The sequence below is a fragment of the Silurus aristotelis genome (genome assembly GCF_946808225.1).
Source record: "Silurus aristotelis genome assembly, chromosome: 13".
NCBI lineage: Eukaryota > Metazoa > Chordata > Actinopteri > Siluriformes > Siluridae > Silurus > Silurus aristotelis.
Genome location: NC_139586.1, coordinates 8,081,121 through 8,225,299, shown reverse-complemented (window position 1 = coordinate 8,225,299; position 144,179 = coordinate 8,081,121). Strand labels below are relative to the sequence as shown.

The 144,179-nt window shown below is 45.2% G+C and overlaps 3 protein-coding genes and 11 pseudogenes across 14 annotated transcripts; all 14 read right to left on the bottom strand.

The window, feature by feature from the left end:
* Positions 1–67,641: 67,641 nt before the first annotated feature.
* LOC310735487 (histone H2B pseudogene) lies at positions 67,642–68,154 on the bottom strand (annotated as a pseudogene). Its single transcript has one exon. The product of its transcript is annotated as a histone H2B pseudogene (transcript).
* A 567-nt stretch (positions 68,155–68,721) lies between these two features.
* LOC310735547 (histone H4) lies at positions 68,722–69,893 on the bottom strand (the record flags this gene model as incomplete). The annotated part of the gene is made up of 1 exon (XM_083558325.1): positions 68,722–69,893. The coding sequence occupies exon 1, from the start codon at positions 69,031–69,033 to the stop codon at positions 68,722–68,724; it is 312 nt and encodes a 103-aa protein (XP_083414451.1). The 5' UTR covers positions 69,034–69,893.
* Positions 69,894–74,768: 4,875 nt separating this feature from the next.
* Positions 74,769–75,350, bottom strand: LOC310736208 (histone H3.2 pseudogene; annotated as a pseudogene). Its single transcript has one exon. The product of its transcript is annotated as a histone H3.2 pseudogene (transcript).
* A 423-nt stretch (positions 75,351–75,773) lies between these two features.
* Positions 75,774–76,184, bottom strand: LOC310736258 (histone H2A pseudogene; annotated as a pseudogene). Its single transcript has one exon. The product of its transcript is annotated as a histone H2A pseudogene (transcript).
* A 385-nt stretch (positions 76,185–76,569) lies between these two features.
* On the bottom strand, positions 76,570–77,339 carry LOC310735240 (histone H1 pseudogene; annotated as a pseudogene). Its single transcript has one exon. The product of its transcript is annotated as a histone H1 pseudogene (transcript).
* A 7,119-nt stretch (positions 77,340–84,458) lies between these two features.
* On the bottom strand, positions 84,459–84,808 carry LOC310735217 (histone H4). Its single transcript, XM_083557822.1, has one exon. It carries the CDS (start codon positions 84,788–84,790, stop codon positions 84,479–84,481), a length of 312 nt encoding a protein of 103 aa, XP_083413948.1. The 5' UTR covers positions 84,791–84,808; the 3' UTR covers positions 84,459–84,478.
* Positions 84,809–89,561: 4,753 nt separating this feature from the next.
* LOC310736166 (histone H3.2 pseudogene) lies at positions 89,562–92,063 on the bottom strand (annotated as a pseudogene). Its single transcript has 2 exons — positions 91,606–92,063; positions 89,562–89,655 (listed from the first exon to the last, which is right to left on the bottom strand). The product of its transcript is annotated as a histone H3.2 pseudogene (transcript).
* Positions 92,064–92,581: 518 nt separating this feature from the next.
* Positions 92,582–92,992, bottom strand: LOC310736207 (histone H2A pseudogene; annotated as a pseudogene). Its single transcript has one exon. The product of its transcript is annotated as a histone H2A pseudogene (transcript).
* A 486-nt stretch (positions 92,993–93,478) lies between these two features.
* LOC310735241 (histone H1 pseudogene) lies at positions 93,479–94,198 on the bottom strand (annotated as a pseudogene). The gene has a single exon. The product of its transcript is annotated as a histone H1 pseudogene (transcript).
* A 3,571-nt stretch (positions 94,199–97,769) lies between these two features.
* LOC310735398 (histone H2B pseudogene) lies at positions 97,770–98,184 on the bottom strand (annotated as a pseudogene). Its single transcript has one exon. The product of its transcript is annotated as a histone H2B pseudogene (transcript).
* Positions 98,185–98,767: 583 nt separating this feature from the next.
* LOC310736165 (histone H4 pseudogene) lies at positions 98,768–99,118 on the bottom strand (annotated as a pseudogene). Its single transcript has one exon. The product of its transcript is annotated as a histone H4 pseudogene (transcript).
* A 9,564-nt stretch (positions 99,119–108,682) lies between these two features.
* LOC310735271 (histone H2B pseudogene) lies at positions 108,683–109,097 on the bottom strand (annotated as a pseudogene). Its single transcript has one exon. The product of its transcript is annotated as a histone H2B pseudogene (transcript).
* Positions 109,098–109,682: 585 nt separating this feature from the next.
* Positions 109,683–110,033, bottom strand: LOC310736164 (histone H4 pseudogene; annotated as a pseudogene). The gene has a single exon. The product of its transcript is annotated as a histone H4 pseudogene (transcript).
* Positions 110,034–125,146: 15,113 nt separating this feature from the next.
* Positions 125,147–143,667, bottom strand: LOC310735529 (cytoskeleton-associated protein 5-like). The gene is made up of 43 exons (XM_083558288.1): positions 143,514–143,667; positions 142,468–142,538; positions 142,183–142,376; positions 141,063–141,269; positions 140,731–140,902; positions 140,509–140,644; positions 140,323–140,420; positions 140,093–140,206; positions 139,777–139,881; positions 139,612–139,701; positions 139,366–139,530; positions 138,476–138,604; positions 138,206–138,361; positions 137,243–137,350; positions 137,054–137,164; positions 136,738–136,830; positions 136,405–136,593; positions 136,227–136,321; positions 136,050–136,107; positions 135,800–135,925; positions 135,498–135,628; positions 134,187–134,361; positions 133,974–134,087; positions 133,767–133,895; positions 133,383–133,577; positions 133,115–133,259; positions 132,592–132,674; positions 132,349–132,459; positions 132,100–132,249; positions 131,740–131,943; positions 131,197–131,332; positions 130,668–130,861; positions 130,408–130,583; positions 129,282–129,449; positions 128,482–128,590; positions 128,202–128,375; positions 127,842–128,032; positions 127,450–127,522; positions 126,942–127,130; positions 126,763–126,861; positions 126,184–126,226; positions 125,958–126,082; positions 125,147–125,556 (listed from the first exon to the last, which is right to left on the bottom strand). Exons 2-43 carry the CDS (start codon positions 142,522–142,524, stop codon positions 125,353–125,355), a joined length of 5,721 nt encoding a protein of 1,906 aa, XP_083414414.1. The 5' UTR covers positions 142,525–142,538; positions 143,514–143,667; the 3' UTR covers positions 125,147–125,352.
* Between the last annotated feature and the right edge of the window lie 512 nt (positions 143,668–144,179).

Genomic DNA, 144,179 nt, shown 5'->3' with positions numbered 1-144,179 from the left:
TGCCAACCCTAACCCTAACTCCATGTCAGGGAGGCTGCGCTAACCCTAATTCGAACAGTGCTAACCCTAACTCCATGTCACTCAGGCTGCGCTAACCCTAATTCGAACAGTGCCAACCCTAACCCTAACTCCATGTCATTCAGGCTGCCCTAACCCTAAATCGAACAGTGCCAACCCTAACCCTAACTCTATGCCATTCAGGCTGCGCTAACCCTAATTCGAACAGTGCCAACCCTAACCCTAACTCCATGTCAATCAGGCTGCGCTAACCCTAATTCGAACAGTGCCAACCCTAACCCTAACTCCATGTCATTCAGGCTGCGCTAACCCTAATTTCGAACAGTGCCAACCCTAACCCTAACCCTAACTCCATGTCACTCAGGCTGCGCTAACCCTAATTCGAACAGTGCTAACCCTAGCTCCATGTCACTCAGGCTGCGCTAACCCTAATTCGAACAGTGCCAACCCTAATTACATATCATTCAGGCTGCGCTAACTCTAATTCGAACAGTGCCAACCCTAATCCTAAGCCTAACTCCATGTCACTCAGGCTGTGCAAACCCTAATTCGAACAGTGCCAACCCTAACCCTAACTCCATGTCATTCAGGCTGCACTAACCCTTATTCAAACAGTGCTAACCCTAACCCCAACCCTTATTCCATGTCATTCAGGCTGCGCTAACCCTAATTCGAACAGTGCCAACCCTAACCCTAACTCCATGTCACTCAGGCTTCGCTAACCCTACTTCGAACAGTGCCAACCCTAACCTTAAGCCTAACTCCATGTCATTCAGGCTGCGCTAACCCTAATTCGAACAGTGCCAACCCTAACCCTAACCCTAACTCCATGTCACTCAGGCTGCGCTAACCCTAATTCGAACAGTGCCAACCCTAACTCTAACTCCATGCCATTCAGGCTGCGCTAACCCTAATTCAAACAGTCCCAACCCTAACCCTAACCCTAACTCCATGTCACTCAGGCTGCGCTAACCCTAATTCGAACAGTGCCAACCCTAACCATAACTCCATGTCATTCAGGCTGCGCTTACCCTAATTCGAACAGTGCCAACCCTAACCCTAACTCCATGTCACTCAGGCTGCGCTAACCCTAATTCGAACAGTGCCAACCCTAACCCTAACTCCATGTCACTCAGGCTGCACTAACCCTAATTCGAACAGTGCCAACCCTGACCCTAACTCCATGTCATTCAGGCTGCGCTTACCCTAATTCGAACAGTGCTAACCCTAACTCCATGTCACTCAGGCTGCGCTAACCCTGATTTCGAACAGTGCCATTCCTAACCCTAACTCCATGTCACTAAGGCTGTGCTAACCCTAATTCGAACAGTGCCAACCCTAATTCCATGTCACTCAGGCTGTGCTAACCCTAATTCGAACAGTGCCAACCCTAACCCTAACCCTAACTCCATGTCACTCAGGCTGCGCTAACCCTAATTCGAACAGTGCCAACCCTAACCCTAACCCTAACTCCATGTCATTCAGGCTGCGCTAACCCAAATTCGAACAGTGCCAACCCTAACTCTAACTCCATGCCATTCAGGCTGCGCTAACCCTAATTCAAACAATCCCAACCCTAACCCTAACCCTAACTCCATGTCACTCAGGCGGCGCTAACCCTAATTCGAACAGTGCCAACCCTAACTCCATGTCATTCAGGCTGCGCTAACCCTAATTCAAACAGTGCCAACCCTAATTCCATGTCATTCAGGCTGCGCTAACACTAATTCGAACAGTGCCAACCCTCACCTTAACCCTAACCCCATGTCACTCAGGCTGCGCTTACCCTAATTCGAACAGTGCTAACCCTAACCCTACCTCCATGTCACTCAGGCTGGGCTAACCCTAATTCGAACAGTGCTAACCCTAGCTCCATGTAACTCAGGCTGTGCTAACCCTAATTCGAACAGTGCCAACCCTAAAAATAACTCCATGTCACTCAGGCTGCACTAACCCTAATTCGAACAGTGCCAACCCTGACCCTAACTCCATGTCATTCAGGCTGCGCTTACCCTAATTCGAACAGTGCTAACCCTAACTCCATGTCACTCAGGCTGCGCTAACCCTGATTTCGAACAGTGCCATTCCTAACCCTAACTCCATGTCACTAAGGCTGTGCTAACCCTAATTCGAACAGTGCCAACCCTAATTCCATGTCACTCAGGCTGTGCTAACCCTAATTCGAACAGTGCCAACCCTAACCCTAACCCTAACTCCATGTCACTCAGGCTGCGCTTACCCTAATTCGAACAGTGCTAACCCTAACCCTAACTCCATGTCACTCAGGCTGCGCTAACCCTAATTCGAACAGTGCCAACCCTAACCCTAACCCTAACTCCATGTCATTCAGGCTGCGCTAACCCAAATTCGAACAGTGCCAACCCTAACTCTAACTCCATGCCATTCAGGCTGCGCTAACCCTAATTCAAACAATCCCAACACTAACCCTAACCCTAACTCCATGTCACTCAGGCGGCGCTAACCCTAATTCGAACAGTGCCAAACCTAACTCCATGTCATTCAGGCTGCGCTAACCCTAATTCAAACAGTGCCAACCCTAATTCCATGTCATTCAGGCTGCGCTAACCCTAATTCGAACAGTGCCAACCCTCACCCTAACCCTAACCCCATGTCACTCAGGCTGCGCTTACCCTAATTCGAACAGTGCTAACCCTAACCCTAACTCCATGTCACTCAGGCTGGGCTAACCCTAATTCGAACAGTGCTAAACCTAGCTCCATGTAACTCAGGCTGTGCTAACCCTAATTCGAACAGTGCCAACCCTAAAAATAACTCCATGTCACTCAGGCTGCACTAACCCTAATTCGAACAGTGCCAACCCTGACCCTAACTCCATGTCATTCAGGCTGCGCTTACCCTAATTCGAACAGTGCTAACCCTAACTCCATGTCACTCAGGCTGCGCTAACCCTGATTTCGAACAGTGCCATTCCTAACCCTAACTCCATGTCACTAAGGCTGTGCTAACCCTAATTCGAACAGTGCCAACCCTAATTCCATGTCACTCAGGCTGTGCTAACCCTAATTCGAACAGTGCCAACCCTAACCCTAACCCTAACTCCATGTCACTCAGGCTGCGCTTACCCTAATTCGAACAGTGCTAACCCTAACCCTAACTCCATGTCACTCAGGCTGCGCTAACCCTAATTCGAACAGTGCCAACCCTAACCCTAACCCTAACTCCATGTCATTCAGGCTGCGCTAACCAAAATTCGAACAGTGCCAACCCTAACTCTAACTCCATGCCATTCAGGCTGCGCTAACCCTAATTCAAACAGTCCCAACCCTAACCCTAACCCTAACTCCATGTCACTCAGGCGGCGCTAACCCTAATTCGAACAGTGCCAACCCTAACTCCATGTCATTCAGGCTGCGCTAACCCTAATTCAAACAGTGCTAACCCTAACTCCATGTCACTCAGGCTGCGCTAACCCTGATTTCGAACAGTGCCATTCCTAACCCTAACTCCATGTCAATAAGGCTGTGCTAACCCTAATTCGAACAGTGCCAACCCTAATTCCATGTCACTCAGGCTGTGCTAACCCTAATTCGAACAGTGCCAACCCTAACCCTAACCCTAACTCCATGTCACTCAGGCTGCGCTTACCCTAATTCGAACAGTGCTAACCCTAACCCTAACTCCATGTCACTCAGGCTGCACTAACCCTAATTCGAACAGTGCCAACCCTAACCCTAACCCTAACTCCATGTCATTCAGGCTGCGCTAACCCAAATTCGAACAGTGCCAACCCTAACTCTAACTCCATGCCATTCAGGCTGCGCTAACCCTAATTCAAACAATCCCAACCCTAACCCTAACCCTAACTCCATGTCACTCAGGCGGCGCTAACCCTAATTCGAACAGTGCCAACCCTAACTCCATGTCATTCAGGCTGCGCTAACCCTAATTCAAACAGTGCCAACCCTAATTCCATGTCATTCAGGCTGCGCTAACCCTAATTCGAACAGTGCCAACCCTCACCCTAACCCTAACCCCATGTCACTCAGGCTGCGCTTACCCTAATTCGAACAGTGCTAACCCTAACCCTAACTCCATGTCACTCAGGCTGGGCTAACCCTAATTCGAACAGTGCTAACCCTAGCTCCATGTAACTCAGGCTGTGCTAACCCTAATTCGAACAGTGCCAACCCTAAAAATAACTCCATGTCACTCAGGCTGCACTAACCCTAATTCAAACAGTGCCAACCCTGACCCTAACTCCATGTCATTCAGGCTGCGCTTACCCTAATTCGAACAGTGCTAACCCTAACTCCATGTCACTCAGGCTGCGCTAACCCTGATTTCGAACAGTGCCATTCCTAACCCTAACTCCATGTCACTAAGGCTGTGCTAACCCTAATTCGAACAGTGCCAACCCTAATTCCATGTCACTCAGGCTGTGCTAACCCTAATTCGAACAGTGCCAACCCTAACCCTAACCCTAACTCCATGTCACTCAGGCTGCGCTTACCCTAATTCGAACAGTGCTAACCCTAACCCTAACTCCATGTCACTCAGGCTGCGCTACCCCTAATTCGAACAGTGCCAACCCTAACCCTAACCCTAACTCCATGTCATTCAGGCTGCGCTAACCCAAATTCGAACAGTGCCAACCCTAACTCTAACTCCATGCCATTCAGGCTGCGCTAACCCTAATTCAAACAATCCCAACCCTAACCCTAACCCTAACTCCATGTCACTCAGGCGGCGCTAACCCTAATTCGAACAGTGCCAACCCTAACTCCATGTCATTCAGGCTGCGCTAACCCTAATTCAAACAGTGCCAACCCTAATTCCATGTCATTCAGGCTGCGCTAACCCTAATTCGAACAGTGCCAACCCTCACCCTAACCCTAACCCCATGTCACTCAGGCTGCGCTTACCCTAATTCGAACAGTGCTAACCCTAACCCTAACTCCATGTCACTCAGGCTGGGCTAACCCTAATTCGAACAGTGCTAACCCTAGCTCCATGTAACTCAGGCTGTGCTAACCCTAATTCGAACAGTGCCAACCCTAAAAATAACTCCATGTCACTCAGGCTGCGCTAACCCTAATTCGAACAGTGCCAACCCTAACCCTAACTCCATGTCATTCAGGCTGCGCTAACCTTAATTCGAGCAGTGCCAACCCTAACTCTAACTCCATGCCATTCAGGCTGCGCTAACCCTAATTCGACCAGTGCCAACCCTAACCCTAACCCTATGTCACTCAGGCTGCGCTAACCCTAATTGGAACAGTGCCAACCCTAACCCTAACTCGATGTCATTCAGGCTGCGCTAACCCTAATTCGACCAGTGCCAACCCTACCTCTAACTCCATGCCATCCAGGCTGCTCTAACCCTAATTCGAAAAGTCCCAACCCTAACCCTAACCCTAACTCCATGTCACTCAGGCTGCGCTAACCCTAATTCGAACAGTGCCAACCCTAACCCTAACCCTAACTCCATGTCACGCAGGCTGTGCTAACCCTAATTCGAACAGTGCCAACCCTAATTCCATGTCATTCAGGCTGCGCTAACCCTAATTCGAACAGTGCCAACCCTAACCCTAACCCTAACTCCATGTCATTCAGGCTGCGCTAACCATAATTCGAACAGTGCCAACCCTAACCCTAACTCCATGCCATTCAGGCTGCGCTAACCATAATTTGAACAGTCCCAACCCTAACCCTAACCCTAACTTCATGTCATTCAGGCTGCGCTAACCTTAATTCGAACAGTGCCAACCCTAACCCTAACTCCATGTCACTCAGGCTGCGCTAACCCTAATTCGAACAGTGCCAACCCTGACCCTAACTCCATGTCACTCAGGCTGCGCTAACCCTAATTCGAACAGTGCCAACCCTGACCCTAACTCCATGTCATTCAGGCTGCGCTTACCCTAATTCGAACAGTGCTAACCCTAACTCCATGTCACTCAGGCGGCGCTAACCCTGATTCGAACAGTGCCAACCCTAACCCTAACTCCATGTCACTCAGGCTGTGCTAACCCTAATTCGAACAGTGCCAACCCTAATTCCATGTCATTCAGGCTGCGCTAACCCTGATTCGAACAGTGCCAACCCTAACCCTAACCCTAACTCCATGTCACTCAGGCTGCGCTTACCCTAATTCGAACAGTGCTAACCCTAACCCTAACTCCATGTCACTCAGGCTGCGCTAACCATAATTCGAACAGTGCCAACCCTAACCCTAACCCTAACTCCATGTCACTCAGGCTGCGCTTACCCTAATTCGAACAGTGCTAACCCTAACCCTAACTCCATGTCACTCAGGCTGCGCTAACCATAATTCGAACAGTGCCAACCCTAACCCTAACCCTAACTCCATGTCATTCAGGCTGCGCTAACCCAAATTCGAACAGTGCCAACCCTAACTCTAACTCCATGACATTCAGGCTGCGCTAACCCTAATTCAAACAGTCCCAACCCTAACCCTAACCCTAACTCCATGTCACTCAGGCGGCGCTAACCCTAATTGGAACAGTGCCAACCCTAACCCTAACTCCATGTCATTCAGGCTGCGCTAACCCTAATTCGACCAGTGCCAACCCTACCTCTAACTCCATGCCATCCAGGCTGCGCTAACCCTAATTCGAACAGTCCCAACCCTAACCCTAACCCTAACTCCATGTCACTCAGGCTGCGCTTACCCTAATTCGAACAGTGCCAACCCTGACCCTAACTCCATGTCATTCAGGCTGCGCTTACCCTAATTCGAACAGTGCTAACCCTAACTCCATGTCACTCAGGCCGCGCTAACCCTGATTCGAACAGTGCGAACCCTAACCCTAACTCCATGTCACTCAGGCTGTGCTAACCCTAATTCGAACAGTGCCAACCCTAATTCCATGTCATTCAGGCTGCGCTAACCCTGATTCGAACAGTGCCAACCCTAACCCTAACCCTAACTCCATGTCACTCAGGCTGCGCTTACCCTAATTCGAACAGTGCTAACCCTAACCCTAACTCCATGTCACTCAGGCTGCGCTAACCATAATTCGAACAGTGCCAACCCTAACCCTAACCCTAACTCCATGTCATTCAGGCTGCGCTAACCCAAATTCGAACAGTGCCAACCCTAACTCTAACTCCATGACATTCAGGCTGCGCTAACCCTAATTCAAACAGTCCCAACCCTAACCCTAACCCTAACTCCATGTCACTCAGGCGGCGCTAACCCTAATTCGAACAGTGCCAACCCTAAGTCCATGTCATTCAGGCTGCGCTAACCCTAATTCGAACAGTGCCAACCCTAACCCTAACCCTAACTCCATGTCACTCAGGCTGCGCTAACCCTAATTCAAACAGTGCCAACCCTAACGCTAACTCCATGTCACTCAGGCTGCGCTAACCCTGATTCGAACAGTGCCAACCCTAACCCTAACTCCATGTCACTCAGGCTGCGCTAACCCTGATTCGAACAGTGCCAGCCCTAACCCTAACTCCATGTCACTCAGGCTGCCCTAACCCTAATTCGAACAGTGCCAACCCTGACCTTAACTCCATGTCACTCAGGCTGCGCTAACCCTAATTCGAACAGTGCCAACCCTAACCCTAACCCTAACTCCATGTCATTCAGGCTGCGCTAACCCAAATTCGAACAGTGCCAACCCTAACTCTAACTCCATGCCATTCAGGCTGCGCTAACCCTAATTCAAACAGTCCCAACCCTAACCCTAACCCTAACTCCATGTCACTCAGGCGGCGCTAACCCTAATTCGAACAGTGCCAACCCTAACTCCATGTCATTCAGGCTGCGCTAACCCTAATTCAAACAGTGCCAACCCTAACGCTAACTCCATGTCACTCAGGCTGCGCTAACCCTCATTCGAACAGTGCCAACCCTAACCCTAACTCCATGTCACTCAGGCTGTGCTAACCCTAATTCGAACAGTGCCAACCCTAATTCCATGTCATTCAGGCTGCGCTAACCCTAATTCGAACAGTGCCAACCCTAACCCTAACTCCATGTCACTCAGGCTGCGCTAACCCTAATTCGAACAGTGCCAACCCTGACCCTAACTCCATGTCATTCAGGCTGCGCTTACCCTAATTCGAACAGTGCTAACCGTAACTCCATGTCACTCAGGCGGCGCTAACCCTGATTCGAACAGTGCCAACCCTAACCCTAACTCCATGTCACTCAGGCTGCGCTAACCCTAATTGGAACAGTGCCAACCCTAACCCTAACTCCATGTCATTCAGGCTGCGCTAACCCTAATTCGAACAGTGCCAACCGTAACCCTAACTCCATGTCACTCAGGCTGCGCTAACCCTAATTGGAACAGTGCCAACCCTAACCCTAACTCCATGTCATTCAGGCTGCGCTAACCCTTATTCGAACAGTGCCAACCCTAACCCTAACCCTATGTAACTCAGGCTGCGCTAACCCTAATTGGAACAGTGCCAACCCTAACCCTAACTCCATGTCATTCAGGCTGGGCTAACCCTAATTCGAACAGTGCCAACCCTAACTCTAACTCCATGCCATTCAGGCTGCGCTAACCCTAATTCGAACCGTCCTAACCCTAACTCCATGTCACTCAGGCTGCGCTTACCCTGATTCGAACAGTGCCATCCCTAACCCTAACTCCATGTCACTGAGGCTGCGCTAACCCTAATTGGAACAGTGCCAACCCTAACCCTAACTCCATGTCATTCAGGCTGCGCTAACCCTAATTCGAAAAGTGCCAACCCTAATTCTAACTCCATGCCATTCAGGCTGCGCTAACCCTAATTCGAACAGTGCCAACCCTAACCCTAACCCTATGTCACTCAGGCTGCGCTAACCCTAATTGGAACAGTGCCAACCCTAACCCTAACTCCATGTCATTCAGGCTGCGCTAACCCTAATTCGAACAGTGCCAACCCTAACTCTAACTCCATGCCATTCAGGCTGCGCTTACCCTAATTCGAACAGTCCTAACCCTAACTCCATGTCACTCAGGCTGCGCTAACCCTGATTCGAACAGTGCCATCCCTAACCCTAACTCCATGTCACTCAGGCTGCGCTAACCCTAATTGGAACAGTGCCAACCCTAACCCTAACTCCATGTCATTCAGGCTGCGCTAACCCTAATTCGAACAGTGCCAACCCTAATTCTAACTCCATGCCATTCAGGCTGCGCTAACCCTAATTCGAACAGTGCCAACCCTAACCCTAACCCTATGTCACTCAGGCTGCGCTAACCCTAATTGGAACATTGCCAACCCTAACCCTAACTCCATGTCATTCAGGCTGCGCTAACCCTAATTCGAACAGTGCCAACCCTAACTCTAACTCCATGACATTCAGGCTGCGCCAACCCTAATTCGAACAGTCCTAACCCTAACTCCATGTCACTCAGGCTGCGCTAACCCTGATTCGAACAGTGCCATCCCTAACCCTAACTCCATGTCACTCAGGCTGCGCTAACCCTAATTGGAACAGTGCCAACCCTAACCCTAACTCCATGTCATTCAGGCTGCGCTAGCCCTAATTCGAACAGTGCCAACCGTAATTCTAACTCCATGCCATTCAGGCTGCGCTAACCCTAATTCGAACAGTGCCAACCCTAACCCTAACCCTATGTCACTCAGGCTGCGCTAACCCTAATTGGAACAGTGCCAACCCTAACCCTAACTCCATGTCATTCAGGCTGCGCTAACCCTAATTTGAACAGTGCCAACCCTAACTCTAACTCGATGCCATTCAGGCTGCGCTAACCCTAATTCGAACAGTCCCAACCTTAACCCTAACCCTAACTCCATGTCACTCAGGCTGCGCTAACCCGAATTCAAACAGTGCCAACCCTAACCCTAACTCCATGTCATTTCAGGCTGCGCTTACCCTAATTCGAACAGTGCCAACCCTGACCCTAACTCCATGTCATTCAGGCTGCGCTTACCCTAATTCGAACAGTGCTAACCCTAACTCCATGTCACTCAGGCTGCGCTAACCCTGATTTCGAACAGTGCCAACCCTAACCCTAACCCTAACTCCATGTCACTAAGGCTGTGCTAACCCTAATTCGAACAGTGCCAACCCTAATTCCATGTCACTCAGGCTGCGCTAACCCTAATTCGAACAGTGCCAACCCTTATTCCATGTCATTCAGGCTGCGTTAACCCTAATTCAAACAGTGCCAACCCTAACCCTAACCCTAACTCCATGTCACTCAGGCTGCGCTAACCCTAATTCGAACAGTGCCAACCCTAACCCTAACTCCATGTCACTCAGGCTGCGCTAACCCTAATTCGAACAGTGCCAACCCTAATTCCATGTCATTCAGGCTGCGCTAACCCTAATTCGAACAGTGCCAACCCTTACCCTAACTCCATGTCACTCAGGCTGCGCTAACCCTAATTCGAACAGTGCTAACACTAACTCCATGTCACTCAGGCTGCGATAACCCCAATTCGAACAGTGTCAACCCTAACCCTTACTCCATGTCACTCAGGCTGCGCTAACCCTAATTCGAACAGTGCCAACCCTAATTCCATGTCATTCAGGCTGCCCTAACCCTAATTCGAACAGTGCCAACCCTAACCCTAACCCTAACTCCATGTCACTCAGGCTGCGCTAACCCTAATTCGAACAGTGCTAACCCTAACTCCATTTCACTCAGGCTGCGCTAACCCTAATTCGAACAGTGCCAGCCCTAACCCTAACTCCATGTCACTCAGGCTGCCCTAACCCTAATTCGAACAGTGCCAGCCCTAATCCTAACTCCATGTCACTCAGGCTGCGCTAACCCTCATTCGAACAGGGCTAACCCTAATTCCATATCATTCAAGCTGCGCTAACCCTAATTCGAACAGTGCCAACCCTGACCCTAACTCCATGTCACTCAGGCTGCGCTAACCCTAATTCGAACAGTGCCAACCCTGACCCTAACTCCATGTCATTCAGGCTGCGCTTACCCTAATTCGAACAGTGCTAACCCTAACTCCATGTCACTCAGGCGGCGCTAACCCTGATTCGAACAGTGCCAACCCTAACCCTAACTCCATGTCACTCAGGCAGCGCTAACCCTAATTGGAACAGTGCCAACCCTAACCCTAACTCCATGTCATTCAGGCTGCGCTAACCCTAATTCGAACAGTGCCAACCCTAACCCTAACTCCATGTCATTCAGGCTGCGCTAACCCTAATTCGAACAGTGCCAACCCTAATTCTAACTCCATGCCATTCAGGCTGCGCTAACCCTAATTCGAACAGTGCCAACCCTAACCCTAACCCTATGTCACTCAGGCTGCGCTAACCCTAATTGGAACATTGCCAACCCTAACCCTAACTCCATGTCATTCAGGCTGCGCTAACCCTAATTCGAACAGTGCCAACCCTAACTCTAACTCCATGACATTCAGGCTGCGCCAACCCTAATTCGAACAGTCCTAACCCTAACTCCATGTCACTCAGGCTGCGCTAACCCTGATTCGAACAGTGCCATCCCTAACCCTAACTCCATGTCACTCAGGCTGCGCTAACCCTAATTGGAACAGTGCCAACCCTAACCCTAACTCCATGTCATTCAGGCTGCGCTAGCCCTAATTCGAACAGTGCCAACCCTAACCCTAACCCTATGTCACTCAGGCTGCGCTAACCCTAATTGGAACAGTGCCAACCCTAACCCTAACTCCATGTCATTCAGGCTGCGCTAACCCTAATTTGAACAGTGCCAACCCTAACTCTAACTCAATGCCATTCAGGCTGCGCTAACCCTAATTCGAACAGTCCCAACCTTAACCCTAACCCTAACTCCATGTCACTCAGGCTGCGCTAACCCGAATTCAAACAGTGCCAACCCTAACCCTAACTCCATGTCATTTCAGGCTGCGCTTACCCTAATTCGAACAGTGCCAACCCTGACCCTAACTCCATGTCATTCAGGCTGCGCTTACCCTAATTCGAACAGTGCTAACCCTAACTCCATGTCACTCAGGCTGCGCTAACCCTGATTTCGAACAGTGCCAACCCTAACCCTAACCCTAACTCCATGTCACTAAGGCTGTGCTAACCCTAATTCGAACAGTGCCAACCCTAATTCCATGTCACTCAGGCTGCGCTAACCCTAATTCGAACAGTGCCAACCCTTATTCCATGTCATTCAGGCTGCGTTAACCCTAATTCAAACAGTGCCAACCCTAACCCTAACCCTAACTCCATGTCACTCAGGCTGCGCTAACCCTAATTCGAACAGTGCCAACCCTAACCCTAACTCCATGTCACTCAGGCTGCGCTAACCCTAATTCGAACAGTGCCAACCCTAATTCCATGTCATTCAGGCTGCGCTAACCCTAATTCGAACAGTGCCAACCCTTACCCTAACTCCCTGTCACTCAGGCTGCGCTAACCCTAATTCGAACAGTGCTAACACTAACTCCATGTCACTCAGGCTGCGATAACCCCAATTCGAACAGTGTCAACCCTAACCCTTACTCCATGTCACTCAGGCTGCGCTAACCCTAATTCGAACAGTGCCAACCCTAATTCCATGTCATTCAGGCTGCCCTAACCCTAATTCGAACAGTGCCAACCCTAACCCTAACTCCATGTCACTTAGGCTGCGCTAACCCTAATTCGAACAGTGCCAACCCTTACCCTAACTCCATGTCACTCAGGCTGCGCTAACCCTAATTCGAACAGTGCTAACACTAACTCCATGTCACTCAGGCTGCGATAACCCCAATTCGAACAGTGTCAACCCTAACCCTTACTCCATGTCACTCAGGCTGCGCTAACCCTAATTCGAACAGTGCCAACCCTAATTCCATGTCATTCAGGCTGCCCTAACCCTAATTCGAACAGTGCCAACCCTAACCCTAACCCTAACTCCATGTCAATCAGGCTGCGCTAACCCTAATTCGAACAGTGCTAACCCTAACTCCATGTCACTCAGGCTGCGCTAACCCTAATTCGAACAGTGCCAGCCCTAACCCTAACTCCATGTCACTCAGGCTGCCCTAACCCTAATTCGAACAGTGCCAGCCCTAATCCTAACTCCATGTCACTCAGGCTGCGCTAACCCTCATTCGAACAGGGCTAACCCTAATTCCATATCATTCAGGCTGCGCTAACCCTAATTTGAACAGTGCCAACCCTGACCCTAACTCCATGTCACTCAGGCTGCGCTAACCCTAATTCGAACAGTGCCAACCCTGACCCTAACTCCATGTCATTCAGGCTGCGCTTACCCTAATTCGAACAGTGCTAACCCTAACTCCATGTCACTCAGGCGGCGCTAACCCTGATTCGAACAGTGCCAACCCTAACCCTAACTCCATGTCACTCAGGCAGCGCTAACCCTAATTGGAACAGTGCCAACCCTAACCCTAACTCCATGTCATTCAGGCTGCGCTAACCCTAATTCGAACAGTGCCAACCCTAACCCTAACTCCATGTCATTCAGGCTGCGCTAACCCTAATTCGAACAGTGCCAACCCTAACCCTAACTCCATGTCATTCAGGCTGCGCTAACCCTAATTCGAACAGTGCCAACCCTAAATCTAACTCCATGCCATTCAGGCTGCGCTAACCCTAATTCGAACAGTGCCAACCCTAACCCTAACCCTATGTCACTCAGGCTGCGCTAACCCTAATTGGAACATTGCCAACCCTAACCCTAACTCCATGTCATTCAGGCTGCGCTAACCCTAATTCGAACAGTGCCAACCCTAACTCTAACTCCATGACATTCAGGCTGCGCCAACCCTAATTCGAACAGTCCTAACCCTAACTCCATGTCACTCAGGCTGCGCTAACCCTGATTCGAACAGTGCCATCCCTAACCCTAACTCCATGTCACTCAGGCTGCGCTAACCCTAATTGGAACAGTGCCAACCCTAACCCTAACTCCATGTCATTCAGGCTGCGCTAGCCCTAATTCGAACAGTGCCAACCGTAATTCTAACTCCATGCCATTCAGGCAGCGCTAACCCTAATTCGAACAGTGCCAACCCTAACCCTAACCCTATGTCACTCAGGCTGCGCTAACCCTAATTGGAACAGTGCCAACCCTAACCCTAACTCCATGTCATTCAGGCTGCGCTAACCCTAATTTGAACAGTGCCAACCCTAACTCTAACTCGATGCCATTCAGGCTGCGCTAACCCTAATTCGAACAGTCCCAACCTTAACCCTAACCCTAACTCCATGTCACTCAGGCTGCGCTAACCCTAATTCAAACAGTGCCAACCCTAACCCTAACTCCATGTCATTTCAGGCTGCGCTTACCCTAATTCGAACAGTGCCAACCCTGACCCTAACTCCATGTCATTCAGGCTGCGCTTACCCTAATTCGAACAGTGCTAACCCTAACTCCATGTCACTCAGGCTGCGCTAACCCTGATTTCGAACAGTGCCAACCCTAACCCTAACCCTAACTCCATGTCACTAAGGCTGTGCTAACCCTAATTCGAACAGTGCCAACCCTAATTCCATGTCACTCAGGCTGTGCTAACCCTAATTCGAACAGTGCCAACCCTAACCCTAACCCTAACTCCATGTCACTCAAGCTGCGCTTACCCTAATTCAAACAGTGCTAACCCTAAGCCTAACTCCATGTCACTCAGGCTGCGCTAACCCTAATTCGAACAGTGCCAACCCTAACCCTAACCATAACTCCATGTCATTCAGGCTGCGCTAACCCAAATTCGAACAGTGCCAACCCTAACTCCAACTCCATGCCATTCAGGCTGCGCTAACCCTAATTCAAACAGTCCCAACCCTTACGCTAACCCTAACTCCATGTCACTCAGGCTGCGCTAACCCTAATTCGAACAGTGCCAACCCTAACTCCATGTCATTCAGGCTGCGCTAACCCTAATTCAAACAGTGCCAACCCTAACCCTAACCCTAACCCTAACCCTAATTCGAACAGTGCCAACCCTAATTCTAACTCTATGCCATTCAGGCTGCGCTAACCCTAATTCGAACAGTGCTAACCCTAACTCCATGTCACTCAGGCGGCGCTAACCCTGATTCGAACAGTGCCAACCCTAACCCTAACTCCATGTCACTCAGGCTGCGCTAACCCTAATTCGAACAGTGCCAACCCTAACCCTAACTCCATGTCACTCAGGCTGCGCTAACCCTAATTGGAACAGTGCCAACCCTAACCCGAACTCCATGTCATTCAGGCTGCGCTAACCCTGATTCGAACAGTGCCATCCCTAACCCTAACTCCATGTCATTCAGGCTGCGCTAGCCCTAATTCGAACAGTGCCAACCGTAATTCTAACTCCATGCCATTCAGGCTGCGCTAACCCTAATTCGAACAGTGCCAACCCTAACCCTAACCCTATGTCACTCAGGCTGCGCTAACCCTAATTGGAACAGTGCCAACCCTAACCCTAACTCCATGTCATTCAGGCTGCGCTAACCCTAATTTGAACAGTGCCAACCCTAACTCTAACTCGATGCCATTCAGGCTGCGCTAACCCTAATTCGAACAGTCCCAACCTTAACCCTAACCCTAACTCCATGTCACTCAGGCTGCGCTAACCCGAATTCAAACAGTGCCAACCCTAACCCTAACTCCATGTCATTTCAGGCTGCGCTTACCCTAATTCGAACAGTGCCAACCCTGACCCTAACTCCATGTCATTCAGGCTGCGCTTACCCTAATTCGAACAGTGCTAACCCTAACTCCATGTCACTCAGGCTGCGCTAACCCTGATTTCGAACAGTGCCAACCCTAACCCTAACCCTAACTCCATTTCACTAAGGCTGTGCTAACCCTAATTCGAACAGTGCCAACCCTAATTCCATGTCACTCAGGCTGCGCTAACCCTAATTCGAACAGTGCCAACCCTTATTCCATGTCATTCAGGCTGCGTTAACCCTAATTCAAACAGTGCCAACCCTAACCCTAACCCTAACTCCATGTCACTCAGGCTGCGCTAACCCTAATTCGAACAGTGCCAACCCTAACCCTAACTCCATGTCACTCAGGCTGCGCTAACCCTAATTCGAACAGTGCCAACCCTAATTCCATGTCATTCAGGCTGCGCTAACCCTAATTCGAACAGTGCCAACCCTTACCCTAACTCCATGTCACTCAGGCTGCGCTAACCCTAATTCGAACAGTGCTAACACTAACTCCATGTCACTCAGGCTGCGATAACCCCAATTCGAACAGTGTCAACCCTAACCCTTACTCCATGTCACTCAGGCTGCGCTAACCCTAATTCGAACAGTGCCAACCCTAATTCCATGTCATTCAGGCTGCCCTAACCCTAATTCGAACAGTGCCAACCCTAACCCTAACTCCATGTCACTCAGGCTGCGCTAACCCTAATTCGAACAGTGCCAACCCTTACCCTAACTCCATGTCACTCAGGCTGCGCTAACCCTAATTCGAACAGTGCTAACACTAACTCCATGTCACTCAGGCTGCGATAACCCCAATTCGAACAGTGTCAACCCTAACCCTTACTCCATGTCACTCAGGCTGCGCTAACCCTAATTCGAACAGTGCCAACCCTAATTCCATGTCATTCAGGCTGCCCTAACCCTAATTCGAACAGTGCCAACCCTAACCCTAACCCTAACTCCATGTCACTCAGGCTGCGCTAACCCTAATTCGAACAGTGCTAACCCTAACTCCATGTCACTCAGGCTACGCTAACCCTAATTCGAACAGTGCCAGCCCTAACCCTAACTCCATGTCACTCAGGCTGCCCTAACCCTAATTCGAACAGTGCCAGCCCTAATCCTAAATCCATGTCACTCAGGCTGCGCTAACCCTCATTCGAACAGGGCTAACCCTAATTCCATATCATTCAGGCTGCGCTAACCCTAATTTGAACAGTGCCAACCCTGACCCTAACTCCATGTCACTCAGGCTGCGCTAACCCTAATTCGAACAGTGCCAACCCTGACCCTAACTCCATGTCATTCAGGCTGCGCTTACCCTAATTCGAACAGTGCTAACCCTAACTCCATGTCACTCAGGCGGCGCTAACCCTGATTCGAACAGTGCCAACCCTAACCCTAACTCCATGTCACTCAGGCAGCGCTAACCCTAATTGGAACAGTGCCAACCCTAACCCTAACTCCATGTCATTCAGGCTGCGCTAACCCTAATTCGAACAGTGCCAACCCTAACCCTAATTCCATGTCATTCAGGCTGCGCTAACCCTAATTCGAACAGTGCCAACCCTAACCCTAACTCCATGTCATTCAGGCTGCGCTAACCCTAATTCGAACAGTGCCAACCCTAAATCTAACTCCATGCCATTCAGGCTGCGCTAACCCTAATTCGAACAGTGCCAACCCTAACCCTAACCCTATGTCACTCAGGCTGCGCTAACCCTAATTGGAACATTGCCAACCCTAACCCTAACTCCATGTCATTCAGGCTGCGCTAACCCTAATTCGAACAGTGCCAACCCTTATTCCATGTCATTCAGGCTGCGTTAACCCTAATTCAAACAGTGCCAACCCTAACCCTAACCCTAACTCCATGTCACTCAGGCTGCGCTAACCCTAATTCGAACAGTGCCAACCCTAACCCTAACTCCATGTCACTCAGGCTGCGCTAACCCTAATTCGAACAGTGCCAACCCTAATTCCATGTCATTCAGGCTGCGCTAACCCTAATTCGAACAGTGCCAACCCTTACCCTAACTCCATGTCACTCAGGCTGCGCTAACCCTAATTCGAACAGTGCTAACACTAACTCCATGTCACTCAGGCTGCGATAACCCCAATTCGAACAGTGTCAACCCTAACCCTTACTCCATGTCACTCAGGCTGCGCTAACCCTAATTCGAACAGTGCCAACCCTAATTCCATGTCATTCAGGCTGCCCTAACCCTAATTCGAACAGTGCCAACCCTAACCCTAACTCCATGTCACTCAGGCTGCGCTAACCCTAATTCGAACAGTGCCAACCCTTACCCTAACTCCATGTCACTCAGGCTGCGCTAACCCTAATTCGAACAGTGCTAACACTAACTCCATGTCACTCAGGCTGCGATAACCCCAATTCGAACAGTGTCAACCCTAACCCTTACTCCATGTCACTCAGGCTGCGCTAACCCTAATTCGAACAGTGCCAACCCTAATTCCATGTCATTCAGGCTGCCCTAACCCTAATTCGAACAGTGCCAACCCTAACCCTAACCCTAACTCCATGTCACTCAGGCTGCGCTAACCCTAATTCGAACAGTGCTAACCCTAACTCCATGTCACTCAGGCTACGCTAACCCTAATTCGAACAGTGCCAGCCCTAACCCTAACTCCATGTCACTCAGGCTGCCCTAACCCTAATTCGAACAGTGCCAGCCCTAATCCTAACTCCATGTCACTCAGGCTGCGCTAACCCTCATTCGAACAGGGCTAACCCTAATTCCATATCATTCAGGCTGCGCTAACCCTAATTTGAACAGTGCCAACCCTGACCCTAACTCCATGTCACTCAGGCTGCGCTAACCCTAATTCGAACAGTGCCAACCCTGACCCTAACTCCATGTCATTCAGGCTGCGCTTACCCTAATTCGAACAGTGCTAACCCTAACTCCATGTCACTCAGGCGGCGCTAACCCTGATTCGAACAGTGCCAACCCTAACCCTAACTCCATGTCACTCAGGCAGCGCTAACCCTAATTGGAACAGTGCCAACCCTAACCCTAACTCCATGTCATTCAGGCTGCGCTAACCCTAATTCGAACAGTGCCAACCCTAACCCTAACTCCATGTCATTCAGGCTGCGCTAACCCTAATTCGAACAGTGCCAACCCTAACCCTAACTCCATGTCATTCAGGCTGCGCTAACCCTAATTCGAACAGTGCCAACCCTAAATCTAACTCCATGCCATTCAGGCTGCGCTAACCCTAATTCGAACAGTGCCAACCCTAACCCTAACCCTATGTCACTCAGGCTGCGCTAACCCTAATTGGAACATTGCCAACCCTAACCCTAACTCCATGTCATTCAGGCTGCGCTAACCCTAATTCGAACAGTGCCAACCCTAACTCTAAATCCATGACATTCAGGCTGCGCCAACCCTAATTCGAACAGTCCTAACCCTAACTCCATGTCACTCAGGCTGCGCTAACCCTGATTCGAACAGTGCCATCCCTAACCCTAACTCCATGTCACTCAGGCTGCGCTAACCCTAATTGGAACAGTGCCAACCCTAACCCTAACTCCATGTCATTCAGGCTGCGCTAGCCCTAATTCGAACAGTGCCAACCGTAATTCTAACTCCATGCCATTCAGGCTGCGCTAACCCTAATTCGAACAGTGCCAACCCTAACCCTAACCCTATGTCATTCAGGCTGCGCTAACCCTAATTGGAACAGTGCCAACCCTAACCCTAACTCCATGTCATTCAGGCTGCGCTAACCCTAATTTGAACAGTGCCAACCCTAACTCTAACTCGATGCCATTCAGGCTGCGCTAACCCTAATTCGAACAGTCCCAACCTTAACCCTAACCCTAACTCCATGTCACTCAGGCTGCGCTAACCCTAATTCAAACAGTGCCAACCCTAACCCTAACTCCATGTCATTTCAGGCTGCGCTTACCCTAATTCGAACAGTGCCAACCCTGACCCTAACTCCATGTCATTCAGGCTGCGCTTACCCTAATTCGAACAGTGCTAACCCTAACTCCATGTCACTCAGGCTGCGCTAACCCTGATTTCGAACAGTGCCAACCCTAACCCTAACCCTAACTCCATGTCACTAAGGCTGTGCTAACCCTAATTCGAACAGTGCCAACCCTAATTCCATGTCACTCAGGCTGTGCTAACCCTAATTCGAACAGTGCCAACCCTAACCCTAACCCTAACTCCATGTCACTCAGGCTGCGCTTACCCTAATTCAAACAGTGCTAACCCTAAGCCTAACGCCATGTCACTCAGGCTGCGCTAACCCTAATTCGAACAGTGCCAACCCTAACCCTAACCATAACTCCATGTCATTCAGGCTGCGCTAACCCAAATTCGAACAGTGCCAACCCTAACTCCAACTCCATGCCATTCAGGCTGCGCTAACCCTAATTCAAACAGTCCCAACCCTTACGCTAACCCTAACTCCATGTCACTCAGGCTGCGCTAACCCTAATTCGAACAGTGCCAACCCTAACTCCATGTCATTCAGGCTGCGCTAACCCTAATTCAAACAGTGCCAACCCTAACCCTAACCCTAACCCTAACCCTAATTCGAACAGTGCCAACCCTAATTCTAACTCTATGCCATTCAGGCTGCGCTAACCCTAATTCGAACAGTGCTAACCCTAACTCCATGTCACTCAGGCGGCGCTAACCCTGATTCGAACAGTGCCAACCCTAACCCTAACTCCATGTCACTCAGGCTGCGCTAACCCTAATTCGAACAGTGCCAACCCTAACCCTAACTCCATGTCACTCAGGCTGCGCTAACCCTAATTGGAACAGTGCCAACCCTAACCCGAACTCCATGTCATTCAGGCTGCGCTAACCCTTATTCGAACAGTGCCAACCCTAACCCTAACCCTATGTCACTCAGGCTGCGCTAACCCTAATTGGAACAGTGCCAACCCTAACCCTAACTCCATGTCATTCAGGCTGCGCTAGCCCTAATTCGAACAGTGCCAACCGTAATTCTAACTCCATGCCATTCAGGCAGCGCTAACCCTAATTCGAACAGTGCCAACCCTAACCCTAACCCTATGTCACTCAGGCTGCGCTAACCCTAATTGGAACAGTGCCAACCCTAACCCTAACTCCATGTCATTCAGGCTGCGCTAACCCTAATTTGAACAGTGCCAACCCTAACTCTAACTCGATGCCATTCAGGCTGCGCTAACCCTAATTCGAACAGTCCCAACCTTAACCCTAACCCTAACTCCATGTCACTCAGGCTGCGCTAACCCTAATTCAAACAGTGCCAACCCTAACCCTAACTCCATGTCATTTCAGGCTGCGCTTACCCTAATTCGAACAGTGCCAACCCTGACCCTAACTCCATGTCATTCAGGCTGCGCTTACCCTAATTCGAACAGTGCTAACCCTAACTCCATGTCACTCAGGCTGCGCTAACCCTGATTTCGAACAGTGCCAACCCTAACCCTAACCCTAACTCCATGTCACTAAGGCTGTGCTAACCCTAATTCGAACAGTGCCAACCCTAATTCCATGTCACTCAGGCTGTGCTAACCCTAATTCGAACAGTGCCAACCCTAACCCTAACCCTAACTCCATGTCACTCAGGCTGCGCTTACCCTAATTCAAACAGTGCTAACCCTAAGCCTAACTCCATGTCACTCAGGCTGCGCTAACCCTAATTCGAACAGTGCCAACCCTAACCCTAACCATAACTCCATGTCATTCAGGCTGCGCTATCCCAAATTCGAACAGTGCCAACCCTAACTCCAACTCCATGCCATTCAGGCTGCGCTAACCCTAATTCAAACAGTCCCAACCCTTACGCTAACCCTAACTCCATGTCACTCAGGCTGCGCTAACCCTAATTCGAACAGTGCCAACCCTAACTCCATGTCATTCAGGCTGCGCTAACCCTAATTCAAACAGTGCCAACCCTAACCCTAACCCTAACCCTAACCCTAATTCGAACAGTGCCAACCCTAATTCTAACTCTATGCCATTCAGGCTGCGCTAACCCTAATTCGAACAGTGCTAACCCTAACTCCATGTCACTCAGGCGGCGCTAACCCTGATTCGAACAGTGCCAACCCTAACCCTAACTCCATGTCACTCAGGCTGCGCTAACCCTAATTCGAACAGTGCCAACCCTAACCCTAACTCCATGTCACTCAGGCTGCGCTAACCCTAATTGGAACAGTGCCAACCCTAACCCGAACTCCATGTCATTCAGGCTGCGCTAACCCTGATTCGAACAGTGCCATCCCTAACCCTAACTCCATGTCATTCAGGCTGCGCTAGCCCTAATTCGAACAGTGCCAACCGTAATTCTAACTCCATGCCATTCAGGCTGCGCTAACCCTAATTCGAACAGTGCCAACCCTAACCCTAACCCTATGTCACTCAGGCTGCGCTAACCCTAATTGGAACAGTGCCAACCCTAACCCTAACTCCATGTCATTCAGGCTGCGCTAACCCTAATTTGAACAGTGCCAACCCTAACTCTAACTCGATGCCATTCAGGCTGCGCTAACCCTAATTCGAACAGTCCCAACCTTAACCCTAACCCTAACTCCATGTCACTCAGGCTGCGCTAACCCGAATTCAAACAGTGCCAACCCTAACCCTAACTCCATGTCATTTCAGGCTGCGCTTACCCTAATTCGAACAGTGCCAACCCTGACCCTAACTCCATGTCATTCAGGCTGCGCTTACCCTAATTCGAACAGTGCTAACCCTAACTCCATGTCACTCAGGCTGCGCTAACCCTGATTTCGAACAGTGCCAACCCTAACCCTAACCCTAACTCCATTTCACTAAGGCTGTGCTAACCCTAATTCGAACAGTGCCAACCCTAATTCCATGTCACTCAGGCTGCGCTAACCCTAATTCGAACAGTGCCAACCCTTATTCCATGTCATTCAGGCTGCGTTAACCCTAATTCAAACAGTGCCAACCCTAACCCTAACCCTAACTCCATGTCACTCAGGCTGCGCTAACCCTAATTCGAACAGTGCCAACCCTAACCCTAACTCCATGTCACTCAGGCTGCGCTAACCCTAATTCGAACAGTGCCAACCCTAATTCCATGTCATTCAGGCTGCGCTAACCCTAATTCGAACAGTGCCAACCCTTACCCTAACTCCATGTCACTCAGGCTGCGCTAACCCTAATTCGAACAGTGCTAACACTAACTCCATGTCACTCAGGCTGCGATAACCCCAATTCGAACAGTGTCAACCCTAACCCTTACTCCATGTCACTCAGGCTGCGCTAACCCTAATTCGAACAGTGCCAACCCTAATTCCATGTCATTCAGGCTGCCCTAACCCTAATTCGAACAGTGCCAACCCTAACCCTAACTCCATGTCACTCAGGCTGCGCTAACCCTAATTCGAACAGTGCCAACCCTTACCCTAACTCCATGTCACTCAGGCTGCGCTAACCCTAATTAGAACAGTGCTAACACTAACTCCATGTCACTCAGGCTGCGATAACCCCAATTCGAACAGTGTCAACCCTAACCCTTACTCCATGTCACTCAGGCTGCGCTAACCCTAATTCGAACAGTGCCAACCCTAATTCCATGTCATTCAGGCTGCCCTAACCCTAATTCGAACAGTGCCAACCCTAACCCTAACCCTAACTCCATGTCACTCAGGCTGCGCTAACCCTAATTCGAACAGTGCTAACCCTAACTCCATGTCACTCAGGCTACGCTAACCCTAATTCGAACAGTGCCAGCCCTAACCCTAACTCCATGTCACTCAGGCTGCCCTAACCCTAATTCGAACAGTGCCAGCCCTAATCCTAACTCCATGTCACTCAGGCTGCGCTAACCCTCATTCGAACAGGGCTAACCCTAATTCCATATCATTCAGGCTGCGCTAACCCTAATTTGAACAGTGCCAACCCTGACCCTAACTCCATGTCACTCAGGCTGCGCTAACCCTAATTCGAACAGTGCCAACCCTGACCCTAACTCCATGTCATTCAGGCTGCGCTTACCCTAATTCGAACAGTGCTAACCCTAACTCCATGTCACTCAGGCGGCGCTAACCCTGATTCGAACAGTGCCAACCCTAACCCTAACTCCATGTCACTCAGGCAGCGCTAACCCTAATTGGAACAGTGCCAACCCTAACCCTAACTCCATGTCATTCAGGCTGCGCTAACCCTAATTCGAACAGTGCCAACCCTAACCCTAACTCCATGTCATTCAGGCTGCGCTAACCCTAATTCGAACAGTGCCAACCCTAACCCTAACTCCATGTCATTCAGGCTGCGCTAACCCTAATTCGAACAGTGCCAACCCTAAATCTAACTCCATGCCATTCAGGCTGCGCTAACCCTAATTCGAACAGTGCCAACCCTAACCCTAACCCTATGTCACTCAGGCTGCGCTAACCCTAATTGGAACATTGCCAACCCTAACCCTAACTCCATGTCATTCAGGCTGCGCTAACCCTAATTCGAACAGTGCCAACCCTAACTCTAACTCCATGACATTCAGGCTGCGCCAACCCTAATTCGAACAGTCCTAACCCTAACTCCATGTCACTCAGGCTGCGCTAACCCTGATTCGAACAGTGCCATCCCTAACCCTAACTCCATGTCACTCAGGCTGCGCTAACCCTAATTGGAACAGTGCCAACCCTAACCCTAACTCCATGTCATTCAGGCTGCGCTAGCCCTAATTCGAACAGTGCCAACCGTAATTCTAACTCCATGCCATTCAGGCTGCGCTAACCCTAATTCGAACAGTGCCAACCCTAACCCTAACTCCATGTCACTCAGGCTGCGCTAACCCTAATTGGAACAGTGCCAACCCTAACCCTAACTCCATGTCATTCAGGCTGCGCTAACCCTAATTTGAACAGTGCCAACCCTAACTCTAACTCGATGCCATTCAGGCTGCGCTAACCCTAATTCGAACAGTCCCAACCTTAACCCTAACCCTAACTCCATGTCACTCAGGCTGCGCTAACCCTAATTCAAACAGTGCCAACCCTAACCCTAACTCCATGTCATTTCAGGCTGCGCTTACCCTAATTCGAACAGTGCCAACCCTGACCCTAACTCCATGTCATTCAGGCTGCGCTTACCCTAATTCGAACAGTGCTAACCCTAACTCCATGTCACTCAGGCTGCGCTAACCCTGATTTCGAACAGTGCCAACCCTAACCCTAACCCTAACTCCATGTCACTAAGGCTGTGCTAACCCTAATTCGAACAGTGCCAACCCTAATTCCATGTCACTCAGGCTGTGCTAACCCTAATTCGAACAGTGCCAACCCTAACCCTAACCCTAACTCCATGTCACTCAGGCTGCGCTTACCCTAATTCAAACAGTGCTAACCCTAAGCCTAACGCCATGTCACTCAGGCTGCGCTAACCCTAATTCGAACAGTGCCAACCCTAACCCTAACCATAACTCCATGTCATTCAGGCTGCGCTTACCCAAATTCGAACAGTGCCAACCCTAACTCCAACTCCATGCCATTCAGGCTGCGCTAACCCTAATTCAAACAGTCCCAACCCTTACGCTAACCCTAACTCCATGTCACTCAGGCTGCGCTAACCCTAATTCGAACAGTGCCAACCCTAACTCCATGTCATTCAGGCTGCGCTAACCCTAATTCAAACAGTGCCAACCCTAACCCTAACCCTAACCCTAACCCTAATTCGAACAGTGCCAACCCTAATTCTAACTCTATGCCATTCAGGCTGCGCTAACCCTAATTCGAACAGTGCTAACCCTAACTCCATGTCACTCAGGCGGCGCTAACCCTGATTCGAACAGTGCCAACCCTAACCCTAACTCCATGTCACTCAGGCTGCGCTAACCCTAATTCGAACAGTGCCAACCCTAACCCTAACTCCATGTCACTCAGGCTGCGCTAATCCTAATTGGAACAGTGCCAACCCTAACCCGAACTCCATGTCATTCAGGCTGCGCTAACCCTTATTCGAACAGTGCCAACCCTAACCCTAACCCTATGTCACTCAGGCTGCGCTAACCCTAATTGGAACAGTGCCAACCCTAACCCTAACTCCATGTCATTCAGGCTGCGCTAGCCCTAATTCGAACAGTGCCAACCGTAATTCTAACTCCATGCCATTCAGGCAGCGCTAACCCTAATTCGAACAGTGCCAACCCTAACCCTAACCCTATGTCACTCAGGCTGCGCTAACCCTAATTGGAACAGTGCCAACCCTAACCCTAACTCCATGTCATTCAGGCTGCGCTAACCCTAATTTGAACAGTGCCAACCCTAACTCTAACTCGATGCCATTCAGGCTGCGCTAACCCTAATTCGAACAGTCCCAACCTTAACCCTAACCCTAACTCCATGTCACTCAGGCTGCGCTAACCCTAATTCAAACAGTGCCAACCCTAACCCTAACTCCATGTCATTTCAGGCTGCGCTTACCCTAATTCGAACAGTGCCAACCCTGACCCTAACTCCATGTCATTCAGGCTGCGCTTACCCTAATTCGAACAGTGCTAACCCTAACTCCATGTCACTCAGGCTGCGCTAACCCTGATTTCGAACAGTGCCAACCCTAACCCTAACCCTAACTCCATGTCAATAAGGCTGTGCTAACCCTAATTCGAACAGTGCCAACCCTAATTCTATGTCACTCAGGCTGTGCTAACCCTAATTCGAACAGTGCCAACCCTAACCCTAACCCTAACTCCATGTCACTCAGGCTGCGCTTACCCTAATTCAAACAGTGCTAACCCTAAGCCTAACTCCATGTCACTCACGCTGCGCTAACCCTAATTCGAACAGTGCCAACCCTAACCCTAACCATAACTCCATGTCATTCAGGCTGCGCTAACCCAAATTCGAACAGTGCCAACCCTAACTCCAACTCCATGCCATTCAGGCTGCGCTAACCCTAATTCAAACAGTCCCAACCCTTACGCTAACCCTAACTCCATGTCACTCAGGCTGCGCTAACCCTAATTCGAACAGTGCCAACCCTAACTCCATGTCATTCAGGCTGCGCTAACCCTAATTCAAACAGTGCCAACCCTAACCCTAACCCTAACCCTAACCCTAATTCGAACAGTGCCAACCCTAATTCTAACTCTATGCCATTCAGGCTGCGCTAACCCTAATTCGAACAGTGCTAACCCTAACTCCATGTCACTCAGGCGGCGCTAACCCTGATTCGAACAGTGCCAACCCTAACCCTAACTCCATGTCACTCAGGCTGCGCTAACCCTAATTCGAACAGTGCCAACCCTAACCCTAACTCCATGTCACTCAGGCTGCGCTAACCCAAATTGGAACAGTGCCAACCCTAACCCGAACTCCATGTCATTCAGGCTGCGCTAACCCTGATTCGAACAGTGCCATCCCTAACCCTAACTCCATGTCATTCAGGCTGCGCTAGCCCTAATTCGAACAGTGCCAACCGTAATTCTAACTCCATGCCATTCAGGCTGCGCTAACCCTAATTCGAACAGTGCCAACCCTAACCCTAACCCTATGTCACTCAGGCTGCGCTAACCCTAATTGGAACAGTGCCAACCCTAACCCTAACTCCATGTCATTCAGGCTGCGCTAACCCTAATTTGAACAGTGCCAACCCTAACTCTAACTCGATGCCATTCAGGCTGCGCTAACCCTAATTCGAACAGTCCCAACCTTAACCCTAACCCTAACTCCATGTCACTCAGGCTGCGCTAACCCGAATTCAAACAGTGCCAACCCTAACCCTAACTCCATGTCATTTCAGGCTGCGCTTACCCTAATTCGAACAGTGCCAACCCTGACCCTAACTCCATGTCATTCAGGCTGCGCTTACCCTAATTCGAACAGTGCTAACCCTAACTCCATGTCACTCAGGCTGCGCTAACCCTGATTTCGAACAGTGCCAACCCTAACCCTAACCCTAACTCCATGTCACTAAGGCTGTGCTAACCCTAATTCGAACAGTGCCAACCCTAATTCCATGTCACTCAGGCTGCGCTAACCCTAATTCGAACAGTGCCAACCCTTATTCCATGTCATTCAGGCTGCGTTAACCCTAATTCAAACAGTGCCAACCCTAACCCTAACCCTAACTCCATGTCACTCAGGCTGCGCTAACCCTAATTCGAACAGTGCCAACCCTAACCCTAACTCCATGTCACTCAGGCTGCGCTAACCCTAATTCGAACAGTGCCAACCCTAATTCCATGTCATTCAGGCTGCGCTAACCCTAATTCGAACAGTGCCAACCCTTACCCTAACTCCATGTCACTCAGGCTGCGCTAACCCTAATTCGAACAGTGCTAACACTAACTCCATGTCACTCAGGCTGCGATAACCCCAATTCGAACAGTGTCAACCCTAACCCTTACTCCATCTCACTCAGGCTGCGCTAACCCTAATTCGAACAGTGCCAACCCTAATTCCATGTCATTCAGGCTGCCCTAACCCTAATTCGAACAGTGCCAACCCTAACCCTAACTCCATGTCACTCAGGCTGCGCTAACCCTAATTCGAACAGTGCCAACCCTTACCCTAACTCCATGTCACTCAGGCTGCGCTAACCCTAATTCGAACAGTGCTAACACTAACTCCATGTCACTCAGGCTGCGATAACCCCAATTCGAACAGTGTCAACCCTAACCCTTACTCCATGTCACTCAGGCTGCGCTAACCCTAATTCGAACAGTGCCAACCCTAATTCCATGTCATTCAGGCTGCCCTAACCCTAATTCGAACAGTGCCAACCCTAACCCTAACCCTAACTCCATGTCACTCAGGCTGCGCTAACCCTAATTCGAACAGTGCTAACTCTAACTCCATGTCACTCAGGCTACGCTAACCCTAATTCGAACAGTGCCAGCCCTAACCCTAACTCCATGTCACTCAGGCTGCCCTAACCCTAATTCGAACAGTGCCAGCCCTAATCCTAACTCCATGTCACTCAGGCTGCGCTAACCCTCATTCGAACAGGGCTAACCCTAATTCCATATCATTCAGGCTGCGCTAACCCTAATTTGAACAGTGCCAACCCTGACCCTAACTCCATGTCACTCAGGCTGCGCTAACCCTAATTCGAACAGTGCCAACCCTGACCCTAACTCCATGTCATTCAGGCTGCGCTTACCCTAATTCGAACAGTGCTAACCCTAACTCCATGTCACTCAGGCGGCGCTAACCCTGATTCGAACAGTGCCAACCCTAACCCTAACTCCATGTCACTCAGGCAGCGCTAACCCTAATTGGAACAGTGCCAACCCTAACCCTAACTCCATGTCATTCAGGCTGCGCTAACCCTAATTCGAACAGTGCCAACCCTAACCCTAACTCCATGTCATTCAGGCTGCGCTAACCCTAATTCGAACAGTGCCAACCCTAACCCTAACTCCATGTCATTCAGGCTGCGCTAACCCTAATTCGAACAGTGCCAACCCTAAATCTAACTCCATGCCATTCAGGCTGCGCTAACCCTAATTCGAACAGTGCCAACCCTAACCCTAACCCTATGTCACTCAGGCTGCGCTAACCCTAATTGGAACATTGCCAACCCTAACCCTAACTCCATGTCATTCAGGCTGTGCTAACCCTAATTCGAACAGTGCCAACCCTAACTCTAACTCCATGACATTCAGGCTGCGCCAACCCTAATTCGAACAGTCCTAACCCTAACTCCATGTCACTCAGGCTGCGCTAACCCTGATTCGAACAGTGCCATCCCTAACCCTAACTCCATGTCACTCAGGCTGCGCTAACCCTAATTGGAACAGTGCCAACCCTAACCCTAACTCCATGTCATTCAGGCTGCGCTAGCCCTAATTCGAACAGTGTCAACCGTAATTCTAACTCCATGCCATTCAGGCTGCGCTAACCCTAATTCGAACAGTGCCAACCCTAACCCTAACCCTATGTCACTCAGGCTGCGCTAACCCTAATTGGAACAGTGCCAACCCTAACCCTAACTCCATGTCATTCAGGCTGCGCTAACCCTAATTTGAACAGTGCCAACCCTAACTCTAACTCGATGCCATTCAGGCTGCGCTAACCCTAATTCGAACAGTCCCAACCTTAACCCTAACCCTAACTCCATGTCACTCAGGCTGCGCTAACCCTAATTCAAACAGTGCCAACCCTAACCCTAACTCCATGTCATTTTAGGCTGCGCTTACCCTAATTCGAACAGTGCCAACCCTGACCCTAACTCCATGTCATTCAGGCTGCGCTTACCCTAATTCGAACAGTGCTAACCCTAACTCCATGTCACTCAGGCTGCGCTAACCCTGATTTCGAACAGTGCCAACCCTAACCCTAACCCTAACTCCATGTCACTAAGGCTGTGCTAACCCTAATTCGAACAGTGCCAACCCTAATTCCATGTCACTCAGGCTGTGCTAACCCTAATTCGAACAGTGCCAACCCTAACCCTAACCCTAACTCCATGTCACTCAGGCTGCGCTTACCCTAATTCAAACAGTCCCAACCCTTACGCTAACCCTAACTCCATGTCACTCAGGCTGCGCTAACCCTAATTCGAACAGTGCCAACCCTAACTCCATGTCATTCAGGCTGCGCTAACCCTAATTCAAACAGTGCCAACCCTAACCCTAACCCTAACCCTAACCCTAATTCGAACAGTGCCAACCCTAATTCTAACTCTATGCCATTCAGGCTGCGCTAACCCTAATTCGAACAGTGCTAACCCTAACTCCATGTCACTCAGGCGGCGCTAACCCTGATTCGAACAGTGCCAACCCTAACCCTAACTCCATGTCACTCAGGCTGCGCTAACCCTAATTCGAACAGTGCCAACCCTAACCCTAACTCCATGTCACTCAGGCTGCGCTAACCCTAATTGGAACAGTGCCAACCCTAACCCGAACTCCATGTCATTCAGGCTGCGCTAACCCTGATTCGAACAGTGCCATCCCTAACCCTAACTCCATGTCATTCAGGCTGCGCTAGCCCTAATTCGAACAGTGCCAACCGTAATTCTAACTCCATGCCATTCAGGCTGCGCTAACCCTAATTCGAACAGTGCCAACCCTAACCCTAACCCTATGTCACTCAGGCTGCGCTAACCCTAATTGGAACAGTGCCAACCCTAACCCTAACTCCATGTCATTCAGGCTGCGCTAACCCTAATTTGAACAGTGCCAACCCTAACTCTAACTCGATGCCATTCAGGCTGCGCTAACCCTAATTCGAACAGTCCCAACCTTAACCCTAACCCTAACTCCATGTCACTCAGGCTGCGCTAACCCGAATTCAAACAGTGCCAACCCTAACCCTAACTCCATGTCATTTCAGGCTGCGCTTACCCTAATTCGAACAGTGCCAACCCTGACCCTAACTCCATGTCATTCAGGCTGCGCTTACCCTAATTCGAACAGTGCTAACCCTAACTCCATGTCACTCAGGCTGCGCTAACCCTGATTTCGAACAGTGCCAACCCTAACCCTAACCCTAACTCCATTTCACTAAGGCTGTGCTAACCCTAATTCGAACAGTGCCAACCCTAATTCCATGTCACTCAGGCTGCGCTAACCCTAATTCGAACAGTGCCAACCCTTATTCCATGTCATTCAGGCTGCGTTAACCCTAATTCAAACAGTGCCAACCCTAACCCTAACCCTAACTCCATGTCACTCAGGCTGCGCTAACCCTAATTCGAACAGTGCCAACCCTAACCCTAACTCCATGTCACTCAGGCTGCGCTAACCCTAATTCGAACAGTGCCAACCCTAATTCCATGTCATTCAGGCTGCGCTAACCCTAATTCGAACAGTGCCAACCCTTACCCTAACTCCATGTCACTCAGGCTGCGCTAACCCTAATTCGAACAGTGCTAACACTAACTCCATGTCACTCAGGCTGCGATAACCCCAATTCGAACAGTGTCAACCCTAACCCTTACTCCATGTCACTCAGGCTGCGCTAACCCTAATTCGAACAGTGCCAACCCTAATTCCATGTCATTCAGGCTGCCCTAACCCTAATTCGAACAGTGCCAACCCTAACCCTAACTCCATGTCACTCAGGCTGCGCTAACCCTAATTCGAACAGTGCCAACCCTTACCCTAACTCCATGTCACTCAGGCTGCGCTAACCCTAATTCGAACAGTGCTAACACTAACTCCATGTCACTCAGGCTGCGATAACCCCAATTCGAACAGTGTCAACCCTAACCCTTACTCCATGTCACTCAGGCTGCGCTAACCCTAATTCGAACAGTGCCAACCCTAATTCCATGTCATTCAGGCTGCCCTAACCCTAATTCGAACAGTGCCAACCCTAACCCTAACTCCATGTCACTCAGGCTGCGCTAACCCTAATTCGAACAGTGCCAACCCTTACCCTAACTCCATGTCACTCAGGCTGCGCTAACCCTAATTCGAACAGTGCTAACACTAACTCCATGTCACTCAGGCTGCGATAACCCCAATTCGAACAGTGTCAACCCTAACCCTTACTCCATGTCACTCAGGCTGCGCTAACCCTAATTCGAACAGTGCCAACCCTAATTCCATGTCATTCAGGCTGCCCTAACCCTAATTCGAACAGTGCCAACCCTAACCCTAACCCTAACTCCATGTCACTCAGGCTGCGCTAACCCTAATTCGAACAGTGCTAACTCTAACTCCATGTCACTCAGGCTACGCTAACCCTAATTCGAACAGTGCCAGCCCTAACCCTAACTCCATGTCACTCAGGCTGCCCTAACCCTAATTCGAACAGTGCCAGCCCTAATCCTAACTCCATGTCACTCAGGCTGCGCTAACCCTCATTCGAACAGGGCTAACCCTAATTCCATATCATTCAGGCTGCGCTAACCCTAATTTGAACAGTGCCAACCCTGACCCTAACTCCATGTCACTCAGGCTGCGCTAACCCTAATTCGAACAGTGCCAACCCTGACCCTAACTCCATGTCATTCAGGCTGCGCTTACCCTAATTCGAACAGTGCTAACCCTAACTCCATGTCACTCAGGCGGCGCTAACCCTGATTCGAACAGTGCCAACCCTAACCCTAACTCCATGTCACTCAGGCAGCGCTAACCCTAATTGGAACAGTGCCAACCCTAACCCTAACTCCATGTCATTCAGGCTGCGCTAACCCTAATTCGAACAGTGCCAACCCTAACCCTAACTCCATGTCATTCAGGCTGCGCTAACCCTAATTCGAACAGTGCCAACCCTAACCCTAACTCCATGTCATTCAGGCTGCGCTAACCCTAATTCGAACAGTGCCAACCCTAAATCTAACTCCATGCCATTCAGGCTGCGCTAACCCTAATTCGAACAGTGCCAACCCTAACCCTAACCCTATGTCACTCAGGCTGCGCTAACCCTAATTGGAACATTGCCAACCCTAACCCTAACTCCATGTCATTCAGGCTGTGCTAACCCTAATTCGAACAGTGCCAACCCTAACTCTAACTCCATGACATTCAGGCTGCGCCAACCCTAATTCGAACAGTCCTAACCCTAACTCCATGTCACTCAGGCTGCGCTAACCCTGATTCGAACAGTGCCATCCCTAACCCTAACTCCATGTCACTCAGGCTGCGCTAACCCTAATTGGAACAGTGCCAACCCTAACCCTAACTCCATGTCATTCAGGCTGCGCTAGCCCTAATTCGAACAGTGTCAACCGTAATTCTAACTCCATGCCATTCAGGCTGCGCTAACCCTAATTCGAACAGTGCCAACCCTAACCCTAACCCTATGTCACTCAGGCTGCGCTAACCCTAATTGGAACAGTGCCAACCCTAACCCTAACTCCATGTCATTCAGGCTGCGCTAACCCTAATTTGAACAGTGCCAACCCTAACTCTAACTCGATGCCATTCAGGCTGCGCTAACCCTAATTCGAACAGTCCCAACCTTAACCCTAACCCTAACTCCATGTCACTCAGGCTGCGCTAACCCTAATTCAAACAGTGCCAACCCTAACCCTAACTCCATGTCATTTTAGGCTGCGCTTACCCTAATTCGAACAGTGCCAACCCTGACCCTAACTCCATGTCATTCAGGCTGCGCTTACCCTAATTCGAACAGTGCTAACCCTAACTCCATGTCACTCAGGCTGCGCTAACCCTGATTTCGAACAGTGCCAACCCTAACCCTAACCCTAACTCCATGTCACTAAGGCTGTGCTAACCCTAATTCGAACAGTGCCAACCCTAATTCCATGTCACTCAGGCTGTGCTAACCCTAATTCGAACAGTGCCAACCCTAACCCTAACCCTAACTCCATGTCACTCAGGCTGCGCTTACCCTAATTCAAACAGTCCCAACCCTTACGCTAACCCTAACTCCATGTCACTCAGGCTGCGCTAACCCTAATTCGAACAGTGCCAACCCTAACTCCATGTCATTCAGGCTGCGCTAACCCTAATTCAAACAGTGCCAACCCTAACCCTAACCCTAACCCTAACCCTAATTCGAACAGTGCCAACCCTAATTCTAACTCTATGCCATTCAGGCTGCGCTAACCCTAATTCGAACAGTGCTAACCCTAACTCCATGTCACTCAGGCGGCGCTAACCCTGATTCGAACAGTGCCAACCCTAACCCTAACTCCATGTCACTCAGGCTGCGCTAACCCTAATTCGAACAGTGCCAACCCTAACCCTAACTCCATGTCACTCAGGCTGCGCTAACCCTAATTGGAACAGTGCCAACCCTAACCCGAACTCCATGTCATTCAGGCTGCGCTAACCCTGATTCGAACAGTGCCATCCCTAACCCTAACTCCATGTCATTCAGGCTGCGCTAGCCCTAATTCGAACAGTGCCAACCGTAATTCTAACTCCATGCCATTCAGGCTGCGCTAACCCTAATTCGAACAGTGCCAACCCTAACCCTAACCCTATGTCACTCAGGCTGCGCTAACCCTAATTGGAACAGTGCCAACCCTAACCCTAACTCCATGTCATTCAGGCTGCGCTAACCCTAATTTGAACAGTGCCAACCCTAACTCTAACTCGATGCCATTCAGGCTGCGCTAACCCTAATTCGAACAGTCCCAACCTTAACCCTAACCCTAACTCCATGTCACTCAGGCTGCGCTAACCCGAATTCAAACAGTGCCAACCCTAACCCTAACTCCATGTCATTTCAGGCTGCGCTTACCCTAATTCGAACAGTGCCAACCCTGACCCTAACTCCATGTCATTCAGGCTGCGCTTACCCTAATTCGAACAGTGCTAACCCTAACTCCATGTCACTCAGGCTGCGCTAACCCTGATTTCGAACAGTGCCAACCCTAACCCTAACCCTAACTCCATTTCACTAAGGCTGTGCTAACCCTAATTCGAACAGTGCCAACCCTAATTCCATGTCACTCAGGCTGCGCTAACCCTAATTCGAACAGTGCCAACCCTTATTCCATGTCATTCAGGCTGCGTTAACCCTAATTCAAACAGTGCCAACCCTAACCCTAACCCTAACTCCATGTCACTCAGGCTGCGCTAACCCTAATTCGAACAGTGCCAACCCTAACCCTAACTCCATGTCACTCAGGCTGCGCTAACCCTAATTCGAACAGTGCCAACCCTAATTCCATGTCATTCAGGCTGCGCTAACCCTAATTCGAACAGTGCCAACCCTTACCCTAACTCCATGTCACTCAGGCTGCGCTAACCCTAATTCGAACAGTGCTAACACTAACTCCATGTCACTCAGGCTGCGATAACCCCAATTCGAACAGTGTCAACCCTAACCCTTACTCCATGTCACTCAGGCTGCGCTAACCCTAATTCGAACAGTGCCAACCCTAATTCCATGTCATTCAGGCTGCCCTAACCCTAATTCGAACAGTGCCAACCCTAACCCTAACTCCATGTCACTCAGGCTGCGCTAACCCTAATTCGAACAGTGCCAACCCTTACCCTAACTCCATGTCACTCAGGCTGCGCTAACCCTAATTCGAACAGTGCTAACACTAACTCCATGTCACTCAGGCTGCGATAACCCCAATTCGAACAGTGTCAACCCTAACCCTTACTCCATGTCACTCAGGCTGCGCTAACCCTAATTCGAACAGTGCCAACCCTAATTCCATGTCATTCAGGCTGCCCTAACCCTAATTCGAACAGTGCCAACCCTAACCCTAACCCTAACTCCATGTCACTCAGGCTGCGCTAACCCTAATTCGAACAGTGCTAACCCTAACTCCATGTCACTCAGGCTACGCTAACCCTAATTCGAACAGTGCCAGCCCTAACCCTAACTCCATGTCACTCAGGCTGCCCTAACCCTAATTCGAACAGTGCCAGCCCTAATCCTAACTCCATGTCACTCAGGCTGCGCTAACCCTCATTCGAACAGGGCTAACCCTAATTCCATATCATTCAGGCTGCGCTAACCCTAATTTGAACAGTGCCAACCCTGACCCTAACTCCATGTCACTCAGGCTGCGCTAACCCTAATTCGAACAGTGCCAACCCTGACCCTAACTCCATGTCATTCAGGCTGCGCTTACCCTAATTCGAACAGTGCTAACCCTAACTCCATGTCACTCAGGCGGCGCTAACCCTGATTCGAACAGTGCCAACCCTAACCCTAACTCCATGTCACTCAGGCAGCGCTAACCCTAATTGGAACAGTGCCAACCCTAACCCTAACTCCATGTCATTCAGGCTGCGCTAACCCTAATTCGAACAGTGCCAACCCTAACCCTAACTCCATGTCATTCAGGCTGCGCTAACCCTAATTCGAACAGTGCCAACCCTAACCCTAACTCCATGTCATTCAGGCTGCGCTAACCCTAATTCGAACAGTGCCAACCCTAAATCTAACTCCATGCCATTCAGGCTGCGCTAACCCTAATTCGAACAGTGCCAACCCTAACCCTAACCCTATGTCACTCAGGCTGCGCTAACCCTAATTGGAACATTGCCAACCCTAACCCTAACTCCATGTCATTCAGGCTGTGCTAACCCTAATTCGAACAGTGCCAACCCTAACTCTAACTCCATGACATTCAGGCTGCGCCAACCCTAATTCGAACAGTCCTAACCCTAACTCCATGTCACTCAGGCTGCGCTAACCCTGATTCGAACAGTGCCATCCCTAACCCTAACTCCATGTCACTCAGGCTGCGCTAACCCTAATTGGAACAGTGCCAACCCTAACCCTAACTCCATGTCATTCAGGCTGCGCTAGCCCTAATTCGAACAGTGTCAACCGTAATTCTAACTCCATGCCATTCAGGCTGCGCTAACCCTAATTCGAACAGTGCCAACCCTAACCCTAACCCTATGTCACTCAGGCTGCGCTAACCCTAATTGGAACAGTGCCAACCCTAACCCTAACTCCATGTCATTCAGGCTGCGCTAACCCTAATTTGAACAGTGCCAACCCTAACTCTAACTCGATGCCATTCAGGCTGCGCTAACCCTAATTCGAACAGTCCCAACCTTAACCCTAACCCTAACTCCATGTCACTCAGGCTGCGCTAACCCTAATTCAAACAGTGCCAACCCTAACCCTAACTCCATGTCATTTCAGGCTGCGCTTACCCTAATTCGAACAGTGCCAACCCTGACCCTAACTCCATGTCATTCAGGCTGCGCTTACCCTAATTCGAACAGTGCTAACCCTAACTCCATGTCACTCAGGCTGCGCTAACCCTGATTTCGAACAGTGCCAACCCTAACCCTAACCCTAACTCCATGTCACTAAGGCTGTGCTAACCCTAATTCGAACAGTGCCAACCCTAATTCCATGTCACTCAGGCTGTGCTAACCCTAATTCGAACAGTGCCAACCCTAACCCTAACCCTAACTCCATGTCACTCAGGCTGCGCTTACCCTAATTCAAACAGTCCCAACCCTTACGCTAACCCTAACTCCATGTCACTCAGGCTGCGCTAACCCTAATTCGAACAGTGCCAACCCTAACTCCATGTCATTCAGGCTGCGCTAACCCTAATTCAAACAGTGCCAACCCTAACCCTAACCCTAACCCTAACCCTAATTCGAACAGTGCCAACCCTAATTCTAACTCTATGCCATTCAGGCTGCGCTAACCCTAATTCGAACAGTGCTAACCCTAACTCCATGTCACTCAGGAGGCGCTAACCCTGATTCGAACAGTGCCAACCCTAACCCTAACTCCATGTCACTCAGGCTGCGCTAACCCTAATTCGAACAGTGCCAACCCTAACCCTAACTCCATGTCACTCAGGCTGCGCTAACCCTAATTGGAACAGTGCCAACCCTAACCCGAACTCCATGTCATTCAGGCTGCGCTAACCCTGATTCGAACAGTGCCATCCCTAACCCTAACTCCATGTCATTCAGGATGCGCTAGCCCTAATTCGAACAGTGCCAACCGTAATTCTAACTCCATGCCATTCAGGCTGCGCTAACCCTAATTCGAACAGTGCCAACCCTAACCCTAACCCTATGTCACTCAGGCTGCGCTAACCCTAATTGGAACAGTGCCAACCCTAACCCTAACTCCATGTCATTCAGGCTGCGCTAACCCTAATTTGAACAGTGCCAACCCTAACTCTAACTCGATGCCATTCAGGCTGCGCTAACCCTAATTCGAACAGTCCCAACCTTAACCCTAACCCTAACTCCATGTCACTCAGGCTGCGCTAACCCGAATTCAAACAGTGCCAACCCTAACCCTAACTCCATGTCATTTCAGGCTGCGCTTACCCTAATTCGAACAGTGCCAACCCTGACCCTAACTCCATGTCATTCAGGCTGCGCTTACCCTAATTCGAACAGTGCTAACCCTAACTCCATGTCACTCAGGCTGCGCTAACCCTGATTTCGAACAGTGCCAACCCTAACCCTAACCCTAACTCCATTTCACTAAGGCTGTGCTAACCCTAATTCGAACAGTGCCAACCCTAATTCCATGTCACTCAGGCTGCGCTAACCCTAATTCGAACAGTGCCAACCCTTATTCCATGTCATTCAGGCTGCGTTAACCCTAATTCAAACAGTGCCAACCCTAACCCTAACCCTAACTCCATGTCACTCAGGCTGCGCTAACCCTAATTCGAACAGTGCCAACCCTAACCCTAACTCCATGTCACTCAGGCTGCGCTAACCCTAATTCGAACAGTGCCAACCCTAATTCCATGTCATTCAGGCTGCGCTAACCCTAATTCGAACAGTGCCAACCCTTACCCTAACTCCATGTCACTCAGGCTGCGCTAACCCTAATTCGAACAGTGCTAACACTAACTCCATGTCACTCAGGCTGCGATAACCCCAATTCGAACAGTGTCAACCCTAACCCTTACTCCATGTCACTCAGGCTGCGCTAACCCTAATTCGAACAGTGCCAACCCTAATTCCATGTCATTCAGGCTGCCCTAACCCTAATTCGAACAGTGCCAACCCTAACCCTAACTCCATGTCACTCAGGCTGCGCTAACCCTAATTCGAACAGTGCCAACCCTTACCCTAACTCCATGTCACTCAGGCTGCGCTAACCCTAATTCGAACAGTGCTAACACTAACTCCATGTCACTCAGGCTGCGATAACCCCAATTCGAACAGTGTCAACCCTAACCCTTACTCCATGTCACTCAGGCTGCGCTAACCCTAATTCGAACAGTGCCAACCCTAATTCCATGTCATTCAGGCTGCCCTAACCCTAATTCGAACAGTGCCAACCCTAACCCTAACCCTAACTCCATGTCACTCAGGCTGCGCTAACCCTAATTCGAACAGTGCTAACCCTAACTCCATGTCACTCAGGCTACGCTAACCCTAATTCGAACAGTGCCAGCCCTAACCCTAACTCCATGTCACTCAGGCTGCCCTAACCCTAATTCGAACAGTGCCAGCCCTAATCCTAACTCCATGTCACTCAGGCTGCGCTAACCCTCATTCGAACAGGGCTAACCCTAATTCCATATCATTCAGGCTGCGCTAACCCTAATTTGAACAGTGCCAACCCTGACCCTAACTCCATGTCACTCAGGCTGCGCTAACCCTAATTCGAACAGTGCCAACCCTGACCCTAACTCCATGTCATTCAGGCTGCGCTTACCCTAATTCGAACAGTGCTAACCCTAACTCCATGTCACTCAGGCGGCGCTAACCCTGATTCGAACAGTGCCAACCCTAACCCTAACTCCATGTCACTCAGGCAGCGCTAACCCTAATTGGAACAGTGCCAACCCTAACCCTAACTCCATGTCATTCAGGCTGCGCTAACCCTAATTCGAACAGTGCCAACCCTAACCCTAACTCCATGTCATTCAGGCTGCGCTAACCCTAATTCGAACAGTGCCAACCCTAACCCTAACTCCATGTCATTCAGGCTGCGCTAACCCTAATTCGAACAGTGCCAACCCTAAATCTAACTCCATGCCATTCAGGCTGCGCTAACCCTAATTCGAACAGTGCCAACCCTAACCCTAACCCTATGTCACTCAGGCTGCGCTAACCCTAATTGGAACATTGCCAACCCTAACCCTAACTCCATGTCATTCAGGCTGCGCTAACCCTAATTCGAACAGTGCCAACCCTTATTCCATGTCATTCAGGCTGCGTTAACCCTAATTCAAACAGTGCCAACCCTAACCCTAACCCTAACTCCATGTCACTCAGGCTGCGCTAACCCTAATTCGAACAGTGCCAACCCTAACCCTAACTCCATGTCACTCAGGCTGCGCTAACCCTAATTCGAACAGTGCCAACCCTAATTCCATGTCATTCAGGCTGCGCTAACCCTAATTCGAACAGTGCCAACCCTTACCCTAACTCCATGTCACTCAGGCTGCGCTAACCCTAATTCGAACAGTGCTAACACTAACTCCATGTCACTCAGGCTGCGATAACCCCAATTCGAACAGTGTCAACCCTAACCCTTACTCCATGTCACTCAGGCTGCGCTAACCCTAATTCGAACAGTGCCAACCCTAATTCCATGTCATTCAGGCTGCCCTAACCCTAATTCGAACAGTGCCAACCCTAACCCTAACTCCATGTCACTCAGGCTGCGCTAACCCTAATTCGAACAGTGCCAACCCTTACCCTAACTCCATGTCACTCAGGCTGCGCTAACCCTAATTCGAACAGTGCTAACACTAACTCCATGTCACTCAGGCTGCGATAACCCCAATTCGAACAGTGTCAACCCTAACCCTTACTCCATGTCACTCAGGCTGCGCTAACCCTAATTCGAACAGTGCCAACCCTAATTCCATGTCATTCAGGCTGCCCTAACCCTAATTCGAACAGTGCCAACCCTAACCCTAACCCTAACTCCATGTCACTCAGGCTGCGCTAACCCTAATTCGAACAGTGCTAACCCTAACTCCATGTCACTCAGGCTACGCTAACCCTAATTCGAACAGTGCCAGCCCTAACCCTAACTCCATGTCACTCAGGCTGCCCTAACCCTAATTCGAACAGTGCCAGCCCTAATCCTAACTCCATGTCACTCAGGCTGCGCTAACCCTCATTCGAACAGGGCTAACCCTAATTCCATATCATTCAGGCTGCGCTAACCCTAATTTGAACAGTGCCAACCCTGACCCTAACTCCATGTCACTCAGGCTGCGCTAACCCTAATTCGAACAGTGCCAACCCTGACCCTAACTCCATGTCATTCAGGCTGCGCTTACCCTAATTCGAACAGTGCTAACCCTAACTCCATGTCACTCAGGCGGCGCTAACCCTGATTCGAACAGTGCCAACCCTAACCCTAACTCCATGTCACTCAGGCAGCGCTAACCCTAATTGGAACAGTGCCAACCCTAACCCTAACTCCATGTCATTCAGGCTGCGCTAACCCTAATTCGAACAGTGCCAACCCTAACCCTAACTCCATGTCATTCAGGCTGCGCTAACCCTAATTCGAACAGTGCCAACCCTAACCCTAACTCCATGTCATTCAGGCTGCGCTAACCCTAATTCGAACAGTGCCAACCCTAAATCTAACTCCATGCCATTCAGGCTGCGCTAACCCTAATTCGAACAGTGCCAACCCTAACCCTAACCCTATGTCACTCAGGCTGCGCTAACCCTAATTGGAACATTGCCAACCCTAACCCTAACTCCATGTCATTCAGGCGGCGCTAACCCTAATTCGAACAGTGCCAACCCTAACTCTAAATCCATGACATTCAGGCTGCGCCAACCCTAATTCGAACAGTCCTAACCCTAACTCCATGTCACTCAGGCTGCGCTAACCCTGATTCGAACAGTGCCATCCCTAACCCTAACTCCATGTCACTCAGGCTGCGCTAACCCTAATTGGAACAGTGCCAACCCTAACCCTAACTCCATGTCATTCAGGCTGCGCTAGCCCTAATTCGAACAGTGCCAACCGTAATTCTAACTCCATGCCATTCAGGCTGCGCTAACCCTAATTCGAACAGTGCCAACCCTAACCCTAACCCTATGTCACTCAGGCTGCGCTAACCCTAATTGGAACAGTGCCAACCCTAACCCTAACTCCATGTCATTCAGGCTGCGCTAACCCTAATTTGAACAGTGCCAACCCTAACTCTAACTCGATGCCATTCAGGCTGCGCTAACCCTAATTCGAACAGTCCCAACCTTAACCCTAACCCTAACTCCATGTCACTCAGGCTGCGCTAACCCTAATTCAAACAGTGCCAACCCTAACCCTAACTCCATGTCATTTCAGGCTGCGCTTACCCTAATTCGAACAGTGCCAACCCTGACCCTAACTCCATGTCATTCAGGCTGCGCTTACCCTAATTCGAACAGTGCTAACCCTAACTCCATGTCACTCAGGCTGCGCTAACCCTGATTTCGAACAGTGCCAACCCTAACCCTAACCCTAACTCCATGTCACTAAGGCTGTGCTAACCCTAATTCGAACAGTGCCAACCCTAATTCCATGTCACTCAGGCTGTGCTAACCCTAATTCGAACAGTGCCAACCCTAACCCTAACCCTAACTCCATGTCACTCAGGCTGCGCTTACCCTAATTCAAACAGTGCTAACCCTAAGCCTAACGCCATGTCACTCAGGCTGCGCTAACCCTAATTCGAACAGTGCCAACCCTAACCCTAACCATAACTCCATGTCATTCAGGCTGCGCTAACCCAAATTCGAACAGTGCCAACCCTAACTCCAACTCCATGCCATTCAGGCTGCGCTAACCCTAATTCAAACAGTCCCAACCCTTACGCTAACCCTAACTCCATGTCACTCAGGCTGCGCTAACCCTAATTCGAACAGTGCCAACCCTAACTCCATGTCATTCAGGCTGCGCTAACCCTAATTCAAACAGTGCCAACCCTAACCCTAACCCTAACCCTAACCCTAATTCGAACAGTGCCAACCCTAATTCTAACTCTATGCCATTCAGGCTGCGCTAACCCTAATTCGAACAGTGCCAACCCTTATTCCATGTCATTCAGGCTGCGTTAACCCTAATTCAAACAGTGCCAACCCTAACCCTAACCCTAACTCCATGTCACTCAGGCTGCGCTAACCCTAATTCGAACAGTGCCAACCCTAACCCTAACTCCATGTCACTCAGGCTGCGCTAACCCTAATTCGAACAGTGCCAACCCTAATTCCATGTCATTCAGGCTGCGCTAACCCTAATTCGAACAGTGCCAACCCTTACCCTAACTCCATGTCACTCAGGCTGCGCTAACCCTAATTCGAACAGTGCTAACACTAACTCCATGTCACTCAGGCTGCGATAACCCCAATTCGAACAGTGTCAACCCTAACCCTTACTCCATGTCACTCAGGCTGCGCTAACCCTAATTCGAACAGTGCCAACCCTAATTCCATGTCATTCAGGCTGCCCTAACCCTAATTCGAACAGTGCCAACCCTAACCCTAACTCCATGTCACTCAGGCTGCGCTAACCCTAATTCGAACAGTGCCAACCCTTACCCTAACTCCATGTCACTCAGGCTGCGCTAACCCTAATTCGAACAGTGCTAACACTAACTCCATGTCACTCAGGCTGCGATAACCCCAATTCGAACAGTGTCAACCCTAACCCTTACTCCATGTCACTCAGGCTGCGCTAACCCTAATTCGAACAGTGCCAACCCTAATTCCATGTCATTCAGGCTGCCCTAACCCTAATTCGAACAGTGCCAACCCTAACCCTAACCCTAACTCCATGTCACTCAGGCTGCGCTAACCCTAATTCGAACAGTGCTAACCCTAACTCCATGTCACTCAGGCTACGCTAACCCTAATTCGAACAGTGCCAGCCCTAACCCTAACTCCATGTCACTCAGGCTGCCCTAACCCTAATTCGAACAGTGCCAGCCCTAATCCTAACTCCATGTCACTCAGGCTGCGCTAACCCTCATTCGAACAGGGCTAACCCTAATTCCATATCATTCAGGCTGCGCTAACCCTAATTTGAACAGTGCCAACCCTGACCCTAACTCCATGTCACTCAGGCTGCGCTAACCCTAATTCGAACAGTGCCAACCCTGACCCTAACTCCATGTCATTCAGGCTGCGCTTACCCTAATTCGAACAGTGCTAACCCTAACTCCATGTCACTCAGGCGGCGCTAACCCTGATTCGAACAGTGCCAACCCTAACCCTAACTCCATGTCACTCAGGCAGCGCTAACCCTAATTGGAACAGTGCCAACCCTAACCCTAACTCCATGTCATTCAGGCTGCGCTAACCCTAATTCGAACAGTGCCAACCCTAACCCTAACTCCATGTCATTCAGGCTGCGCTAACCCTAATTCGAACAGTGCCAACCCTAACCCTAACTCCATGTCATTCAGGCTGCGCTAACCCTAATTCGAACAGTGCCAACCCTAAATCTAACTCCATGCCATTCAGGCTGCGCTAACCCTAATTCGAACAGTGCCAACCCTAACCCTAACCCTATGTCACTCAGGCTGCGCTAACCCTAATTGGAACATTGCCAACCCTAACCCTAACTCCATGTCATTCAGGCGGCGCTAACCCTAATTCGAACAGTGCCAACCCTAACTCTAAATCCATGACATTCAGGCTGCGCCAACCCTAATTCGAACAGTCCTAACCCTAACTCCATGTCACTCAGGCTGCGCTAACCCTGATTCGAACAGTGCCATCCCTAACCCTAACTCCATGTCACTCAGGCTGCGCTAACCCTAATTGGAACAGTGCCAACCCTAACCCTAACTCCATGTCATTCAGGCTGCGCTAGCCCTAATTCGAACAGTGCCAACCGTAATTCTAACTCCATGCCATTCAGGCTGCGCTAACCCTAATTCGAACAGTGCCAACCCTAACCCTAACCCTATGTCACTCAGGCTGCGCTAACCCTAATTGGAACAGTGCCAACCCTAACCCTAACTCCATGTCATTCAGGCTGCGCTAACCCTAATTTGAACAGTGCCAACCCTAACTCTAACTCGATGCCATTCAGGCTGCGCTAACCCTAATTCGAACAGTCCCAACCTTAACCCTAACCCTAACTCCATGTCACTCAGGCTGCGCTAACCCTAATTCAAACAGTGCCAACCCTAACCCTAACTCCATGTCATTTCAGGCTGCGCTTACCCTAATTCGAACAGTGCCAACCCTGACCCTAACTCCATGTCATTCAGGCTGCGCTTACCCTAATTCGAACAGTGCTAACCCTAACTCCATGTCACTCAGGCTGCGCTAACCCTGATTTCGAACAGTGCCAACCCTAACCCTAACCCTAACTCCATGTCACTAAGGCTGTGCTAACCCTAATTCGAACAGTGCCAACCCTAATTCCATGTCACTCAGGCTGTGCTAACCCTAATTCGAACAGTGCCAACCCTAACCCTAACCCTAACTCCATGTCACTCAGGCTGCGCTTACCCTAATTCAAACAGTGCTAACCCTAAGCCTAACGCCATGTCACTCAGGCTGCGCTAACCCTAATTCGAACAGTGCCAACCCTAACCCTAACCATAACTCCATGTCATTCAGGCTGCGCTAACCCAAATTCGAACAGTGCCAACCCTAACTCCAACTCCATGCCATTCAGGCTGCGCTAACCCTAATTCAAACAGTCCCAACCCTTACGCTAACCCTAACTCCATGTCACTCAGGCTGCGCTAACCCTAATTCGAACAGTGCCAACCCTAACTCCATGTCATTCAGGCTGCGCTAACCCTAATTCAAACAGTGCCAACCCTAACCCTAACCCTAACCCTAACCCTAATTCGAACAGTGCCAACCCTAATTCTAACTCTATGCCATTCAGGCTGCGCTAACCCTAATTCGAACAGTGCTAACCCTAACTCCATGTCACTCAGGCGGCGCTAACCCTGATTCGAACAGTGCCAACCCTAACCCTAACTCCATGTCACTCAGGCTGCGCTAACCCTAATTCGAACAGTGCCAACCCTAACCCTAACTCCATGTCACTCAGGCTGCGCTAACCCTAATTGGAACAGTGCCAACCCTAACCCGAACTCCATGTCATTCAGGCTGCGCTAACCCTTATTCGAACAGTGCCAACCCTAACCCTAACCCTATGTCACTCAGGCTGCGCTAACCCTAATTGGAACAGTGCCAACCCTAACCCTAACTCCATGTCATTCAGGCTGCGCTAGCCCTAATTCGAACAGTGCCAACCGTAATTCTAACTCCATGCCATTCAGGCAGCGCTAACCCTAATTCGAACAGTGCCAACCCTAACCCTAACCCTATGTCACTCAGGCTGCGCTAACCCTAATTGGAACAGTGCCAACCCTAACCCTAACTCCATGTCATTCAGGCTGCGCTAACCCTAATTTGAACAGTGCCAACCCTAACTCTAACTCGATGCCATTCAGGCTGCGCTAACCCTAATTCGAACAGTCCCAACCTTAACCCTAACCCTAACTCCATGTCACTCAGGCTGCGCTAACCCTAATTCAAACAGTGCCAACCCTAACCCTAACTCCATGTCATTTCAGGCTGCGCTTACCCTAATTCGAACAGTGCCAACCCTGACCCTAACTCCATGTCATTCAGGCTGCGCTTACCCTAATTCGAACAGTGCTAACCCTAACTCCATGTCACTCAGGCTGCGCTAACCCTGATTTCGAACAGTGCCAACCCTAACCCTAACCCTAACTCCATGTCACTAAGGCTGTGCTAACCCTAATTCGAACAGTGCCAACCCTAATTCCATGTCACTCAGGCTGTGCTAACCCTAATTCGAACAGTGCCAACCCTAACCCTAACCCTAACTCCATGTCACTCAGGCTGCGCTTACCCTAATTCAAACAGTGCTAACCCTAAGCCTAACTCCATGTCACTCAGGCTGCGCTAACCCTAATTCGAACAGTGCCAACCCTAACCCTAACCATAACTCCATGTCATTCAGGCTGCGCTAACCCAAATTCGAACAGTGCCAACCCTAACTCCAACTCCATGCCATTCAGGCTGCGCTAACCCTAATTCAAACAGTCCCAACCCTTACGCTAACCCTAACTCCATGTCACTCAGGCTGCGCTAACCCTAATTCGAACAGTGCCAACCCTAACTCCATGTCATTCAGGCTGCGCTAACCCTAATTCAAACAGTGCCAACCCTAACCCTAACCCTAACCCTAACCCTAATTCGAACAGTGCCAACCCTAATTCTAACTCTATGCCATTCAGGCTGCGCTAACCCTAATTCGAACAGTGCTAACCCTAACTCCATGTCACTCAGGCGGCGCTAACCCTGATTCGAACAGTGCCAACCCTAACCCTAACTCCATGTCACTCAGGCTGCGCTAACCCTAATTCGAACAGTGCCAACCTTAACCCTAACTCCATGTCACTCAGGCTGCGCTAACCCTAATTGGAACAGTGCCAACCCTAACCCGAACTCCATGTCATTCAGGCTGCGCTAACCCTGATTCGAACAGTGCCATCCCTAACCCTAACTCCATGTCATTCAGGCTGCGCTAGCCCTAATTCGAACAGTGCCAACCGTAATTCTAACTCCATGCCATTCAGGCTGCGCTAACCCTAATTCGAACAGTGCCAACCCTAACCCTAACCCTATGTCACTCAGGCTGCGCTAACCCTAATTGGAACAGTGCCAACCCTAACCCTAACTCCATGTCATTCAGGCTGCGCTAACCCTAATTTGAACAGTGCCAACCCTAACTATAACTCGATGCCATTCAGGCTGCGCTAACCCTAATTCGAACAGTCCCAACCTTAACCCTAACCCTAACTCCATGTCACTCAGGCTGCGCTAACCCGAATTCAAACAGTGCCAACCCTAACCCTAACTCCATGTCATTTCAGGCTGCGCTTACCCTAATTCGAACAGTGCCAACCCTGACCCTAACTCCATGTCATTCAGGCTGCGCTTACCCTAATTCGAACAGTGCTAACCCTAACTCCATGTCACTCAGGCTGCGCTAACCCTGATTTCGAACAGTGCCAACCCTAACCCTAACCCTAACTCCATTTCACTAAGGCTGTGCTAACCCTAATTCGAACAGTGCCAACCCTAATTCCATGTCACTCAGGCTGCGCTAACCCTAATTCGAACAGTGCCAACCCTTATTCCATGTCATTCAGGCTGCGTTAACCCTAATTCAAACAGTGCCAACCCTAACCCTAACCCTAACTCCATGTCACTCAGGCTGCGCTAACCCTAATTCGAACAGTGCCAACCCTAACCCTAACTCCATGTCACTCAGGCTGCGCTAACCCTAATTCGAACAGTGCCAACCCTAATTCCATGTCATTCAGGCTGCGCTAACCCTAATTCGAACAGTGCCAACCCTTACCCTAACTCCATGTCACTCAGGCTGCGCTAACCCTAATTCGAACAGTGCTAACACTAACTCCATGTCACTCAGGCTGCGATAACCCCAATTCGAACAGTGTCAACCCTAACCCTTACTCCATGTCACTCAGGCTGCGCTAACCCTAATTCGAACAGTGCCAACCCTAATTCCATGTCATTCAGGCTGCCCTAACCCTAATTCGAACAGTGCCAACCCTAACCCTAACTCCATGTCACTCAGGCTGCGCTAACCCTAATTCGAACAGTGCCAACCCTTACCCTAACTCCATGTCACTCAGGCTGCGCTAACCCTAATTCGAACAGTGCTAACACTAACTCCATGTCACTCAGGCTGCGATAACCCCAATTCGAACAGTGTCAACCCTAACCCTTACTCCATGTCACTCAGGCTGCGCTAACCCTAATTCGAACAGTGCCAACCCTAATTCCATGTCATTCAGGCTGCCCTAACCCTAATTCGAACAGTGCCAACCCTAACCCTAACCCTAACTCCATGTCACTCAGGCTGCGCTAACCCTAATTCGAACAGTGCTAACCCTAACTCCATGTCACTCAGGCTACGCTAACCCTAATTCGAACAGTGCCAGCCCTAACCCTAACTCCATGTCACTCAGGCTGCCCTAACCCTAATTCGAACAGTGCCAGCCCTAATCCTAACTCCATGTCACTCAGGCTGCGCTAACCCTCATTCGAACAGGGCTAACCCTAATTCCATATCATTCAGGCTGCGCTAACCCTAATTTGAACAGTGCCAACCCTGACCCTAACTCCATGTCACTCAGGCTGCGCTAACCCTAATTCGAACAGTGCCAACCCTGACCCTAACTCCATGTCATTCAGGCTGCGCTTACCCTAATTCGAACAGTGCTAACCCTAACTCCATGTCACTCAGGCGGCGCTAACCCTGATTCGAACAGTGCCAACCCTAACCCTAACTCCATGTCACTCAGGCAGCGCTAACCCTAATTGGAACAGTGCCAACCCTAACCCTAACTCCATGTCATTCAGGCTGCGCTAACCCTAATTCGAACAGTGCCAACCCTAACCCTAACTCCATGTCATTCAGGCTGCGCTAACCCTAATTCGAACAGTGCCAACCCTAACCCTAACTCCATGTCATTCAGGCTGCGCTAACCCTAATTCGAACAGTGCCAACCCTAAATCTAACTCCATGCCATTCAGGCTGCGCTAACCCTAATTCGAACAGTGCCAACCCTAACCCTAACCCTATGTCACTCAGGCTGCGCTAACCCTAATTGGAACATTGCCAACCCTAACCCTAACTCCATGTCATTCAGGCTGCGCTAACCCTAATTCGAACAGTGCCAACCCTAACTCTAACTCCATGACATTCAGGCTGCGCCAACCCTAATTCGAACAGTCCTAACCCTAACTCCATGTCACTCAGGCTGCGCTAACCCTGATTCGAACAGTGCCATCCCTAACCCTAACTCCATGTCACTCAGGCTGCGCTAACCCTAATTGGAACAGTGCCAACCCTAACCCTAACTCCATGTCATTCAGGCTGCGCTAGCCCTAATTCGAACAGTGCCAACCGTAATTCTAACTCCATGCCATTCAGGCTGCGCTAACCCTAATTCGAACAGTGCCAACCCTAACCCTAACCCTATGTCACTCAGGCTGCGCTAACCCTAATTGGAACAGTGCCAACCCTAACCCTAACTCCATGTCATTCAGGCTGCGCTAACCCTAATTTGAACAGTGCCAACCCTAACTCTAACTCGATGCCATTCAGGCTGCGCTAACCCTAATTCGAACAGTCCCAACCTTAACCCTAACCCTAACTCCATGTCACTCAGGCTGCGCTAACCCTAATTCAAACAGTGCCAACCCTAACCCTAACTCCATGTCATTTCAGGCTGCGCTTACCCTAATTCGAACAGTGCCAACCCTGACCCTAACTCCATGTCATTCAGGCTGCGCTTACCCTAATTCGAACAGTGCTAACCCTAACTCCATGTCACTCAGGCTGCGCTAACCCTGATTTCGAACAGTGCCAACCCTAACCCTAACCCTAACTCCATGTCACTAAGGCTGTGCTAACCCTAATTCGAACAGTGCCAACCCTAATTCCATGTCACTCAGGCTGTGCTAACCCTAATTCGAACAGTGCCAACCCTAACCCTAACCCTAACTCCATGTCACTCAGGCTGCGCTTACCCTAATTCAAACAGTGCTAACCCTAAGCCTAACGCCATGTCACTCAGGCTGCGCTAACCCTAATTCGAACAGTGCCAACCCTAACCCTAACCATAACTCCATGTCATTCAGGCTGCGCTAACCCAAATTCGAACAGTGCCAACCCTAACTCCAACTCCATGCCATTCAGGCTGCGCTAACCCTAATTCAAACAGTCCCAACCCTTACGCTAACCCTAACTCCATGTCACTCAGGCTGCGCTAACCCTAATTCGAACAGTGCCAACCCTAACTCCATGTCATTCAGGCTGCGCTAACCCTAATTCAAACAGTGCCAACCCTAACCCTAACCCTAACCCTAACCCTAATTCGAACAGTGCCAACCCTAATTCTAACTCTATGCCATTCAGGCTGCGCTAACCCTAATTCGAACAGTGCTAACCCTAACTCCATGTCACTCAGGCGGCGCTAACCCTGATTCGAACAGTGCCAACCCTAACCCTAACTCCATGTCACTCAGGCTGCGCTAACCCTAATTCGAACAGTGCCAACCCTAACCCTAACTCCATGTCACTCAGGCTGCGCTAATCCTAATTGGAACAGTGCCAACCCTAACCCGAACTCCATGTCATTCAGGCTGCGCTAACCCTTATTCGAACAGTGCCAACCCTAACCCTAACCCTATGTCACTCAGGCTGCGCTAACCCTAATTGGAACAGTGCCAACCCTAACCCTAACTCCATGTCATTCAGGCTGCGCTAGCCCTAATTCGAACAGTGCCAACCGTAATTCTAACTCCATGCCATTCAGGCAGCGCTAACCCTAATTCGAACAGTGCCAACCCTAACCCTAACCCTATGTCACTCAGGCTGCGCTAACCCTAATTGGAACAGTGCCAACCCTAACCCTAACTCCATGTCATTCAGGCTGCGCTAACCCTAATTTGAACAGTGCCAACCCTAACTCTAACTCGATGCCATTCAGGCTGCGCTAACCCTAATTCGAACAGTCCCAACCTTAACCCTAACCCTAACTCCATGTCACTCAGGCTGCGCTAACCCTAATTCAAACAGTGCCAACCCTAACCCTAACTCCATGTCATTTCAGGCTGCGCTTACCCTAATTCGAACAGTGCCAACCCTGACCCTAACTCCATGTCATTCAGGCTGCGCTTACCCTAATTCGAACAGTGCTAACCCTAACTCCATGTCACTCAGGCTGCGCTAACCCTGATTTCGAACAGTGCCAACCCTAACCCTAACCCTAACTCCATGTCACTAAGGCTGTGCTAACCCTAATTCGAACAGTGCCAACCCTAATTCCATGTCACTCAGGCTGTGCTAACCCTAATTCGAACAGTGCCAACCCTAACCCTAACCCTAACTCCATGTCACTCAGGCTGCGCTTACCCTAATTCAAACAGTGCTAACCCTAAGCCTAACTCCATGTCACTCAGGCTGCGCTAACCCTAATTCGAACAGTGCCAACCCTAACCCTAACCATAACTCCATGTCATTCAGGCTGCGCTAACCCAAATTCGAACAGTGCCAACCCTAACTCCAACTCCATGCCATTCAGGCTGCGCTAACCCTAATTCAAACAGTCCCAACCCTTACGCTAACCCTAACTCCATGTCACTCAGGCTGCGCTAACCCTAATTCGAACAGTGCCAACCCTAACTCCATGTCATTCAGGCTGCGCTAACCCTAATTCAAACAGTGCCAACCCTAACCCTAACCCTAACCCTAACCCTAATTCGAACAGTGCCAACCCTAATTCTAACTCTATGCCATTCAGGCTGCGCTAACCCTAATTCGAACAGTGCTAACCCTAACTCCATGTCACTCAGGCGGCGCTAACCCTGATTCGAACAGTGCCAACCCTAACCCTAACTCCATGTCACTCAGGCTGCGCTAACCCTAATTCGAACAGTGCCAACCCTAACCCTAACTCCATGTCACTCAGGCTGCGCTAACCCAAATTGGAACAGTGCCAACCCTAACCCGAACTCCATGTCATTCAGGCTGCGCTAACCCTGATTCGAACAGTGCCATCCCTAACCCTAACTCCATGTCATTCAGGCTGCGCTAGCCCTAATTCGAACAGTGCCAACCGTAATTCTAACTCCATGCCATTCAGGCTGCGCTAACCCTAATTCGAACAGTGCCAACCCTAACCCTAACCCTATGTCACTCAGGCTGCGCTAACCCTAATTGGAACAGTGCCAACCCTAACCCTAACTCCATGTCATTCAGGCTGCGCTAACCCTAATTTGAACAGTGCCAACCCTAACTCTAACTCGATGCCATTCAGGCTGCGCTAACCCTAATTCGAACAGTCCCAACCTTAACCCTAACCCTAACTCCATGTCACTCAGGCTGCGCTAACCCGAATTCAAACAGTGCCAACCCTAACCCTAACTCCATGTCATTTCAGGCTGCGCTTACCCTAATTCGAACAGTGCCAACCCTGACCCTAACTCCATGTCATTCAGGCTGCGCTTACCCTAATTCGAACAGTGCTAACCCTAACTCCATGTCACTCAGGCTGCGCTAACCCTGATTTCGAACAGTGCCAACCCTAACCCTAACCCTAACTCCATGTCACTAAGGCTGTGCTAACCCTAATTCGAACAGTGCCAACCCTAATTCCATGTCACTCAGGCTGCGCTAACCCTAATTCGAACAGTGCCAACCCTTATTCCATGTCATTCAGGCTGCGTTAACCCTAATTCAAACAGTGCCAACCCTAACCCTAACCCTAACTCCATGTCACTCAGGCTGCGCTAACCCTAATTCGAACAGTGCCAACCCTAACCCTAACTCCATGTCACTCAGGCTGCGCTAACCCTAATTCGAACAGTGCCAACCCTAATTCCATGTCATTCAGGCTGCGCTAACCCTAATTCGAACAGTGCCAACCCTTACCCTAACTCCATGTCACTCAGGCTGCGCTAACCCTAATTCGAACAGTGCTAACACTAACTCCATGTCACTCAGGCTGCGATAACCCCAATTCGAACAGTGTCAACCCTAACCCTTACTCCATGTCACTCAGGCTGCGCTAACCCTAATTCGAACAGTGCCAACCCTAATTCCATGTCATTCAGGCTGCCCTAACCCTAATTCGAACAGTGCCAACCCTAACCCTAACTCCATGTCACTCAGGCTGCGCTAACCCTAATTCGAACAGTGCCAACCCTTACCCTAACTCCATGTCACTCAGGCTGCGCTAACCCTAATTCGAACAGTGCTAACACTAACTCCATGTCACTCAGGCTGCGATAACCCCAATTCGAACAGTGTCAACCCTAACCCTTACTCCATGTCACTCAGGCTGCGCTAACCCTAATTCGAACAGTGCCAACCCTAATTCCATGTCATTCAGGCTGCCCTAACCCTAATTCGAACAGTGCCAACCCTAACCCTAACCCTAACTCCATGTCACTCAGGCTGCGCTAACCCTAATTCGAACAGTGCTAACTCTAACTCCATGTCACTCAGGCTACGCTAACCCTAATTCGAACAGTGCCAGCCCTAACCCTAACTCCATGTCACTCAGGCTGCCCTAACCCTAATTCGAACAGTGCCAGCCCTAATCCTAACTCCATGTCACTCAGGCTGCGCTAACCCTCATTCGAACAGGGCTAACCCTAATTCCATATCATTCAGGCTGCGCTAACCCTAATTTGAACAGTGCCAACCCTGACCCTAACTCCATGTCACTCAGGCTGCGCTAACCCTAATTCGAACAGTGCCAACCCTGACCCTAACTCCATGTCATTCAGGCTGCGCTTACCCTAATTCGAACAGTGCTAACCCTAACTCCATGTCACTCAGGCGGCGCTAACCCTGATTCGAACAGTGCCAACCCTAACCCTAACTCCATGTCACTCAGGCAGCGCTAACCCTAATTGGAACAGTGCCAACCCTAACCCTAACTCCATGTCATTCAGGCTGCGCTAACCCTAATTCGAACAGTGCCAACCCTAACCCTAACTCCATGTCATTCAGGCTGCGCTAACCCTAATTCGAACAGTGCCAACCCTAACCCTAACTCCATGTCATTCAGGCTGCGCTAACCCTAATTCGAACAGTGCCAACCCTAAATCTAACTCCATGCCATTCAGGCTGCGCTAACCCTAATTCGAACAGTGCCAACCCTAACCCTAACCCTATGTCACTCAGGCTGCGCTAACCCTAATTGGAACATTGCCAACCCTAACCCTAACTCCATGTCATTCAGGCTGTGCTAACCCTAATTCGAACAGTGCCAACCCTAACTCTAACTCCATGACATTCAGGCTGCGCCAACCCTAATTCGAACAGTCCTAACCCTAACTCCATGTCACTCAGGCTGCGCTAACCCTGATTCGAACAGTGCCATCCCTAACCCTAACTCCATGTCACTCAGGCTGCGCTAACCCTAATTGGAACAGTGCCAACCCTAACCCTAACTCCATGTCATTCAGGCTGCGCTAGCCCTAATTCGAACAGTGTCAACCGTAATTCTAACTCCATGCCATTCAGGCTGCGCTAACCCTAATTCGAACAGTGCCAACCCTAACCCTAACCCTATGTCACTCAGGCTGCGCTAACCCTAATTGGAACAGTGCCAACCCTAACCCTAACTCCATGTCATTCAGGCTGCGCTAACCCTAATTTGAACAGTGCCAACCCTAACTCTAACTCGATGCCATTCAGGCTGCGCTAACCCTAATTCGAACAGTCCCAACCTTAACCCTAACCCTAACTCCATGTCACTCAGGCTGCGCTAACCCTAATTCAAACAGTGCCAACCCTAACCCTAACTCCATGTCATTTCAGGCTGCGCTTACCCTAATTCGAACAGTGCCAACCCTGACCCTAACTCCATGTCATTCAGGCTGCGCTTACCCTAATTCGAACAGTGCTAACCCTAACTCCATGTCACTCAGGCTGCGCTAACCCTGATTTCGAACAGTGCCAACCCTAACCCTAACCCTAACTCCATGTCACTAAGGCTGTGCTAACCCTAATTCGAACAGTGCCAACCCTAATTCCATGTCACTCAGGCTGTGCTAACCCTAATTCGAACAGTGCCAACCCTAACCCTAACCCTAACTCCATGTCACTCAGGCTGCGCTTACCCTAATTCAAACAGTGCTAACCCTAAGCCTAACTCCATGTCACTCAGGCTGCGCTAACCCTAATTCGAACAGTGCCAACCCTAACCCTAACCATAACTCCATGTCATTCAGGCTGCGCTAACCCAAATTCGAACAGTGCCAACCCTAACTCCAACTCCATGCCATTCAGGCTGCGCTAACCCTAATTCAAACAGTCCCAACCCTTACGCTAACCCTAACTCCATGTCACTCAGGCTGCGCTAACCCTAATTCGAACAGTGCCAACCCTAACTCCATGTCATTCAGGCTGCGCTAACCCTAATTCAAACAGTGCCAACCCTAACCCTAACCCTAACCCTAACCCTAATTCGAACAGTGCCAACCCTAATTCTAACTCTATGCCATTCAGGCTGCGCTAACCCTAATTCGAACAGTGCTAACCCTAACTCCATGTCACTCAGGCGGCGCTAACCCTGATTCGAACAGTGCCAACCCTAACCCTAACTCCATGTCACTCAGGCTGCGCTAACCCTAATTCGAACAGTGCCAACCCTAACCCTAACTCCATGTCACTCAGGCTGCGCTAACCCTAATTGGAACAGTGCCAACCCTAACCCGAACTCCATGTCATTCAGGCTGCGCTAACCCTTATTCGAACAGTGCCAACCCTAACCCTAACCCTATGTCACTCAGGCTGCGCTAACCCTAATTGGAACAGTGCCAACCCTAACCCTAACTCCATGTCATTCAGGCTGCGCTAACCCTAATTCGAACAGTGCCAACCCTAACTCTAACTCCATGCCATTCAGGCTGTGCTAACCCTAATTCGAACAGTCCTAACCCTAACTCCATGTCACTCAGGCTGCGCTAACCCTGATTTGAACAGTGCCATCCCTAACCCTAACTCCATGTCACTGAGGCTGCGCTAACCCTAATTGGAACAGTGCCAACCCTAACCCTAACTCCATGTCATTCAGGCTGCGCTAACCCTAATTGGAACAGTGCCAACCCTAACCCTAACTCCATGTCATTCAGGCTGCGCTAACCCTAATTCGAACAGTGCCAACCCTAACCCTAACCCTATGTCACTCAGGCTGCGCTAACCCTAATTCGAACAGTGCCAACCCTAACCCTAACTCCATGTCATTCAGGCTGCTCTAAACCTAATTCGAACAGTGCCAACCCTAACTCTAACTCCATGCCATTCAGGCTGCGCTTACCCTAATTCGAACAGTCCTAACCCTAACTCCATGTCACTCAGGCTGCGCTAACCCTGATTCGAACAGTGCCATCCCTAACCCTAACTCCATGTCACTCAGGCTGCGCTAACCCTAATTGGAACAGTGCCAACCCTAACCCTAACTCCATGTCATTCAGGCTGTGCTTACCCTAATTCGAACAGTGCCAACCCTAATTCTAACTCCATGCCATTCAGGCTGCGCTTCCCCTAATTCGAACAGTGCCAACCCTGACCCTAACTCCATGTCATTCAGGCTGCGCTAACCCTAATTCGAAAAGTGCTAACCCTAACTCCATGTCACTCAGGCTGCGCTAACCCTAATTCGAACAGTGCCATTCCTAACCCTAACTCCATGTCACTAAGGCTGTGCTAACCCTAATTCGAACAGTGCCAACCCTAATTCCATGTCACTCAGGCTGTGCTAACCCTAATTCGAACAGTGCCAACCCTAACCCTAACCCTAACTCCATGTCACTCAGGCTGCGCTAACCCTAATTCGAACAGTGCCAACACTAACTCTAACTCCATGCCATTCAGGCTGAGCTAACCCTAATTCGAACAGTCCCAACCCTAACCCTAACCCTAACTCCATGTCACTCATGCTGCGCTAACCCTAATTCAAACAGTGCCAACCCTGACCCTAACTCCATGTCATTCAGGCTGCGCTTAACCTAATTCGAACAGTGCTAACCCTAACTCCATGTCACTCAGGCTGCGCTAACCCTGATTTCGAACAGTGCCAACCCTAACCCTAACCCTAACTCCATGTCACTAAGGCTGTGCTAACCCTAATTCGAACAGTGCCAACCCTAATTCCATGTCACTCAGGCTGTGCTAACCCTAATTCGAACAGTGCCAACCCTAACCCTAACTCCATGTCACTCAGGCTGCGCTTACCCTAATTCGAGCAGTGCTAACCCTAACCCTAACTCCATGTCACTCAGGCTGCGCTAACCCTAATTCGAACAGTGCCAACCCTAACCCTAACCCTAACTCCATGTCATTCAGGCTGCGCTAACCCAAATTCGAACAGTGCCAACCCTAACTCTAACTCCATGCCATTCAGGCTGCGCTAACCCTAATTCAAACAGTCCCAACCCTAACCCTAACCCTAACTCCATGTCACTCAGGCTGCGCTAACCCTCATTCGAACAGTGCCAACCCTAATTCCATGTCACTCATGCTGCGCTAACCCTAATTCAAACAGTGCCAACCCTGACCCTAACTCCATGTCATTCAGGCTGCGCTTAACCTAATTCGAACAGTGCTAACCCTAACTCCATGTCACTCAGGCTGCGCTAACCCTGATTTCGAACAGTGCCAACCCTAACCCTAACCCTAACTCCATGTCACTAAGGCTGTGCTAACCCTAATTCGAACAGTGCCAACCCTAATTCCATGTCACTCAGGCTGTGCTAACCCTAATTCGAACAGTGCCAACCCTAACCCTAACTCCATGTCACTCAGGCTGCGCTTACCCTAATTCGAGCAGTGCTAACCCTAACCCTAACTCCATGTCACTCAGGCTGCGCTAACCCTAATTCGAACAGTGCCAACCCTAACCCTAACCCTAACTCCATGTCATTCAGGCTGCGCTAACCCAAATTCGAACAGTGCCAACCCTAACTCTAACTCCATGCCATTCAGGCTGCGCTAACCCTAATTCAAACAGTCCCAACCCTAACCCTAACCCTAACTCCATGTCACTCAGGCTGCGCTAACCCTCATTCGAACAGTGCCAACCCTAATTCCATGTCACTCAGGCTGTGCTAACCCTAATTCGAACAGTGCCAACCCTAACCCTAACTCCATGTCACTCAGGCAGCGCTAACCCTTATTGGAACAGTGCCAACCCTAACCCTAACTCCATGTCATTCAGGCTGCGCTAACCCTAATTCGAACAGTGCCAACCCTAACCCTAACTCCATGTCATTCAGGCTGCGCTAACCCTAATTCGAACAGTGCCAACCCTAACCCTAACTCCATGTCATTCAGGCTGCGCTAACCCTAATTCGAACAGTGCCAACCCTAATTCTAACTCCATGCCATTCAGGCTGCGCAAACCCTAATTCGAACAGTGCCAACCCTAACCCTAACCCTATGTCACTCAGGCTGCGCTAACCCTAATTGGAACATTGACAACCCTAACCCTAACTCCATGTCATTCAGGCTGCGCTAACCCTAATTCGAACAGTCCTAACCCTAACTCCATGTCACTCAGGCTGCGCTAACCCTGATTCGAACAGTGCCATCCCTAACCCTAACTCCATGTCACTCAGGCTGCGCTAATCCTAATTGGAACAGTGCCAACCCTAACCCTAACTCCATGTCATTCAGGCTGCGCTAACCCTAATTCGAACAGTGCCAACCGTAATTCTAACTCCATGCCATTCAGGCTGCGCTAACTAATTCGAACAACCCTAACCCTAACCCTATGTCACTCAGGCTGCGCTAACCATAATTGGAACAGTGCCAACCCTAACCCTAACTCCATGCCATTCAGGCTGCGCTAACCCTAATTCGAACAGTCCCAACCTTAACCCTAACCCTAACTCCATGTCACTCAGGCTGCGCTAACCCTAATTCAAACAGTGCCAACCCTAACCCTAACTCCATGTCATTTCAGGCTGCGCTTACCCTAATTCGAACAGTGCCAACCCTGACCCTAACTCCATGTCATTCAGGCTGCGCTTACCCTAATTCGAACAGTGCTAACCCTAACTCCATGTCACTCAGGCTGCGCTAACCCTGATTTCGAACAGTGCCAACCCTAACCCTAACCCTAACTCCATGTCACTAAGGCTGTGCTAACCCTAATTCGAACAGTGCCAACCCTAATTCCATGTCACTCAGGCTGTGCTAACCCTAATTCGAACAGTGCCAACCCTAACCCTAACCCTAACTCCATGTCACTCAGGCTGCGCTTACCCTAATTCAAACAGTGCTAACCCTAACCCTAACTCCATGTCACTCAGGCTGCGCTAACCCTAATTCGAACAGTGCCAACCCTAACCCTAACCATAACTCCATGTCATTCAGGCTGCGCTAACCCAAATTCGAACAGTGCCAACCCTAACTCTAACTCCATGCCATTCAGGCTGCGCTAACCCTAATTCAAACAGTCCCAACCCTTACCCTAAACCTAACTCCATGTCACTCAGGCTGCGCTAACCCTAATTCGAACAGTGCCAACCCTAACTCCATGTCATTCAGGCTGCGCTAACCCTAATTCAAACAGTGCCAACCCTAACCCTAACCCTAACCCTAACCCTAATTCGAACAGAGCCAACCCTAATTCTAACTCCATGCCATTCAGGCTGCGCTAACCCTAATTCGAACAGTGCTAACCCTAACTCCATGTCACTCAGGCGGCGCTAACCCTGATTCGAACAGTGCCAACCCTAACCCTAACTCCATGTCACTCAGGCTGCGCTAACCCTAATTCGAACAGTGCCAACCCTAACCCTAACTCCATGTCACTCAGGCTGCGCTAACCCTAATTGGAACAGTGCCAACCCTAACCCTAACTCCATGTCATTCAGGCTGCGCTAACCCTTATTCGAACAGTGCCAACCCTAACCCTAACCCTATGTCACTCAGGCTGCGCTAACCCTAATTGGAACAGTGCCAACCCTAACCCTAACTCCATGTCATTCAGGCTGCGCTAACCCTAATTCGAACAGTGCCAACCCTAACTCTAACTCCATGCCATTCAAGCTGCGCTAACCCTAATTCGAACAGTCCTAACCCTAACTCCATGTCACTCAGGCTGCGCTAACCCTGATTCGAACAGTGCCATCCCTAACCCTAACTCCATGTCACTGAGGCTGCGCTAACCCTGATTCGAACAGTGCCATCCCTAACCCTAACTCCATGTCACTGAGGCTGCGCTAACCCTAATTGGAACAGTGCCAACCCTAACCCTAACTCCATGTCATTCAGGCTGCTCTAACCCTAATTCGAACAGTGCCAACCCTAATTCTAACTCCATGCCATTCAGGCTGCGCTAACCCTAATTCGAACAGTGCCAACCCTAACCCTAACCCTATGTCACTCAGGCTGCGCTAACCCTAATTCGAACAGTGCCAACCCTAACCCTAACTCCATGTCATTCAGGCTGCTCTAACCCTAATTCGAACAGTGCCAACCCTAACTCTAACTCCATGCCATTCAGGCTGCGCTTACCCTAATTCGAACAGTCCTAACCCTAACTCCATGTCACTCAGGCTGCGCTAACCCTGATTCGAACAGTGCCATCCCTAACCCTAACTCCATGTCACTCAGGCTGCGCTAACCCTAATTGGAACATTGCCAACCCTAACCCTAACTCCATGTCATTCAGGCTGTGCTTACCCTAATTCGAACAGTGCCAACCCTAATTCTAACTCCATGCCATTCAGGCTGCGCTTACCCTAATTCGAACAGTGCCAACCCTAACCCTAACCCTATGTCACTCAGGCTGCGCTAACCCTAATTCGAACAGTGCCAACCCTGACCCTAACTCCATGTCATTCAGGCTGCGCTAACCCTAATTCGAAAAGTGCTAACCCTAACTCCATGTCACTCAGGCTGCGCTAACCCTAATTCGAACAGTGCCATTCCTAACCCTAACTCCATGTCACTAAGGCTGTGCTAACCCTAATTCGAACAGTGCCAACCCTAATTCCATGTCACTCAGGCTGTGCTAACCCTAATTCGAACAGTGCCAACCCTAACTCTAACTCCATGCCATTCAGGCTGCGCTAACCCTAATTCGAACAGTCCCAACCCTAACCCTAACCCTAACTCCATGTCACTCAGGCTGCGCTAACCCTAATTCAAACAGTGCCAACCCTAACCCTAACTCCATGTCATTCAGGCTGCGCTTACCCTAATTCGAACAGTGCCAACCCTGACCCTAACTCCATGTCATTCAGGCTGCGCTTACCCTAATTCGAACAGTGCTAACCCTAACTCCATGTCACTCAGGCTGCGCTAACCCTGATTTCGAACAGTGCCAACCCTAACCCTAACCCTAACTCCATGTCACTAAGGCTGTGCTAACCCTAATTCGAACAGTGCCAACCCTAATTCCATGTCACTCAGGCTGTGCTAACCCTAATTTGAACAGTGCCAACCCTAACCCTAACCCTAACTCCATGTCACTCAGGCTGCGCTTACCCTAATTCGAACAGTGCTAACCCTAACCCTAACTCCATGTCACTCAGGCTGCGCTAACCCTAATTCGAACAGTGCCAACCCTAACCCTAACCCTAACTCCATGTCATTCAGGCTGCGCTAACCCAAATTCGAACAGTGCCAACCCTAACTCTAACTCCATGCCATTCAGGCTGCGCTAACCCTAATTCAAACAGTCCCAACCCTAACCCTAACCCTAACTCCATGTCACTTAGGCTGCGCTAACCCTAATTCATATTTAAAATATGTTGTGCTGCTAGGGCCTTGATGTCAAACACTGTTGTGCTGCAGTAGCTCTAATGCTAATTATGTAGTGCTGATGTGACTCTAATTAAAATTATGTTAGCCAACTATGACTCTAATTCAAATTATGTTGAGCTACTATGGCTCTAATTCAAATTATGGCGTGCTGCTATGGCCCTAGTGGGAAACACTGTTCCGCTACTGTGGCCCAAATTCAATTCATTCTGTGCTGTCCTGGCTCTACTATGGCTCTAAGTTAATATATGTTGTGCCTCTAGAGCCCTAATATGCTGTACTGCTGTACTGTACTGCTGCACTGTACTGCTACTATAGCTCTAATGCTAACTGTGATTCACATCAGGGACCTACCAGCACAACATGATTTGAATTAGAGCCATAGTAGCACAACATAGGTAGCATTATAGCCATAGTAGCAGAACAATGTTGTGCTACTATGACTTTAATTCAAATTCGGTTGTGCTGCTAGGGCCCTGATGTGAAACACTGTGCTGCTACTATAGCTCCAATGCTAGTTATCTTGTGCTGCTATGACTATAATGCGATTTATGTTGGCCAACTATGGCTCTAACTATGTGCTGCTACTATTGCTCTAATCCAAATGATATTGGCGAACGATGGCTCTAAGTCAAATGATGCTCTGCTACTATGGCTTCAATTTAAATTATGGTGTGCTGTTAGGGCCCTGATGTGAAACACTGTGCTGCTACTATAGCTCTAATGCTAATTATGTAGTGCTATTATGACTCTAAGTCAAATTATGTTGGCCAACTATGGCTCTAATTAAAATTATGTTGTGCTGCTAGGGCCCTGATGTGAAACACTCTGCTGCTACTGTAGCTCTAATGCTAACTGTGTTTCACGTCAGGGCCCTAGCAGCACAACATACCGTATTTTTTGCACTATAGGGCGCACTAGATTAAAAGGCGCACTGTCAATGAATGGTCTATTTTTGATCTTTTTTCATATATAAAGCGCACCGGACTATAAGGCACATTAAGCGAAAAAAAATAAAAAAGATAAGTTAGTCAGTCAAACTTTTTTAAACGCGTTCACAATAACTCTCAACATTATTCAAACGTTAATGAGCGTATTCGCAATAACTACCAACCTTGTTCAGTTGTAACACGTAAAATTCAACACAAGACACTCACTTTTTCAGTTTATTCCTCATCCACAAATCCTTCAAATTTTTCATCTTCAGTGTCCGAGTTTAACAGTTGGGCGATTACGGCATCCAACATGCCCGAATCCCTCTCGTCATTATCCGAGTCAGTGTCGTTGCTGTTAGCTGGCAGTTCAGTGATGATTCCGGCCTTTGTGAAAGCTCGGACCACAGTTGAGACTGATACCTTAGCCCAGGCATCCACGATCCATTGGCATATAGTGGCGTAAGTTGTCTCCCTGTCTTGGTGAATGTGTGTTCGCCTTCTGTCATCCACTGCTCCCACGCAGCTCGCAGTCTAACTTTGAACGCCCTGTTGACACCAATATCTAGCGGCTGGAGTTCGTTAGTTAATCCACCTGGAATGATGGCAAGCTCCGAATTAGTTTGCTTCACTTGGTTTTTGACAGCATCGGTGAGATGGGCGCGCATGAAGTCGCAGATCAATAGGGACGGAGATTTGGGAAAAAGCCATCCGGTCTCCTGACGTAAATTTCTCTCAGCCACTCACTCATCTTTTTCTCGTCCATCCAGCCCTTTGGGTTAGCTTTGATGATGACGCCGGCTGGAAACGTTTCTTTTGGCAAAGTCTTTCTCTTGAAAATGACCATGGGTGGAAGTTTCTGGCCATCAGCCTGGCAAATGAGAACTACAGTGAAGGATGACTTCTCGTTCCCTGTGGTGCGTATAGACACCGTTCTGGTCCCTGTTTTCTCCACAGTGCGGTTCACGGGGATATCAAAGGTGAGGGGAACCTCGTCTATGTTGGTGATGTGCTCTGGCTGGATCTTCTTTTCAGCAATCTTGTTTTTGCAGTATGCGCGGAAAATGAGCAACTTTTCTTCGTAATCTTTTGGCAGTTGCTGCGAGACGGTAGTTCGTGTGCGGATAGAGAGATTACGTCTTTTCATAAAACGAAAGCACCAAGAAGGACCGCCTCGAAAGTCATTGATATTCATGTCCCGTGCTAACGCTGTTGCCTTCAGTCGAATAGAGACTGTAGAGACGCTTCTACCTGCTGCTCTCTGTTCAATAACCCACTGTTCTATTTTGTCCTCTAACTGTGGCCATCTCGCTTTGTTCCCGCTGAAACTCTGTGTGGTCTTCTTTACTTGGCGCAGGTCATCTTCTTGCTTCCTCCACTTCCGTACCATTGATTCATTAATGTTGAATTCTCTCGCAGCTGCTCTATTCCCATGTTCTACTGCGTGACTGATAGCCTTGAGTTTGAAGTCCACGTCATAGGCGTGTCTTTTGACAGGTGCCATTTTGGGATCCTTATACACACACTGTAATATTATGGTGAAGCACAGTATGTATTACTCCGCGACGCTTCTGGCTACGGTAGCCGTAATGCTGCAAGCGGTGCGGCTTTGTAGTTTACCAAAGTCGTACTAAAACATTTTGACTTATCGCCTGTTATGGCCCTAGTGGAAAACACTGTTCCGCTACTGTAGCCCAAATTAAATTTATGCTGTGCTGTCCTGGCCCTGATGTTAAACACTGATGTGCCACTGTAGCTCTAATGCTAACTATGTAATGCTGATATGACTCCAATACAAATCATGTGGACCAACTATGGGTCTAAGTTAATATATGTTGTGCCTCTAGGGCCCTGATGTGAAACACTGTGCTGCAACTATAGCTCTAAAGCTAATTATGTAGTGCTGCTATGACTCTAAGTCAATTTAAGTGGGCCAACTATGGCTCTAATTAAAATTATGTTGTGCTGCTAGGGCCCTGATGTGAAACACTGTGCTGCTACTGTAGCTCTAATGCTAACTGTGTTTCACGTCAGGGCCCTAGCAGCACAACATAATTTGAATCAGAGCCATAGTAGCACAACATAGGTAGCATTAGAGCTACAGTAGCAGAACAATGTTGTGCTACTATGACTTTAATTCAAATTGTGTTGTGCTGCTAGGGCCCTGATGTGGAACACTGTGCTGCTATTACAGCTCTAGTGCTAATTATGTCATGCTACTATGACTTTAATCCAAATGATCTTGGCCAACTATGGCTCCAAGTCAAATGATGCTCTGCTACTATGGTTCTAATTCAAATCATGTTGTGCTGTTATGGCCCTAGTGGGAAACACTGTTCCGCTACTGTGGCCCAAAATCAATTTATGCTGTGCTGTCCTGGCCCTGATGTAAAACACTGTAGTGCTACTGTAGTTCTAATGAGAATTATGTAGTACTGATATGACTCTAATTCAAAGTACGTTGTGCTACTATGGCTCTCATTCAAATTATGGTGTGCTGCTAGGGACCCCAGCCCTGATGTGGCTACAGGGTCCTGGTGTGAAACACTATACTCCTACTATAGCTCTAATGCTAACTGTGTTTCACATCAGGGCCCTAGCAGCACAACATAACTTGAGTTATAGTCATAGTAGCACAACATTGTTCTGCTACTATAGCTCTAACGCTAACTATGTTTTGCTTCTATTGCTCTAATTAAAATTATGTTGTGCTACTAGGGCCCTGATGTGAAACACTGTGCTGCTACTGTAGCTCTAATGCTAACTGTGTTTTGTGTCAGGGCCCTAGCAGCACAACCTAGGTAGCATTAGAGCTACAGTAGCAGAACAATGTTGTGCTACTATGACTTTAATTCAAATTACGTTGTGCTACTAGGGCCCTGATGTGGAACACTGTGCTGCTACCACAGCTCTAGTGCTAATTATGTCGTGCGACTATGACTCTAATCCAAATGATCTTGACCAACTATGGCTCTAAGTCAAATGATGCTCTGCTACCATGGCTCTAATTCAAATCATGTTGTGCTGTTATGGCCCAGTAAGAAACACTGTTCCGCTACTGTAGCTTTAATGAGAATTATGTAGTACTGATATAACTAATTCAAAGTACGTTGTGCTACTATGGCTCTCATTCAAATTATGGTGTGCTTCTAGGGACCCCAGCCCTGATGTGGGGAACACAATACTGCTACTATAGCTCTAATGCTAACTGTGTTTCACATCAGGGCCCTAGCAGCACAACATACCTTGTATTAGAGTCATAGTAGCACAACATAGTTAGCATTAGATCTATAGTAGCAGAACAATGTTGTGCTACTATGACTCTAATACAAATTATGTTGTGCTGCTAGGGCCCTGATGTGAAACACTGTACTGCTACTATAGCTCTAATGCTAATTATGTCGTGCTGCTATAACTATAATTCAAATTATGTTGGCCAACTATGACTAATTCAAATTACGTTGTGCTACCATGGATCTAATTTGAAATATGTTGTGCCTCTAGGGCCCTGGTGTGAAACACTATACTATACTGCTACTATAGCTCTAACTGTCTTCACATCAGGGCCCTAGCAGCACAACATAACTTGAGTTAGAGTCATAGTTAGCATTAGAGCTATAGTACAGAACAATGTTGTGCAAATATGGCTATAATTTAAATAATGTTGTGCTGCTATGGCCCTGGTGTGAAACACTGTTCTGCAACTATAGCTCTAATGCTAATTACACAGTGCTGTTATGAATATAATTCAGATTATGTTGCACTGCTATATAGCCCTGATGTGAAACACCGTTAGCATTAGAGCTATAGGAGCAGAACAGTGTATCCCATCAGGGCCCTAGTAGCACAACATTATTTGAAATGGAGTCATAGTAGCACAACAGTTAGCAGAACAATGGTGTGCTACTATGACTCCAATTCAAATAATGCTGTGCTACTATGGCTCTAATTTAAAATATGTTTTGCCACTAAGGCCCTGATGTAAAACACTGTGCTGCTACTATAGCCCTAATGGTAATTATGTAATGCCGATATGACAATACAAATCACGTGTGCCAACTATGGCTCTAAGTTAATATATGTTGTGACTCTAGGGCCCTGATGTAAAACACTGTACTGCTACTATAGCTCTAATGCTAATTATGTTGTGCCTCTATGACTCTAATCCAAATGATCTTGGCCAACTATGGCTCTGAGTCAAATGATGCTCTGCTACTAAGGCTCTAATTCAAATCATGTTGTGCTGCTAGGGCCCTGATGGGAAACACGGTTGTGCAACTATGGCCCTAATTCAAATGATGATGTGCAAATATAGCTTAAAATTAAATTATGTTGTGCTGTTCTGCAAATATAGCTCTAATGCTAATTATACAAAGCTGCCATGACTGTAATTCAAATAATGCTGTCCTACTGTAGCTCTAACGCTAAGGTTTGATTACTTACCTCGTTATACAAAAGGTCATAGTCAGCGGGCGGCGAGAATTGCTGCCCCCGCAAAGAAGACCGCTCTTTGTATAAAAAAATGGGTGGCTCTTAAAAGAGCCGTTGGTTTTTATCTTAAAGACGGCGATAACACGCTTTACTTTGAGCTGGTGTACTTGGTGACAGCCTTTGTGCCCTCGGACACGGCATGCTTTGCAAGTTCACCGGGAAGCAACAGGCGCACGGCGGTCTGGATTTCCCTGGAGGTGATGGTGGACCGCTTGTTATAGTGAGCGAGACGAGAAGACTCACCGGCGATGCGCTCGAAAATGTCGTTTACGAAGGAATTCATGATGCCCATAGCCTTCGAAGAGATGCCGGTATCAGGGTGCACCTGCTTCAGAACTTTGTACACGTAGATAGCGTAGCTCTCCTTCCTTGACTTTCTGCGCTTCTTGCCTCCTTTGCCGGCCGTCTTCGTGACAGCCTTCTTGGAGCCCTTCTTGGGCGCGGTCTTTGCTGGATCAGTAGGCATAATGCTGCTTCTCGAGGAAACTGCGAGAGAATGAAAAAGGCTGCCTCGCCGCCTCTCTATTTACAGACCTGCATTGTAATTACGAACAAGGGAAAGGAGTCGTATTATTGGTCACAAATCCAAACCTCATCATGCAAGGCTCCGCCCTCGTCCCATCCTCTCCCGTTCCCTCTCCCCCGCCCCTAAGCTAGGCTTTGTTTCCCTGCCCACACGCACAGACAAATATGAAATATGAAGTAAAAAAATAAAAATAAATATATATATATATATATATATATATATATATATATATATATATATATATATATATATATATATATATATATATATATATATATAGACTTTGAGACAAAACTGTAGTGCTTGTGCAACATTTTACCTTATTAGAATATATCTATAATTATTCCAAATTCCATTAGTCACATAAACTTGAGAAAATAGTTCTTTCCTCCCCTTCTTCGCCACACACACACACACACACACACACACAGTAAAAGAAACAATAGCTCATTTTGTAATATTTGGGTGGCTCTTAAAAGAGCCGTTGTGTTGACGTTATTTGGTAGGTAAGCGTTTAACCGCCGAAGCCGTAAAGAGTGCGTCCCTGGCGTTTCAGGGCATACACCACATCCATAGCGGTGACGGTCTTTCTCTTCGCATGCTCGGTGTATGTGACTGCATCGCGGATGACGTTCTCCAAGAACACCTTCAGTACACCACGAGTCTCCTCGTAGATCAGACCAGATATACGTTTAACACCACCACGGCGAGCCAGACGGCGGATAGCCGGCTTAGTGATACCCTGGATGTTATCGCGCAGAACCTTACGGTGGCGCTTAGCGCCTCCTTTGCCGAGTCCCTTGCCACCCTTTCCTCTTCCAGACATGGTGCTGCTCTCACAAAGTCAAGCTGCTCAATAAAGAAGCCCCGCGCAATGCCCGCCTATTTATTCTCTCTCCACAGGACCTACTTGAGAACAGGCGAGGGGGGCGGACCTAAAACCAACGATCACACAAAAGAATGTCTTCAAAGCGAAACGCCACAGCCGTTAACATGCTAGAGTCTTGTACTTCCTCAGGCTTTTTGTCCACACAAACATAGTAATATATAAATAGTAATAGTCATGTAGTGGAATTGATTTAATTTGGTTTTTGCTCACAGCATGGTACACTCAATGCAGTTCAATACACAAATATTTGAATTGAGAATTATAATTAGAACTGTTTTGACTCAGTTGCAATTTTTATTCCAGTAGAAGTATAAATCAAATTGCAGTTCTTGTTGCATTAAGTAGGCTTATATCATCATGAGGAATGCAAAATATTGCACACACTATGCTTTCAGTTACTTACACACTGTGCCACTACTGTCCAGAAAGGTGTAAACCTGATGGGGGACAAAATATTGAGCTACTGTACATATGCAATTAAAAGGTTTTCACATATCCCAACTCATCTGGAAGCTGGGGTCAGAGCTCAGGGTCAGCCATGGAACAGCACCCCTGGAGCTGATAGGGCTAAATGCCTTGCTCAAGGGCTCAACAGTGGTAGCTTGGCAGTGCTGGGGCTTGAACCGCTGACCTTGTGATCAGTAACCCAGAGCCTTAACCACTGGACTACCACTGCCCTGCTGCCACCACTACCAGTAGTAGTAGTAGTAGTAGCGTTAATCTTGTACTATACTTTTCAACACACAAGAAATATAGCATGACTATTGTAGGAATGGCCCATGATTATTATTAATATTAACAAGCATTATTCTCATTTCTATTAATGTGGTACTATTTGCATTAGCAGTAGTAGCAATAGTAGTAGTCGTTTTAGTAGTAGAAGTAGTAAAAGTAGTAGTAGTAGTCAGTTATCTCTCACATAGGTCCGGAGATTATGGTAATATTTGAATCAAGCATCAGAATGAGTGAGTGATTGTGTGTACCTACATGGGCTGTAGAACATTGAGTAAATATATGTATATTATTTATCCAATTCAATAGGACGAAGTTTCAGAGACAGATGATGCTTCAGATACACAGTCACTTCTACAGCACAAATATTTTGATGGCACCTTAAAAAAGGGAGAAATGTTCCTTTATTGAGAAAACATAAATGCAGATGCAAATATGAGTGCAGGAACAGGAACTCACAAATCATTCGTGAACATCATTCCACCACAGCAGGAGCTGACAAGCTGAGCAAACCCAGTGCTCAATCTGCACTAGTGTCCAGAAGTATATGGAAAGTGCGACACACTTTGTCTGGGAGTTTGTGCATCTTTTACCTATGCTGCAAAATATGCAGTAAGGTCTCTATGTATTTGGACAGTGTCACGCTGACTTGTACAGACTGTCAATCAAACTATTATTCTAGAACTTAGCGCATCATGACACATTTTTCTTGGTAACTGCTCCACTGTCACAAAGAGTGTGTATGCTCACTGAGTGCTCACCTGAATAGGAAATGCAGTGTATGCTATATATCTCTGTTTATATTTCCTAATAACGCACCATGTAGTGTAGACAGGCATCATTGATAAAGTGAACAATTCCTTTGACTTGACTTGACTTGACTTCGGTAATCAACAAAAGGTAGAGAGGAATGTGCACTTTCTAGATTTGGTCACACAATAGCAGTCAAGACCGATGCAGAACTACACACCATGCTGCCTTAAGCAATCATTATTATTATTCATGGTATTCATCAAACCCTATTCTTAACTCATTCCTCAACATACTAAGAATAATTATTAGGATCATAGTTGGTAGTAGTAGTAGTAGTAGTAGTAGTAGTAGTAGTAGTAGTAGATGTAGTAGAAGAATTAGGTCTGAGATGAGATCAGAACAAACAAACAAACAACATACACGAATAACACTTAAAAAAATAAATTAGACCATAAACACTTCATACTAGTGTTTAAGGGTATACAGTATACAAACAAACAAAGAAACAAACAACATACACAAACAAAACTTAAAAAAAAAAAAAAAAAAGACCAGAAACATTTCATGCAAGTGTTTAAGAGTATACAGGGATATTCCTAATAAAGGCAGAGGTCGGTGGACGTTGTAGAGCTTGACTGCCATCGTGTGGCAATGTTTACATGTGGCAGAAACATGTAGATTAAAGGAATTGATGCTCACATCATTTTGTGTGATTATTGTGTATGGAACAGGCATTTACTCTAGGGTTTAGCATTAATAGTTTGAGATGAGATCAGAATAAACAAACAAACAAACAAACAAACAACATACAACGAATACAGCCTTAAAGAAATAGACCAAAAACACTTCATACTAGTGTTTAAGATTTCTAGATTTGGTCACACAATAGCAGTCAAGATCGATGCAGAACTATACACCATGCTGCCTTGAGCCATCATTATTATTATTATTTATGGTATTCATCAAACCCTATTCTTAACTCATTCCTCAACTTACTAAGAATAATTATTAGGATCATGGTTGGTAGTAGTAGTAGTAGTAGTAGTAGTAGTAGTAGTAGAAGAATTAGGTCTGAGATGAGATCAGAACAAACAAACAAACAACATACACGAATAACACTTAAAAAAAAAAATTAGACCATAAACACTTCATACTAGTGTTTAAGGGTATACAGTATACAAACAAACAAAGAAACAAACAACATCCACACACAAAACAAAACAAAACAAAACAAAAAAATACAATAAAATTTAAAAATTTAAAAAAAGACCAAAAACACTTTATACTAGTGTTTAAGGGTATACAGGGATATTCCTAATAAAGGCAGAGGTCAGTGGACGTTGTAGAGCTTGACTGCCATCGTGTGGCAATGTTTACATGTTGCAGAAAAATGTACATTAAAGAAATTGATGCTCACATCATTTTGTGTGATTATTGTGTATGGAACAGGCATTTACTTCAAGGTTTCGCATTAAAAGTTTGAGATGAAATCAGAAAAAACATACAAACAAACACACAAACAAACAAACAAACAACATTCACAAATTAAACCTTAAAAAAAATTTGACCAAAAACATTTCATACTAGTGTTTAAGGGTATACAGGGTTTCTTCCTAAAGTGAACTGTGAGTCCCTTTTTGTCTCGCTTCGTGTTTATCTAATAGGCCAGTAGAACACGTCATATATATCAAATTGCACTAGTGCCCATAACTATTTTGACAGTCACAAGTTCCTAGATAATTTGAATATTTGTGTGCGTGCGTGTGTTTGTTTGTTTGTTTTTATTTCTTGCTCTTCCCAAATCTCTTCTTTTGTCCAATGTTGCACAATATGCTGGAAACTGTCGGTATATTTGGACTGTGTTACAATTTGAAGAGAGAAACAGAGTAAGAGAGTCAATAATGTCACATTAGATTAACATATGTCTCCCACTCTCTCTTTCTCTTTCTATCTCTCTCTCTCTCTCTCTCTCTCTCTCTCTCTCTCTCTCTCATTTCAGCAGGTTGTTTGTTGAATTTAGCTGAGCTTATACTACAGTTAGTCGTGTCAACAGCTTGGCATCAGCACACATCTCTGTAACTGGACCCTGGACTTGCTTGAACACCTTCACCTCCTCCAGTCCCACACTCAGGGATGCGTATTGTACCCTTACTTATATTCACTTTTCCACTAATGAGTGCTTACCTGCCTAGGCCTTAGAAAGCATCATCAAGTTTGCTGATGACACCACGAAGGGTAGGCCTGATCAGAGGTAAAGATGAGACGGCTTTCAGGGAGGAGATCCAGCGACTAGTAATTCACACCAACAGAGATGTTGTGGAGTGTGAATTCAGCCTCAAGTTACTTCAAGTCCTTATCTTCGAGGATCTCACCTGGTCACTGAACTCTTCTCTCTACTTCGCACACCCATGACTTCAGTACCACTCATATTACATCACTTCAATACCAGAAACTTTTTAAATGCGTTTCTTGCACATCCTTTCTGAACTGCTGCTATATTGCTCCTTTGCAGAACACTTTCTTCTTTTTGTTTACATTTTTGCTACTCTTCAATTTTGTTCAATTTGTCTTATCACAACAGGTTCACTGGCAGAGCTATTATGTGTTTTATGGATTGTCCTGCACTGACTTGTGTTGTCTTGCACTGTCTTGTGTTGTCTTTGCACTGTTTGCACCAGGTTGCACTCATGCACTTTATGTGGCAAGGACACTTACCAGCCCTGTGTGTTCTGTTTCTGGAATTGTTGTTTAATGTAGCATCAGGGCTGGGATGTGAAGGGTCCGTTGTCTCATTTCACTGTGTACTGCGTCAGCTATATATGGTTGAAATGACAATAAAAGCTTCTTGACCTGACCTCTTGACTTGTCTCAACAACGCCTGTGATTGCTGAGGACACTTTAAAAGTCCTGTCTGTGCTACAGGATACTGGAGAACTTCTACACCTGTACCATTTCTGTGTGGTACAGCAACTGCACTGCTCCAGGCCCTATAAAATAAAATGGAAAATGAAAATCTCCCAATTAATCATTGGCACTCCGCCCCCCTTATCTTGGAGAACATTCACAAGAAACACTGTCTGAAAAGGGCGCAGCAGTTGTCTGTGCAGAGCTCACAAGATCATCAAGGACCCTTCACATCCCAGTCACAAACTGTTCAACCTCCATCCATCAAGATCGAGATACAGAAACATACGCATCAGAACCAGCAGGATCAGGGACAGCTTTATTTCCATCCACTATCACCACACTGAACTCTACACTACACCATTAGATCACTGTATAAGCACTGTATATGTAAATGTTACATATTGTTTTTTGTATACTCATATACACGCATTCTCTACACATATTGTGCCTCACTTCCATCTGCACTACTATTATATTTATGTGTATCTGTATATACCTTACTGTACATCCTGCCACATTCATGTATATACAGATATATATTTCTATCTATCTAACGAACCTCTGAGCAGATGCTAAATGCATTCTTTTAGCTCTGTACATGTACATGTATCTTGCACAATGATAATAAAGTCAACAATAGATCTAATCTAAAATATAATATAAAATTACACTAGTGTCCATGAGTACTTGGAGAGGGCCACTATTCATTCATTTCATTGTGTTGCTCTTGCTATTGCACTTTGTCCCACACAAATACATATACACATATATATGTGTGTGTGTGTGTGTGTGTGTGGTCAGGTTTGGACGTATATGCACGATATATACACGACAACGAAAGAGAACATACATATAGTGCTTTAGATTCATGTTATGTCAAATTGTTCCTAACGCATAAAAACCATGTTTAAATGGTCAGAATCGTAGTCAGCATACTAAAGTTATATGTGAGAGAATTAATACTATAATTGCAATTTATTTTTATTTGTCTCCCTTAGAATACAAACGAGAACACGAGAATGGGAAGTGACACTTTGGCCACAAGATGGCAGTCACGCTCCGTGCAGAACAGCAAGCGACCTTCTTTTTGCATTTATTATTATTACCACTATTATTAATTATTACTACTACTACTGTAGCCAAGTATTAAAATAATCTATAATAAAATACACAAAATGCTCAGCGACAGAGCCATAAAATCAGAGGTTTACTGAAGCGCTCCATTCTTCTAAACTACACTATATAATCATCATTTGTTTAAAAAAAAAAACACGGTATAGACTTGCTCGTTTTACTGAGACAGTGAGGTGGCTCTTAAAAGAGCCTTTGTGTATACTGGACAGAGTCATTGTTTAAGCGCGCTCTCCGCGAATACGGCGGGCCAGCTGAATGTCCTTGGGCATGATGGTCACTCTCTTGGCGTGGATGGCGCACAGGTTGGTGTCCTCGAACAGGCCGACCGAGTATGCCTCGCTCGCCTCCTGCAAAGCCATTACAGCGGAAAACGCAAGTCAGTCTTGAAGTCTTGAGCAATTTCTCTCACCAGGCGCTGGAAGGGCAGCTTGCGGATGAGCAGCTCAGTAGACTTCTGATAGCGACGGATCTCTCTCAAAGCCACTGTGCCGGGCCTGTAACGGTGAGGCTTCTTCACGCCGCCTGTAGCCGGAGCGCTCTTGCGAGCAGCCTTGGTGGCGAGCTGCTTCCTGGGCGCCTTGCCACCAGTGGATTTACGGGCAGTCTGCTTAGTTCTTGCCATAGCGTTGAGCTCTGCACTTCGCGGACGAAAAACAGAATAAAAAGCGCTAGCAAACGCTGGCTTTTTAAGCCTGAACGACGCCTCGCGTTCATTGGGCGTCTCGAAACCTCTCGTCTTGCATTGGATCGATCGCTATACGTCACCCGACGATTATTGGCTTAGACCTAGTCAGCGCCACAGTTTGAACACACCACCCCATCCTCCCTCCCTCCCTCGGCTCTCTTGCACAGCACTGTTTTCCTCTGTACTATAGTTACACAAAAACGGCCGTCGCAATTTAGTTTCACTTTTCAGACCTTGTTTAACCAGCATACTTCCCTGTTATATTTATGCTATTTAATATATTTATATTAGATCACTAATGAGAGTGGCATGATTATTAGACTATCCTAATGGGCCCTATTAAATGTGATTCTCTTGGGTGCAACGTTCTAGAATGAATACAATTATATACACAAAGTAACAAACTTGCACTTTTTGAGTCAAAGTGGGTGGCTCTTAAAAGAGCCTTGGGGTACTGATAAACACAGCATTGGACGACTTTACTTGGTCTTGACAGCCTTCTCAGTCTTCTTAGGCAGAAGTACAGCCTGAATATTAGGCAGCACACCACCCTGAGCGATGGTCACTCCGCCGAGCAGTTTGTTCAGCTCCTCATCGTTATGCACGGCGAGTTGCAAGTGTCGGGGAATGATACGAGTCTTCTTGTTATCACGGGCAGCGTTACCAGCCAACTCCAGAATCTCAGCGGTCAGATACTCAAGCACAGCTGCAAGGTAAACGGGAGCGCCGGCACCGACGCGCTCAGCGTAGTTGCCTTTACGCAGAAGCCTGTGCACACGGCCTACAGGAAACTGAAGTCCTGCCCTGGATGAGCGAGTCTTGGCCTTGGCCCTGGCTTTGCCACCGGTTTTGCCTCTTCCACTCATTTTGCTGTAGATCAGATTCGTTCAAGGAACAAGTCGATAATAGTGAACGCTTCGCGCTGAAAACTTAGTGATATAGGCAACACAGCCTCTCTCTCATTGGCTTAGAACGCCATGTGATCAACATCCAATCACAAATGCACAAATGGTGAAACTCATTCAGCCTTAGCCTAGACCCCCCCACACACACACACACACACACACACACACACCTCCCATCCCCAATAGTTTGTGTGTGTGTGTGTGTGTGTGTGTGTGTGTGTGAGATTGAGGATTGAGCGCTCATGGGAGACACAGGTATCAGGAAACAACATTCATGTGAAATGTGTACAACGATATCATATATCATGTAATCATAAGCATCTCTATACCTACTACATAGTTTGCGTATTCATATGTCATAAATCCCTATCTTGTATTCGCTTTCACTTTCATAATGGGAGGATCCAAAATGTTGCTCTTTGGGGGAAAATATAGGTGGCTCTTAAAAGAGCCGTTTAGTTAAGGTAGACATGAAATAAACAAGCAAACAAACATGTTTACTTCTTCTTGGGCGCTGTCTTTTTCGCCTTTGCAGCCTTGGGCTTCGTCGCTTTGGGCTTCACGGTCTTTGCTTTCTTGGGGTTCTTGGCTTTTTTTTTAGGAGTCGCCGGCTTTTTCGCTTTCTTCGGGCTCTTGGTGGCTTTTTTAGCAGCCGCTGCGGGCTTCTTTGCCTTCTTCGGGGACTTCTTGGCGGCGGCGGCAACAGGTTTCTTGGCCGCCACCTTCTTGGGCTTCTTCGCCACGGCGGGTTTCTTCGCCTTAACAGTGGTGGGCTTCTTCGCCTTAGTTGCGGTCTTCTTTGCGGGCTTCTTGGCTTCGGTCCGCTTCTTGTTTAGCTTGAAAGAGCCAGACGCGCCGGTCCCTTTGGTCTGTAGAAGAGTTCCCTTCAGCACGAGACCCTTGACAGCGAGCTTGACGCGGGAGTTGTTCTTCTCCACGTCGTATCCGTCGGCGGCCAAGGCTTTCTTCAGGGCGGCGAGCGACACACCGCTCCTCTCCTTGGACGAGGAAACGGCTTTGACGATGAGCTCGCCGACGCTAGGGCCGGCTTTCTTGGCCCTCGACGCTGCTTTCTTTTTCGGCGCTTTAGCCGGCGCGGCGGCGGGCGCGGGAGCAACTTCTGCCATCTCTCTGGTATCTCTAGTATCTCAGTGCGAGTCAGACTCTGTATACGCTGTGTAACACACAGAAACCTCACGCCCCTCTGCTGGTAGGCCGGTCTTAAAACCGAGCATGAGAACGTTGTAGACTCAACCGGGCCGCCGCCGAATGAGTGCGCTTCCGCGACACGCTTGCGAGTGTGTTTTCTCGCAGCGTTTCTCGTCGTAAATAAGACGCCGAAGACAAGATCCCGCGCTATTATGCACACATTTCGCGCGTACGGGCTTGCAAGTGTTCCCCGAGGCCCGTCATGGCCGAATAGAGAGCAGTGGTCGCTCGCGTTTTGCACGGAAGTGCACCGCGCGCCTGGCGCTCGAGCCGGCGCTCGGCGCATTTGGTGCAGAGTGCAGTGTAAAAAGGGGTGAGTAACAGCCATGTCGGTGGAACAGCGTGTGTTTCACGTGAACGGCGAGCCTTGTCAATGTGTCTGATGCATTGGCAGTGTGTGAATGCTGTGCAAAGTATTGGGAACGCTGGCTCTTGTGGGCTGTGTGAAGCACATGTGTTAGTGTATGGAGCAGGTGTGCCTTCCGCAGCCGGACTCCCTATGTCTTTGTCATCGTCTGGTCTTCGCCACTCGGCCTGGCGCTCCTCGTGCACGGAACCGTGCTCTAGTAGTCCCAGGCCGACAGGTGTGCCTCGTGGCCGCTTAACCCTAATTCCACTCAGGTCAGGCTGCGCTAACCCTAATTCGAACAGTGCCAACCCTAACCCTAACTCTATGTCATTCAGGCTGCGCAAACCCTAATTCGAACAGTGCCAACCCTAACCCTAACTCCATGTCATTCAGGCTGCGCTAACCCTAATTCGAACAGTGCTAACCCTAACCCCAACTCCATGTCATTCAGGCTGCGCTAACCCTAATTCAAAAGTGCCAACCCTAACCCTAACTCCATGTCATTCAGGCTGCGCTAACCCTAATTCGAACAGTGCCAACCCTAACCCTAACTCCATGTCACTCAGGCTGCGCTAACCCTACTTCAAACAGTGCTAACCCTAACTCCATGTCACTCAGGCTGCGCTAACCCTAATTCAAACAGTGCTAACCCTAACCCCAACCCTAACTCCATGTCATTCAGGCTGCGCTAACACTAATTCGAACAGTGCCAACCCTAACCCTAACTCCATGTCACTCAGGCTGCGCTAACCCTAATTCGAACAGTGCTAACCCTAACTCCATGTCACTCAGGCTGCGCTAACCCTAATTCAAACAGTGCCAACCCTAACCCTAACTCCATGTCACTCAGGCTGCGCTAACCCTAATTCGAACAGTGCCAACCCCAACCCTAACTCCATGTCATTCAGGCTGCACTAACACTAATTCGAACAGTGCCAACCCTAACTCTAACCCAAATTCCATGTCATTCAGGCTGCGCTAACCCTAATTCGAAAAGTGCCTACCCCAACCCTAACTCCATGTCACTCAGGCTGCGCTAACCCTAATTCGAACATTGCCAACCCTAACCCTAACTCCATGTCACTCAGGCTGCGCTAACCCTAATTCAAACAGTGCTAACTCTAACCCTAACCCTAATTCCATGTCACTCAGGCTGCTTTAACCCTAATTCGAACAGTGCTAACCCTAACCCTAATTCCAATCAGGTCAGGCTGCAATAACCCTAATTTGAACAGTGCCAACCCTAACCCTAATTCCATGTCACTCAGGCTGCTTTAACCCCAATTCGAACAGCGCTAACCCTAACCCTGTTCCATTCAGGCCGCTCTAACCCTCAATTGAAAAGTGGTAACCCTAACTCTGAATACCTTTGTGCTGCACTAAGCCAAACTCAAATTAAGTTGTGCTGCTATGGCATTAATGTGAAACACTGTTGTACTACTACAGCTCTAAAGCTAACTATGTAGTCTTACTATGACTCCAATTTAAAAGATGTTGTGCTACTATGGCAGTAATATAAATTATGTCGTGCGGCCATGGCCCAAATTCAAATTATGTTGTTTTACTATAGCCCTAATTCAGATTCTGTTGTGCTACTATGCCTCTGAATGGAAGTATGTTGTGCTGCTATGGCCCTGATGTGGATCAATGTTCTTCAACTATAGCTCTAATGCTAATTCTGTTGCGCTACTGCAGTTCCAATTTAAAATAGGTTGTGCTGCTAGGGCCTTGATGTCAAACACTGTTGTGCTACAGTAGCTCTAATGCTAATTATGTAGTGCTGATGTGACTCTAATTAAAATTATGTTAGCCAACTATGGCTCTAATTCAAATTATGGCGTGCTGCTATGGCCCTAGTGGGAAACACTGTTCCGCTACTGTGGCCCAAATTCAATTCATGCTGTGCTGTCCTGGCCCTGATGTAAAACACTGATGTGCCACTGTAGCTCTAATGCTAATTATGTAACGCCGATATCACTCCAATACTAATCATGTGGGCGAACTATGGCTCTAAGTTAATATATGTTGTGCCTCTAGGGCCCTAATATGTAACACTGTACTGCTACTATAGCTCTAATGCTAACTGTGATTCACATCAGGGACCTACCAGCACAACATGATTCGAATTAGAGCCATAGTAGCACAACATAGGTAGCATTATAGCCATAGTAGCAGAACAATGTTGTGCTACTATGACTTTAATACAAATTCGGTTGTGCTGCTAGGGCCCTGATGTGAAACACTGTGCTGCTACTATAGCTCCAATGCTAGTTATCTTGTGCTGCTATGACTATAATGCAATGTATGTTGGCCAACTATGGCTCTAACTATGTGCTGCTACTATTGCTCTAATCCAAATGATATTGGCGAACGATGGATCTAAGTCAAATGATGCTCTGCTACTATGGCTCCAATTTAAATTATGGTGTGCTGTTAGGGCCCTGATGTAAAACACTGTGCTGCTGCTATAGCTCTAAAGCTAATTATGTAGTGCTGTTATGACTAAGTCAAATTATGTTGGCCAACTATGGCTGTAATAAAATTATGTTGTGCTGCTAGGGCCCTGATGTGAAACACTGTGCTGCTACTGTAGCTCTAATGCTAACTGTGTTTCACGTCAGTGCCCTAGCAGCACAATATACCGTATTTTTTGCACTATAGGGCGCACTAGATTATAAGGCGCACTGTCAATGAATGGTCTATTTTCGATCTTTTTTCATATATAAAGCGCACTGGACTATAAGGCGCATTAAGCGAAAAAAAAAAAAAGATAAGTCAGTCAGTCAAACTTTATTAAACGCGTTCACAATAACTCTCAACATTATTTAAACGTTAATGAGCGTATTCGCAATAACTACCAACCTTGTTCAGTTGTAACACGTAAAATACAACACAATACACTCACTTTTTCAGTTTATTCCTCGTCCACAAATCCTTCAAATTTTTCATCTTCAGTGTCCGAGTTTAACAGTTGGGCGATTACGGCATCCAACATGCCTGAATCCCTCTCGTCATTATCCGAGTCAGTGTCGTTGCTGTTAGCTGGCAGTTCAGTGATGATTCCGGCCTTTGTGAAAGCTCGGACAACAGTTGAGACTGATACCTTAGCCCAGGCATCCACGATCCATTGGCATATAGTGGAGTAAGTCGCCCGGCGTTGTCTCCCTGTCTTGGTGAATGTGTGTTCGCCTTCTGTCATCCACTGCTCCCACGCAGCTCGCAGTTTAACTTTGAACGCCCTGTTGACACCAATATCTAGCGGCTGGAGTTCGTTAGTTAATCCACCTGGAATGATGGCAAGCTCCGAATTAGTTTGCTTCACTTGGTTTTTGACAGCATCGGTGAGATGGGCGCGCATGGAGTCGCAGATCAATAGGGACGGAGATTTGTGAAAAAAGCCATCCGGTCTTCTGACGTAAATTTCTCTCAGCCACTCACTCATCTTTTCCTCGTCCATCCAGCCCTTTGGGTTAGCTTTGATGATGACGCCGGCTGGAAACGTTTCTTTTGGCAAAGTCTTTCTCTTGAAAATGACCATGGGTGGAAGTTTCTGGCCATCAGCCTGGCAACTGAGAACTACAGTGAAGGATGACTTCTCGTTCCCTGTGGTGCGTATAGACACCGTTCTGGTCCCTGTTTTCTCCACAGTGCGGTTCACGGGGATATCAAAGGTGAGGGGAACCTCGTCCATGTTGGTGATGTGCTCTGGCTGGATCTTCTTTTCAGCGATCTTGTTTTTGCAGTATGCGCGGAAAATGACCCACTTTTCTTCGTAATCTTTTGGCAGTTGCTGCGAGACGGTAGTTCGTGTGCGGATAGAGAGATTACGTCTTTTCATAAAACGAAAGCACCAAGAAGGACCGCCTCGAAAGTCATTGATATTCATGTCCTGTGCTAACGCTGTTGCCTTCAGTCGAATAAAGACTGTGGAGACGCTTCTACCTGCTGCTCTCTGTTCAATAACCCACTGTTCTATTTTGTCCTCTAACTGTGGCCATCTCGCTTTGTTCCCGCGGAAACTCTGTGTGGTCTTCTTTACTTGGCGCAGGTCATCTTCTTGCTTCCTCCACTTCCGTACCATTGATTCATTAATGTTGAATTCTCTCGCAGCTGCTCTATTCCCATGTTCTACTGCGTGACTGATAGCCTTGAGTTTGAAGTCCGCGTCGTAGGCGTGTCTTTTGACAGGTGCCATTTTGGGATCCTTATAAACACACTGTAATATTATGGTGAAGCACAGTATGTATTACTCCGCGACGCTCCTGGCTACGGTAGCCGTAATGCTGCAAGCGGTGCGGCTTTGTAGTTTACCAAAGTCGTACTAAAACATTTTGACTTAGCGCCGTGAGCGCCTTGTACCACACAAAATCGCTTAGAGGTTAGTAAGCAAAACCAGAATTAATCCATATATACGGCGCTTCGGATTATAAGGCGCACTGTCGTTTTTTGAGAAAATTAAAGGCTTTTAAGTGCACCCTATAGTGAAAAAAATACGGTAATTTGAATCAGAGCCATAGTAGCACAACATAGTTAGCATTAGATCTATAGTAGCAGAACAATGTTGTGCTACTATGACTCTAATACAAATTATGTTGTGCTGCTAGGGCCCTGATGTGAAACACTGTACTGCTACTATAGCTCTAATGCTAATTATGTAGTGCTGCTATAACTATAATTCAAATTATGTTGGCCAACTATGACTAATTCAAATTACGTTGTGCTACCATGGATCTAATTTGAAATATGTTGTGCCTCTAGGGCCCTGGTGTGAAACACTATACTATACTGCTACTATAGCTCTAACTGTCTTTCACATCAGGGCCCTAGCAGCACAACATAACTTGAGTTAGAGTCATAGTTAGCATTAGAGCTATAGTACAGAACAATGTTGTGCAAATATGGCTATAATTTAAATAATGTTGTGCTGCTATGGCCCTGGTGTGAAACACTGTTCTGCAACTATAGCTCTAATGCTAATTACACAGTGCTGTTATGAATATAATTCAGATTATGTTGCACTGCTATATAGCCCTGATGTGAAACACCGTTAGCATTAGAGCTATAGGAGCAGAACAGTGTATCCCATCAGGGCCCTAGTAGCACAACATTATTTGAAATGGAGTCATAGTAGCACAACAGTTAGCAGAACAATGGTGTGCTACTATGACTCCAATTCAAATAATGCTGTGCTACTATGGCTCTAATTTAAAATATGTTTTGCCACTAAGGCCCTGATGTAAAACACTGTGCTGCTACTATAGCCCTAATGGTAATTATGTAATGCCGATATGACAATACAAATCACGTGTGCCAACTATGGCTCTAAGTTAATATATGTTGTGACTCTAGGGCCCTGATGTAAAACACTGTACTGCTACTATAGCTCTAATGCTAATTATGTTGTGCCTCTATGACTCTAATCCAAATGATCTTGGCCAACTATGGCTCTGAGTCAAATGATGCTCTGCTACTAAGGCTCTAATCCAAATCATGTTGTGCTGCTAGGGCCCTGATGGGAAACACGGTTGTGCAACTATGGCCCTAATTCAAAAGATGATGTGCAAATATAGCTTAAAATTAAATTATGTTGTGCTGTTCTGCAAATATAGCTCTAATGCTAATTATACAAAGCTGCCATGACTGTAATTCAAATAATGCTGTCCTACTGTAGCTCTAACGCTAAGGTTTGATTACTTCCCTCGTTATACAAAAGGTCGTAGTCAGCGGGCGGCGAGAATTGCTGCCCCCGCAAAGAAGACCGCTCTTTGTATGAAAAAATGGGTGGCTCTTAAAAGAGCCGTTGGTTTTTATCTTAAAGACGGCGATAACACGCTTTACTTTGAGCTGGTGTACTTGGTGACGGCCTTTGTGCCCTCGGACATGGCATGCTTTGCAAGTTCACCGGGAAGCAACAGGCGCACGGCGGTCTGGATTTCCCTGAAGGTGATGGTGGACCGTTTGTTATAGTGAGCGAGACGAGAAGACTCACCGGCGATGCGCTCGAAAATGTCGTTTACGAAGGAATTCATGATGCCCATAGCCTTCGAAGAGATGCCGGTATCAGGGTGCACCTGCTTCAGAACTTTGTACACGTAGATAGCGTAGCTCTCCTTCCTTGACTTTCTGCGCTTCTTGCCTCCTTTGCCGGCCGTCTTCGTGACAGCCTTCTTGGAGCCCTTCTTGGGCGCGGTCTTTGCTGGATCAGTAGGCATAATGCTGCTTCTCGAGGAAACTGCGAGAGAATGAAAAAGGCTGCCTCGCCGCCTCTCTATTTACAGACCTGCATTGTAATTACGAACAAGGGAAAGGAGTCGTATTATTGGTCACAAATCCAAACCTCATCATGCAAGGCTCCGCCCTCGTCCCATCCTCTCCCGTTCCCTCTCCCCCGCCCCTAAGCTAGGCTTTGTTTCCCTGCCCACACGCACAGACAAATATGAAATATGAAGTAAAAAAAATAAAAAATAAATATATATATATATAGACTTTGAGACAAAACTGTAGTGCTTGTGCAACATTTTACCTTATTAGAATATATCTATAATTATTCCAAATTCCATTAGTCACATAAACTTGAGAAAATAGTTCTTTCCTCCCCTTCTTCGCCACACACACACACACACAGTAAAAGAAACAATAGCTCATTTTGTAATATTTGGGTGGCTCTTAAAAGAGCCGTTGTGTTGACGTTATTTGGTAGGTAAGCGTTTAACCGCCGAAGCCGTAAAGAGTGCGTCCCTGGCGTTTCAGGGCATACACCACATCCATAGCGGTGACGGTCTTTCTCTTCGCATGCTCGGTGTATGTGACTGCATCGCGGATGACGTTCTCCAAGAACACCTTCAGTACACCACGAGTCTCCTCGTAGATCAGACCAGATATACGTTTAACACCACCACGGCGAGCCAGACGGCGGATAGCCGGCTTAGTGATACCCTGGATGTTATCGCGCAGAACCTTACGGTGGCGCTTAGCGCCTCCTTTGCCGAGTCCCTTGCCACCCTTTCCTCTTCCAGACATGGTGCTGCTCTCACAAAGTCAAGCTGCTCAATAAAGAAGCCCCACGCAATGCCCGCCTATTTATTCTCTCTTAACAGGACCTACTTGAGAACAGGCGAGGGGGGCGGACCTAAAACCAACGATCACACAAAAGAATGTCTTCAAAGCGAAACGCCACAGCCGTTAACATGCTAGAGTCTTGTACTTCCTCAGGCTTTTTGTCCACACAAACATAGTAATATATAAATAGTAATAGTCATGTAGTGGAATTGATTTAATTTGGTTTTTGCTCACAGCATGGTACACTCAATGCAGTTCAATACACAAATATTTGAATTGAGAATTATAATTAGAACTGTTTTGACTCAGTTGCAATTTTTATTCCAGTAGAAGTATAAATCAAATTGCAGTTCTTGTTGCATTAAGTAGGCTTATATCATCATGAGGAATGCAAAATATTGCACATACTATGCTTTCAGTTACTTACACACTGTGCCACTACTGTCCAGAAAGGTGTAAACCTGATGGGGGACAAAATATTGAGCTACTGTACATGTGCAATTAAAAGGTTTTCACATATCCCAACTCATCTGGGGTCAGAGCTCAGGGTCAGCCATGGTACAGCACCCCTGGAGCTGATAGGGCTAAATGCCTTGCTCAAGGGCTCAACAGTGGTAGCTTGGCAGTGCTGGGGCTTGAACCGCTGACCTTGTGATCAGTAACCCAGAGCCTTAACCACTGGACTACCACTGCCCTGCTGCCACCACTACCAGTAGTAGTAGTAGTAGTAGTAGCGTTAATCTTGTACTATACTTTTCAACACACAAGAAATATAGCATGACTATTGTAGGAATGGCCCATGATTATTATTAATATTAACAAGCATTATTCTCATTTCTATTAATGTGGTACTATTTGCATTAGCAGTAGTAGCAATAGTAGTAGTCGTTTTAGTAGTAGAAGTAGTAAAAGTAGTAGTAGTAGTCAGTTATCTCTCACATAGGTCCGGAGATTATGGTAATATTTGAATCAAGCATCAGAATGAGTGAGTGATTGTGTGTACCTACATGGACTGTAGAACATTGAGTAAATATATGTATATTATTTATCCAATTCAATAGGACGAAGTTTCAGAGACAGATGATGCTTCAGATACACAGTCACTTCTACAGCACAAATATTTTGATGGCACCTTAAAAAAGGGAGAAATGTTCCTTTATTGAGAAAACATAAATGCAGATGCAAATATGAGTGCAGGAACAGGAACTCACAAATCATTCGTGAACATCATTCCACCACAGCAGGAGCTGACAAGCTGAGCAAACCCAGTGCTCAATCTGCACTAGTGTCCAGAAGTATATGGAAAGGGCGACACACTTTGTCTGGGAGTTTGTGCATCTTTTACCTATGCTGCAAAATATGCAGTAAGGTCTCTATGTATTTGGACAGTGTCACGCTGACTTGTACAGACTGTCAATCAAACTATTATTCTAGAACTTAGCGCATCATGACACATTTTTCTTGGTAACTGCTCCACTGTCACAAAGAGTGTGTATGCTCACTGAGTGCTCACCTGAATAGGAAATGCAGTGTATGCTATATATCTCTGTTTATATTTCCTAATAATGCACCATGTAGTGTAGACAGGCATCATTGATAAAGTGAACAATTCCTTTGACTTGACTTGACTTCGGTAATCAACAAAAGGTAGAGAGGAATGTGCACTTTCTAGATTTGGTCACACAATAGCAGTCAAGACCGATGCAGAACTACACACCATGCTGCCTTAAGCAATCATTATTATTATTTATGGTATTCATCAAACCCTATTCTTAACTCATTCCTCAACAAACTAAGAATAATTATTAGGATCATAGTTGGTAGTAGTAGTAGTAGTAGTAGTAGTAGTAGTAGTAGTAGTAGTAGCAGTAGTAGATGTAGTAGAAGAATTAGGTCTGAGATGAGATCAGAACAAACAAACAAACAACATACACGAATAACACTTAAAAAAAATTAATTAGACCATAAACACTTCATACCAGTGTTTAAGGGTATACAGTATACAAACAAACAAAGAAACAAACAACATACACAAACAAAACTTAAAAAAAAAAAAAAAAAAAGACCAGAAACACTTCATGCTAGTGTTTAAGAGTATACAGGGATATTCCTAATAAAGGCAGAGGTCGGTGGACGTTGTAGAGCTTGACTGCCATCGTGTGGCAATGTTTACATGTGGCAGAAAAATGTAGATTAAAGGAATTGATGCTCACATCATTTTGTGTGATTACTGTGTATGGAACAGGCATTTACTCTAGGGTTTAGCATTAATAGTTTGAGATGAGATCAGAATAAACAAACAAACAAACAAACAAACAAACAACATACAACGAATACAGCCTTAAAGAAATAGACCAAAAACACTTCATACTAGTGTTTAAGATTTCTAGATTTGGTCACACAATAGCAGTCAAGATCGATGCAGAACTATACACCATGCTGCCTTGACCCATCATTATTATTATTATTTATGGTATTCATCAAACCCTATTCTTAACTCATTCCTCAACTTACTAAGAATAATTATTAGGATCATGGTTGGTAGTAGTAGTAGTAGTAGTAGTAGTAGTAGTAGTAGTAGTAGTAGTAGTAGTAGATGTAGTAGAAGAATTAGGTCTGAGATGAGATCAGAACAAACAAACAAACAACATACACGAATAACACTTAAAAAAAAAAAAAAAAATTAGACCATAAACACTTCATACTATTGTTTAAGGATATACAGTGTACAAAGAAACAAAGAAACAAACAACATACACAAACAAAACTTAAAATAAATAAATAAATTAATACAATATAATAATAAAAAATAAATAAATAAATAAAATACCTAAACCACTTCATACTAGTGTTTAAGAGTATACAGGGATATTCCTAATAAAGGCAGAGGTCGGTGGACGTTGTAGAGCTTGACTCCCATCGTGTGGCAACGTTTACATGTGGCAGAAAAATGTAGATTAAAGGAATTGCTCGCAATTACTAAGAATAATTATTAGGATCATGGTTGTTAGTAGTAGTAGTAGTAGTAATTGTAGGAGTAGTAGTAGTAGTAGTAGTAGTAGTAGTAGTAGTAGTAGTAGTAGTAGATGTAGTAGAAGAATTAGGTCTGAGATGAGATCAGAACAAACAAACAAACAACATACATGAATAACACTTAAAAAAAAAAGATTAGACCATAAACACTTCATACTATTGTTTAAGGATATAAAGTATACAAACAAACAAACAAACAAACAAACAAAGAAACAAACAACATACACAAACAAAACAAACAAAAAAAAATAATAATAAAAATAAAAATATAATTAAAAAAAAAAAAAAAAAAAAAAAAAAAGACCAAAAACACTTCATACTAGTGTTTAAGAGTATACAGGGATATTCCTAATAAAGGCAGAGGTCGTTCGACGTTGTAGAGCTTGACTCCCATCGTGTGGCAATGTTTACATGTGGGAGAAAAATGTAGATTAAATGAATTTATGCTCACATCATTTTGTGTGATTATTGTGTATGGAACAGGCATTTACTCTAGGGTTTCGCATTAATAGTTTGAGATGAAATCAGAACAAACAAACAAACAAACAAACAACATACAACGAATACAGCCTTAAAGAAATAGACCAAAAACACTTCAAACTAGTGTTTAGGATTTCTAGATTTGGTCACACAATAGCAGTCAAGATCGATGCAGAACATACTAGTGTTTAAGGGTATACAGTATACAAACAAACAAAGAAACAAACAACATCCACACACAAAACAAAACAAAAAAATAAAATAAAATTTTAAAATTTTAAAAAAGACCAAAAACACTTTATACTAGTGTTTAAGGGTATACAGGAATATTCCTAATAAAGGCAGAGGTCAGTGGACGTTGTAGAGCTTGACTGCCATCGTGTGGCAATGTTTACATGTTGCAGAAAAATGTACATTAAAGAAATTGATGCTCACATCATTTTGTGTGATTATTGTGTATGGAACAGGCATTTACTTCAAGGTTTCGCATTAAAAGTTTGAGATGAAATTAGAAAAAACATACAAACAAACACACATACAAACAAACAAACAAACAACATTCACAAATTAAACCTTAAAAAAAATTTGACCAAAAACATTTCATACTAGTGTTTAAGGGTATACAGGGTTTCTTCCTAAAGTGAACTGTGAGTCCCTTTTTGTCTCGCTTCGTGTTTATCTAAAAGGCCAGTAGAACACGTCATATATATCAAATTGCACTAGTGCCCATAACTATTTTGACAGTCACAAGTTCCTAGATCATTTGAATATTTGTGTGCGTGCGTGTGTTTGTTTGTTTGTTTTTATTTCTTGCTCTTCCCAAATCTCTTCTTTTGTCCAATGTTGCACAATATGCTGGAAACTGTCGGTATATTTGGACTGTGTTACAATTTGAAGAGAGAAACAGAGTAAGAGAGTCAATAATGTCACATTAGATTAACATATGTCTCCCACTCTCTCTCTCTCTCTCTCTCTCTCTCTCTCTCTCTCTCTCTCTCTCTCTCTCTCTCTCTCTCATTTCAGCAGGTTGTTTGTTGAATTTAGCTGAGCTTATACTACAGTTAGCCGTGTCAACAGCTTGGCATCAGCACACATCTCTGTAACTGGACCCTGGACTTGCTTGAACACCTTCACCTCCTCCAGTCCCACACTCAGGGATGCGTATTGTACCCTTACTTATATTCACTTTTCCACTAATGAGTGCTTACCTGCCTAGGCCTTAGAAAGCATCATCAAGTTTGCTGATGACACCACGAATGGTAGGCCTGATCAGAGGTAAAGATGAGACGGCTTTCAGGGAGGAGATCCAGCACCTAGTAATTCACACCAACAGAGATGTTGTGGAGTGTGAATTCAGCCTCAAGTCACTTCAAGTCCTTATCTTCGAGGATCTCACCTGGTCACTGAACTCTTCTTTCTACTTCGCACACCCATGACTTCAGTACCACTCATATTACATCACTTCAATACCAGAAACTTTTTAAATGCGTTTCTTGCACATCCTTTCTGAACTGCTGCTATATTGCTCCTTTGCAGAACACTTTCTTCTTTTTGTTTACATTTTTGCTACTCTTCAATTTTGTTCAATTTGTCTTGTCACAACAGGTTCACTGGCGGAGCTATTATGTGTTTTATGGATTGTCCTGCACTTACTTGTGTTGTCTTGCACTGTCTTGTGTTGTCTTTGCACTGTTTGCACCAGGTTGCACTCATGCACTTTATGTGGCAAGGACACTTACCAGCCCTGTGTGTTCTGTTTCTGGAATTGTTGTTTAATGTAGCATCAGGGCTGGGATGTGAAGGGTCCATTGTCTCATTTCACTGTGTACTGCGTCAGCTATGTATGGTTGAAATGACAATAAAAGCTTCTTGACCTGACCTCTTGACTTGTCTCAACAACGCCTGTGATTGCTGAGGACACTTTAAAAGTCCTGTCTGTGCTACAGGATACTGGAGAACTTCTACACCTGTACCATTTCTGTGTGGTACAGCAACTGCACTGCTCCAGGCCCTATAAAATAAAATGGAAAATGAAAATCTCCCAATTAATCATTGGCACTCCGCCCCCCTTATCTTGGAGAACATTCACAAGAAACACTGTCTGAAAAGGGCGCAGCAGTTGTCTGTGCAGAGCTCACAAGATCATCAAGGACCCTTCACATCCCAGTCACAAACTGTTTAACCTCCATCCATCAAGATCGAGATACAGAAACATACGCATCAGAACCAGCAGGATCAGGGACAGCTTTATTTCCATCCACTATCACCACACTGAACTCTACACTACACCGTTAGATCACTGTATAAGCACTGTATATGTAAATGTTACATATTGTTTTTTTTATACTCATATACACGCATTCTCTACACATATTGTGCCTCACTTCCATCTGCACTACTATTATATTTATGTGTATCTGTATATACCTTACTGTACATCCTGCCACATTCATGTATATACAGATATATATTTCTATCTATCTAACGAACCTCTGAGCAGATGCTAAATGCATTCTTTTAGCTCTGTACATGTATCTTGCACAATGATAATAAAGTCAACAATAGATCTAATCTAAAATATAATATAAAATTACACTAGTGTCCATGAGTACTTGGAGAGGGCCACTATTCATTCATTTCATTGTGTTGCTCTTGCTATTGCACTTTGTCCCACACAAATACATATACACATATATGTGTGTGTGTGTGTGTGTGTGTGTGTGGTCAGGTTTGGACGTATATGCACGATATATACACAACAACGAAAGAGAACATACATATAGTGCTTTAGATTCATGTTATGTCAAATTGTTCCTAACGCATAAAAACCATGTTTAAATGGTCAGAATCGTAGTCAGCATACTAAAGTTATATGTGAGAGAATTAATACTATGATTGCAATTTATTTTTATTTGTCTCCCTTAGAATACAAACAAGAACACGAGAATGGGAAGTGACACTTTGGCCCCAAGATGGCAGTCACGCTCCGTGCAGAACAGCAAGCGACCTTCTTTTTGCATTTATTATTATTACTACTATTATTAATTATTACTACTACTACTGTAGCCAAGTATTAAAATAATCTATAATAAAATACACAAAATGCTCAGCGACAGAGCCATAAAATCAGAGGTTTACTGAAGCGCTCCATTCTTCTAAACTAGACTATATAATCATCATTTGTTTAAAAAAAAAAACACGGTATAGACTTGCTCGTTTTACTGAGACAGTGAGGTGGCTCTTAAAAGAGCCTTTGTGTATACTGGACAGAGTCATTGTTTAAGCGCGCTCTCCGCAAAATACGGCGGGCCAGCTGAATGTCCTTGGGCATGATGGTCACTCTCTTGGCGTGGATGGCGCACAGGTTGGTGTCCTCGAACAGGCCGACCAAGTATGCCTCGCTCGCCTCCTGCAAAGCCATTACAGCGGAGCTCTGGAAACGCAAGTCAGTCTTGAAGTCTTGAGCAATTTCTCTCACCAGGCGCTGGAAGGGCAGCTTGCGGATGAGCAGCTCAGTAGACTTCTGATAGCGACGGATCTCTCTCAAAGCCACTGTGCCGGGCCTGTAACGGTGAGGCTTCTTCACGCCGCCTGTAGCCGGAGCGCTCTTGCGAGCAGCCTTGGTGGCGAGCTGCTTCCTGGGCGCCTTGCCACCAGTGGATTTACGGGCAGTCTGCTTAGTTCTTGCCATAGCGTTGAGCTCTGCACTTCGCGGACGAAAAACAGAATAATAAGCGCTAGCAAACGCTGGCTTTTTAAGCCTGAACGACGCCTCGCGTTCATTGGGCGTCTCGAAACCTCTCGTCTTGCATTGGATCGATCGCTATACGTCACTCGACGATTATTGGCTTAGACCTAGTCAGCGCCACAGTTTGAACACCCCACCCCATCCTCCCTCCCTCCCTCCCTCCCTCGGCTCTCTTGCACAGCACTGTTTTCCTCTGTACTATAGTTACACAAAAAAGGCCGTCACAATTTAGTTTCACTTTTCAGACCTTGTTTAACCAGCATACTTCCCTGTTATATTTATGCTATTTAATATATTTATATTAAGTCACTAATGAGAGTGGCATGATTATTAGACTATTCCAATGGGCCCTATTAAATGTGATTCTCTTGGGTGCAACGTTCTAGAATGAATACAATTATATACACAAAGCATACACAAAGTAACAAACTTGCACTTTTTGAGTCAAAGTGGGTGGCTCTTAAAAGAGCCTTTGGGTACTGATAAACACAGCATTGGACGACTTTACTTGGTCTTGACAGCCTTCTCAGTCTTCTTAGGCAGAAGTACAGCCTGAATATTAGGCAGCACACCACCCTGAGCGATGGTCACTCTGCCGAGCAGTTTGTTCAGCTCCTCATCGTTACGCACGGCGAGTTGCAAGTGTCGGGGAATGATACGAGTCTTCTTGTTATCACGGGCAGCGTTACCAGCCAACTCCAGAATCTCAGCGGTCAGATACTCCAGCACAGCCGCAAGGTAAACGGGAGCGCCGGCACCGACGCGCTCAGCGTAGTTGCCTTTACGCAGAAGCCTGTGCACACGGCCTACAGGAAACTGAAGTCCTGCCCTGGATGAGCGAGTCTTGGCCTTGGCCCTGGCTTTGCCACCGGTTTTGCCTCTTCCACTCATTTTGCTGTAGATCAGATTCGTTCAAGGAACAAGTCGATAATAGTGAACGCTTCGCGCTGAAAACTTAGTGATATAGGCAACACAGCCACTCTCTTATTGGCTTAGAACGCCATGTGATCAACATCCAATCACAAATGCACAAATGGTGAAACTCATTCAGCCTTAGCCTAGACCCCCCCCACACACACACACACACACACACACAGACACACCTCCCCTCCCCAATAGTCTCTGTGTGTGTGTGTGTGTGTGTGTGTGTGTGTGTGTGTGTGTGTGTGTGTGTGTGTGTGTGTGTGTGTGTGTGTGAGATTGAGGATTGAGCGCTCATGGGAGACACAGGTATCAGGAAACAACATTCATGTGAAATGTGTACAACGATATCATATATCATGTAATCATAAGCATCTCTATACCTACTACATAGTTTGCGTATTCATATGTCATAAATCCCTATCTTGTATTCGCTTTCACTTTCATAAGGGGAGGATCCAAAATGTTGCTCTTTGGGGGAAAATATAGGTGGCTCTTAAAAGAGCCGTTTAGTTAAGGTAGACATGAAATAAACAAGCAAACAAACATGTTTACTTCTTCTTGGGCGCTGTCTTTTTCGCCTTTGCAGCCTTGGGCTTCGCCGCTTTGGGCTTCACGGTCTTTGCTTTCTTGGGGCTCTTGGCTGCTTTTTTAGGAGTCGCCGGCTTTTTCGCTTTCTTCGGGCTCTTGGTGGCTTTTTTAGCAGCCGCTGCGGGCTTCTTTGCCTTCTTCGGGGACTTCTTGGCGGCGGCAACAGGTTTCTTGGCCGCCACCTTCTTGGGCTTCTTCGCCGCGGCGGGTTTCTTCGCCTTAACAGCGACGGGCTTCTTCGCCTTAGTTGCGGTCTTCTTGGCTTCGGTCTGCTTCTTGTTTAGCTTGAAAGAGCCAGACGCGCCGGTCCCTTTGGTCTGTAGAAGAGTTCCCTTCAGCACGAGACCCTTGACAGCGAGCTTGACGCGGGAGTTGTTCTTCTCCACGTCGTATCCGCCGGCGGCCAAGGCTTTCTTCAGGGCGGCGAGCGACACACCGCTCCTCTCCTTGGACGAGGAAACCGCTTTGACGATGAGCTCGCCGACGCTGGGGCCGGCTTTCTTGGCCCTCGACGCTGCTTTCTTTTTCGGCGCTTTAGCCGGCGCGGCAGCGGGCGCGGGAGCAACTTCTGCCATCTCTCTAGTATCTCTAGTATCTCAGTGCGAGTCAGACTCTGTATACGCTGTGTAACACACAGAAACCTCCCGCCCCTCTGCTGGTAGGCCGGTCTTAAAACCGAGCATGAGAACGTTGTAGACTCAACCAGGCCGCCGCCGAATGAGTGTGCCTCCGCGACACGCTCGCGAGTGTGTTTTCTCGCAGCGTTTCTCGTCGTAAATAAGACGCCGAAGACAAGATCCCGCGCTATTATGCACACATTTCGCGCGTACGGGCTTGCAAGTGTTCCCCGAGGCCCGTCATGGCCGAATAGAGAGCAGTGGTCGCTCGCGTTTTGCACGGAAGTGCACCGCGCGCCTGGCGCTCGAGCCGGCGCTCGGCGCATTTGGTGCAGAGTGCAGTGTAAAAAGGGGTGAGTAACAGCCATGTCGGTGGAACAGCGTGTGTTTCACGTGAACGGCGAGCCTTGTCAATGTGTCTAATGCATTGGCAGTGTGTGAATGCTGTGCGAAGTATTGGGAACGCTGGCTCTTGTGGGCTGTGTGAAGCACATGTGTTAGTGTATGGAGCAGGTGTGCGAGCTCCCCGTGTGCCTCCCGCAGCCGGACTCCCTATGTCTTTGTCATCGTCTGGTCTTTGCCACTCGGCCTGGCGCTCCTCGTGCACGGTCCCGTGCTCTAGTAGTCCCAGGCCGACAGGTGTGCCTCGTGGCCGCTTAACCCTAATTCCACTCAGGTCAGGCTGCGCTAACCCTAATTCGAACAGTGCCAACCCTAACCCTAACTCTATGTCACTCAGGCTGCGCAAACCCTAATTCGAACAGTGCCAACCCTAACCCTAACTCCATGTCATTCAGGCTGCGCTAACCCTAATTCGAACAGTGCTAACCCTAACCCTAACTCCATGTCATTCAGGCTGCGCTAACCCTAATTCGAAAAGTGCCAACCCTAACCCTAACTCCATGTCACTCAGGCTGCGCTAACCCTAATTCAAACAGTGCTAACCCTAACTCCATGTCACTCAGGCTGCGCTAACCCTAATTCAAACAGTGCTAACCCCAACCCTAACTCCATGTCACTCAGGCTGCGCTAACCCTAATTCAAACAGTGCTAACCCCAACCCTAACTCCATGTCACTCAGGCTGCGCTAACCCTAATTCAAACAGTGCTAACCCCAACCCTAACTCCATGTCATTCAGGCTGCGCTAACCCTAATTCGAACAGTGCCAACCCTAACCCTAACTCCATGTCACTCAGGCTGCGCTAACCCTAATTCGAACAGTGCTAACCCCAACCCTAACTCCATGTCATTCAGGCTGCACTAACACTAATTCGAACAGTGCCAACCCTAACTCTAACCCAAATTCCATGTCATTCAGGCTGCGCTAACCCTAATTCGAAAAGTGCCTACCCTAACCCTAACTCCATGTCACTCAGGCTGCGCTAACCCTAAATCGAACATTGCCAACCCTAACCCTAACTCCATGTCACTCAGGCTGCGCTAACCCTAATTCAAACAGTGCTAACTCTAACCCTAACCCTAATTCCATGTCACTCAGGCTGCTTTAACCCTAATTCGAACAGTGCTAACCCTAACCCTAATTCCAATCAGGTCAGGCTGCAATAACCCTAATTTGAACAGTGCCAACCCTAACCCTAATTCCATGTCACTCAGGCTGCTTTAACCCTAATTCAAACAGCGCTAACCCTAACCCTGTTCCATTCAGGCCGCTCTAACCCTCAATGGAAAAGTGGTAACCCTAACTCTGAATATCTTTGTGTTGCACTAAGCCAAACTCAAATTAAGTTGTGCTGCTATGGCATTAATGTGAAACACTGTTGTACTACTACAGCTCTAAAGCTAACTATGTAGTCTTACTATGACTCCAATTTAAAAGATGTTGTGCTACTATGGCAGTAATATAAATTATGTCGTGCGGCCATGGCCCAAATTCAAATTATGTTGTTTTACTATAGCCCTAATTCAGATTCTGTTGTGCTACTATGCCTCTGAATGGAAGTATGTTGTGCTGCTATGGCCCTGATGTGGATCAATGTTCTTCAACTATAGCTCTAATGCTAATTCTGTTGCGCTACTGCAGTTCCAATTTAAAATAGGTTGTGCTGCTAGGGCCTTGATGTCAAACACTGTTGTGCTACAGTAGCTCTAATGCTAATTATGTAGTGCTGATGTGACTCTAATTAAAATTATGTTAGCCAACTATGGCTCTAATTCAAATTATGGCGTGCTGCTATGGCCCTAGTGGGAAACACTGTTCCGCTACCGTGGCCCAAATTCAATTCATGCTGTGCTGTCCTGGCCCTGATGTAAAACACTGATGTGCCACTGTAGCTCTAATGCTAATTATGTAACGCCGATATGACTCCAATACTAATCATGTGGGCGAACTATGGCTCTAAGTTAATATATGTTGTGCCTCTAGGGCCCTAATATGTAACACTGTACTGCTACTATAGCTCTAATGCTAACTGTGATTCACATCAGGGACCTACCAGCACAACATGATTCGAATTAGAGCCATAGTAGCACAACATAGGTAGCATTATAGCCATAGTAGCAGAACAATGTTGTGCTACTATTACTTTAATACAAATTCGGTTGTGCTGCTAGGGCCCTGATGTGAAACACTGTGCTGCTACTATAGCTCCAATGCTAGTTATCTTGTGCTGCTATGACTATAATGCAATTTATGTTGGCCAACTATAGCTCTAACTATGTGCTGCTACTATTGCTCTAATCCAAATGATATTGGCGAACGATGGATCTAAGTCAAATGATGCTCTGCTACTATGGCTCCAATTTAAATTATGGTGTGCTGTTAGGGCCCTGATGTAAAACACTGTGCTGCTACTATAGCTCTAAAGCTAATTATGTAGTGCTGTTATGACTAAGTCAAATTATGTTGGCCAACTATGGCTGTAATAAAATTATGTTGTGCTGCTAGGGCCCTGATGTGAAACACTGTGCTGCTACTGTAGCTCTAATGCTAACTGTGTTTCACGTCAGGGCCCTAGCAGCACAACATAATTTGAATCAGAGCCATAGTAGCACAACATAGGTAGCATTAGAGCTACAGTAGCAGAACAATGTTATGCTACTATGACTTTAATTCAAATTGTGTTGTGCTGCTAGGGCCCTGATGTGGAACACTGTGCTGCTATTACAGCTCTAGTGCTAATTATGTCGTGCTACTATGACTTTAATCCAAATGATCTTGGCCAACTATGGCTCTGAGTCAAATGATGCTCTGCTACTAAGGCTCTAATCCAAATCATGTTGTGCTGCTAGGGCCCTGATGGGAAACACGGTTGTGCAACTATGGCCCTAATTCAAAAGATGATGTGCAAATATAGCTTCAAATTAAATTATGTTGTGCTGTTCTGCAAATATAGCTCTAATGCTAATTATACAAAGCTGCCATGACTGTAATTCAAATAATGCTGTCCTACTGTAGCTCTAACGCTAAGGTTTGATTACTTCCCTCGTTATACAAAAGGTCATAGTCAGCGGGCGGCGAGAATTGCTGCCCGCGCAAAGAAGACCGCTCTTTGTATGAAAAAATGGGTGGCTCTTAAAAGAGCCGTTGGTTTTTATCTTAAAGACGGCGATAACACGCTTTACTTTGAGCTGGTGTACTTGGTGACGGCCTTTGTGCCCTCGGACACGGCATGCTTTGCAAGTTCACCGGGAAGCAACAGGCGCACGGCGGTCTGGATTTCCCTGGAGGTGATGGTGGACCGCTTGTTATAGTGAGCGAGACGAGAAGACTCACCGGCGATGCGCTCGAAAATGTCGTTTACGAAGGAATTCATGATGCCCATAGCCTTCGAAGAGATGCCGGTATCAGGGTGCACCTGCTTCAGAACTTTGTACACGTAGATAGCGTAGCTCTCCTTCCTTGACTTTCTGCGCTTCTTGCCTCCTTTGCCGGCCGTCTTCGTGACAGCCTTCTTGGAGCCCTTCTTGGGCGCGGTCTTTGCTGGATCAGTAGGCATAATGCTGCTTCTCGAGGAAACTGCGAGAGAATGAAAAAGGCTGCCTCGCCGCCTCTCTATTTACAGACCTGCATTGTAATTACGAACAAGGGAAAGGAGTCGTATTATTGGTCACAAATCCAAACCTCATCATGCAAGGCTCCACCCTCGTCCCATCCTCTACCGTTTCCTCTCCCCCGCCCCTGAGCTAGGCTTTGTTTCCCTGCCCGCCGTTTCCCTGCCCACACGCACAGACAAATATGAAATATGAAGTAAAAAAAAATAAATAAATAAATAAATATTTATATATATTTATATATATATATATATATATATATATATATATATATATATATATATATATATATATATATATGGACTTTGAGACAAAACTGTAGTGCTTGTGCAACATTTTACCTTATTAGAATATATCTATAATTATTCCAAATTCCATTAGTCACATACACTTGAGAAAATAGTTCTTTCCTCCCCTTCTTCGCCACACACACACACACACACACACACACAGTAAAAGAAACAATAGCTCATTTTGTAATATTTGGGTGGCTCTTAAAAGAGCCGTTGTGTTGACGTTATTTGGTAGGTAAGCGTTTAACCGCCGAAGCCGTAAAGAGTGCGTCCCTGGCGTTTCAGGGCATACACCACATCCATAGCGGTGACGGTCTTTCTCTTCGCATGCTCGGTGTATGTGACTGCATCGCGGATGACGTTCTCCAAGAACACCTTCAGTACACCACGAGTCTCCTCGTAGATCAGACCGGATATACGTTTAACACCACCACGACGAGCCAGACGGCTGATAGCCGGCTTAGTGATACCCTGGATGTTATCGCGCAGAACCTTACGGTGGCGCTTAGCGCCTCCTTTGCCGAGTCCCTTGCCACCCTTTCCTCTTCCAGACTGATTAAACCAGCTACACTCAAAGAAACTGTCCAACGGCATCAAGACCATCAAGTACAGCGACGGAATCTGCGAGCCAAGGACAGAATCTTTGCAACAGGCTCATCAGTGCTTGCTCGGAACTATGGTAGTGGTCCGAAATGGGTTCCGGCTACTGTGGAGGCCCAAACGGGTCCAGTGTCATATAAGGTCAAGACTGCTGAAAATCTTTCCTGGAGGAGACATACTGATCAGTTGCTTGGTGGAGCCAGCACCGTTATAGATCTTCCTGAGGTCACTGATGTCACTGATCAAATATATGACAATTCTCCAACTTCAGTAGTCTCCACAAAGGAGCCTATGATGACCACAAATTGTCCTTTTGCTAACGAACAATCATCTTCACCAGCAGGAAATGGAAACCAAATTGGCCGCCGGTATCCAGCAAGGGAGCGGCGTCCTCCTCAGCGTTTACTGGACTACACTTAGTTAGGGGCTACCCTTATTGCTTCGGGGCAGAATAATCCCCTAAGGGTAAGCTAGGGTTTGAGGTAGTCTACCCTCATTCCCAGGATATAGTTGTGTCACTTTACAACGGGATCCAACATAAAGACTCAATGTTCATGTTTACAAAAAAAAAAAAAAAGAAAAAAAAAGGGGTCTAAGTTCATAGATATGTTGATAAAAGAAACTAAATTTTATAATTTAAGTGGTACAGTTTAATTTGCAATCTTGTGTTATACCTCAAGGAGTAAGAGGGGAGGAAATGTTGTGTATTGTGTTAACGCTGTTTACGTAACTACATTACCCACAATGCACCTTGTTCACGGTTTCCGGATGTACATGTTCCGGTGTTATGCTCTCTCGATATGTGAGTAAAAAAACAGTTACGCTAAGTCCGTGTGTGTGTCATCCTTAACTGAATGCCTTGTTATAATCTCACAAAAGACACAACAATATATATATATATATATATATATATATATATATATATATATATATATATATATATATATATATATATATATATATATATATATGTCGGTGGACGTTGTAGAGCTTGACTGCCATCGTGTGGCAATGTTTACATGTTGCAGAAAAATGCAGATCAAAGGAATTGATGCTCACATCATTTTGTTTGATTATTGTGTATGGAACAGCCATTTACTCTAGGGTTTTGCATTAATAGTTTGAGATGAGATCAGAACAAACAAAGAAACAAACAACATACACGAATACAACCTTAAAGAAGAGAGAGAGAATGAGGAGGAGAGAGAATGAGGAGGAGCTTCTTCCCGCAGGCCATTCTTTGTTTAAACCAGGAAACACCCAGGATCTAAAAACTGGCCCACTCTCTCCATCATCACACTACTGCTCTGTTCATACCTCACCTTTTGCACCACGACACTTTAAACTCTGGACTTGCACAGCAAAGTGCACTTAATATTTATTTATTTTATACCACACCATACCGCACACGGACACTTTATGGACACTTTACAACACACCTTGCTGCACACGGACACTTTATGGACAACCCACCACTAAAAATTGTCTATTGTTTACACTTTGTTACACATTGTTTACTGTTTCACTCTCTACTGCCATAAGAATATGTTGTATATAAATTTTTCTCTTTTTTTCACATACATATCTTTATATATCCTTTATATCTTATATTCTTATATTTTATTTTATATAGTTCTTATACTTTATTTATCTGCTTCTTTTCTTTTTCCCCCATCCTATTCCCCTCATGCCGGACCGTCGTATAAAGCATTTCACTGCATGTCGTACCCTGTATGTATGTGTATGTGATGAATCAAATTTGATTTGAAGGAATAGACCAGAAACACTTCATGCTAGTGTTTAAGAGTATACAGGGATATTCCTAATAAAGGCAGAGGTCGTTGGACTTTGTAGAGCTTGACTGCCATCGTGTGGCAATGTTTACATGTTGCAGAAAAATGTAGATTAAAGGAATTGATGCTCACATCATTTTGTGTGATTATTGTGTATGGAACAGCCATTTCCTCTAAGGTTTCGCATTAATAGTTTGAGATCAGAACAAACAAACAAACAAACAACATACACGAATAAAACCTTTAAAAAAATAGACCAAAAACACTTCATACTAGTGTTTAAGATTTCTAGATTTGGTCACACAATAGCAGTCAAGATCGATGCAGAACTACACACCATGCTGCCTTAAGCAATCATTATTATTATTTATGGTATTCATCAAACCCTATTCTTAACTCATTCCTCAACTTACTAAGAATAATAATTAGGATCACGGTTGTTAGTAGTAGTAGTAGTAGTAGTAGTAGTAGTAGATGTAGTAGAAGAATTAGTTTTGAGATGAGATCAGAACAAACAAACAAACAACATACACGAATAAAAAAAATTAAAATAAATAGACCAAAAACACTTCATACTAGTGTTTAAGGGTATACAGGGTTTCTTACTAAAGTGAACTGTGAGTCCCTTTTTGTCTCTTTCAAGCAACACTGCATGTGTTGATTCGTTTAGCCTCGATGTTACATATGCATGTTGTGTGACAGGACTTATATAATAAATAAAAATAAATTATTAAATAGAAATTCAGTACTAAATTATAAAAATGTGCTTAATAAAATATATATAAAAAAAATCTCAAAATTAACAAAACCAGCTACATCCAAAATGAATAAAAAAGATGCGTTAAATAAACAGCATGTGGCATCAGTGATTAGTCTCTAAAAGCTGCCATGGAAACGCAACCTGGAAAAACTACCAATATGGATTTTTGCCAATAGTTGCAGCAATAAATAGCAATCAGTAACAAAACTAATGAATCGGTCATCCTCTACCGTAAGTTATTAACATGTCCAGGTAAATGAAACTTTTAATAGGCATTATAATTCCAATTGGTCGAATTCAGTACATGAAATATCAAAACTATTAGTACGAACTTACCCAGAGGTCTGTCTCTGTCCATGGCTTGGATGTCCATGAGTCCAGGAAGGTTGGATCGGACAGTGATGATGTTGTCTTCCGTGTTTTTGTCCGCTCTCTGGATGCTGCGACTTTGCCAGTCGGTCCAGTAAATGTGCAGAAAGTCCGTATGGGTGTTGAACTGGAGAAACCAGCGTCCTGCGGTTTGACCCACTTAGATCCGCTGCTTCGATTCGCTATAAGAAGGAAATATATATTTGCACAAACTCTTATTTACAAGCTACACTGGATAAACAGGGCTGCTTGTTTCCTCTCCCTTTACCTCTGTGTGGGCGTCGGCCCAGAATAACTGTGACCCTATGGCGAGTCCATTTGGCCAGCCCAGGTTATTATTGATCAGAACCACATGGTCGGATTCGTCCATCGCTGCTCGCTACAACTTGGCATGTTCACCTCAGTTTGTCTAGTACATGTAGTACTGAAATAAGGACATCACTTCTCCTGAGCTTATTCACCCCATTTCGTGATACAGAGCGATGGCGGTCCAGGTTTCTCCACACAAGAACTTTGCGCATGGAGCCGTTCAGATTGCCCACCTCAATGCGGTTTGTTCCCATGTCAGTCCAATAGATTTAATGTAAGTCCTTTTTTATTTTTAAAGTTGATTTTAAAACTCTTTGTAAACGCACACTATATCAGCAGTCTCTGTTAATGTCATCTATTAATAACAACAACATTTAAACCATGGAGGTGACTAAGTCCTACTGAGACACTCAGTAAGGTGTAGCAATTACTAACATGCCGAAATAAGTTATGAAAGATTACATTCCTGTTCATAGAACTGACAATTTCCTTAAAATCCCATTTATATGTTATTATAAAAAAACAGCTTGTAGAATGAGTATACTACAGGCCGTGTGTGTGTGTGTGTGTGTGTGTGTGTGTGTGTGTGTGTGTGTGTGTGTGTGTGTGTGTGTGTGTGTGTGTGTGTGTGTGTGTCAAATTCAATATTCTCCAAAATCCACTTATTGGTTCGGTTTTGTTCAGCTTGAAAAGACCTACTTTAAAATTCATCCTGAGAAGTGGGTCATTACTAAAATGCCTTTTTTCTTTCCATCATAAAACCGTAAGTTGAATAGGAGTTTAAAACAGTAGACTTTGAGCTTTATTTTGAGGACATTTGCATCAAATCAGGTAAATAGTGTAGAAGTTATGTTTTTTAAGCATGCTGAATCTGAGTAAAAATATAGATCAAAACACATCATTACCCATTACATCATCAGGTGGTAGCTCAGTAGTTAAGGCTCTGGGTTACTGATGGGAAGGTGGGGGGGGGGTTTAAGCTCTGGCATCGCCAAGCTGCCACTCTTGGGCACTTGAGCTAGGCCCTCAACACTTTCTGCTCCACAGGTGATGAAACTTGTCTGACTTTGTGATCTGACCACATCTCCTACATCGCTGGGATATGTGAAGAAATAACAATTTCCCTGTGGGATCAATAAAGTATTAAAAATAAAATTTTAATCAGTAATGATAAGGGAGCAATTTAACTGGCAGCCATATCATATGAAGAGGTCTCTGTCCATCTGTCCATTGAATGTTGCAATGAGCTGTGCAGACATAAAAAAAATACAAATGACTGTACAAAGACCCTCTGTATCCACACTGGTGTAGACTTCTCCTGATTGTTGACATTAAAGGTTGTTCTTGATCTACCTGACTGTTTCTCTGCCGTTTTCCTTTACCAAGAAAATAATTGATCTGTCATCCATCACAGTGTTTTCTGTGGTCTTAGCGGTCTTCCGGTGTTCCTGACTTTACTACTGCTTTCTTTTTGTTTAGGAATGTACTAAATAGTAGATTAGGCCACAACTAATCATTTACTCTGTCTGTTTGATTATTTTATTTATATATATTTTTTTAGCCTAATGGCTTGTTTTATGTTGCAGTGGAATAACTTTGGACTTCATATTGAGATTCTAAAGCAACTGCCACACCAAATCAATTTGAGATATCTTAATGACCCACTTGTAAGTAAACTAATAAGGGAATAAGTCAAACCTGGCCTTATAGAACAGCAGAGATTGTCATTTCTACACTATGACCATGTGCACCATTTAATTAAATTAAGTTCATTCTTAGTTTAATTCATTTTTGATTTATGACACTGTCAATAGTTAAAAGCGCTTTTAACTGAATATTCAAGTCAAGTCAAGTCAAGAAGCTTTTATTGTCATTTCAACCATATATAGCTGACGCAGTACACAGTGAAATGAAACAACGTTCCTCCAGAACCCTAATGCTACATTAAACAACAATCACAGAACAGAAAACACAGGGCTAAGGACTAGTAAGTGTCCTCGCCACATAAAGTACATGTGTGCAACCTGGTGCAAAGACAACACAAGACAGTGCAAGACAATACAGGACAGTGCAAAGACAACACAAGAAATAGCTCCGCCAGTAAACCTGTTGTAAAGAGACAAAGTGAACAGTAGCAAAAATGTAAACACAGTAGCAAAAATGTAAACAAAATGTTGTGCAAAAGAGCAAATAGCAGCAATCCAGAAAAGATGTGCAAAAACAGCATGTAAACAGTTTATGGTCATGAAGTGATGTGAGTGATACTGAAGACATGGATGTGCGAAGTGGATACGAGTGTGTGTTCAGATCAGTCACACAGGTGTGTGTGTGTGTGTGTGTGTGTGTGTGTGTGTGTGTGTGTGTGTGTGTGTGTGTGTGTGTGTGTGTGTGTGTGTGTGTGAGTTCAGTTCAGTTCAGTTCTGTGTTGAGAAGCCTGATTGCTTGAGGGAAGAAGCTGTTACACAGTCTGCATGTGGCGGCCCGATTGCTTCGAAACCGCTTTCCTGATGGCAGGAGGGTGAAGAGTGTGTGTGACAGGTGTGTGGGGTCCCCTGCAATGCTGTTGGCTTTGGGGACGCAGCGTGTGGTGTAAATGTCAACGATAGAGGGGAGAGAGACTCTGATGATCTTCTCAGCTGTTCTCACTATCCTCTGTAGGGTCTTGCGATCCGAGACGGGGCAGTTCCCAAACCAGGCAGTGATGCAGCTGCTCAGGATGCTCTCAATGGTCCCTCTGTAGAATGTGGTCAGGATGGGGGGAGGGAGATGGGCTTTCTCCAGCCTTCTCAGGAAGTAGAGATGCTGCTGGGCCTTTTTGGTGATGGAGCTGGTGTTGAGTGACCAGGTGAGGTTATTCGCCAAATGAACACCATGGAATTCGGTGCTCTTGACGATCTCCACAGAGAATCCATCGATGATCAGTGAAGAATGGTCGACCTAACACGGATGATCGTGTTGAATGCTGAGCATATGAGTATATGAACAGAATCCGTACATAAGAGTCCTTGTTGGTGGGTGAGGGCCAGATGAAGGGTCGTGGAGATGGCATCATCCGTGGAGCAGTTTGGACGATACGGGAACTGCATGGGGTCCAGTGCGGGTTATTTAATTGTTTTCATATAACAATTTTATATTTCAATTATCTACACAAATCATGCACAAAGCCAGGAAAAAGGGTTACGGACCCTCAGTCGTGGAATTTATACCTTTCAGTCATTAGTGTAGGACATAAGCAGCTAAAGCATGACCAGTAGGAATGCTCAAATTAGATTTGGTTGCTTGAATTCATGCCACAGCAAGCAGCGGTATCAAGGTGCATGATGATATTGTAATTTATTTAATTTCTGAATGCTTAAAAGGTTTTTAAGGAGCTCTATTGTTGGGGAAGTAGAGCAAGGACAAAAAGTGGACAAAAAAAAAAGATTTGCCAAATATGACTATGGTTTGTTTTGCTTATAGGCTTCTCTCACATGGGCGCACACACACACACACACACACACACACACACACACACACACACACACACACACACAGAGATGTCAATAGTGAAACAATTTGAATATGGGCAACTATTTTATATTAGCATAAATTTTGGTCAGCCTGCCAATATCTGTTGCTCCACAAATTAATGTACTGCGCTAACCCTAATTCGAAAAGTGCCAACCCTAACCCTAACTCCATGTCACTCAGGCTGCGCTAACCCTAATTCAAACAGTGCTAACCCTAACTCCATGTCACTCAGGCTGCGCTAACCCTAATTCAAACAGTGCTAACCCCAACCCTAACTCCATGTCACTCAGGCTGCGCTAACCCTAATTCAAACAGTGCTAACCCCAACCCTAACTCCATGTCACTCAGGCTGCGCTAACCCTAATTCAAACAGTGCTAACCCCAACCCTAACTCCATGTCATTCAGGCTGCGCTAACCCTAATTCGAACAGTGCCAACCCTAACCCTAACTCCATGTCACTCAGGCTGCGCTAACCCTAATTCGAACAGTGCTAACCCCAACCCTAACTCCATGTCATTCAGGCTGCACTAACACTAATTCGAACAGTGCCAACCCTAACTCTAACCCAAATTCCATGTCATTCAGGCTGCGCTAACCCTAATTCGAAAAGTGCCTACCCTAACCCTAACTCCATGTCACTCAGGCTGCGCTAACCCTAAATCGAACATTGCCAACCCTAACCCTAACTCCATGTCACTCAGGCTGCGCTAACCCTAATTCAAACAGTGCTAACTCTAACCCTAACCCTAATTCCATGTCACTCAGGCTGCTTTAACCCTAATTCGAACAGTGCTAACCCTAACCCTAATTCCAATCAGGTCAGGCTGCAATAACCCTAATTTGAACAGTGCCAACCCTAACCCTAATTCCATGTCACTCAGGCTGCTTTAACCCTAATTCAAACAGCGCTAACCCTAACCCTGTTCCATTCAGGCCGCTCTAACCCTCAATGGAAAAGTGGTAACCCTAACTCTGAATATCTTTGTGTTGCACTAAGCCAAACTCAAATTAAGTTGTGCTGCTATGGCATTAATGTGAAACACTGTTGTACTACTACAGCTCTAAAGCTAACTATGTAGTCTTACTATGACTCCAATTTAAAAGATGTTGTGCTACTATGGCAGTAATATAAATTATGTCGTGCGGCCATGGCCCAAATTCAAATTATGTTGTTTTACTATAGCCCTAATTCAGATTCTGTTGTGCTACTATGCCTCTGAATGGAAGTATGTTGTGCTGCTATGGCCCTGATGTGGATCAATGTTCTTCAACTATAGCTCTAATGCTAATTCTGTTGCGCTACTGCAGTTCCAATTTAAAATAGGTTGTGCTGCTAGGGCCTTGATGTCAAACACTGTTGTGCTACAGTAGCTCTAATGCTAATTATGTAGTGCTGATGTGACTCTAATTAAAATTATGTTAGCCAACTATGGCTCTAATTCAAATTATGGCGTGCTGCTATGGCCCTAGTGGGAAACACTGTTCCGCTACCGTGGCCCAAATTCAATTCATGCTGTGCTGTCCTGGCCCTGATGTAAAACACTGATGTGCCACTGTAGCTCTAATGCTAATTATGTAACGCCGATATGACTCCAATACTAATCATGTGGGCGAACTATGGCTCTAAGTTAATATATGTTGTGCCTCTAGGGCCCTAATATGTAACACTGTACTGCTACTATAGCTCTAATGCTAACTGTGATTCACATCAGGGACCTACCAGCACAACATGATTCGAATTAGAGCCATAGTAGCACAACATAGGTAGCATTATAGCCATAGTAGCAGAACAATGTTGTGCTACTATTACTTTAATACAAATTCGGTTGTGCTGCTAGGGCCCTGATGTGAAACACTGTGCTGCTACTATAGCTCCAATGCTAGTTATCTTGTGCTGCTATGACTATAATGCAATTTATGTTGGCCAACTATAGCTCTAACTATGTGCTGCTACTATTGCTCTAATCCAAATGATATTGGCGAACGATGGATCTAAGTCAAATGATGCTCTGCTACTATGGCTCCAATTTAAATTATGGTGTGCTGTTAGGGCCCTGATGTAAAACACTGTGCTGCTACTATAGCTCTAAAGCTAATTATGTAGTGCTGTTATGACTAAGTCAAATTATGTTGGCCAACTATGGCTGTAATAAAATTATGTTGTGCTGCTAGGGCCCTGATGTGAAACACTGTGCTGCTACTGTAGCTCTAATGCTAACTGTGTTTCACGTCAGGGCCCTAGCAGCACAACATAATTTGAATCAGAGCCATAGTAGCACAACATAGGTAGCATTAGAGCTACAGTAGCAGAACAATGTTATGCTACTATGACTTTAATTCAAATTGTGTTGTGCTGCTAGGGCCCTGATGTGGAACACTGTGCTGCTATTACAGCTCTAGTGCTAATTATGTCGTGCTACTATGACTTTAATCCAAATGATCTTGGCCAACTATGGCTCTGAGTCAAATGATGCTCTGCTACTAAGGCTCTAATCCAAATCATGTTGTGCTGCTAGGGCCCTGATGGGAAACACGGTTGTGCAACTATGGCCCTAATTCAAAAGATGATGTGCAAATATAGCTTCAAATTAAATTATGTTGTGCTGTTCTGCAAATATAGCTCTAATGCTAATTATACAAAGCTGCCATGACTGTAATTCAAATAATGCTGTCCTACTGTAGCTCTAACGCTAAGGTTTGATTACTTCCCTCGTTATACAAAAGGTCATAGTCAGCGGGCGGCGAGAATTGCTGCCCGCGCAAAGAAGACCGCTCTTTGTATGAAAAAATGGGTGGCTCTTAAAAGAGCCGTTGGTTTTTATCTTAAAGACGGCGATAACACGCTTTACTTTGAGCTGGTGTACTTGGTGACGGCCTTTGTGCCCTCGGACACGGCATGCTTTGCAAGTTCACCGGGAAGCAACAGGCGCACGGCGGTCTGGATTTCCCTGGAGGTGATGGTGGACCGCTTGTTATAGTGAGCGAGACGAGAAGACTCACCGGCGATGCGCTCGAAAATGTCGTTTACGAAGGAATTCATGATGCCCATAGCCTTCGAAGAGATGCCGGTATCAGGGTGCACCTGCTTCAGAACTTTGTACACGTAGATAGCGTAGCTCTCCTTCCTTGACTTTCTGCGCTTCTTGCCTCCTTTGCCGGCCGTCTTCGTGACAGCCTTCTTGGAGCCCTTCTTGGGCGCGGTCTTTGCTGGATCAGTAGGCATAATGCTGCTTCTCGAGGAAACTGCGAGAGAATGAAAAAGGCTGCCTCGCCGCCTCTCTATTTACAGACCTGCATTGTAATTACGAACAAGGGAAAGGAGTCGTATTATTGGTCACAAATCCAAACCTCATCATGCAAGGCTCCACCCTCGTCCCATCCTCTACCGTTTCCTCTCCCCCGCCCCTGAGCTAGGCTTTGTTTCCCTGCCCGCCGTTTCCCTGCCCACACGCACAGACAAATATGAAATATGAAGTAAAAAAAAATAAATAAATAAATAAATATTTATATATATTTATTTATATATATATATATATATATATATATATATATATATATATATATATATATATATATATATGGACTTTGAGACAAAACTGTAGTGCTTGTGCAACATTTTACCTTATTAGAATATATCTATAATTATTCCAAATTCCATTAGTCACATACACTTGAGAAAATAGTTCTTTCCTCCCCTTCTTCGCCACACACACACACACACACACACACACAGTAAAAGAAACAATAGCTCATTTTGTAATATTTGGGTGGCTCTTAAAAGAGCCGTTGTGTTGACGTTATTTGGTAGGTAAGCGTTTAACCGCCGAAGCCGTAAAGAGTGCGTCCCTGGCGTTTCAGGGCATACACCACATCCATAGCGGTGACGGTCTTTCTCTTCGCATGCTCGGTGTATGTGACTGCATCGCGGATGACGTTCTCCAAGAACACCTTCAGTACACCACGAGTCTCCTCGTAGATCAGACCGGATATACGTTTAACACCACCACGACGAGCCAGACGGCTGATAGCCGGCTTAGTGATACCCTGGATGTTATCGCGCAGAACCTTACGGTGGCGCTTAGCGCCTCCTTTGCCGAGTCCCTTGCCACCCTTTCCTCTTCCAGACTGATTAAACCAGCTACACTCAAAGAAACTGTCCAACGGCATCAAGACCATCAAGTACAGCGACGGAATCTGCGAGCCAAGGACAGAATCTTTGCAACAGGCTCATCAGTGCTTGCTCGGAACTATGGTAGTGGTCCGAAATGGGTTCCGGCTACTGTGGAGGCCCAAACGGGTCCAGTGTCATATAAGGTCAAGACTGCTGAAAATCTTTCCTGGAGGAGACATACTGATCAGTTGCTTGGTGGAGCCAGCACCGTTATAGATCTTCCTGAGGTCACTGATGTCACTGATCAAATATATGACAATTCTCCAACTTCAGTAGTCTCCACAAAGGAGCCTATGATGACCACAAATTGTCCTTTTGCTAACGAACAATCATCTTCACCAGCAGGAAATGGAAACCAAATTGGCCGCCGGTATCCAGCAAGGGAGCGGCGTCCTCCTCAGCGTTTACTGGACTACACTTAGTTAGGGGCTACCCTTATTGCTTCGGGGCAGAATAATCCCCTAAGGGTAAGCTAGGGTTTGAGGTAGTCTACCCTCATTCCCAGGATATAGTTGTGTCACTTTACAACGGGATCCAACATAAAGACTCAATGTTCATGTTTACAAAAAAAAAAAAAAAGAAAAAAAAAGGGGTCTAAGTTCATAGATATGTTGATAAAAGAAACTAAATTTTATAATTTAAGTGGTACAGTTTAATTTGCAATCTTGTGTTATACCTCAAGGAGTAAGAGGGGAGGAAATGTTGTGTATTGTGTTAACGCTGTTTACGTAACTACATTACCCACAATGCACCTTGTTCACGGTTTCCGGATGTACATGTTCCGGTGTTATGCTCTCTCGATATGTGAGTAAAAAAACAGTTACGCTAAGTCCGTGTGTGTGTCATCCTTAACTGAATGCCTTGTTATAATCTCACAAAAGACACAACAATATATATATATATATATATATATATATATATATATATATATATATATATATATATATATATATATATATATATATATATATATATATATATATATATATGTCGGTGGACGTTGTAGAGCTTGACTGCCATCGTGTGGCAATGTTTACATGTTGCAGAAAAATGCAGATCAAAGGAATTGATGCTCACATCATTTTGTTTGATTATTGTGTATGGAACAGCCATTTACTCTAGGGTTTTGCATTAATAGTTTGAGATGAGATCAGAACAAACAAAGAAACAAACAACATACACGAATACAACCTTAAAGAAGAGAGAGAGAATGAGGAGGAGAGAGAATGAGGAGGAGCTTCTTCCCGCAGGCCATTCTTTGTTTAAACCAGGAAACACCCAGGATCTAAAAACTGGCCCACTCTCTCCATCATCACACTACTGCTCTGTTCATACCTCACCTTTTGCACCACGACACTTTAAACTCTGGACTTGCACAGCAAAGTGCACTTAATATTTATTTATTTTATACCACACCATACCGCACACGGACACTTTATGGACACTTTACAACACACCTTGCTGCACACGGACACTTTATGGACAACCCACCACTAAAAATTGTCTATTGTTTACACTTTGTTACACATTGTTTACTGTTTCACTCTCTACTGCCATAAGAATATGTTGTATATAAATTTTTCTCTTTTTTTCACATACATATCTTTATATATCCTTTATATCTTATATTCTTATATTTTATTTTATATAGTTCTTATACTTTATTTATCTGCTTCTTTTCTTTTTCCCCCATCCTATTCCCCTCATGCCGGACCGTCGTATAAAGCATTTCACTGCATGTCGTACCCTGTATGTATGTGTATGTGATGAATCAAATTTGATTTGAAGGAATAGACCAGAAACACTTCATGCTAGTGTTTAAGAGTATACAGGGATATTCCTAATAAAGGCAGAGGTCGTTGGACTTTGTAGAGCTTGACTGCCATCGTGTGGCAATGTTTACATGTTGCAGAAAAATGTAGATTAAAGGAATTGATGCTCACATCATTTTGTGTGATTATTGTGTATGGAACAGCCATTTCCTCTAAGGTTTCGCATTAATAGTTTGAGATCAGAACAAACAAACAAACAAACAACATACACGAATAAAACCTTTAAAAAAATAGACCAAAAACACTTCATACTAGTGTTTAAGATTTCTAGATTTGGTCACACAATAGCAGTCAAGATCGATGCAGAACTACACACCATGCTGCCTTAAGCAATCATTATTATTATTTATGGTATTCATCAAACCCTATTCTTAACTCATTCCTCAACTTACTAAGAATAATAATTAGGATCACGGTTGTTAGTAGTAGTAGTAGTAGTAGTAGTAGTAGTAGATGTAGTAGAAGAATTAGTTTTGAGATGAGATCAGAACAAACAAACAAACAACATACACGAATAAAAAAAATTAAAATAAATAGACCAAAAACACTTCATACTAGTGTTTAAGGGTATACAGGGTTTCTTACTAAAGTGAACTGTGAGTCCCTTTTTGTCTCTTTCAAGCAACACTGCATGTGTTGATTCGTTTAGCCTCGATGTTACATATGCATGTTGTGTGACAGGACTTATATAATAAATAAAAATAAATTATTAAATAGAAATTCAGTACTAAATTATAAAAATGTGCTTAATAAAATATATATAAAAAAAATCTCAAAATTAACAAAACCAGCTACATCCAAAATGAATAAAAAAGATGCGTTAAATAAACAGCATGTGGCATCAGTGATTAGTCTCTAAAAGCTGCCATGGAAACGCAACCTGGAAAAACTACCAATATGGATTTTTGCCAATAGTTGCAGCAATAAATAGCAATCAGTAACAAAACTAATGAATCGGTCATCCTCTACCGTAAGTTATTAACATGTCCAGGTAAATGAAACTTTTAATAGGCATTATAATTCCAATTGGTCGAATTCAGTACATGAAATATCAAAACTATTAGTACGAACTTACCCAGAGGTCTGTCTCTGTCCATGGCTTGGATGTCCATGAGTCCAGGAAGGTTGGATCGGACAGTGATGATGTTGTCTTCCGTGTTTTTGTCCGCTCTCTGGATGCTGCGACTTTGCCAGTCGGTCCAGTAAATGTGCAGAAAGTCCGTATGGGTGTTGAACTGGAGAAACCAGCGTCCTGCGGTTTGACCCACTTAGATCCGCTGCTTCGATTCGCTATAAGAAGGAAATATATATTTGCACAAACTCTTATTTACAAGCTACACTGGATAAACAGGGCTGCTTGTTTCCTCTCCCTTTACCTCTGTGTGGGCGTCGGCCCAGAATAACTGTGACCCTATGGCGAGTCCATTTGGCCAGCCCAGGTTATTATTGATCAGAACCACATGGTCGGATTCGTCCATCGCTGCTCGCTACAACTTGGCATGTTCACCTCAGTTTGTCTAGTACATGTAGTACTGAAATAAGGACATCACTTCTCCTGAGCTTATTCACCCCATTTCGTGATACAGAGCGATGGCGGTCCAGGTTTCTCCACACAAGAACTTTGCGCATGGAGCCGTTCAGATTGCCCACCTCAATGCGGTTTGTTCCCATGTCAGTCCAATAGATTTAATGTAAGTCCTTTTTTATTTTTAAAGTTGATTTTAAAACTCTTTGTAAACGCACACTATATCAGCAGTCTCTGTTAATGTCATCTATTAATAACAACAACATTTAAACCATGGAGGTGACTAAGTCCTACTGAGACACTCAGTAAGGTGTAGCAATTACTAACATGCCGAAATAAGTTATGAAAGATTACATTCCTGTTCATAGAACTGACAATTTCCTTAAAATCCCATTTATATGTTATTATAAAAAAACAGCTTGTAGAATGAGTATACTACAGGCCGTGTGTGTGTGTGTGTGTGTGTGTGTGTGTGTGTGTGTGTGTGTGTGTGTGTGTGTGTGTGTGTGTGTGTGTGTGTGTGTCAAATTCAATATTCTCCAAAATCCACTTATTGGTTCGGTTTTGTTCAGCTTGAAAAGACCTACTTTAAAATTCATCCTGAGAAGTGGGTCATTACTAAAATGCCTTTTTTCTTTCCATCATAAAACCGTAAGTTGAATAGGAGTTTAAAACAGTAGACTTTGAGCTTTATTTTGAGGACATTTGCATCAAATCAGGTAAATAGTGTAGAAGTTATGTTTTTTAAGCATGCTGAATCTGAGTAAAAATATAGATCAAAACACATCATTACCCATTACATCATCAGGTGGTAGCTCAGTAGTTAAGGCTCTGGGTTACTGATGGGAAGGTGGGGGGGGGGTTTAAGCTCTGGCATCGCCAAGCTGCCACTCTTGGGCACTTGAGCTAGGCCCTCAACACTTTCTGCTCCACAGGTGATGAAACTTGTCTGACTTTGTGATCTGACCACATCTCCTACATCGCTGGGATATGTGAAGAAATAACAATTTCCCTGTGGGATCAATAAAGTATTAAAAATAAAATTTTAATCAGTAATGATAAGGGAGCAATTTAACTGGCAGCCATATCATATGAAGAGGTCTCTGTCCATCTGTCCATTGAATGTTGCAATGAGCTGTGCAGACATAAAAAAAATACAAATGACTGTACAAAGACCCTCTGTATCCACACTGGTGTAGACTTCTCCTGATTGTTGACATTAAAGGTTGTTCTTGATCTACCTGACTGTTTCTCTGCCGTTTTCCTTTACCAAGAAAATAATTGATCTGTCATCCATCACAGTGTTTTCTGTGGTCTTAGCGGTCTTCCGGTGTTCCTGACTTTACTACTGCTTTCTTTTTGTTTAGGAATGTACTAAATAGTAGATTAGGCCACAACTAATCATTTACTCTGTCTGTTTGATTATTTTATTTATATATATTTTTTTAGCCTAATGGCTTGTTTTATGTTGCAGTGGAATAACTTTGGACTTCATATTGAGATTCTAAAGCAACTGCCACACCAAATCAATTTGAGATATCTTAATGACCCACTTGTAAGTAAACTAATAAGGGAATAAGTCAAACCTGGCCTTATAGAACAGCAGAGATTGTCATTTCTACACTATGACCATGTGCACCATTTAATTAAATTAAGTTCATTCTTAGTTTAATTCATTTTTGATTTATGACACTGTCAATAGTTAAAAGCGCTTTTAACTGAATATTCAAGTCAAGTCAAGTCAAGAAGCTTTTATTGTCATTTCAACCATATATAGCTGACGCAGTACACAGTGAAATGAAACAACGTTCCTCCAGAACCCTAATGCTACATTAAACAACAATCACAGAACAGAAAACACAGGGCTAAGGACTAGTAAGTGTCCTCGCCACATAAAGTACATGTGTGCAACCTGGTGCAAAGACAACACAAGACAGTGCAAGACAATACAGGACAGTGCAAAGACAACACAAGAAATAGCTCCGCCAGTAAACCTGTTGTAAAGAGACAAAGTGAACAGTAGCAAAAATGTAAACACAGTAGCAAAAATGTAAACAAAATGTTGTGCAAAAGAGCAAATAGCAGCAATCCAGAAAAGATGTGCAAAAACAGCATGTAAACAGTTTATGGTCATGAAGTGATGTGAGTGATACTGAAGACATGGATGTGCGAAGTGGATACGAGTGTGTGTTCAGATCAGTCACACAGGTGTGTGTGTGTGTGTGTGTGTGTGTGTGTGTGTGTGTGTGTGTGTGTGTGTGTGTGTGTGTGTGTGTGTGTGTGTGTGTGTGTGTGTGAGTTCAGTTCAGTTCAGTTCTGTGTTGAGAAGCCTGATTGCTTGAGGGAAGAAGCTGTTACACAGTCTGCATGTGGCGGCCCGATTGCTTCGAAACCGCTTTCCTGATGGCAGGAGGGTGAAGAGTGTGTGTGACAGGTGTGTGGGGTCCCCTGCAATGCTGTTGGCTTTGGGGACGCAGCGTGTGGTGTAAATGTCAACGATAGAGGGGAGAGAGACTCTGATGATCTTCTCAGCTGTTCTCACTATCCTCTGTAGGGTCTTGCGATCCGAGACGGGGCAGTTCCCAAACCAGGCAGTGATGCAGCTGCTCAGGATGCTCTCAATGGTCCCTCTGTAGAATGTGGTCAGGATGGGGGGAGGGAGATGGGCTTTCTCCAGCCTTCTCAGGAAGTAGAGATGCTGCTGGGCCTTTTTGGTGATGGAGCTGGTGTTGAGTGACCAGGTGAGGTTATTCGCCAAATGAACACCATGGAATTCGGTGCTCTTGACGATCTCCACAGAGAATCCATCGATGATCAGTGAAGAATGGTCGACCTAACACGGATGATCGTGTTGAATGCTGAGCATATGAGTATATGAACAGAATCCGTACATAAGAGTCCTTGTTGGTGGGTGAGGGCCAGATGAAGGGTCGTGGAGATGGCATCATCCGTGGAGCAGTTTGGACGATACGGGAACTGCATGGGGTCCAGTGCGGGTTATTTAATTGTTTTCATATAACAATTTTATATTTCAATTATCTACACAAATCATGCACAAAGCCAGGAAAAAGGGTTACGGACCCTCAGTCGTGGAATTTATACCTTTCAGTCATTAGTGTAGGACATAAGCAGCTAAAGCATGACCAGTAGGAATGCTCAAATTAGATTTGGTTGCTTGAATTCATGCCACAGCAAGCAGCGGTATCAAGGTGCATGATGATATTGTAATTTATTTAATTTCTGAATGCTTAAAAGGTTTTTAAGGAGCTCTATTGTTGGGGAAGTAGAGCAAGGACAAAAAGTGGACAAAAAAAAAAGATTTGCCAAATATGACTATGGTTTGTTTTGCTTATAGGCTTCTCTCACATGGGCGCACACACACACACACACACACACACACACACACACACACACACACACACACACACACAGAGATGTCAATAGTGAAACAATTTGAATATGGGCAACTATTTTATATTAGCATAAATTTTGGTCAGCCTGCCAATATCTGTTGCTCCACAAATTAATGTACTTTCCATTAGTTCTGCAAAAATAAATTGAGAATTAAAAAAATAGCTGCAATTTCAATGAAGAGTACCCGAGGCATTTATGCACTTATCCATACCTGGAATTTGTAACCTCATATTTCTGGAGTTCACACATCACCAAGCTCATTAGCCACATAAAAAAAAAAAAAAAATGTGTATTTTAGATCTAGGAACATGAAATGTTAAAAATAGATGTTGCTGGTAGAAAGCTGTTCCATTACATGATTAGCTTGTAAAAATATTTTTAACTTAGAACCTTTAATAAGTTAAAATAAATTCACTTTAAGATAAATTCACTACATATTAAAATATTTTAAATTTGTTTGCTTTGCTTCACCAAATGCACCATTACTTTAATAGACAGTTAAAAACATCCGGAATTTCTAAGTACTTACCACACTGTGGCATTACTATACGACCTGGAACCTAGAGGCCATGTGTAAGATGGATCAGGCAGGGTGTAGAAGAGGTGTTTAGCATCAAAAGCCTCTATTTTAGTGTGCAGTAATGTGTTCACTCAGCTGAAGCAAAGAAAATAACCACATTTTCCAAAAAAGTACCACTCAATTTTTTCTTTTTACCATTGTCTTATTTGCAGGTTAAGTGTAAATGTGTGTGTGTGTGTGTGTGTGTGTGTGTGTGTGTGTGTGTGTGTGTGTGTGTGTGTGTGTGTGTGTGTGTGTGTGTTTGTTCATTTGGTCCCTGAAGGTAAGATTCATTTTAGAGCCTCATTGTCCACATCAAAAGAAGAAACGGATGTTATCAGCAGGAGACAGACACGTTCACCCAGCATCCCCACTCTCTGTCTCACTGCTGCTTTCTCTTCCCTCACATAATGCTTCATTACTCTTTACTCTGCTCGTCCTCAGCTGGAGTTTTATCTAGGGTTAGGGTACACATCAGAGCAGTATTTGTTTTCGTGTTTGTGTGGGCTGAAAAGAAATGATTGCATGCTTATAGGGAGCACTTTTGTGTACTTAATTTGATCAGAATGATGTGTGTGTCTGGGATGTGTATGCCTTTCTCGATAAAATTGGGAATAGCATGTATGTATGTATGTACAGTGGGTACGGTAAGTATTCAGACCCCCTTAAATTTTTCACTCTTTGTTATATTGCAGCCATTTGCTAAAATCATTTAAGTTCATTCTTCTTCCTCATGAATGTACACACAGCTCCCCATACTGACAGAAAAACACAGAATTGTTGACATTGTTGCAGATTTATTAAAAAAGAAAAACTGAAATATCACATGGTCCTAAGTATTCCGACCCTTTGCTGTGACACTCATATATTTAACTCAGGTGCTTTCCATTTCTTCTGATCCTCCTTGAGATGGTTCTACACCTTCATTTGAGTCCAGCTGTGTTTGATTATACTGATTGGACTTGATTAGGAAAGCCACACACCTGTCTATATAAGACCTTCCAGATCACAATGCATGTCAGAGCAAATGAGAATCATGAGGTCAAAGGAACTGCCTGAAGAGCTCAGAGACAGAATTGTGGCAAGGCACAGATCTGGCCAAGGTTACAAAAAGATTTCTGCTGCACTTAAGGTTCCCAAGAGCACAGTGGCCTCCATAATCCTCAAATTAAAGACGTTTGGGGCGACCAGAACCCTTCCTAGAGCTGGCCGTCCGGCCAAACTGAGCTATCGGGGGAGAAGATCCTTGGTGAGAGAGGTAAAGAAGAACCCAAAAATCACTGTGGCTGAGCTCCAAAGATGCAGTCAGGGGATGGGAGAAAGTTGTAGAAAGTCAACCATCACTGCAGCCCTCCACCAGTCGGGGCTTTATGGCAGAGTGGCCCGACGGAAGCCTCTCCTCAGTGTAAGACACATGAAAGCCCGCATGGAGTTTGCTATAAAAAACACCTGAAGGACTCCAAGATGGTGAGAAATAAGATTCTCTGGTCTGATGAGACCAAAATAGAACTTTTTGGCTTTAATTCTAAGTGGTATGTGTGGAGAAAACCAGGCACTGCTCATCACCTGTCCAATACAGTCCCTACAGTGAAGCATGGTGGTGGCAGCATCATGCTGTGGGGGTGTTTTTCAGCTGCAGGGACAGGACGACTGGTTGCAATCGAGGGAAAGATGAATGCGGCCAAGTACAGGGATATCCTGGACAAAAACCTTCTCCAGAGTGCTCTGGACCTTAGACTGGGCCGAAGGTTTACCTTCCAACAAGACAATGACCCTAAGCAAACAGCTAAAATAACGAAGGAGTGGCTTCACAACAACTCCGTGACTGTTTTTTGAATGGCCCAGCCAGAGCCCTGACTTAAACCCAATTGAGCATCTCTGGAGAGACCTAAAAATGGCTGTCCACCAACGTTTACCATCCAACCTGACAGAACTGGAGAGGATCTGCAAGGAGGAATGGCAGAGGATCCCCAAATCCAGGTGTGAAAGACTTGTTGCATCTTTCCCAAAAAGACTCCTGGCTGTATTAGATCAAAAGAGGGCTTCTACTAAATACTGAGCAAAGAGTCTGAATACTTAGGACCATGTGATATTTCAGTTTTTCTTTTTTAATAAATCTGCAACAATGTCAACAATTCTGTGTTTTTCTGTCAATATGGGGAGCTGTGTGTACATTCATGAGGAAGAAGAATGAACCTAAATGATTTTAGCAAATGGCTGCAATATAACAAAGAGTGAAAAATTTAAAGGGGTCTGAATACTTTCCGTACCCACTGTATGTATGTATGTATGTATGTATGTATGTGTGTGTGTGTGTGTGTGTGTGTGTGTGTGTGTGTGTGTGTGTGTGTGTGTGTGTGTGTGTGTGTGTGTGTGTGTGTGTGTGTGTGTGTGTGTGTGTTTTTGTGTGTGCTTGTATTTTGACTAGTTTGGGACGCAGCACATTAGGGTGTTGCTTTTTTCCTTTAGCTTATACAATGATTCTGGGTAAAAAAAATGTCTGGCTGTGTATTTTTAAAAGATTGTTTCTGATCCAAGATGGCAGCACAGCAGTAGCTTGCAGCGGCCGCTCCGAAACCGAAATGGTGCTACTTTCACTTTGTAGCCCACCTTACGCAACATATGGACATCGGAGCAACCAGTGTCCCTGTGTACCACCGCCAAACACTCAAGGAACTCATAAACAACCCCAACAACACAATAAACGCTGATCTGTGACAGAAGCTACGCAACCTCAGTGTGCTTTAAGAACCAGGCCTCCAGACCTCGCGTCGCCTGCGGCAGATGGACGGAGGAGGGGGAATCGAAAGCGATGCGCGAGGAAGTGGAATCGTAGAGAGCGAGCGGGAGGGGGCTAGTGCTAGGCTAAAAGCCAACCCTAGCCAGCCTGCTCTACCATGAGTACACCCTAATTGAATATGTAAAAACTGTGATAATAGTGGTACTATTTCGTGTGAGCTTTGTTATCTATCACTACCTTAACTATCACTCCTCCTGGGCATGGAAATCACCAGAGCTGCACAGGTTGTTGCTGGGATCCTCTTCCACTCCACCATAATGACATCACACTGGATGTTAGACACATGGTGCTTCTCCACCCTCAGCTTGAGGATGCCCCACAGGAGCTCAATGGGATTCAGGTCTGGAGACATACTTGGCCACTTCATCACATTCAGCTTCCTCATCAAGGCAGTTGTCATCTTGGCAGTGTGTTTGTGGTTGTTATCATGTTGGAAACATGCCGTTCTGCCCGGTTTCTGAAAGTAGGGCATCAGGTGCTGCCTCAAAATGTCACAGTACATGTTGGAATCCATGTTTCCCTCAATGAACCACAGCTCCCCAGTACCAGCAGCACTAATGCAGCCCCAGACCATGATGCTACCACCACCATGCTTGACTGTAGGCAAGACACAGTATTTTTGGTACTCCTCATGGGGAGTCGCCACACATGCTGGACAGTGTGTGGGATATAGTCTGCGCACTGAGAAGAAGACCTTCCGCTTCTGCAGCCTCTAAAGCAATGGTAGCAGCACTCATGCGTCTATTTTTTTTAAGCCTTTTTAAGTTTTTCTGCACCTGATGCACAGCAAAAAGACTCAGCTTCTTTGATGGACCCTTGCAAGGCCTGTTCTGAGTGTAACCCATCCTGGAAAACCTCTGTATGACCCTGACCACTGTACTGTAACTGTTGTTGCCAGCGATTTTGACAATAATGGCTGTATGTTGAGGTATTTTTCACCACCACTGTACAAATTGTGAATAAAAAAGGAATGCAATGATGTGGAAGTTTCAAAGTTCAATATTTTATTTAGAATACAACATAGATAACATATAAAATGATTAAACTGAGAAAATGTGGCATCAACACATCTCAAAAAAGTTGGGACTAGGCCATGTTTACGACTGTGTGGCATCTCCTCTTTTTTTATAACAGTCTATGATAACAGTCATAATGTTGTAATTGATGCAGTATATGGTCTTTGATGCAGCATTGATGGTGCCTTTCCAGATGTGTAAGCTGCCCATGCCACATGCACTCATGCAACCATACCATCAGAGATGCAGGCTTCTGAACTGAGCACTGATAACAACTTGGGTTGTCCTTATCCTCTTTAGTCCGAATGACATGGCGTCCCAGTTTTCCAAAAAGAACTTCAAATTTTGATTCGTCTGACCACAGAACAGTTTTCCACTTTGCCACAGTCCATTTTAAATGAGCCTTGGCCCAGAGAAAACACCTGTGCTTTTGGATCATGTTTAGATATGGCTTCTTTTTTGACCTATATGATCCAGGATGCATGTCCTCTTGGGAGACAACCTCTGACCCGTTCACGGGATGATTAAGATGAATGGTCTGGGAAAGGGAGCTCTGATACATCTGGGATACATTCAGTCTGGACAAAGACAGGCTTCGCTTTGTGTTTATTATTGCGAAATGAGATCATATACATCTGCTATACATTAAGAGGCGGACCCAGAGATCGGGCAAACTATTTAACATGTGTGGAGCCATGGATCGGGAGGCGTCGTCGATTCGTCCATACGGTGGCTCCGAGCTGATCCAGGAGGCTCGTGAAGATGCTGAATTTCTATGTTAGATAATAAACTTTATTTACAAAGAAATATCAGTGTCTGCGAAGATTCATTCCAAGAAACAGCTACACTCCATCAAGACAAGAAATATACATCAGTAGCATTCCTGTATGTGATGCAGTGCCGTCTAAGGGCCCGAAGATCACAGGCATCCAGTATGGTTTCCCGGCCTTGATCCTTACGCACATAGATTGTTCCAGAGTCTCTAAAACTTTGGATGATATTATGCACTGTAGATGATGATAACTTCAAACTCTTTGAAGTTATCATTCGCTATCACTATTTTTCGCCGCAGAATCCTCTGCCCATCTTGACTTCTGAGAGACACTGCCACTTTTTTATACCCAATCATGTTGCCAGTTGACCTAATTAGTTGCAAATTGGTCCTCCATCTGTTCCTTAAATGTATATGTAACTTCTCCGGCCAATTATTGCTACCTGTCCCAACTTTTTTGGAATGTGCAGCTCTCATGAAAACCAAAATGAGCCAATATTTGGCATGACATTTCAAAATGTTTCACTTTCAACATTTGATATTTTATCTATATTTTATTGTGAATAAAATATAAGTTTATGAGATTTGTAAAATATTGCATTCCTTTTTTTTTCACAATTTGTTCAGTCTCCCAACTTTTTTGGAATCGGGTTTTGTAGATTTATTCTTTGCTAGAGAGTCAAAGCACTTTTGTACGTCGCTCTGGACAAGGGCGTCTGCTAAATGCCGTAAATTTAAATGTAAATGTATTTTCAGTGGACAGTAAATCTGTACTCCTATACAAGCTGCAAGTTTTATTTCTATAGTATTGTCCCTTGAGAAGATATACTAAATATACTAGGGTGTACTCACTATTGTGAGATACTGCATTTGTATTTGATAATAAAGGTTTGCTTACAAACACAAAATTTCCCTTACTTATTAAAAGAGTTCGATGACCTGACAGTTGCACGAACATGAAGCAGACATAATTGTCATCCCATTCAACAGAAATTAAGAAATACATTTCTCTTGCCATGGTTTTGGAAGCATCTATCTAAAATGGCAGTGAATTTCCTTATGGGTCAATTCACTGTTTAGGATTGTGCAACCCTAATAGCTGGGGTTGGTTCCCTGACCGGGCCGCAGCGGTGAGAGCGCTGCATCCTAACCACTAGACCACCATCTACTTTGTTATATTGAATTGTTATACCTTTTTTTTTTAAATAAAGAAAAGCCATAAACAAGATAAAGTAATCTAATCTGATCTAACTCCAACCTAGCATTGTTTTAGCAAGCAGTTAGCTACTAGTCATTTTGTTTTGTATCTGAATCTAGCCGTTAGTCGCCGCTTGGTTTAGAGCACATAATATCATGGTACATGAATGAGAGGGAGGGCAGTGGAGTGGTGTGGTTGCAGGGAGAAGAGGTGAAGAAGGTGGATGAGTTTAGGTACCTGGGCTCAACAGTGCAAAGTAATGGAGAGTGTGTTAGAGAAGTGAAGAAAAGAGTGCAGGCAAGGTGGAGTGGGTGGAGAAGAGTGATAGCAGGAGTGCTTTGTGATAGAAGGGTATCTGCAGGAGTGAAAGGTAAAGTTTATAGGACTGTGGTGAGACCTGCAATGCTGTATGGATTAGAGACAGTGGCATTGAGTAAAAGACAGGAGGTGGAGCTGGAGGAAGCAGAGCTGAAGACGTTGAGATTCCTATTGGGAGTGACGACGATTGACAGAATTAAAAGTGAGTTTATTAGAGAGACAGAGTATGCAGGACGTTTGGGGGGACAAAGTGAGAAAGGCCCGATTGAGATGGTTTGTACATGTGCAGAAGAGGGACATGGGGTATATGGGTAGGAGAATGAAAGAGAAAGGCCAAAGATGAGGTTTATGGATGTGGTGAGGGAAGACATGCAGGTAGTTGGTTTAAAAGAGGCAGATGTGGGGAAGAGTAGTATGGAGACAAGATGATCCGCTGTAGCGAACCCTAAAAGGAGCAGCCGAAAGACGACCATGACACCCACACACAAAAAGTCTTTCTAAGTTTATGTACATGTTGCAGATATACTCTGTATAGCTATTTGAATTCTATTGATGAATGATTACATGAATGTTGCACAGATTTCACATTACACACGCCAAGTTATTAAGCACAAATATCTAAAAGTGAATATTTTAACACTGTCCAGATCCCCATTAGTCAAGCTGTAATGCCTATTTTTGGTGTTTTAGTTCATCATGGGGATTGTTTATTCACACATTATTGGGCATGAGTACCTTATGTTTACACACAATCAACTTCCAAATAGTTCCCTTGCACAGTAATACTGTGCGCCTAAGGTTCCTGCCACTTTTGCAATGTGTCCTGGAAATCTTCTCTCCAAAATGTTTCAGGCACCTTCTGCTATTCATGCTGTATCTCCACAGTGGTATCAAAACAGCAACCTTTGAACAGGAGCTTCATCTTTGAGAAGGCGGTGAAGTCCGCAGGAGAAAAAACCTGCCAGGGTAGGGTGGGTCATTAGGTGAGATCATGAGGATTGTTTTTTTTTTTTTCAACAATCATGCACAAGTTGCGGCATGGTTTTGGGGAGTTGGTCTTCCTATGCCCAGTTGCATGTAAAATTTCATGATTAAATAGCAGACGTGGTCAGAATAGCACCACTAGTCTCAAAACTTTGATTATAACCTCGTATTTAAAGGCAATTTGGGAACATACGAGTCATTAAGGGAGAGACTGAACAGATCAAGGAAAAGCTGACCCCACACGCACTAGCACAAAACCCGAGTCACTGGACTTTACTCTTTATTAGCACTACACAGCATTATATTGCTGCAGGCTAGAAATTCAGCAGGGGACATGAAATACACAAAGAAATGAGAGGCAAGTGACATTTAATGAGTCGAGAATGCGCACCACAGAGCTTGTTCGCAAAGATCACTGGGTGCAACGCTAATAATCCGAGCGAGAAATGCCAACAAGGGCAACTTTAAGCTAACTGATGGACTGGTCAGCATATGGTGCAAGTCAAGCTGAGGAAAAAAACAAACATGGCTGCATGATGGCATTTTGAGCTTTGCCATGTGACTAGAATACAAACTGGTTCTTTTGCAATTTAATTAGAAATTGTGCTAGAAGTTTAGTCAGCCAAACAGTGGTTTTGGTGTTTGGCTTGGGGAAGGGAGGATGGGAACCAAAAAACCCAAATCAGGCTGGTTTATCAAGGACAAAAATCCAGAAATAAAATCATTTATTTGAAGTATTGGGGGGGGGAATGAATAAAAGTCACAGTAAAAACACTGATATGAAAGCAGTAAGTAAAAAATAATGAGACACGTTTAAATATGTACATGTAAACAAGAGTAAATACAGAGACATTTTGCTGTGGAAGCGGTAACAGGGAATGCTGAAGCTTGCGAGCATCAACGCAAGTTAGCTTTAATCTTCTCGAGTCTTGCTCGGAAATCGTTGATATCCCCGGGAGGACTGCGAGGCCTGACGTTTTCACTGCCTTGCTGTTCCCGAGACTCGCGCAGTTTAGAAAGCTGAGACAGAAGCATGTCCATGGAGGAAGGGACGGTGGGCTTAGTGCTCACTACAGGGAGGCTGGACTTGTCCTCGTTCACCTAAAAGGAGAGACACGGATGGAATTAGCAGGTAGAACAGGTTTGGCAAAAACTATTTGAAGTCTTGCCCTTTACCTGGGGGGGGGTAAAGGGCAATATCGATCATCGATATTTACTGACACCAGTATTTGGTGATTACTATTGATTCTCAATATAAATACTCAATTTCTATAAAAATTAATAATTCGTACTAGTTTTGTTTCAAGTTTAGATTCTCGACTGCTAGATAGAAAGCAGTGTAGCATAAGGGCATGCCCCCAAGGTTAGCGTTAATATAGACCAATTTCTCAGTCACTCAGTCACAACATCTATTCAAATCAAAAGACAAAAGCTGTATGACTTCACTTTCTTCTACTCAAACACTTGTACAGTCTAATACTTGACCAGGAAATGAAAAGTACCTTTGAGTTGCTTTGAAGGCCGTAGATCTGCTTCAGAGCTCGGAGTTTCTCCTGATGTCGAGCGACGTCAAAAGCCTCAGTACTGGAGCATGAAGCTGCTGCAGGTGTGATGCCTTTCTGAGCATCTGTGGGTTTATAATATGCAAAAAAGACTTGCATGTAAATTCCACATTCCCTTTTAAGAGTAAGGTACAAACAAAATCAGTTAAAGAAGCAATAGACCAACCTGCAGGAGCCTGGTCCTTAGCGACCTGTTCCGTGCTCTGGGACTGAAAGGAAAAAAATGTATATATATAAAATCTATTTTTGTAATATGAAAAACTTAGTGAGTTCCAAAAGATAAAGACTACTATTTACTTATTGTAAATAAAACCACTGAGGTTAAAAATTTCCAACTCAACAAAACCTCCACATTAAATGGAGGTCATTGGGCAAAACACTTTCTGCACCGATTTAACAGGGAAAACATCTACACTAGGTGTAATCAGCACCGATGGACTGCTGGAACTATTGCCAAAAATCCATCGTGGTAGTTTTTCCCGGTCGCGTTATACACTAGGTGATCGGCCTCTAGAGGCAAAATCACTGATGCCATGTGCTGTTCAAGTCTTCATTTCGGATGTAACTATTTTGACTGCTATTTTGCTTTAGTCTGAATAAATAATTTTCCCCCTCAATATTTTAATTTTCATTCCTTATCCATTTGAAAAACTTGATTGTTATCAGTAAGTACAATCCAACCTCACTACCAGTATTGGTAAAATCCACTGTTGGCTGAGGAAACCACAAAGTGTTCTGGATTTACCGCTTGGGTTGTTGAAACGGAATGCTTCATCGCTCTCTTCAAGTGAGCTTCAACTTCGGACTCACTACTGTTCTCAATCAGGCTCAGATGATTCATAATCTGTCAAATCAGAAATCACAAAAACTAAAACAATTTAAAAAAAAAAACAAATAAAACCTTTGGGACAGGAAATGCTGTACCTTGGGGCCAACAAGTCTGTACAGTGTGTGTAGCAGTGTTTTGACGGTGCGATGAGCCAGATCGTTGGGTTTCTGTTTGAGCAGCTCTTTGGGAAAAGCCTTAATGAAGTTATGAATGTCCAGTAGAACTCTGTCCAGGTAGAGAGACTCGATCTTCTCTGGAAGCAGCTTGATCATACGCCAGTGACACTGCGAGGAACAAAATGTAACAAGTACGGGTAAGAAACAAGTTTCTACATGATTCTGATAAACCACTGAACTGATTCTCTTGCAGCACATAGTCAATTATGCAGGACTGGTAGACTAAAGCTACATGGTTAAAAAAAAAAAGTCAGCTAACATTATAATAAATGCACTTCAGAAAAGGTCCTCTTTAAAAGTAAGGACCCTGTAAAATGGCAGGTGGTCTGGAAGAGATACACTTATCTTCAAAAAGCTCAACCAACAAAATTGACTTCAGGCTTATACATGTATAAATGACATTCACAGACACTGTAGATGACTTTACCTTCATGACCATTTCAGGAAACTCATTGCATGTAGTAGAGTTACTGGTCTCCTGTAACAGCATCAGCAAAGCACTGTGGGGGTGGGGTTTCAATGTAAAAACAAAAACAAACAGTGAGTAGTAGAATTTATAACCATTTACAATGCCAGTGAACATCAACATTTCCCAGTACCACTGACAATGTGAACACAACTTAAAAAAAAAAAACTAAACATGTGTTCAACAAAAGTTACTCATCTATTCCATGCATATGGAAGAATTTGCTCATCTGTTCATCTCCATAAAATAAAGCTTAACCGTTACGGTATTTAGAGACTGGCAGGCTTTGATATTTATATAAATACACTATCCATAAGTAAGTGTATAAAATAAAGTACACCATTGTACTGTACCTCAGCGTGTTGGTGGGATCAGCAGTCTTAAATAAAGTGGAGAGCAGGATATGGACAGAGCGGATGAGGTCTTGAGGTTCTCCGGCACCCAGCTGATGCCGAGGATCCAACGTGAGTGAGAGCAAAGTCTGAACCAGATTTTTGAGCACCCCCGGGGAGGCTTCCTGGACCAGTTTGCCTGCCAATACAAGCTACACACAAACCCAGAGTAAATCCCGACAAGTCTAGCAAAGAATTGCTATTCATTACTGTTCGGTCCTCACGATAGCCATTAGAAACCATTCCGGTCTTTACTTGAGACTGAAAATTATAATAAAAAAAAAAAAAAAAAAAAACTAATTGGAAGGAGTAGATCCTCACCGAGCTCAGAGAGCCGATCACAGAGGGGTAGAGCTTCCCCATGTGCTGCGTTCCTTCATCCCCCATGCGCCTGCTGGCCTGCAAGCCGAGCTGCATCAGCGCAGCGACTATGAACTCATCCACGTGACCAGACATTAGCTTCCATTCGTTCTCCTTGCTCAAAATCGCCATGACCTAAAAAATTATATATGCGCAATTTTTTATTGCATTCTTCGTCAAAACCACCAATACACACTGACTAAACCAATGTCTCAATTCCTGTCTGTACACACGTGATTACCTTGGCCAGGCCCTGCATGCTAGTTTTCACATCAGAACTGGCAACCTGCGAAATGACCAAACTAATGCTGGCTACAGATTCTTCAAGCCTGCTGAGGAGTGAAGGAAACCTTTAGAGGGGGGGGAGGAAAAAATTTAGATTATGGTAAATGGTTAAATGCATTTTAGGTGCTTTAGAAAACAAGTCCCTCCTTTTATTAAAAGCACTATTGGGGACTTTGCAAGACATGATTTCAGATGACGAAACTGATATTTCTGAAAACTTTGGTATAAATTTATTAGCTAATGCATAGGCATGAGACGATACACTGAAGCCAAAAGTCATTTAGCACCAAAGGAAAATGCCATCAGAATATCCAGTGTCAAATTTACCAATTTATTCCATTTGATTAGCTTAACCTTTTGTTTTAGTATACTTTGAGGGAGTTAAATTTCCTTTCAAACAGTTCATGCCATTTATTCTACTACCTTGATTGTAGATCTCAAAATAAACAAGCCAGATCCAGACACTAATTTGCAGTCAGTTGTGCATGACTACCATCCCCCATCAGCACCAACGCTCTCATTACAAGCGATAGAGGGAGAAGAAACCCTGCTAGAGCAGGTGGTAGAAATAAAGGGAAAAGATTTATTTTGGAACAGAGGCTACAAGTGTTCTGTGCAGTGACGTCTAAATACAACATGTGAGTTTTAGTTGTTTGAGCTGATTTTATCAGACCCAATCATTCTATCATTTATACTTCTATACGAATCATCCTCTTCCTCTCCAATTCTTTTATTTGTAGTTATTAGAAGACCTACTTGTACTGGTACTCTGGGAGGTCCAGAGGTGATTCGGCAGTCTCCACCACCAGAAGGTCGGGCATGACGGCTTCAGGAAGATCCACGATAAAATTTGGGTCGAGCTGAAACTGACGAGGCACCACAGGGCTTTGCTCCTGAACTGCTGCATTCTGACGCCGAATCTCGCTGAGGTAACAATAGAAATTCAGGGGGATGGTTATAAAGATTAAAGACTCCAGGAATAAATATGTAAATTAGATATGGCTCCAGTTAGTCTCCTTCATGGTCAAAGTTAAATTCAATTATAATTACAAATAGTATTTTTGAAACATGAAATCATACACCAGGAAAATCAAGTTATGTTTGGGGGGGGGGGAGTAGAAGAGAACTTAAATTGATGATTTACTGTATATGGGGTGCAACAGTACACATTCATAATGAACTTTTTCGGTACAGGGCTTTCAGTTCAGTACCCGTCTTGTACACGATTGTATTTCCAATGTGGAAAATACAATGTGTAGTGCGCTGTTCTGCATGCGCGCGCATCGTGGCCGCATTCTGTTTCACAACAGTCAAGTGATCTGGATTCTTTTGCGTTTCATGTCCAGCTTCAAGAATTCTCTTCAAAAAAGAAAATCCCGACTATTCCTCATATCGAGGAAGTGAATGAATGAAGGATAGAAGGAATGAACACGTTTGCTAAAGTATGCTGAAATAAGCCGAACATACCTTTATTAAACTAAATAATAAATAACAAACATCCGTATTACCCAAATGGGGTCCAAAAAAATTTTTTTTTAATCAATTTAATCTATTACTTCATTTGATTAATGTAATAAAGAAAGTGTATTGCATCAATTTGATTAACAATTTTTTTGTATATTATTGAACCAAGCAGGCATTATATTTAATTGTTTTAAAAATTTAAACTTGTTTTTATCTTTTATTAATACAGTTTAATAATATTTGTGAACAAGTACTGTACTGTGACTTAGAGGTAAAGACCGTAAATTTCGTGTACCCCTACTATCTATAGTAACCCCAATTATGTCTGGGTACAATCAGGATCACCCAGATCAGACTAGACCCAGCATGCAAAAATGACAACCACAACTATCTAAATGTAGCATGTTAAGAAGCCTACCTCAGCTTAGAAGTTGCTGCAGCAGCAGCAGAGTCAGCGTTCGGCTTGCGTAGCAGACTAGCGTTAGCCAGCCCCGAAGTTTTCTCCTCCGCCTGAAGTTTGTTTACAGGGGCTGAGGGTTTCTTTGCAGAACGCTTGATCCTCTCTTCCAGCATGCTCATGTCTTTTTCGGACAACTGCAAGTGTATAACATTATTGGAATAATCTGAAAGGGAAAGACATGCGCTAGGCATCATTTATTCTGTCTTCAGGTGACCCACCTGGCCGATGAGTTTGTACACTTGCTCTCCACAGACGTTATAAGCCGCCACAACTGTGTTTAGTGCAGCGTTACGGACAGCAGTGTCTCTGTCGCCGATGTGAACGGCAATTTCGCGCAAGGATTTCGCCGCCGTCTGCTGGAAGACGGACATTCCACATAGTCCAATGAGAGAGCAGAGCTCCTCCAGACACTCTGCAGATGAATTAGAAAAACAATTAAGGCAATACGAGCCATTTTCACGGTTTGTATGAAATCGCTGTTACTTCCTGTTGTTGCCACTGTTTTAATAACAGTCATACGATATGGACTTGTTGGAACTGTTTTATGTACAGTTTCAAGAATTTTTCTTAAGGAGAAAAGATGTTATTCAATCAAAGTATGATAAAAGTAGAAATGTATCACACACACACACACGAGTCTACCAAATGTAAACTATTTATTTTATCTTAATTTAACCTTAACTTGACATCACAGGTCTGAACAAAACCATTGGACAGTGCAGGGGGACGCAAACCGAATTTACTCACCAGCTCTCTGCTTGGAGTTTTTAGACTTCGTGCCGTCCATGAGGAAAGGGAAGACTCTGCTCGCTGGGTAAACTTTACGCAACAAGCCGAAGATGCTACGCACTTCTTTCCGAACCACGTCTTTTTGCTCGCCCATCTGAAAAAGTGCACAGGGTTTCTAATCAATTCTGTAGTCCAGGGTTTACAATGTGGTAGAGCATAAACCACTACATCTTATTCTCGAGATTATTATAAGATAAAGCACATTACATCCTTCATGTAATAAGATTTTATTGTAGAAATGTTAATCACATTTGACCCAATATCAAAAGCCTGGGTGGTGGTAAAAAAAAAATAAAAAAACACAAACAAAGGAACATACAAGTAAAAAAAAAAAAGTACAAATTCAAATAAGGTTATGGTCCAAGTGCGAGGGAGGATATGCATTTCCTTGTCTGACAGCAGCACTACCTAATCAGAGACGTCCTGAGCTCATGTATAAAAAAGGGTAGATTTTCAAATCATTAGTAAACAAAATGCCAGGGAATTTCATTGGTGTTCTACCTTTAGGGTGAAGTAAGGGATGAACAGAGTGGCCTCATGCTCAGTGAGATGGTAGTCCTGGTTACTGAGACTGACAAAGAGAAGCTTCAGATACTCCAAAGCTTTCATCAGCACACTGGTATTCGTATCAAAGAAGCGCAACGTGAACCACTTCAGGATCAGATCCAAACAGCTTACTGTGGCCTCAGTCTCTGCCTCCAGTTGCTAAGAGAAAAATAAATAAACAACGTTATAGCAGCCACAGTTCATATAAAATGCACCCAAGCCCTCAGAACAGTGCAACTGCTGTTCATAAGGTTAATAATCAGCATTGCGACAACTAGGGTAACATGGAAGAGTTTGAACAGGTCTAGGACTCACCTCCATCATGGTGCTGATTGCCCTAATGTGCTTCTGGAAATCCGTGTGAAAGAGGTCCTCCATCAGCCATTTAGCCACACATGCAGCCATCTGATTCTTCAGCAGGTCAACAAACTCCTCTCGTGGTGTTAAAAAGTTCCACTTCAACACCTACAAACATCAGCAGGGAAGTTGCAATACACACAAGCATGATAAATAATTGCACAAAACACTGGTTAAGAGTGTAAGTAGAGATCCGACAAAACATGCCTTTAAACTTTTCTCTTCTTTAATCCGCTGCTCTTTCCCGTTTGGAACAACGACGAAGATGGGACCGTTCCGCTCTTCCTCAACTTTGCCGGGTGGTTTCTTCACAATTGCCTAAAAACGAGCAGACAAACGATTTAAGAAAAGCAGCAAGAAAGGAAGAAAATGCATTTTTATGCAGTTTAAAATAAAAAACATTTTATCCAACCGTGTTTTAAATTTGACTATAATAAGAGACACACTGACCTTAGTTTTGGGTGCAGCTGCTTGTTTGGGCTTTTTCAATTCTGCTGGTGGGGTTTCACTCAGAGGAACAGCTTTGTCTGAAACTATGAACACAAACAAATGCATTGGAATCACAGATGTCAGTCACCCAAAAAAAAAAAAAGCTCATGTTTGTAATAAGAATAACCCTGTGCGTCTCAAGTAGCCGAGTTCTTTGATTCACGAGTTTTTATTTATTTTTATATATATATATATATATATGAGATTTCAAGAGGGGGGGAATGTTGCATTCTGCAATAGTGATGCAAATTCCACTTGCCACACTAGGCTCACTGTTGCATCTAAACCACTTTCTACATGGCAGGTCACATATCCAAATTTATGTACATGTTTTGAAAGTTATGAGAACTGCTTATGGGTTCTGCTAAGAAATAAATTGGGATTTTTATAAAGGATTTTCAGAGTCACAAATCCAGGCTGGGTTTAATCTCTAATTTCTCTGTGATGCTCATTGAGCAGTTTAACAGATGCGGTAACCACTAACCAGGAGGCGCTACAGGGGGCTTCACGATGCTTGTGGAAGCAGGTGTTGCTTTACTCTGAGCTGCCTTGGTCGGAGCGGCAGGTTTGGCAGGCATGGCAGATCTAGCTTTTTCCAACAAGCCAACTAGCTGATCTTTCGATGTTGGCTAAGGAAGAGACAAAACTCGTCATTGCAGACAAAAGATGCATTTGGGATAAACTTCTGATATACGTGAAGAGAAACCATTTGCATTGGTAATGAATTAAGGCACGTTAAAATCCACAAGTACCTTCAGTTTAGCAGCAGCTTTGTTCATCTTGTCATAACCCAGGTGCATCATGAACACTGGAAGCGCATCTTGGGCTTTTTTCCTTACGTCCGCGTTACGATCCTCCAAGCAGGAGTAGAGATGAGGAATGAACAGCGCAAAATCCGAGGGAACAGAGCGCACGGTGGGCAATTTTTCAGTCAGCCAACCCAACAGCTGGACAAAAACAGGAAACGCAGCCAAACGGTAAATACAAGAGTCACTCACACACAACTAAGTAAAAGCTGTCCAAATGTTAACGCTTTAGTTAACCTGACAAAGTGGGTTTGCAGTTTGTTTAAAATGGTCACAAGAGGCCTCCAGACAGGCTTCTGCGCGAGGGGTAAAAAGCATCCTCGCACTAACCTCTTGTCTGAGAAAGGGATTTTCCTTCTTCAGCTCTTCAGCCAGGTCTTCCCCCTCCAACCACTCCTTCATCCCAGTCTGATCCACCCACGCATTCAGAGTAGCTAAGCCTGCTGCACGCACAGCAGTCTGGGAAATATTTTACTTTAATAAATGTAATGCACTTTTTATTCTTAATTTTTTTTTATATAAGCAGTTGTGTCTCACCTTGCTGTCAGTAACTACAGCGATGATGGAAAAGCCAAGGCCTTTAACATGCTGCTTTAGAGCAGGACCCATTGCTGTGGCTATCTGCTGTAAGATGGAGAGTGTCTGCTGGACCTAAGAAACAGTTAAAAACTCCATTATCCCTTCAAAACAAATTATTCACTGGCGGTGGGGTTTGCATGCAAACTAGTTTTTTTCAGAGGAAATACTCACCAGTATTTTATTGGAGTCTGTAAGACGAGCCTTTAGTGCCATAGGAAGCTCCCCAATGTTGGGTTTAATGAATTTGGCCTCAGAAATGACGGCAGTAACTTCCTCTAGTCCTTCTTTCCTCAACTTCCAGTTCTTATCTCCGAGTTTTGACAACATGTCCGAGGTAATTTTGTCACTGTAAACATCAGGATAAATACGAGGGTTTTCTAATGCATCATTCTTGTATGTACAGAGTATGAATCCAGATAAATTTACAAAAAAAAGTGAACCATTAACTACAACCCGAATTCCGAAAATGTTGGGACGTTTTTTTTTTTATACGATGAAAATGAAGACTTGCAAGTCACACCAGCCAATATTTTATTGCCATGGGGCATGTTAGCCATTGTGTAGTATCTCCTTTTCAAAAACAGTTTGAGGGAATTAAGGTTCAGTATCTGGAGTTTTGCTTTTGGAACTTGGTCCCATTCTTGACAGATATGGGATATGGGTTTCCAGCTGCTGAAGAGTTTGTGGTCGTTTTTGGCGTATTTTTCGTGTCATCTGAAAGTCTGAAGTCCACAGGCATCCAACAAAAGGTCTTCAGCCTTGCCCCGAATGCACAGATATTGCCAGTCTCTCTGAATCTTTTGAAGATGGTATGTACTGTAGATAGGATTGGCAAAGCCTTTGCAATTTGATGTTGAGGACTTGTTTTCAAAGTAGTCCACAAACTTTTTACTTGTTTACAGATTGGAGAGCCTCTGCCCATCTTAAGCTATACAAGGCATGTCTTGGAGAGGCAGGGTCTCTCAGAAGTAATCATGTTACAGACCTGATGCCAATTAACTTCAGATGTTGCTAGATGTTCTTCCAGCTGAATATTGACATTTCTGGCTTTTTCAGCCCTTTGTTGCAGCAGTGTCAACTTTGAGACCTGTAGCAGCCTTCAAATTTGAAATGAGCTCATTTTGTGCATACAAGTGTAGATTTTCAGTTTAAACACATGTTCTCCATGTTCTATTGTGAATAAAATATTGAATATAAAAAAGGTTGTAAATAATCACCCCCCCCCAAAAAAATTTGAGACTTTGCACATCAGTAAAAGAAATGAGTGATTCAAAATCTTTCCCCCCAGAGTTTTTTTTTTCTGAATAAATTATGGGTGTTGTGAAGAGTGTTGCACTGAAGGTTTTAATTTCAACTCATAATAAAAATACTTTTATAATTAAATGGTCAAGCAGAAATAAGTGGCATTAATAAAATTAGTTCCAAAAAAAAATAGTTTTAAATTTTTAAAAACGAGAACTCCAAAAGAAACAGGGTTTTTACCAGATGTCTGTTCGAGGGAGAAGATCCACATCAGCACCTCCATCATTTTCCTCCTCTTGATCACAATCCTCTTCTACCCCATTCGCTTTCGACAGCCCTCTTATAGGAGGAGGTGGAGTCTGGCCCTTCATCTGAACACAAGGTTTTTTTTATTGTTATATAACACCTTAATTAAAATTTTCCAGGAAACTATGTTAATGTGAACCTTATTGAGTTGGATTCAAATGCATTAATACTATATTAAAATGGTACTACTGCAAAATTCAAATTTGGTGAATAAAGTTAAAAAGAACCCCAAAGACCTTATCGAATTCTGCATCTATTTGTGAAAGCAGTGCAGCCTTCTCGTCCTCAAAAAACACGCGGAGAGGAGCGCCCACGTACAGGTACATTACTGCCAGGAGCGAAATGGCCGCAGTTCTAACAGGCTAACACAAAATGTGTGAGAACATAGCATTTACTTATACATACACGCAAAATTATAATAATTAAACCACACATTTGACTACATATGGATAAATTCTAGAAATAAAAAGAATTGTTCATACTCACTGGATTGGTAGCAGCCAAAGCAGTCTTTACATTATTAATAAATGCCTTTACATTTATCCTGGAAGAGAGGGGGCCAAAAAAAAGTCATACTGCAATTATTGACTTACAGAACCAATCTCCAGAAATGGTCTAAAAACAGTTAGATATTCACATGTCCAGATGCTGGATTTGACCTACCCTGCAAATCCGAACTCCTTAATAGCACCACAGAGCCAGTTTAGAGCTTCAGCCTGGTTTTTAGGGTTCTTCTGAGCAAAGGCCATGGACACAACCTAAAGTTTTAAAACCAAAAATAAACAAATTTGACCCAAATGCCGATTCAGCGAATTCAACACATGCAGTGTTTGCCACTCACCTGCTCCGCAGTCCACGGAAGTGTGCAGGCTTCGGCAATAGCGGTCAGAGCCTCTCGGGCCCTAGCGCCACACTTCACATCCCCAGTTTTATCCACCACAGCTTCCAGCACAGCCAGGGCTGATGTTCTGGAGAAAAACGAACCTTTCTGAGCCACGGCACAAACGACCTGCAGCTTCAGCTGCATCACCTACGAACAGAGAAATAAATCTAAATGAACAGACACCAGAAAGAGCCAGTCACTGGCTCACTCAACACCATGTGGAGCAGAATAATGGAGCGGTTTAAGAGAACATGACAAATGTGTTCGCACAATTTGAGGAAAAGGAATTACCTGGAAGTTTGTCTCTTTCCAACCAGGTTTCTTGGCCAAAATCCGAACAAGAGCCTGACAGGGCATCTCTTTCTTGTCCATCAGCTCCATTGCCTGAAAAATAAATAAAACTTTCAAAAAAAGATATTAAGAAAATCCTGGGCTGTTAGTTCAATAAAGCTTCAGACAGAATTCAAAATGACCATTTTTATCTTTAGAAACTTTACTCTTGTAAATCTTGTTATTAAGAATAGGATCGGCATACAAAGTGTAGGAATAAGATTCCTGATTACGAAGCTGAAACTCTCCTGAGCCGCTTTATACCAAAATTCGTTACCTTTAGAAACTCCTCCATGGCAGCCACCCTTTCCTTCCAGTTGGCGCTGTCCAGCATCTGCATACACGATGCTGGGAGAACTGCAGCGGCTCTCTCTTCACACACTTCGAGCTGAACAAAACAATAAACGTGCAGTCATACACACATCACGCAATCGCATGACAAGCGAATCAGCAGAGCTTTATTTACCGAGAGCTCTGCTTCAGTTAGGTCCTTGCTCTCGGATTTCTTTGCTTTAACAGGGCCAGAAGTTCCTTTAGGTGCCGAGGGTTTGCCCTTCTTGTTCGGAACAGATGCCTAAAAACACACACAAAAAAATGAAAACATCAGTAAAAATTCAGTTCGTTCATATAGGTTGTGAAAAGTGGTTAATTATATGAAAGTTTAGATAGAAATAAAGAAGTTCATTAAATTGGAATGAAGTGTGTTGGAAAAACACATACATACATATACATATATGAAGAGCTATCACTCAAAATATTGCTGTATTTTGGCAACATATGTCCAAATGTAGTATTTGGATATAATCATACATGATAATATAATCAGTATATAATAAATATCTGTGTGCTTTTGGCAGTTAGTAAGAAATTTTGCTGCAATAAGTAAATAGATGACTGAAAAATAATCATGCATATATGCTTGTGTAGGTACATATAAACAAGTTTGTGAACATGTACCCCGTTTAATATCTATATACACAAGTCATTTGAGGTTTTTAATCGATGGACTTTAATTAGAACACGTTTGCAACTTGGATGTATAAAGATTTATAATCCCCTGTTGTATAATTACAGTATAGTATAATTAATACTTAAGACAATCAGGTGATTGCAAAGCATATGTAATTTGAAATATGCTTCATGAGTGTTTTCATTTAAACCATAATTTGAGTACAAAGTAGACCCAAAAAAAAAAACCTAGATCTTCATACGAGATATTTGACTGTTCTTTTAATATAACGGTTGTAACAGGGGACCGACCCCTTGACATAGACCAAAAGGTGTAATTCTCAACTTCAGTTAATCGTCTTGAAAACTTGTATATCTAATTGCTTTGTAACTTGGCTTTACTTTCCCACCTGCTGTATTATTGGATAAAGCTTTTTACTGAATCAGAAATAAAATTGACTTTCAAAGCCTGATCACTGACCTTAGTGGCAGCAGCTGCAGGTGTTTTCTTAGAAGGAGCAGATGGTTTATCTGGAGCAGGAGCTGCAGGCGGGGCTTTTGGAGCGTTTTTCTCCTTCACCTGACCTGCAGCTTTCTTTCCTCCGGGCAGCTCCACTTTCTCGGCACACTCCTTAATCTACGAGAGACACCGAAACAAGTTTTAAATGTGCTAAATATTCCAAAAGTAGAAACCGTAAAACTAATACATTCCAAAGCATCAGACGTTGTGAAGGCGAGGAAATGCTTTAACCTTGTCCACTTTTAGTTTGTCCACATCAGCCAGGAAAGGGCTCACGGCCCTCTCGCCCACCACCTTGAGCGCCGTGCCCAAAGCTTCAAATGCGGCGTCTCGAACCTCAGGAGCCGAATCATTTGCTTGCTACAAGAACGAAAAAAAAAAAAAAACTTTCATTATTCACCACTTCCTGTTAGTTTTCATGAAATTTATCTACAAAATAATACTAGGTATACCTAAAAGGTCTACTTTGCATTCACTGTATTTCAAAGTCATATCCTAACGTTCTACTTAAATTAGCTAAATCAGTCATTTTCTTTTTTATTTACGAGTGGATAAAAACTGGTCAAGCACGCAGCAAGCCACCAATCAGGGTAGAGCGCGTGCTAAATTTAACCCATCCTAAGCTGATTGGTATCTACTAAGCACGACTTATGGTCCAGATCAACAGCAAAAAGTATCGACAAATACCAAATAACCGTAAACCAAAACTGACTGCTCTCAAATCCTGTTATTTTATTTGGTTCTAAAGGAAATGGCTTCGAGGTTTTGGGCTCATGATTATTTTAATACACATCAAATCAATGTTTGACTCATCAATATCATTCTATGAACAGATTGGTGTGCTAAGCGTAGCAATTTTTCCACGTAAACCGAGTTGATCAGAGCCGTAATATCACGTCACAAGACTTTTGCTTAATGTCCTATTAAATCGTAGTAATTAGCTATTTAAGTTGTGCTGTAGGCAAATACTTTTATTTAACGAAAACACTGGGGAAATAGTATTTTACCATGTTTATCTCCAATTTAACTCAAGTACATGGTCTGTGTACGTCGTTCACCACTGTCCATGATTCAGGCTCTACAACGTTCTACCGAGTATTAAAGCTGCTCTCGGCTTTTACCTTCAGCAAAGCGACACACAAAGGTTTGAGCAGGCTTTTCGGCAGCGTAGTGGAAGTGCAATGCCGGAAACTTCTGGCGAGAAACAGCGAAGCCTGCTGTTTGATGGATGGGTTTTTGTTGTCCATCACAGCCAGGACGTCTTCGCTTACTTTTTCAAGTGTTGTCTGAAAGAAATGTAAGCATTAAACAAAAAAAAAACGAACAATTTAAACGCAATCAAAGTGAATTGAAAAGAAGAAACTCACTGAAAGAAACACTGCATCTAACGCCTCTTGCAGGGCCTGCACCACCTGAGCTTTCTTCTCCTTGAACTTCTCCAGAATGGTTGGCACCAACTACATACAAAACACACAAATAAGAACTATACAACTAATAAAATGGTCATCAAACGTACTTAACAGAGAACTTACATGAAGAGCATAGGGGCTGAATTTCTTGCGGAGGCCGGTGGAGAGTCCTGCTACGCATTTAGCAGCCAGTGACACCAACATGACGTTCGTGTCTTTTCCAATGACCTGGAAAAGAGTTGACAGATTTTATTTAAAAAGAAGTAACCAGAGTTAACACATTTTGAGAAGTGGCACAGGAGAAAATCTGTCGCATTCAAAGCTCTGAACAGAAAATGCAGCTCAGCCACAAAGTTATCAAGTGTGTGTGTCGACTTTCACAGAACTCCTCATTTGCAATGGTTTCAGTGGAAAGAAATTTCCAAAAAGACTTTTTAACCTTGTTGAGAGCTTTGACAACATCTCCATACTCTCCACTCTCTAGTTTGGGGTTTTTTGCTAAAGCTTCAAGAGCCTCCAAAGCTTCCTTTCTCTCTTGCCATTTCTTCGCCTCCTGCATGAAACACAAATGCAAACAGCATGAAAACAGCACAAAAATATGAAATCAATTTCTTGCGTTTAAAAAAAAGTGAGCATATGCTGATGATTAGGAACAACGTATCTCCTTACGATCTTGTCGTAGAAGTCTTTAGGTAGTTTGGAGAGGATCTCCACTGCTTCCAGTAGCTCATAAGCATCGACTGCTGGAGCAGCTTCCTCTACATCACCTGTGAGACAAAAAAAAAATAAAACCAGTCATTCACATGTTCATAAACCATGTCAGCACTACAGCCTTTGTACAGACTACTACTGTACCGTCTCCTTCCGCTTCTCCCTCTCCTCCATCCTGCTGCTGTTGCTCGAACTTGGCTCGAAGGTCCTGCTGCGAGCGCAGGAAGCGGCTCTGACGAGGACCTGATGCCTTCGCCCACTCGTCCTCCAGCTCTTTCAGCTGGCACACAGAAAATGGCAATTGTAGATTGATAAATGTAATTAATAAATAAAATTAAGAAATTCGGTAAAGAGTCTCTGCCTCACCAGAACAGAGTTAATATTCTGGAGTGGAGGACGCAGCGCGTCTCGGATCCATCTGTAAACCTCAATAGCAAGCAGTTTCGCCTCGTCTCGAATCGCCTTCTCTCGAGACTCGAAAAGCTTCGGCAAGACCTTCACGACCGGCTTCAGGGTGATTATCTTTGCTCCAAAGTCACTGAAGAGAAATTTTAGTATTTTATTGTAAAGTATGGTTGGCTAAAACAATCAGATCTAAAAAATAAATAACAGCATAAATCCAAAGAAATCAAAGAAATCTATAAAAATAAACTGCTTTTCTACATTTAGCACTATTTGGCATCTTTTGTTTCACTCACCTCAGCGCCCGTCTCAGCACTTCCACGCAGGCGAGGGCAATTTTCGGGTTCTTATTGTCGAGGCCTTTGAGAATTTCTTCCTGAACCGCATCTCCTTTCTCGATCTCGACATACATTAAGCAGATGTCCGAGCCAAGCTCTTTAGCACGTGCTTTAGGCTGGTTAAAGACTTTACACACCACGCCGGACACAACCTCGCCGACAGTTCTGAGAAAGGAGGGAAAGCCAGACAGGAGCACTTCAGAGCTGCACCAATAGAACCAATACATCTCACCTGTTGTGACATTAGAGCTCATTATCAAAGTTTCTGCAGGTTGCACAGAAACCTTTTTAAGACCATTAAGAAGGAAATTTAAGACCTAGAACAACAAACGCACACAAATACGTTGTTAACAACTGGCCTTAAACAAGCCCTAAATTCCAGGGTTTTTTTCCTTTCAAGTGAGGTATCGCGAAACTTGCACTTCCGTACAGCCGAAAAGCTAAATTTGTTTTATGTCTGTGGTACAATGAGAGATTTGCACCAAAACAGAAAAGCTGATTGGCTGTTTTATGATTCATTTGTAGTTGTAATACATCGAATTATATTTGGACCAGCAGAAGAACAAACTACACCGTCATGGAAACGAACAAACATTCTAAAGTGCTGCGAGAGCATTTCAATGATCATTAGAGGTTCCGATACATAGACATTGAAAAAATTTAAGACCCTGTTTTCAATGATTTAAGACCTAGAACAGCGAATTTAAGACTTAAGGTCTAAACATTTTGATGCAAAAACCCTGATTATGCAGCTCCTGTGCCGTTCACTAGCGCTACTCTGTGGTCAAGACAGGAATTAACTATTTGTCATTCTTAGAAAACAAATCAGACAAATACCTTGGAGATTGTATAAACTCTTTAAAAGCAGACTCAACGCTAAATTGATCTGCTTCAAAATATTCAATTTGGTTTTATTTGTATGGCTATTTTGACAATAGTCATTGTCCCAAAACAGCAGTATATGATGTAGAGGTCCATGTCCCCATCACCAGCAATATCTGCTGTGAATGTCAAAACCTTCACTTCTGTTTAGCAACATGAAAATTAGGATCACTCTTATGCAGGGGGTTTCCATTACCGAGACGCCACATGGGCATTTTCCACGTAAACCAGAGCCGCTTCAAGTCCTTTGAGTTGTGCCACTGCATTCGAGTCAGTCACAAACTTCTTGATCAGTCCTTGGTATCTGCCCCATTCTGGACTCTTGTCATCTGTAATCCTCTGAAAGTGCTGCAGAGCCTCGGTGTAGCCACTTAGCCTTGCTTTCCAAACCTGGGGATTGAAAAGCACAATACGCCTGTAAGCAAATGACATCAAATCAAATCTTTTGTATGCAAGAGTTCAGGCTCAAGCATTACTCCACCTTATGTTCGCATTTCTGGTCTGTGGGAAGCTTCATCCACTCGGTGTCGTCTCCCATGATGCTCTGCGCGTCTGTTACAAGCAAATGTAGAAGGTTTTTTTAAGCATAGTGCTTTCAAAACTAAACAGCGTTGACTTTCTGTTGCCCAGGTTGTGTACAGGAGGGGTGTCAAACTCAAAAAAATAGAGGGGGCCAAGATTAAGTGCCGGAGGGCCAAACAGTCAAGATTTAATAAACAACAAGGCTAGCAGGATATAGAATGAAGCACAAAAACTAAAATGGTTCAGTTGAAAAGCAGTACATGCTGCACTTTTGCCTGAGCGAGATTCTCAGCATAGTTTCTTGGCGGTCAGTTCATTAACGTTTGGGGTTCGGACCTTCGCTCAGGGAAACTCAAGAAAGAGTCCTGCAACCGCTTTAGTTTATCTTCATAACGAAAAAACGTTGCTCAAACATACGGACTTCCAAACATGCAGAGATGGGGCATAGTTTCAGAGATGTGAAGCTCCCATAGAGTCAAAGTCTGGCAGTTATGATAGAAACATGATACAGGCTGGAGATAATGAATCCACAGGTCAGATATAACAGACCCACAGGCCAAATGTAGCCCAATAACACCAAGTTTGACATGTCTGGTTAGAGGAATCAGGATATAAGCATGTGTGTTCACCCAGGAGACTACAGCTTAAGCCTTCAGATGAAGGGAATGATTTTAGTATTTGGTTAAAGAAATATTAATAATCAAGATCTTGTGCTTCAGGTTTTGGCTTTTAACAGTAGGATCATGTCCTGGTAGACTTCATCACCACCTGCTGAAACTGGGCCAGGCCTAGTTTAAACAAAAGGTCGATATACAAGTTACACTGCTTTCACCCAGAATTTTTAATCAGGAAAGCAGTTTTCTGAAAATATTACATCCTACAGCAGTGTAAATATTCAACTTAACGGCTGCACATGCGCAAAGCCAAACTATAGCAGAACCCAGGATAGGCTTCAAAACACAACAACAAATAATACACTTATACGATAATAAATATTTAACTTACCCAATAATTAATTGTACACCTCGTCCTAAATTTAAACTTCGCGGTATAAGGAGATTAACGCCCAGTTTAGCGGCGGATACCGAAGCAGCTCGTTTTCCTTTCATCAACACTCAGCAGCTGTAGCGAGGCGTCGCGAGCCCAGTTTTAAATATTTTGTGCGTCAGAAAACCCGCTTCTGATTGGCTAGCTCGTGGACGCGTCGTTTCTGATTGGTCAGATCACGTGTTCGCGAGAAGGCTATTGATAGGTGAGTTTAAACGCGACCGACGGTCACATGATGTAGTGATGGAGGAAGCGAATGCGCAATTTAATTTTATTTAGGATTTGTTTATTATATTTATTTATTATTTTGAACAATAAAAAATTGGGAAACTGTCAATGAATTTCAAAATCAATGACCAGGTCAAAGTTAGATGCCTGTGTCCCCTTCACCAGCAATATCTAATGTAGATGTCAATCTCCACTTCACCAGCACTGTTCATTGTAAATGTATATATAATCCCCTTTACCATTTTCTCTATTGATCTCAAATAATTTTTGTCTAACTTTGGCAGATGATCTTCTGCAGCTAAATTCTTCATTTGTACAGATGTGGGTTGAAATAACTTTTAAGTTATTACACCTTGCAGACCGCGAAAGTCAATAAAACGAAAATAAAATCAACAT

Bases quoted from the DNA above. Each gene is read 5' to 3' on its own strand.
- LOC310735217 (XM_083557822.1), bottom strand. From the start codon at position 84,790: ATGTCTGGAAGAGGAAAGGGTGGCAAGGGACTCGGCAAAGGAGGCGCT.
- LOC310735529 (XM_083558288.1), bottom strand. From the start codon at position 142,524: ATGGGAGACGACACCGAGTGGATGAAGCTTCCCACAGACCAGAAATGC. The intron at 140,207-140,322 runs GTAAGGAGATAC...TGTTTCATGCAG, and splicing joins AAGACTTCTACGACAAGATC to GAGGCGAAGAAATGGCAAGA. The intron at 139,531-139,611 runs GTGAGTTTCTTC...CATTTCTTTCAG, and splicing joins TAGATGCAGTGTTTCTTTCA to ACAACACTTGAAAAAGTAAG.